The 144,179-nt window shown below is 43.5% G+C and overlaps 2 protein-coding genes across 3 annotated transcripts; both read right to left on the bottom strand.

Moving 5' to 3' along the window:
* Nucleotides 1–47,295: 47,295 nt before the first annotated feature.
* On the bottom strand, nucleotides 47,296–68,438 carry ints2 (integrator complex subunit 2). 2 transcript variants are annotated; one of them, XM_084941424.1, is made up of 25 exons: nucleotides 68,311–68,438; nucleotides 66,750–67,058; nucleotides 66,430–66,568; nucleotides 65,951–66,053; nucleotides 63,369–63,482; nucleotides 62,457–62,587; nucleotides 61,145–61,315; nucleotides 60,286–60,506; nucleotides 60,058–60,183; nucleotides 59,775–59,846; nucleotides 58,334–58,448; nucleotides 57,801–57,869; nucleotides 56,794–56,928; nucleotides 56,519–56,695; nucleotides 56,216–56,330; nucleotides 55,361–55,465; nucleotides 55,087–55,251; nucleotides 52,820–53,021; nucleotides 51,420–51,545; nucleotides 50,230–50,431; nucleotides 49,696–49,977; nucleotides 49,072–49,179; nucleotides 48,750–48,855; nucleotides 48,277–48,453; nucleotides 47,296–47,747 (listed from the first exon to the last, which is right to left on the bottom strand). In XM_084941424.1, the coding sequence occupies exons 2-25, from the start codon at nucleotides 67,052–67,054 to the stop codon at nucleotides 47,566–47,568; spliced, it is 3,648 nt and encodes a 1,215-aa protein (XP_084797550.1). In that variant the 5' UTR covers nucleotides 67,055–67,058; nucleotides 68,311–68,438; the 3' UTR covers nucleotides 47,296–47,565. The 2 variants fall into 2 exon arrangements, with proteins under 2 accessions (XP_084797550.1, XP_084797549.1); XM_084941423.1 differs by lacking the exon at nucleotides 68,311–68,438 and adding an exon at nucleotides 67,701–68,043.
* Nucleotides 68,439–70,468: 2,030 nt separating this feature from the next.
* Nucleotides 70,469–138,221, bottom strand: med13a (mediator complex subunit 13a). The gene is made up of 30 exons (XM_084941422.1): nucleotides 137,581–138,221; nucleotides 130,880–131,114; nucleotides 119,293–119,461; nucleotides 101,221–101,366; nucleotides 95,324–95,524; nucleotides 95,014–95,208; nucleotides 94,740–94,902; nucleotides 93,361–93,471; nucleotides 90,807–91,562; nucleotides 89,388–89,604; nucleotides 85,367–85,397; nucleotides 84,823–84,944; nucleotides 84,548–84,632; nucleotides 83,096–83,307; nucleotides 82,267–82,463; nucleotides 79,661–80,577; nucleotides 79,267–79,434; nucleotides 78,576–78,799; nucleotides 78,231–78,420; nucleotides 77,491–77,893; nucleotides 77,105–77,336; nucleotides 76,704–76,895; nucleotides 75,817–76,040; nucleotides 75,402–75,544; nucleotides 75,098–75,256; nucleotides 74,049–74,237; nucleotides 73,583–73,725; nucleotides 73,333–73,497; nucleotides 71,799–71,899; nucleotides 70,469–71,568 (listed from the first exon to the last, which is right to left on the bottom strand). The coding sequence occupies exons 1-30, from the start codon at nucleotides 137,644–137,646 to the stop codon at nucleotides 71,436–71,438; spliced, it is 6,489 nt and encodes a 2,162-aa protein (XP_084797548.1). The 5' UTR covers nucleotides 137,647–138,221; the 3' UTR covers nucleotides 70,469–71,435.
* Nucleotides 138,222–144,179: the final 5,958 nt, after the last annotated feature.

The following is a 144,179-nucleotide window of genomic DNA, read 5'->3' as shown; positions in this document are numbered from 1 at the left end:
GACCTGTATGTGCTCCATCTGAAAACTGCTGTCTGGTATCTGTGTGCACTCAAAATAAAGTTGGGCCAGTTTGAAAGACATGTTTGCACCCTGTGCAAGTTTGAGGTGAAATCACATTGGGAGAGAGCCGGGCGTCCACAAAGCGATCCAAATAAAACGACTGCCAGAGAGCAGCACGGCTCCTCCCGAAAACCCTCAGTGTCTATATGCATTTATAATTGAGTGTAGGGCACCAGCGCCAGAGGTGGGTTTGAATAGACAGAACATCCTCTGGACGCTGTATAACGTGCCCACCCCCAAGGCCCTATATATATGTGTTATGAGAGCATGAGTAATGCAGATGTAATGCTAGGTTGCGGATTAAAATTTATGCTCAGGCGCCCAGAAGGCTATCTGTGGATTCACAGGATGATGGCTTTAAGGGTAACTCAGTTCAGTTTAAATCACACGTGGTTTTTACTTCCTGCACTTTTTGATGGTACCTCGCATCCATACACTACCTGCTTCTTTTCCATACGTTTAATTTGAAGTTCGGCACAATCATAACACCAACTCCTCTGCAATTTCAGCTGAATTAAATTTTCTTTCTTTAATGACACTGAATGAGACTTTAACAAACTTTGGTTTTGTAAAAGTTGCAAGTTTTGAAGTGCTAATCAGCTCAGGTTATTCATGTCTTTTACATATATTTATATTACTTGCCACGAGAGTGCTTCACACTGTGATATTATGTAGAAACTCAAAACAATGCATTAAAAATTCATAGTGTCCTTTTAACCCCTGCTGTGACAATGGAGCCCAGGGTAGCCTCGAAAAGCTCGTTTGTAGCTTGAATTTAGTGCTCCACAAGCAAAAGGAAAAAAACATCACAATTTATCTCATAAAGGCTGAGCATATCAGTGCTTAAATGAATCTCATCATGCCAGCAGCTTTAGCCATCACTATTAATAATATCCACTTTTCATAATGCTGCTGATTTCTTTTATTTACGCTCAGTCGTCTCTGCTGGCTGCCAGTGGAAAGCGGGCCTACATAATCGCTGCTAATAAATTAAGCCCAATAGAACTGTCACATCTCATTTGGACTCATTTGCACATGATTGTGTTTGTTTATGTTCAGTCTGGTTGAGAAAAAGCAGAAGCTTTGACTGGCAAATGGGTGGAATTAATGAATTTCACTGCCGTTCCTCTCCACTCTCCCTTCCTCACCGCGCTGCCGGAGAAATCTAAAACTAAACTAAAGCACTTTCTTTCTGTTTCCTCTGGCAGCAACTCAACGTGGCGGATGATCCTGAGTTGAACGCAGCTGTCAGACATCAGCACACGTTCTTCTTTGATAATAGCGTTGCCTGTGTGCTGTTGGGTCTATCTTCCTGGATTATTAGTGTGGTAAAAGCAATCAGCTGCCAAGGGAAGATGATTAGGCTAACGATGATGAGAGGCACTGAGTTGAGCTGTGAATGACAGACTGATCAGTCTTTTTTTTTTTTTTTTTGCCTGTCCCGTTTGGATCTTTAGCCATCAGAATTGTTGTCTGAAGGCCAAGAAAGATGCCAAGCGGATTTACTTTACCAAGTGGATCATCATGGCCTTGCCATATTGGTCCATTTGATTGACCTTTATTATAATTATGTATTTATTTGATTTGATTTTCGGTTGTTACAGACGGGACAGACATGACTGGGGGATAGGACAGGGAGAAAGAATGAAAGAAAGAGAGGGAGAGAAAGAAAACCAGAGGGGAGAAGAGACGGTGAGAAGGGGGGGAAGAAAAAAGAAAAACAAATAAAACACCTGGATCACCTGTATGGAGATAAGAAAAAACAGAAGAGAAAACAAACAAGAAAGAGCAACATAATAAATACAACACCATCACAATAAACTAGCTAACAGTAGATAACAGTAGATACTAAATATTACATGTTATTGTGGAGTACGCAAGATAGACAGCGCACAATGTGCTTTGAGGTAGCAGCCAAGAAAGGTGTAGTTTGTGTCAGTGAACACCCGTGTGCACACCTGTGTGGATCAGCACGCTTGTATTCAAAAGGTTTCTCCATGTAACGATCTGCTAGGGAGTGTGGGGAGCCATAGCCCCGTCCCCCAGGGCATGAAGCAGGTATGGAGGAGATCCAGGCCCCAGAGTACGAGGACCCAAGGAGAACCACCAAAGGGGCAACCGTGCCACCCTCCTGGGAAGAGCTGAGGAGAGCCCCAAACGAGAGGTCACCCAGCAGCCACGGAGCAGAGGCCAGAGGGGGTTGCAGTGACGTGCCCACGGGCCTCCAGCTGTGCCAGAGAGGACCGGGCCTCAGGCCCAGAGGCCACAGGCCTAAGGGCACCCCACCCTCGTAAGGGGCCCAGCCGGGCCACAGGCGCCAGGCCCTGCCAATCGGCCACCAGGAATGAGTCGGTACATACATGAGCGCCCAGCCCCAGACACCAAGAACCACCAACGCACCAACGTCTAAGGGCATCAGCCACCGGCAGGGAGTGTGGTGAGGGGAGACACGCCTCCATAACTCGGAGAGCCTGAGATGTTCCCAGAGAGGTGGAGTCTAAGACCCAAGCTGACATATAGACACAGACGAACAGGCGCACGCAGACACAAACGTGCATTCCCACCCCCATATACACAAACAAATACTCGGTACTCACCCGACGTGGAGACAGACACAAATAGACACTGCACAGACAGTCACACTCCCCAAACATACTCTATATCCCAGGTCCGGGTACCCCCTGCCCCCAGAGGGGCAAACCATACCCGGACCCAGGAGATGTAACCCTTCTCTCTGAGGTGGAGGAAGGCAGACCGCCTCCATATCTGCAGTAGCAGGGAGGCCCCGCATCCCAGACCCCAATCTGACAGCCAGCACCTCCTCCCAGCCCCCCAGCCCAGAAGGTTAACAGAACGGGGGTGAGTGAAGACCCCAAACCTCCCTCCACCTGCGTGCTGTTCTAAAGTGCATTTAAAACACAGGAGGGCATGGTGCTTCCTGCCAGAGAGCAGCACGGCTCCTCCTGAAAACCCTCAGTGTCTATATGCATTTATAATTGAGTGTAGGGCACCAGCGCCAGAGGTGGGTTTGAATACACAGAACATCCTCTGGACGCTGTATAACGTGCCCACCCCCAAGGCCCTATATGCATGTGTTATGAGAGTATGAGTAATGCAGATGTAATGCTAGGTTGCGGATTAAAATTGAGGCACAGGCGGCCAGAAGGGGACAGAGGGGGAGTGCCTCCCCTGCACCCTGGTGACACACCTGCACCCCAAGCCCTGCGTGTGTGTGTGTGGTGGAGTGGGAAGAGGGAGGCAGCTGAGGATGGGGAGGGAAGAAAGGGAGAGGCAGGTGTCCCCTCCCTGGGGCCAGCTCCCCCGCTGACCCCAGTAGGCACCCCCGCATTCTGGAACCCACCAGGGCAAGGGGGCCCAGGCCCATCCAGACCGGGGCCCACAGCAGCAGCACCACCCAGCCCCACAGAGTCCAGGGCAGCCACCCGACTCCACTGCAGAGAAAACTGCACCCACGCCATCATCCAATCATCTCTCAGACTACACAAGACAATAGACGCCCAGGTTGAGTTCATTCTCCACCTCTCCTATATCTCTCCCCCACCTGCAGAGTGAGCTCCTGTAGAGAGGAGACCTCCTGCAAAGATATAACAACCTCCCCACCAGTTAGAGAGCCCTCCAGTTGGGCTGATGCACCAGAGGTCCCCCGAACCGGGGCTGAGCCCCCCTGCACCCACCCGCCCACAACCCCGGCAACACAACAACCAGGACCCAAGCCCCCAAGGTCCAGCCAGAGCCCCAACCCAGGGGCGGAGCACCCCCAGACCCCCAAGCCTCCACGCCCGTCCCGGACCCACCCAGGGGAAGCCAGGCTACCAGGCCAGTAACCAACATCCGCCAGCACAGACCCTCCCCCATCTCCGTTGTACGCAGCCACAAGGAAAACACCATCTAAGAGCCACCAGAGCTCCTAACCAGGTCATGGCCACAACCCCCGGGTTAGGTCCTCCAGGGAAAACGTCCTTAGGGAATCCCCAGACGCCCTAAGGCCGTCCCTACCCCCATATCAACCACAATAGCGAAGGCAGGACCAAACCATGACCCCCCCACCCCCACTAGGTGATGAAGCCGATCAAAGGAGCCCAAAGGGATTGATCAAATGTGATGGCAGAGGCTGTATCAAGACTAATGTGATCTATTAGATGGTTTTTATATTGGTTAGAATTAAGATTATTTTTATTTTTCCAGTTAATGAGGACCATTTTCTTGGCAATGCATAGGGCCGTAAAAACAACGTGGGCTGTGTTTATTTCTGCAGTGACCTCATCCAAGTTGCCCAGCAAGCAAACTAAAGGGGAGGCTGGAATGTTACATTTCAGACACTTTGATAAGTCTTCACATATCTCACGCCAAAACTTCTGAACTGGTGGACAGAACCAAAGAGCCTGGATGTAATTGTCCGGTGTATTTGCCTGACAGTGTGAGCAGTTGTTGGAAGACATATAGCCCATCTTGAACATCGTATGACCAGTATAGTGCGCTCTATGTAAAATTTTGTATTGTATTAATTGCAAACTGGGATTTCTGATCCATTGAAAGGTTTTTAAGTATATCTGAGACCAAAGGTTTTGGTTTTGGCGGATGACGTCAGTGCAGACACTGTGTCTGAGGAGGATGTGCGGAAGTGCTTCAGGAAGGTGAATGGACGCAAAGCTACTGGTCTGGACGGGATTCCCGGCCGCGTCCTCAAGTCATGCGCGGCTCAGCTGGCTGGATTGTTCACACACATCTTCAACCTTTCCCTCTCTCTGTCTGTAGTCCCAGCCTGCTTCAAAATGGCCACCATCGTCCCTGTACCCAAATCCTCCACCATCTCCTCATTGAACGACTGGCGCCCTGTAGCCCTGACCCCCATCGTGAGCAAATGCTTCGAGAAGCTGGTCAGGGACTTCATCTGCTCTGCACTACCCGACTCACTGGACCCTCTACAATTCGCATACCACCACAACAGGTCCACTGATGATGCCATAGCCCTGACACTACATACTGCCCTGTCACACCTGGAGAAGAGAGACACGTATGTGAGAATGCTGTTTGTAGACTACAGCTCAGCATTCAATACCATCGTTCCCTCGAAGCTGGACAGTAAACTGCAGGATCTAGGACTGAGCAGCTCCCTCTGCAGCTGGATCCTTAACTTCCTGTCTGACAGACGCCAAGTGGTCAGACTGGGCAGCATCACCTCATCCCCCGTCACAATGAACACTGGTGCTCCACAGGGGTGTGTACTGAGCCCTCTCCTGTACTCACTCTACACCTACGACTGCACGGCCACTAGCGACTCCAACATCATTGTGAAGTTTGCGGACGACACTACAGTGGTGGGTCTTATCACCAAAGGTGATGAGACGGCCTACAGGGAGGAGGTCAGCGCCCTGACCCACTGGTGTCAAGACAACCATCTCACCCTCAACGTCGTGAAGACAAAGGAGTTGATAGTGAACTTCCGGAGGAGCAGAGAAGTACACACCCCCATCACCATCAACGGCGCTGCTGTGGAGAGAGTGAGCAGCTTCCGGTTCCTTGGTGTACATCTGGCTGAGGATCTTACGTGGTCAGGACACATAAACAAAACAGTGAAAAAGGCACAACAGCGCCTCTTCTTTCTCAGGAGACTGAAAAGATTCAGCATGAGCCCCCGCGTCCTCAGGACCTTCTATCGCTGTGCCATTGAGAACATCCTCACTGGATGCATCACCACCTGGTATGGCAACAGCACCGCTTACAACCACAAAGTAGAGCAGGGCGATATGGCCAAAAATATTTATCACGATATATATTTGAAAATTTGCGATAACGATATAACTGACGATATAATTGATGCGAGACAAAATACAACTCCACAACTTTACTAGTGCAAAAAAAAAAACCATTCATTTATTTTCAAACAATTGAACGGATAATTGGAGGTGAGCTTCCCTCCCTCCAGGACATCTACAGGAAGCGGTGCCTGAGGAAAGCGGGGAGGATCATCAAGGACTCCAGTCACCCCAGCCATAAACTGTTCAGACTGCTTCCATCAGGAAGGAGGTTCTGAAGCATCCGGTCCCGAACCAGCAGACTGAGAGACAGCTTTTTCCATCAGGCCATCAGACTGCTGAACACTTCATAGACACCTCAGCTTCACTTACCGGAACTTCAACATTATGCACTCCATACTGTATATAAATGCCACTTGTTTTGCACATGTCCAACTGCCAACCTCTGTATATTTTATTGTTTATTCTATTTAATTTAAAAAAAAAAAAAAAAAAAAAAAAAAATATATATATATATATATATATATATATATATATATATATCTACACGTAGATATACATATTTAGTACACACATTCAGTAATGCGCATACACTCTTATATTGTACATATATTTATTCATATAATTCTCAGATTTACCCATTCTTATATTTTGCTTGTTCTTACGTTATTGTATTTTTGCACACCTCTGTTGCTTGTGGAGCCTGCACACAAGAATTTCACTCGCATGTACTGTACCAGTGTACCTGCACATGTGATGTGACAATAAAAGTGATTTGATTTGATTTAATTTGATTTGATTCATCTATTTTAGAAAGTGTTCTGTATATTTTAGACAATAATTTGGGGGGTTTTAGATTAAAAAATTGTACCACACTTGTAATTCAGCTTCACTTGGATTAAATTTCTTTTTTACTATGGATTTAATTTGTTGATATTCCAAAAATCTTTTCTTGTTGATCCCATATTGTATAACTAGTCTGTCAAACTAAATAAAGTCTGTTCCTTCCAATATATGTTCCAAGTATTTAATTCCTTTACAACTCCAATCTGGCAAGTTGATCATATTATTGTTGAATTGAATAATCTGAGACTCTTGCAAAAGAGTTTATCAATGCAATCACCCCAGAGATATTGGTTTGTAAGTTTTGGAGAAAAAGTAACACAGCATCCGCATAAAGGCTGATTTTATGTTCCACGTTCTTGCATTTTATGCCCTCAATTACTTAATTCTGTCTAATTGCTGCTGCTAGTGGCTCAATAAAAATTGCAAACAGTGAAGGGGAGAGTGGGCGTCCCTGCCTGGTGCCCCTCACGAGACAGAAGCTGGAGGATGTTTGGTCATTTGTTCTGACACAAGCTGTTGGGGAATTATATCATATTTTTAACCAGTTAATGAAAGAGGTTCAAAACCAAATTTGCAAAGTTGCAAAAAGAAATTTCCAGTTAACTCTGTCAAATGCTTTTTCAGCATCAACAGACAATATTATGGTTTCAATATTTTTACTGTATGAGTAGTCTATCAAATTAAGTAATCTGTGTGTATTTGTTGATGAGTGCCTACCTTTTATGAAACCAGTTTGGTCAGGATGAAATAAAAGGGGGATTATTTTCTCTAATCTCTTTGAGAGAGCTTTGCAGATTATTTTAAGGTCTACATTTATAAGGGATATTGGACGATAGCTTGAGGGATATACAGGGTCTTTGCCTGGTTTTAGCAGGAGACTAATATTTGCAGAGTTCATATTTGGTGGTAGTCTGCCCTTTTCTTTGATTTCCTGCAACGTTCTGTAAAAAAATGGTGCTAGAATCGTCCAGAATTCTTTGTAAAATTCTGCTGGGAAGCCATCTGGACCTGGAGCCTTATTATTGGGCATACTTATCAGGGCTTCCTGGAGTTCACCTGGCGTCAGTGATGAATCCAGTGACATTGCTTGAGTGTCTAATAATTTTGGAAGAGTTACATTGTCGAAAAATTGATCAATTTTGTTTTTAGATGGGTTTATTTGTGGTCAATACAAAGTTTTATAGAAATCCCTGAAAATTTTGTTTATTTTTTTAAGGTCATATATTGTATTCCCAGATAAATCTTTAACAGCACATATGGTTGTTTTTTTTAAAATTGATTTTTAACTGGTTAGCTAGAAATTGTCCGGATTTGTTACCGTGTTCAAAATTTTGCAGGCGAAGTCTTCTTATTAATAATTTCATTTAATTATAGTTTTGTTTTGTGTATTTTGTTCAATATTTCTTGATCTTGGTGGGACACATAGGCTTTTTCTAAGGATTTGATGTTTTTTCTAGTTCCTGATCAGTCTTAATGTAGAAAGACACTTACAGGAATTTATGTTACACATTAATTGATCAGAATCTATAAGATTGGACTTTAGTCAAGTGAGTTATGATTTTGGAAAAAATGTTAGCAAACTGAATTGTTGATAAAATGACATAAACATAAAGCTAGCATCAGAAGAGTTTGACCTGTACCCTACCACACATACTGTTCAATAGTAGTATATTCTACCAGAAAAGTAGGTTAACTATGTGCGCGCTCCCATGATTGTCTGTTTTTCAGAAACTTGCTGGTCTGGCTCTATTTTATCGGCCGGCGTCCATCTGTCTGCTTTCTGATGCTGTCTGAAAAAGAAACAGACTCACACGAGGCGCTTCCAGGTTGGAATTGTCATGAATCATTGGTACGCCATCAGGAGAACTAAATCTGCAAAATGATTCATCTCTGTACTCGTTACAGTAAAATGTAACATTGTTTTTCAATGAATTATGTAAAAAGATTAATTAAGAATGAAGAAAACGGCTACATGCTGAATCTCTAACAGCAAATGACTCTATTGTTCCATTAATTACTCACAGCTTGTGTTAATTTCATTGTGTAATTTCATGCTGATTTGTGGTAGCTTGAGTCAAAACAGCCTTTAACACAGTGAAGCAGAAGCTTGCTACGGCTGGGTATGAGGCATAAAGACATACTTTTAAACAAGCTGTAGAATGAGCTACACCATGCTGACACGTATTGAACCAGTGAACCAAATAATAAACCGACCACCATCGGTCTCGTGTTAACCAAGTGACGACCTCCACGGCTCAAAAGTTAAGCCGACCTGGACGGGCCACACACTGCAGTTCCTCGAGTGCAGAGGTCTCCAACTTCAATGAGCTGTGGGCCACTGTCGTCTCATGTGAGTGGTACAAAAACAAAGGAAGAAGAAAACACCCACAAAAGTTTCTGAAAATGTTGTGTTTTGGTTGTTTTTTAAAGTTAAAATATGTCCAACTTTACAATGTTAAAAAACATGTTTAAAAAGGTTTTGGCCTCTGTGTAAAGTTTTTCTAAGAGCGGGGTGATTTCTACCTGATATTGGTGTTGGGGGTGTGGCCACTTTGACTGACAGGCATCCAAACAGAGGACTCCAGAAAGGTTTGTCTGTTAGGCTTCATCCACTACTTTGAGTTAGATTGCAGCTCTTCAGTGTGTGTGTGCTTTAGGAGGCTTTGTGGAATATTTTAATGGATTATCTAATTAATAGGCTTGCTGTGGGTTTCAGATCATCACAGAGGTTTTTGTGTTTTGATGAATGACTTTTTCAGTATTTTCTTAGTCTGTTACATAACAACAATTAGCCAATATGTCTGTCTTTGTGTTTTACCCATGATGTTTATGAATGCAGCTTGCTTACCAAGTAAGCTAGCATTAACTGAGTACCTATCATTCATTTTCCAAAAGTCCATCATCTCTTGGCAAAGGTGGTCACACTTTTCTCCTCTCCCCTTCCCTTATCTTCCCCAGTGTTGGGGAGTAACAGAATACATGTACCGCTGTTACGTATTTAAAATACAAAATATGAGTAACTGTATTCTGTTACAGTTACCGTTTAAAAAGGTGGTATTCAGAATACAGTTACTTTGTTGAAATAAAGGGATTACACGGCGGTCTTTTCCTGTTTCATATGTTAGGCTATGCCCTCTCTATTTTTGGTAATTCCACGTCGGTGGAAACCCAAAGAAAACACTCATTAAGAGGCTCAAATGCCCGTGTCTCAATCTCGCATCTCATAATGATTTAATATGAAGGCAACAGGCAGAGTGTTACAGGCATCGCCCTAAAGCATAGAGCCTGATGGGCAGTGTAGTCCGTGCTGCAGGGAGAATGGACTGCCATACCCGTTATGTGTCTGTGAGCGAGGAGGGAGAAAAAGGAAAAGTACGAGCTGTCACGGAGCAGAAACGGGAGCTGGAAGCATGTAAATATAATAATAACCACTGCAGCCAAACAGAGAGCCTGACGAGCCCAGCTGTAAGTAAGCTATTAAGACTCGACTGTACACCGTGTTCGTGTTTTCCTCTGAAACAATAAGCTCCGTTGGAGCAGCCTTTCAACGCCTCTCTCTGTCTCTCGCTAGGAAAGTTGACCCAGACAACAAAGTAAAGCTAGTTTTCAGCTACGAGCCCGACACGAACCCGACGTATTAGCCAGAGGTCCCTTTACTACGGTTCGGAGCCGCGGACCTGTTTTATATACGCGTGGAATAGTTTTCTATACGAGATCGCTGCAAAACGTGCAGCCTTACCTAATATCCATCTACTGTTACTCATTTATATTAAGATTTAAACATCTAGCTGGTGTTGGTATGGAGAGTAACCTTCAGTAATAGTAATAAATCACACAGCAATAGGACATTCATGTAGCTGTAAAAAGCATGATAATATATTAAGAAATCCAAAGTGTTCAGAAGATGTTACTCTCATTGAGTAACGTAACAGAATACGTTACAAAATACATTTTGGGGCATGTAATCTGTAATCTGTAGTGGGATACATTTTAAAAGTAACCTTCCCAACACTGATCTTCCCTGCTTAGCTTCTTGTGTCCTTGTCTAGTCTCGTCTATTCTTTACTCTTGCCCTGGAACTCTCTCACAGTCTGTTCTCTAAAACCTAAACGAGGAATTATGGATTTAATCAACTGGTCCCTGAATGCAATTGACACCCTCTTCTCAACAAGAAGTCTGGGCTCGGGTGAGCCTGAGTGTCCTGGAGGGACGTTCCCTGCCGGATACACGATGGACGGGTGGCATAACTGGAGGGTCGTGTGCCTGGCGGGACTGTCGATTGAGGACATTGAAGACATCTACCTTTTCGGAACCATGATAACAGGGTTCTTGCTGATCGGAGCTGGCTTGGCCCTGGCTTATCGAAGATTAAAGAAAGCTGCCGCTGTGATTGAAACGATGGGACGAGTTGTGACTTCTCAAAATGGGCTCATTGAACGCAGCACGGATAACATCTCAGAGAAGCTCACGGCTCTCCAATGCGAGATTGAGAGACCAGTGTCGGACTGCTAGAACGGCTTTGAAATTCACATAAGCTGTTCTCACTAAAGAATAAACCACCATCATTTCATGCGGCTACCATTTCGGGGCCAGCTGAGGTCTCAAGGCTGGAGCTGAACAAAACAAATTCTCCCTGATAACAGACGGTGTTTAGACTGTTCCTTCCTATCCTACAAGGTCACCTCGGTTGGCTGGAAGACTGTTTACTTAGCCTGGCAGGGCAAAGGACACTCTCTCAGCTGAACTCTGGACACAAACACATATACACATGCAGATATACACTCATCCCCCCTCCCCTTCCAAATGCTTTCGATGCTTATTTCCTCCCGATGCAGACGGTGGATCAAAGGGGACCAGCGCATATGCTGCAGGCCCGGATGTGCTGTCTACACTGGCTGTCTCTCACCTTTTACCCATCCCTGTTGCTTGTCATGTGTTTCTATGGCGTATAAGAGTTTTTCATGTGCTATGCGCTGAGGTGGGTTTTTTGTCTGTTCTCAAACTGATCTCCCTGTTTGAGCTCAGTTTGGGGGGAGTTGTTTTTTCTCCTTGTCCTTCCTGATGTTGTGCATTTTTCCATTGTTCGGTTTCGGGTCGCTGCTCGTGTGGCTGACCGGCCAGCTACCTACCCTGACCTGTCTCCCCAATGTGATGTTTGTGTATTGTATGTACGGTCCGGCAAGGTCAGTCTCTTAATTGCCCCTTGGGGATAAATAAAGTCTTCTGAATCTGAATCCTCAGAGTCTTGCATTATTACTGTGACTGTATACTAAATGTATACTAAACTGCAAACTAAGTAAAAAGCTAATTAAACTACTCTATTGCTAATGTATTTCACTTCAGTACTACTACAAAGAGTAATACTGAATTATTGTCATCAGTGATGAAGTGTTCACGCCAAACTTTCACATCATTGAAACAAATTGAAAAATAATTTCATCCTTTGAGCTTAACAAGTGTGTAAAGCATAGAAATACTGAATGCTTTGAACAAAGCCTGTGAAACCCTGCCTGACACAAAAACATGACGTGACATATGAACGCGCTGCCTACAGAGCGGCTTCACCTGCACAAACAATAATCTAATCCAATACAAGGTGAGGTGTGTTTCCTGCCTATTCAACATGACTTCCTTTGATAGCTGATGCCAACATCCTTCCCCTTTGCTATATGTCTCGCTCTGTTGCTACAGCATATGACACAGCTCAGCAGACACAGAGAGGATGAGATTAGTGTCCACAAGAGAGAGGAAGCAGAATTTTCCCTTAAAGGTGGTGGCATTAATGAACAGAGGGCCTACAGCAGATTTTAATTAGGATGTTAAAACCTCTTTAACCAATAAAGCTCTCCAAACATTGTTGTATCCATTACCGACTTGTTTCTCTCCTCTGCCTTGCTTCCTGCCAGTCTGCTATGCTAAAGTCCAACATTTAAGTTTATAAATGAATCATTGGGTTTGAAACTAGAAAGAAAAGAATTAGAACGTGGCTGGATGCTTTCTCTTTCTGGAGTTGCCCCTGAAGAGAACGCTGAGCAGCTACAAGGATACTGGATGAATGGATGGATGGATGGATGAATGGATGGATTGACGGATGAATGGATGGATGGATGGACGATGAATGGATGGATGGATGGACAATGAATGGATGGATGGATGGACGATGGATGGATGGATGGATGAGTGGATGGATGGATGGATGGATGGATGGATGAGTGGATGGATGATGGATGGATGGATGAGTGGATGGATGATGGATGGATGGATAAATGAATGGACGATGGATGGATGGATGATGGATGGATTGACGGATGGATGGACGATGGATGATGGATGGATGGATGAGTGGATGGATGATGGATGGATGGATGAATGGATGGACGATGGATGGATGGATGGATGGATGGATGGATGACTGATGAATGGATGGATGGATGGACGATGAATGGATGGATGAGTGGATGGATGGATGGATGGATGGATGAGTGGATGGATGATGGATGGATGGATGGATGGATGAGTGGATGGATGATGGATGGATGGATGAGTGGATGGATGAATGGATGGACGATGGATGGACGGATGGATGGATGATGGATGGATGGATGAGTGGATGGATGAATGAATGGACGATGGATGGACGGATGGATGGATGGATGATGGATGGATGGATGAGTGGATGGATGAATGGATGGACGATGGATGGATGGATGGATGATGGATGGATGGATGAATGGATGGACGATGGATGGATGGATGGATGGATGGATGGATGATGGATGGATTGACGGATGGATGGATGGATGGATGGATGGATTGACAGATGGATGGATGGATGGATGGATGGATGGATGATGGATGGACGATGGATGGATGGATGGATGGATGGATGGACGATGAATGGATGGATGAGTGGATGGATGGATGGATGAGTGGATGGATGATGGATGGATGGATGAGTGGATGGATGAATGGATGGACGATGGATGGACGGATGGATGGATGGATGGATGGATGGATGAGTGGATGGATGATGGATGGATGGATGGATGGATGGATGGACGATGAATGGATGGATGGATGGACGATGGATGGATGGATGGATGAGTGGATGGATGGATGGATGGATGAGTGGATGGACGATGAATGGATGGATGGATGGACGATGAATGGATGGATGGATGGACGATGGATGGATGGATGGATGAGTGGATGGATGGATGGATGAGTGGATGGATGATGGATGGATGGATGAGTGGATGGATGATGGATGGATGGATAAATGGATGGACGATGGATGGATGGATGATGGATGGACGATGGATGATGGATGGATGGATGAGTGGATGGATGATGGATGGATGGATGAATGGATGGACGATGGATGGATGGATGGATGGATGGACGATGAATGGATGGATGAGTGGATGGATGGATGGGTGAGTGGATGGATGATGGATGATGGATGGATGGATGAATGGATGGACGATGGATGGATGGATGGATGGATGAGTGGATGGATGGATGAATGGATGGACGATGGATGGACGGATGGATGGATGGATGGATGAGTGGATGGATGATGGATGGATGGATGAGTGGATGGATGAATGGATGGACGATGGATGGATGGATGGATGATGATGGATGGATGAATGGATGGATGGATGGATGGATGGATGGATGGATTGACAGATGGATGGATGGATGATGGATGGATGGATGAATGGATGGACGATGGATGGATGGATGGATGGATGGATTGACAGATGGATGGATGGATGGATGGATGGATGGATGGATGGATGGATTGACAGATGGATGGATGGATGGATGGATGGATTGACAGATGGATGGATGGATGGATGATGGATGGACGTAGGATGGATGGATGGATGGATGGATGGACGATGAATGGATGGATGAGTGGATGGATGGATGGATGGATGAGTGGATGGATGATGGATGGATGGATGAGTGGATGGATGAATGGATGGACGATGGATGGATGGATGGATGAGTGGATGGATGAATGGATGGACGATGGATGGATGGATGGATGGATGGATGAGTGGATGGATGAATGGATGGACGATGGATGGATGGATGGATGGATGGATGAGTGGATGGATGATGGATGGATGGATGAGTGGATGGATGAATGGATGGACGATGGATGGACGGATGGATGGATGGATGGATGGATGAGTGGATGGATGATGGATGGATGGATGAATGGATGGACGATGGATGGACGGATGGATGGATGGATGGATGAGTGGATGGATGATGGATGGATGGATGAGTGGATGGATGAATGGATGGACGATGGATGGATGGATGGATGGATGATGGACGGATGGATGAATGGATGGACGATGGATGGATGGATGGATGGATGATGGATGGATTGACAGATGGATGGATGGATGGATGGATTGACAGATGGATGGATGGAATGATGGATGGATGATGGATGGACAATGGATGGATGGATGGATTGACAGATGGATGGATGGATGGATGGATGGATGATGGATGGATGGATGGATTTCCCAGCTCACTTCTCAGATTTGCCCGATGATGTGATGCATGAGGCAGGAAGGAAACCATTTCCAGTAGGCAGGTCGGTCACCCTCTGCTGATTCAGAGGGTAATTTCTTCAGTTTACCAATCAGTCTACATTTCAGCTGTTATATTCAATCGTTAATTGTGGGACGTGATGAGAAGAATGACACATATGTGGTACAGGCTCATCTGTACAGTGTCGGTAATTAATTTTGGCATCTAGTAGGAGAAATACTTTGAAATATATTGGTGCTCCTTTATGTTGGAAGAAGCCAAGTTAGGAGGTTAAAGCATATGACCAGGCCCAACTGATGGAAGACCCCAAACCCTTCACACTCTGAACACTAGTAAGATAACATATCTCCCCTGGATTGGGAAGGACTTGGGATCTCCCTTGATCGGCTACCCACGATTAGACCTGAGAAAAGCAGCAGAAAATGACTTGACAGATGGGTGCAGGAGATAACAGGATCAAATATGGTGATGCAGGAGGAGGCAGGGATAAGCTACACACTCACATGCACTAATACTGTCATTTCTTTCTAAAGTGTCCAGGAGTCCATTAAAACATTAGCCAGGATTAAGTTCCTAGTTTTATTTGCAACTGCAGATACCAACACTGTCATAGCGCTCCACTCTGAGGTAGATTAAATGAAAAACATGTGTGGGCAGCACCAACATTGATTTTTCTCAATCTCAAAACCAGAGTATTTGTCTGTTGGTGTGATTTTAAATTACAGTGCAGAGTAACTGAAAGAGTTGAAAGATTTTACAGAAAAAGTGAAAATAAGAACCTGACAAATGTTGTGATCTAATATTTTATCTGTTCAGTTAATATTTCTCCACTTAAGTTCATTAAATATTTGATCACTGAAGAAGGATCTCATGCTGCTAACTCTTCATGAACTGTGTACTTCTGTTTTTCCTCTCACCAGCAGCAGCGTTTGTCATGGGTGGACTCCACCGTATGAGACCCCAGTCATCCTGTAATGATAGGATGACTGGACTAAACATCAGCCAATCCAACCAGACACTAGAATAATAAATGCGGTGAAAGTAAACTTAAATACACGGACCGAGTGACTGTTAAAAACCTTGCTTTATGGAGATTTTGTGAAATAAATACGCCAAACAGGCTGCCAAAGCACCACTGACGCGTGGGCTTCACTACACCTCTGAAGCTGTGCTGTGGTGCCCGCCATCAAGATATTAGCAACAGGTCCTTTAAGTCCTGTAATCTGTGAGGCCTCCATGAATTGGGCTTGTTTGTCCAGCACATCCCACAGACACTGGGATTAAGATCTGAGGAAACTGGAGGCCAAGTTAACACCCAAAGTCATTGTTGTTCTCCTCAAACCATTCCTGAACCTGTTTATGGCAGAGGGCATTATCCTGCTCAAAGAGGCCACGCCCAACGGGAAAAACGTTTTCCGTAAAAGTAAGTAAAGTGGTAGCAATCGCCCTTAAGGGAACGGGTGTAAATGTGTGTGAAAGTAGCATCCACATGGATGGATGTCCCAGCAGAACATTGCCCAAAGCATCACACTGCCTCTGCTGGCTTGCCTTCTTCTTATAGTGTATCTGGGCGTTAGATGTTTCCCAGGTAAGCGACTGGGCTTCCACATGATACAGAAGAAAATGTGTTTCATCAGATCAGGTCATACCAGAACCAGCATTAGCTTCTTCAGCAGTTTGAGCTACAGTAGCTTGTCTGTTGGATTGGTTTACACGGGCCAGCCTTCACTCCCCATGTGCATCAGTGAGCCTTGGCTGCCCGTGAACAAGTCACTGGATCATCACTGTCACTTCTTGGGGTCACTTTTTATAGACGCTGACCACTGCAGACTGAGAACACCCCAAAACAGCTGTGATTTTGGAGATGCTCTGACCCAGTGTGTAGCCATCCCAATCTGGCTCCTTGTTAAACTTGCTCAAATCCTTACACTTGCACATTTTTCCAGCTTCTAACACCTCGACTTTGAGGACATAATGCTCCCTAATATTTCCCACATATTAATAGGTGTCATGATGAAGAGATCATCAGTGTTAGGCACCTCCCCTGTCAGCGGTCAGAATGTTATATCTGATTGGTGCACATGCTTCACTACACGAATAATGTACAAGAATGAGGCTCACACAGGGAGCTGTTACAGCACCATCTGTTTCATGATGTACATGTAAAGAACCTAAGATCTACACATGCTTAAGTTAAGTATGTGTAGTTTCTAAACATCTTGCACTCCACTCACCACCCCCAGTGACAATGAAACACTTATTCCAGATTTACAACAAATCCCTACAGCTCCAGGACACATGCAGACTGTAAAATTGTAAGTTGCATCATGGAGCGCACCGAGAAAAACCAAAAGAAGAGAAAATACTGATCCAATTAAAATGCAAGAAAGCATGATATTGGTTCTGAATCCATTTATGACGCTGTGTATATTAAATAATTTCACTGTGTAACCACTATCCTGAAAAACTCAGTGTGGTGTCTTGTCATCTTAACACAGCTTAACTAGTGCCCGGGTAAGGCCACTTAAAGCTTGTGAGCAGAGGGTGACTCGTTGCACCAAAATAAAAGAGCCAATTAAGGCGTATACTCTATTTGAGAGCAGTGTTGGTCAAGTTACTTGAAAAAAGTAATCAGTAATTAATTACTGATTACTTACCCAAAAAAGTAATCCCGTTACTTTACTGATTACTTATTTTCAAAAGTAACTAATTACTTAGTTACTTAGTTACTTTTTAAAAACATGATTTACAACCTGAATAGGTGATAAAGCGATAGATCTTTCAGCCCAATTCTACTTTTTCTGCATAATCCATCATACAAAATGTAATCAAATGGAAAAGTCTCTTTTTAAAACTTGTTTTATCAGTTTTAATCTTTTAACTTTATGCATCAAGCAAAAATTTAATTATATGCAACATTCTCTGACTGGAAGAAATTAGTTTAACATTTAAACCTATTCTCTGCACATTCCAGCACATAAAATAAAATATTTTGTGTGTTTACACTCAGTCTTTCAAATAGATGCAAGTAAAACACAGCAGAAAGTAAATAACATCAAAGACTAGCGGTCCTGTTGCTCTATTTTCACCTGTAAAGCAGGAGTGGGGTAGGCGGAGGTTTACCCTGGTGCAGGTGTGGCGCAGCGGTCAGTGGAAGAATCCGCGAGTTTCTCTGTGAATTTCCCATTACGTCGTTGCGCACTCGGTGCTTGTTTAGGGTTTTTTTTCGCTGTAAAAAGAAGTTTTTTCTTCCCACGCACAACGGACGCTAATGTTTTTGTCACTTTTTATGGAATCAAACTCAAAGTAAGGTCAGTACTTCCACGCTTTAAACGCTGCACGCTCATACTCTCTCCGCACTCGATATATGATCCATTGTTGATCTGCACACAGCTGTTGTCACGAACGTCGCACTCGCTTACGTCACTGTCATGAGACATTCTCGCAAAAAAAATCACGGTTTTAGTAACGCAGTAACGCAGCGTTCCTACGGGAAAGTAACGGTAATCTAATTACCGTTTTTGCAATAGTAATCCCTTACTTTACTCGTTACTTGAAAAAAGTAATCAGATTACAGTAACGCGTTACTGCCCATCTCTGTTTGAGAGTGATGAGACTGGAAGCAACAGGATGCAGGGTCAGAATGTTTGGCTCAGTGCTCTGTCGAGGGAAACAGTGACTGAGAAGGGACTGAATGGGGAGAAGTGGGTGAAATGAATGGTACTTACAGTGTTGGGAAGGTTACTTTTAAAATGTATTCCACTACAGATTACAGATTACATGCCCCAAAATGTATTTTGTAACGTATTCCGTTACGTTACTCAATGAGAGTAACTTATTCTGAACACTTAATATATTATTAAGCTTTTTACAGCTACATGAATGAACTATTGCTGTGTGATTTATTACTATTACTGAAGGTTACTCTCCATACCAACACCAGCTAGATGTTTAAATCTTAATATAAATGAGTAACAGTAGGTGGACATTAGGTAAGGCTGCACGTTTTGCAGAGATCTCGTATAGAAAACTAATCAATTTTTGAATAATTTTTAAAAATATTTTGTCACGTCATTATGTAGTGTAGGTGTAGTAGGGGGTGACATGGGCCACGAGACTGAGACACGGGCATTGGAGCCTCATAATGCGTGTTTTGTTTGGGTTTCCACCGACGTGGAATTACCAAAAATAGAGAGGACATAGCCGAACACAGTGGTTCCCAAACTTTTTTTGCTAGGCCCCCCTTTGTTTTACAAGACAAATACGAACTCTGTGTTCCTCGTCCACGTAAACGGCGTTTCGAATCACCGAAAACTGAGATTTTTTAAAACTCCTTTTTTGCGTTTCCGTGTGGACGAGGAATACAGAGTTCGTCACACAACGTCAAAGGTATGTGCCTTTTTTCACATCACGCTGTGCGCCACGTTATTGTTTACATGAGATGAATTGCAGAATGGCAGATAGTCAGATTAACAGTATTTTGTCTCTATCTTCAGGTTTTACACGCTTACATAAACACGCAGTTACTGTCCCTCCATTTGCAGAGGCGTCACGGTGTGATTATTTTAAGTGTAGTTGTTTTTTCCTGTGTAATAATATTCAACATTGCTGTCAATACATTTTTCAAAAATGCCTCTCTGTGCAAAATGGGTTTAAAAACATAAACAGCTGTGGGATCCTGTTTGTCCATGATTTGAACCGGGGGAACAAATCGTGGCAGGATCAGCCTGATGTTATTTGTATCCCGCTGTAACTTTACTGTATAAAGAGCAAACATCTCCAAAATGTCAGGAGCAGTTAGTCATTACAACAAGTGTTTGTGAACACTCAAGAATCAAGAATGGGGGATCCTGTTTGTCTGTGATTTAAACAGCCCAGCGCTGCTCCCGACGAAGGGAAAACCAATCCTGCAGGGAGACCTACCTCGGCACTCGTGCAGGTGAAGCCAAAGGGAAGATTTGCTTCACCATATTTTCTAGTCTTTGGCTTAGAATGAAGTTGGTTTGGAAACATATTCAGCGATGCTTCATCTCCTGCTTTGCCTTTGTGTGGGCGCCCGTGCTAGCAGTGTCCAAGCGTTGTTTTTTGTTTTTTTCCCCCTGCCGCGCCCTCCCTGCAATGGCCCCACACTTTGGGAAGGTCTGGCCTAACATATGAAACAGGAAAAGACCGCCGTGTAATCCATTTATTTCAACAATGTAACTGTATTCTGAATACCACCTTTTTAAACGGTAACTGTAACGGAATACAGTTACTCATATTTTGTATTTTAAATACGTAACACCGGTACATGTACTCTGTTAGTCCCCAACACTGGGTACCTAGACCCTGGTGAAACCCAGTGGACATCACCCTTTGGTCTCCCTGCAACAAAGTGTTGTAGGCTTGCACAACTCCAGGCCTCAAGGGCCGGTGTCCTGCAGGTTTTAGACGTGTCCTTGATCCAACACAGCTGATTTAAATGGCTAAATGACCTCCTCAACGTGTCTTGAAGTTCTCCAGAGGTCTGGTAATGAACTAATCAGTCAATTCAGGTGTGTTGACCCAGGGTGAGATCTAAAACCTCCAGGACACCGGCCCTCGAAGCCTTGAGTTGGACACCAACACCGAACCACTTAATGAGATAGTTGCCACGACTGTAGAGCAGAGGCTCAGCCCTACAATAAAGTGCCATACACTGAATTGCACCTTCCAGAAAATGTGTTTAACAACTTGAAATGTCACAGAAATGCCATGAAATGGACGTCCAGCATAAAAACACCCACTTGTCTAAACCTTATTAACTGAGTAGCCCTGAGACAAAAGCGATGGTGTTTTAAGGCTGCTGGTGGCAAACAATGCTGACTGTATAGTGCAGCAGGAATGCCTGTCAAGTTTGAAAATACCTACATAAAATGATTGCTACAGCCGAGCGTGCATTGATCCGGTGTAATTGCAGGATTATTTAAAGTCAAACATCCCCACCCTGTGGCCAAGGACAGATTCCACTCAGTGAAAGGCAGAAAAGTGTTCCTGGAAAGACCGACTCCTCTGCAGTATAACGTGCCCCCTGTGAATTACAGTCATAAGAACTTCAGTCAGTGTGCGTACTTCTGATGTATTCTCGTCTGAAGTCAGTGGTCAGCACAACTTTAAATCGATGAGATGCTTTTGGTGCTCTCCTATCAGCTGAGAGCCTGTGACACCAGCGTTTGCGGAGAAATGAGACAGAGCTTAATGACGGTCTGGCAGCATTTAATAGCTAGTGGAGACACACCACTAAAACACAGTTTAAACAATGACTCATTTTATGAGTCTGAAAAGCTCTCATCTGCTGCCTTTAGTGGAATGTGTTTAACAAAGCGAATACATTCCTGTGATCTGGGAGATGAATTCAGCTATCGATTTTCCCCCTGCCTCTCTCACTTTAATCACAGGCTGAGCGTCCTGACACCGTGAGCGGCAGCTCTCATTCATCCAGACACCGGTTTATATATCGATTTGCTGCGTGCTTCAGATTAGCCAACTCATTAGTCAACATTTTAGAGACTTTCAGCCATTTTTAATATTACATGGATGAGTGGGGACCTAATGGAGAGCCCATAGTCTCCCCATAACCACAGTGAAAAACTGAGTCGGTCTGATCGATCATTAGATTACGTTCTGTTTCTCTTTTAAGGCGTCCAGTCTTCGAACATCGGTAAAGCAATCTCTCGCACAATTGTGCGTCTGACCTTGAGTTTTTATATAATGCTTGTTACTTTAGACACAAACACCTTCCTCAAAGACAATTTAGAGCTTTTAAAGAATCTTTCACAATCGCTCCTGAAATTACTGCCATAAATGGCGAAAGCTATCTTGGGATTAGTTTAATTATATCTCATTCTCTTTGTGAGCCATCGGGGGGGTGAACTAAATCTCTCTCATCTCATTATAATTCCATCTGAAGCTTTCAGATACACCGAAAGTAAAACGCACTGATCTGTTGCAAGGATCCTTGTAGGAGAACTCAAGATTTGAAAAAAACAAATAAATAAAATTAAAGCAAATTTCCCTGAATAGACGACAGACTGTCATCATTAAATAATTCTTTAAACACATGCAGCACATATTTGTATGTGAAGCCCAGTTCTGTCCACTTGTCCTGAACGCTCCTCCACCGCCACATTCATCAAAAGGACAAAGTGATCTTTGATTAAAACGGCTGAGAGCGAAGAGACACCGCTGACAAATGGCCTCTCACTTACCCCTCAGCACAAGCGCCATAATAACACCAGCCTCACACGATGTCTAAAAGGAGCTAATGTCACCTTATGGTTGCGAAGGTAGTGTGTAAATTGAAAGATGACGGCTTTTGAATCCGACAGAGTGATCTGCGTCTGTTTGATTGTGGATTGACAAACTGCAAGTCGGCACAGATGAGGATCCATGTGTCGCTCTTACAAAAAAGAAAAAGAAGACCCGTTATTGTTTTTGTATACTCTCTCTGCTGACTGACCCGCTCAGCATTTGCAGCATTGCCAGCACAAGAAGCTGACAGCTGGAGGCTGATTGTTGACAAGTGCTTGATTGCTCCACTTCTCCATCACCACGAGTTTGAGATGTTTAAACACATACACCTCCGTGCAGCCACAGGACTCGTCACTCTGTCACAGCTCTGCATGAAGTGCTCTTAGACACTCACTGGTTCATTACCAATCAAATCCTCTAAACACAAAGTCTCTGCTCTCATTTGAAGCACCATCACACACAGCAGGAACTACAAACATGCTGGTTCAGAACTTCAACCTTTTTGTATTCGAAATGCACAAACCGGTGAGGAGAGCGGTGAAAAGCAGTTCACCTTTGGCTCCACATAAGAGCAAGTCAACTGCTACTCTGGGACCAATGTGCTTAAAACCTTGACCTGACTTTAGTTGATCTAATTCTGTGAGGCACTGAGGAGGTGACTGTAAATGAGACTGAAGCACTTTTGCTGCTTCTGGGGGATGGACAGGTTCAAAAAGAAAGCAAATGAATGAAGCGTAAGAACCACTGTGAGAAACTGAAAAGTCGACAGAGCCGGTGGACGGTACTGGACCACCTACACGTCACACCTACAGCAGCTGCTCAGCCATCACATGAAGCTGACAGCCCACAGTTTTTGCTGAGAGCTCTGCTGTTATCGAGTCACGTGCTCCTCGGCACTCTGCGTCTTCTTAATGTGTAATTTTGTATCCAAGCACAGTTACAATCAACATTATTCAACCACGCTAAATATGCAAAGGCCTGCTCACTGACTACTTTCTGCGGAGCCCCGCAGGGGACATGGGAGAAAAAAAAATTAAGACGGACTTTTGCGAGATCTCGCAAAACTAACTCGGGATCTCGCAAAAGTTGAATTCCAACAATGGCAGCAGCTACTTAGTTGTAATATTACTCTTTCTGGGTCACAAAATACACTTTTAAGATATTTTGAGGCGTGAATGTAGTTGTGTAAACGTCAGATACCTGCTCGGTCTACAAGACATCACATATTTGCAAAATTGCTCTGACGTTTTCGGAGATCTGACACCCACCATCTTGAAGCTAACGGGAGGTCGAGACCTACTACAGCCGGGAGGAACACCGCTTTCCCGGCACATCGTGCCTCGACCTCCCGGTCGGCTTCGAGCTGGCGGCCTCCGAAGAATGCGGCTAAAACTTTTGCGAGATCCCGAGTTTGTTTTGCGAGATCTCGCAAAAGTCCGTCTTAATTTTTTTTTTCCCATGTCCCCTGCGGGGCTCCGTAGCTTTCTGTTATACTGTGAAGTAATCAACATTATCCTGCTTAACAAGGTATTTGTAAGACAGCTCATTAAGCTCATATATACTGTTCCTGTGTTTATTTACTTAACCTGATGCATAAATGCAGTGGAGCTTTCAGGGACTCTCAAGACACTGAATTTACTGTGATCCTGACATAAATATCATCTACATAGTGTTTGACCCGAGTAGTAAGTCTTTCAAAGATAAAGGAGGTTTCATGGTTTCATTTCCACACCACAGGAGTCAGGCTCACAAATCAGGACTTTCACTGAAACCCTGTGTGTTTGTGAGGACAGTGGCTTTTCAAGCATTTTAATGAGATTATCTGACTAAATGATACGTGTGCATAAAATCTACTGTTTTATTTGCCTGCTAATTAGATACTTAGCCCTAATTAGCAAACATGTCTGACTGTTAACCAGCTTCGGTAGCATCAGCTGATAAACGGGAATGCAACAAAACAGCATCAAACCCCCAAAACTACAGAACGACTCTGAACAGCCACTTTGTAACATCTTTGTAGAACAAAACAAACATCAGTAGTAAAAGACTCCTCTCTGTTCATCGTAAATCAGAGACATGCAGAAAATCATTCCTCATACAAACAGTACATTAGCGATGTCAGATGCGAGTTTCCCCCTGGGATGTATAAAGTTATTATTATTCTTATTAAAAACCAATGGGTCATAGCTACAATTATCTTTTGTAGATAGTGTGACCTTAGGTGCTATTACTGAATCACTTATCTGTGGCATTATTAAACTATGAAACTGAATAATCGTGATTATGTGAACAGATAATACAGAAATGGTAATGATCTTTAAAAGAAGAAAGTATTGCATTTGGATTTGAATGATTTTGTATGATCCAAAAAAACCTCTTTTCTCTGGAATCAAGTGTGACTGAAATATTCCCAGATCCATGCTGGACCATGTTTCCCAACAGTGTGGTCTGGGAGTGTTTATTCCATCAGTAGACCTTTTTCCAGTAAGCTTTTTAAATAAATACTGCTGGCAGACACTGTTAGACATCATATACATACCAAGTAAATATATACACCAACAAGATTTGTGCCAAAAGCACATTTAAAAAACAGATAATATAAATACTGCAGCAAAATGCAGCGCTGTGTATTAGGCGAGTAAATGCTGTAAAGCCTCATACAAACGCAAAAGCACATTTGTTTCAGTTCATGAGAAAACAAGTGCAAATCCTGGACTCTCTACAGGATATCGCCAGCGTAATAGAGGCGCCATCAACGGAAAGACTGAGAGTCAATCTCTCTCTCTCTGTGATCTCAGTGAAAGGGGCCTCAGGTGAAGACAGCTGTCACCCTGATCTACAGCCCCTGGCAGCCTCAGTAATGTAGGCCAAATTGCCTGAGTCGCTGGAAATGATGCAGTCATTGTGGAGGAAATTGGAAATCAATTCTTGTCATCACTGAACATAACTCCTTTTTTTAGCAGAGCCAGGGCTCAAATATAGTTGTGTAGGCTTTGGCAGCTCTTACAAAGATACCGCTGCGTAGGCAAATGGAACCGGACAGGAGCAAGATAAAGGGATGAGGAGAGGATACGGCTGATGGGAAAAGCCCCTGGAACACTTTAATCCTAATTCTGGTGTCAGGTTTTACCATGGATCCTGAGTGAGTGTAGATATCATCTTAAAGAAACTATAAAAAGGTACATTAAAGATATATTTTAGTATCTGTGAGCCTATACATCCCGAATACCCCCAGGCAGCATGTGACCCCCCCCCCTCCCCCTAATATTAATTGATAAATATAGAACCACTAAATAAAGATTCCCTTGTCGTCCTGCCGTTCTGTCCTCGGGGTAACGAGTGCTCATTAAAGAGGTTTCTCACCAGTAATTCTCAGTAGTTCTCGGTAATGAGGTTTCCGAACGCTCTCGGCGAGAAAAGGTTTGGTTTCCTGGAGCTCATCTCGACATTGTTTACAACTTGGTTTATTTCTTCAAGGAGACTTTCACCGTCCCACACAGCGTGTGAAAGTGAAGACAATAACGGTGCATTAATGAGTTAGAAACCAGCTTTCTTGCGGACTCAATGGCTGCTCGTATACTCTGTAACTCGTGTAGGTCATAGCACGAGGCATGACACAGTAGAGTGCTCCTGCATGCCGAGTACCTCATAACGACGCTCCCAAGGGCGCTCGGGCTCAATAAGAAGCAATCAGCAATGGCGGCGTACCCTCTCTGGCTCAACTCCATCTTCCCACAAGGCACTGCTCTGAGTCAGACCCCATCCATTATGCATCAAAACCTGCACTACAAATCTCCTCAAATAGAACAGAGTGACAGGCTTGATAAAGAACAATCGACCGAGGGGAGGGAATCAAAGCGCAAAAATTCCCAGGATGAAAAATATCCTGTTTTTCTCTCTGATGCTGCTCTTTGTTTTTCTCTGTTTGTCTTGTTATTTGAGCTGTATGTTCATGTCTCTCGTGGGACGTTTGCCAAGGCGCAAGTCATTCGTCATCCTAATTGGTTGTGTTTAGAGAGCAACTGTTGTTGTTTGATAGAGAAGCTTTTCCACTCCTTCTGGTCAAAACAAAGCCATAGTTCTGCTATCAAAGGTGGATAGCTATGGAAACAGAAGTAGCCACAGATGTGATTATTGTCTGTTCATCTCAAAGTTGTTGCCTTTTTTGCCTCAGTGTGTTCAGCTGTTGCAGTCTAGCATCCAATATCTTTACACGCCGGGAGCACGCTCAGACTTTGCTGCATGGAAGCTAACAGTGTACTTTTAACACGTTAGTGAAGAAGTTGCCGTGTACGAAACGATATAAAGAAAACTCGCCAGGAAAACAATGTTCCAGACCACTTTTTAAAATCAAGATAAGTTGAAATGAATAACGACCTTATTTAAGGACAAAAACCCCCATAAAGAAACAAAACCACTTATCTGAGAAAACAAAATCTCAACAGAGGAAATTACATTTCAAGTAAATACAGAGAAACCGAGAAAGCCAACGGATCGGTAATAAACAGATTAAAAGCACACAGTTTATCCAGCATTTACTTGTGCCTGTGAGCCACTTAATCAAACATTTTGTTCACAGAAAAATAGCTTTTCCTGGAAATGATCTGTCTAAATATGAGGTTTGGAAAGTAAATGTCAAACATGATTCAGCTGGAATTGTGGGAATCAAACACAACATTTTGTTGTTTTTAAATTCAAACCAGAATTGGCCAAACAATAAATCGAGGCAAGCATTTCCACTTTAAGCTAACTTTGTGAGCACATTTGGGGCACATTTTTAACTTGTTTTCTAGCAACTCACCTGCACTCACCAGGGTTAGCAGCGAAGGACAAAGTCAGCCCCTAGGTGATATATTGGACAGGAGGGAACTGTGGGAAATCCATCTATGTCAATCTGCTGCTTTACATGGTAACAGTATTTCTCATAACGGCCCATTTTTCACTCCATCTAATCTCCTCGCATCTTTCATTTCCTCCCACCCTCTCCTGTCAGATGGACATCTAATGGCACTGACCAACCATCATTCATATTAATGCGTATTATCTGTGAAATCACATCAGGTCATAAAGATTTTTAATTCACGCAGGTTTTGTAAAAGTTTCACAAGAACTCTTTACAAGGACAAGGGGGGCATGTTCAGTGCTCACCGCAGTGCGGTCGGTCCTCACAATGTAAAGTGTCCTCCATCATGTTTGGGACAAAGACACCACTCTTTACACCACCACAGTAGATGGGACATCAAACGATCAATATGTGCTTTAAATTACCGTTTTAACTCAAGGCGTTTTGCAAAAAGAAAGTGTTTGCAGCCATTTTTTTTACACTAACCCATTTTCAAATGTTCAAAAATAATGGGACACAAACAGATTTTAATATAAAATGTTTAATACGTGGATGAAAAATGTCTGCAGTCTGTGCAGCCTGAAATGTAGAAATCATGTTCGTCGTTGTGTTTTGTCCCTTGGACCTTTACTGCAGTTGCTGCTTGTTTGTGGATCTTTCTGCATTCAGTTTTGTATTTATTGGATTTAATGCAAACGCTCTTTTGGTGTGAGATCAGCTAACTGACTTGGCCATTTAGGAATATCATGTTTCTTTTACATTGAAAAACCTTTGGCTTGCCTTTTCAGTATGCTTTGGTCATTGTCCAGTTTGTACTGTGAAGTGCAGCAATTACATCAGCAGTAAACACTACTGACCTGGTTCCACTGGCAGCCGTACACGACAGTGTTAAGCAGATGATGTGGTGTGTTTTGAAACATCTTGGTTTCATCTGTGCAAAGATTTTGTTTTTGTTGTTTTTACAGACTCTAATCTCACCAGACTGGTCCTGAGTGAAATCAGAGGTTTGCAGCCTGCTGTAAACTTTTCATTTCCATTCATGAATCCATATCTTGATTGTAGACTTTGACAGTCTACAATCAGGGTTGACAGACTTTTAAATATTAGCATTAATTGAAATGCCTACAACATGTTTATGTAGATGTTACTCATGGCTCGTGACTCATGCTCATTTGTAATGACGTTGAAAGGCACAGAAATAAATCCACACAGTGAAATGTACCAGAAGCTGACGTAAAATCAGATTCTTTCCTGTCCTGACGTGTGGTGGACATGTGGTTGCATAACACTACCCCAAGAAACACTGCAACCAAAGGTGCCAGAGGCAGAGAGAGACAGAGGACAAGACCATGTTGGAGTGAGGTCCCAGTGCCCCACCCTTCAAGGCATTGTCCCAAGTCTTACATGGTTTCTTCCTACACAAACTGGGTTTCTTTTCCCTGCTGGTCAGACAAGAAGCCAAAGTCAAAGTGGGCTGTTGTGTGCTATACTATACTGCTAACTCAACAGCTTGAATACTGCTGCTTGTTTCCACATGCTCGTGTGCACGCTGTGAAACCACAGCATGCACATAGGTGGTGTTTTTCTAGGCTGAAAACACTATGCTTTGCAACTTTAAAGTAAGCAGTTCAACTCCCAGCTTAGTCCTCTCAAACTGCCATGTTTTTCTCTCATTTTAAAATGAATCCACTCTAAAGCAAACTATACTGACCCCTGTCCTCAAACAGTTTTATTTATATATCCCAAAATCACAACAAAAGTTGCCTTGAGGCACTTTAAGGGTAAAGAACCTATATTAATAGAGAGGAAACCCAACAATCAGTCAAACCCCTGTGAGTTATGACTCCCAACACTAGCCAGGGTAAGACAGATGACACTGATGCAGAATACAAGTGTATATGTTGACTTTGTCAGAGCATACTGATGTATAGCCACTGAAGTAATGCACCAGTGTGGAGAAAATAAGTCTGCGGATGCTCGTGCAGCCGACGTAAACCACAATCTGACATCGGTGTGTCTGTGGCCTACCCCCCCACAATAATACAGACCGTACAATAGTACAGAGAAAACCTCAACAATCAGATGAGCTTCTATGAGCAAGCACTTTGGCGACAGTGGGAAGGAAAAACTCCCTTTTAACAGGAAGAAACCTCCAGCAGAACCAGGCTCAGGGAGGGGCGGGGCCATCTGCTGTGATTGGTGGGGAGTGAGGGGACAGAGAGAGGCAAAAACACACACTGTGGACAGTAAATAAATATTTATGAGAACAATACTGGTTCTTTCACTAGTAAAGTGTAAAAATACCACATTTCTGGTACTTTTTCTTCCCGTGCATTTCATTTGGTGCTTACTTACAGTCACATTTTTCATTCATATATGAATGTAGAGGTAAGAAACAGTGCCACTGTTGGAGATGTAGACTTACAGAGGAAACTGTAACAATCTTGTTACAATGTTACACACTGAGAGCAGAACATCTGGAAAGCTACAGCAGCTCAGTGTGGCAGGTGTGCATGAAAATGCACATATAAAACAGGAGCGAGGCGTGAGCCACACACTCATGGCTGTTGATCCGATCTTTCCAGGTCATCCTCCATCTGCTCAGCCTTCAGCAGAGCTTCAAGCAGAACACGCAGCAGCATATGTCTGTGTTTGGACTGGAGAGCTGAGCTGAGATCATTAGGTCCACCTTTCATCTGGTCCTTTGATGAGCCTTGCTATCTTTGCAGCTGTGGCTTAGAAGGTGGATAGCACACAAACTTTCTATGCAAAAACATTCATTAGGATACACCAACAAGTGCCCTCCATAAGGTGAGTTATACTCTTCATCACACCAACTTCTTTTGTAAGAATTCTTAGAGAAAGACAGAGGTTATGAGTCCCTGAGCTGTATTATGTCTACAAATAACAGACAAGTTATTTTAAATTGTATCTTTACTGCTTGTAGCCTCTGGCAGTGACAAAACCAGTTCACCAACAAGCTGAATTTGGCAAGTTCTTGCCATGGTGTGCAGTGTGTCCTTCGAAACTTGACAAGTGGAGCAGATGAAGAGTATCTGAACGTCGCGTCCTTAGGAAACAGGAAAAAGAATCCAACAAAGACCCGCGTCTATACCTCCACCGTTTGCCTAGTTTAATAAACTGCTGCACGCATTTCCGATTTTCCTGCCAAAATGTAAAGGAAGGGGGTGGCTCAAAACTTTTGCACAGTACTGTACATTAGGGAAATAAACAACAAGTACTAACACAAAAGTAGCACAGTGCTTTTCACTATACTGAAAGCATAATCGATGCTTAGAGCAGTATGGAAATGCTACTACATGGTGTGTATGTGTATCTTGTTCTTTTATTCTTTCCCCATTTTTGAAATGATAAAAAGCCAGAACATTACTGCTTAGTGACTGTACATCGTCTACTGTAGAGTGTAAATGTTTAATTATCCAGGATAAGTACCAGCACATCCAACTATGAGCCTATATTACTGTGTAATGTCTGCTCATACCGTGAAAATGTGCACGTTTATTTTGTTTTGGAAAATAATAATAAGCTTAGATTTTATTCTGACGCCGTCAGACGACGTAGCAGCAACAGGGCTGTGCCGTTTTCTTCATATCTTGACCATCGACCATCAGATTAGAGAATATACAGCATGTAATATGGGCTCATCTGCAGGTCACCCAGATATAGAAGTGGCTTGAAGTGCTTAAGTCTGCTTATAATCTCTGTATAATCCCCCACTCAAGGCTGACTGTGAGGCAGCCTTCCCTGGGGGAGGCATGAAGACGATCCTACAGGGCCTATCAGCTCGACGCTCTGATGAAAAGCACCATCTGATTTACAACTGCAGCTAATTGGAGCTCCACTGTGCTAATTAAATCAAGGAGCCACCTGGCATGTGAAGAGCAGTGCGCATGTGTCTGTGTGTGTGTGTCCTGTTTGTGTAGACATTCCAGATGATACTCGAGTAGATTTTCTACACTCTCAGTAGCAGCATCAGCCTGGCCCTTTCCCTCATTTGCAAGCAGCCACATAAGAGCCTGAACCGCTTGGATGTCCTACGGTTTCCACAGTTTGAACCGTAAAAAATGTCAAAATTTCTTGTTAGCACTTCAAACGGGCAAAGAGGCAATTACGGCGTTTTGTTGTTTCACCAATGCCCCTGTGACACAATTCTGACATGGAGCCCTGCGTTAATGCCGCTGACAGAAACATTACATTCCTCAGCCTCTATGAAAAACTAACCGAGCCATATTAATGCCTCCGTTCCCACCACCTCAATCTCCTATCTCTCTCAATCACCCTTATCTTTCTCTCCCCAGCCCTCACCTCCTCTTTCATTTCCGAGACAGTCTATCATTTGGCCAACACGGCGGCATGATTGTGGCTTCCGCTAGAGGGGGAGAGCCGAATGCTATCATCACTCCCAGGGCCATAATCAATAGTGTCAGTGATGGCGATGGCAGAAGGCGAACGGTGGATTGCTACGGGGTCCTTGGAGATCATATTGGAGGGCTTTGTCTTTTCTCTGGCTCTCCCCACAGTCCTGTTAAATTATTCTGCAGGCGTTCCCACTGTCAGCCTCACTCCGCTGAGGACTGCAGGCAGGGAAACACTATTCTGTTAGAGAGGATATGGAGCTCATGTTGCCTGCTGAAAGGCTTCCAAATGTGTAGCTGCCAGACTGTGCTGGTATATTCGAAAGGAGAATTCACACAATGCTTATTTTCAGCCATGCTACGGGCTTAGTGAGAGGCATTCCAAGGCTGCTGACATTTTATCTTTCTGTGGTCATTTTCACTCACTGATGTAATACTGTTTTTGTCATTGTGGTTACTGCAGTGTTGATGGAGGCTGTAATAGCCTTTTTAAAAGCCATAATATTTTTTTATGCTTCCAGCGCAGAGCCTAAAAATGTTTTCAGCGGAAAAGGATTTATTTCAGACGATATGCTTTACGACGTTTTGCGGTGCAGCAGGAGGAAATCACAGGAGGTCGACACACCAGTGGGACAAGCTCAGAGTTTGGAAATCACTCCCAGGTAGTTCATCACACGAGCAATAGTAGCAGTAATGACAAGCCGTATTAATTCGCAATTCACTTTTATTGAATTCAGCGTCAAATATAGATGACAGTTTCCACCTTTGTCGAACGTATCAGAACAAGCAGTACCAGGAGGCTTTGGCACTTTTAGTTTAGCACTGTGTGCCTTCACAGCTCTGTGTTGTGTTAAGCTGACCTCATGAACACAGACACAACTCAAAATACTTAAAGGAACACTTTGAAAATACATCAGAACTCAGTGGCTGTCTGTACTGACACTGCCACATCATTTGATGGAGGTGAAACTCATCGACCTGCAGAGGGCTGCATTCAAAGACGCCCTCTGTAGGTCGATTTCATTAAACCAGCTGATAACACAGTCGTGTGTTTGCCCCCCACGTGCTTCTCTGCATGTCTGACTACATTGGTCCATGCTCCTAAAGACACAACATTGGTCCTGCATGATGTTCTCCACGGCTTCTCCAGACTGTGAGTAACACAGGCCAGGTCGGGTGGTGGACCTGCCATTGGCCTCCATGGTGCCAGGCAGTGAGCAGCGGGCCCACTAGAGGACGTTACATCAGTGGGCTGCTGATCTTCCTTCTTGCACAAAGGAGCAGATACTGGTCCTCCTGGTGGGCTAAGGACCTTCTACAGCCCTGTCCATCTCTGCTGCCTCATCTGTGCATCTGTTGTTAATTTCATTAACACCAAAGCAGCTGAAACCGATTAACGAGCCCCTCTCCTACTTAACTGACCAGATCAATATCCCGAAGGTTGAACTCACCTGATGCTATATTCTGATTAAAGAGTTTGTCATTTTTTGGAGTATGTATACTGGGAATTGCACACTTAAAGCGTAGATATCCAAATTATTTCACGGTGCCATGCGATTCTGATTTCACGGGGTGCCACTACAGCTTTCAGACGGACTGTAGTGTTACAGACTCAGTTCTTTATTAACATAAGTTGAGTGTGTTTGTGTGTACTGTATACAGATACAAGAGACTCTTAGAGACGCTGTGACCTAGCATTGTGACAGATTCTGTAATTCCAGATGCCATCACCTCAAATGTAAACACTGTACTCCCAATGACTAAAAGCAATTGAAGTCTGTGCGTGATGAGGATCCCTCCGAGTTACGCATTCCAGTTCTTTGACACTATAAGCTTCAGGTCAATCCTATGAGCCATAAAGCTCCAGGCGCACTGCTGCTCTCATTTCTCCGTTAAAAGGCTTCAGAGAAATCTGTCCTCACAGGGGAAGGCATAAAGAAAATAGGCCATTGCTGGAAAGACATGGAAAACAACCTGCATAGGCTGCAGTGGGCCTACTAAGCTGCTCACTATCACTATTACAGAATGCTTTTAAAGATATGCTCAAACTAACCTGTTATTTTAACAGTTGGGACCTTTTGTCAAGGTTTCATTACATTTCAATAAAATGTCCCCAGCTTTTCAGCACTGCATGAAATTCTTACAAGCAGACAGCAGCCCAGTCTCAGACAGCGTAGGACTGTGTCGAGGTGTTTCTGGGGTTTCTCAGTCACTCATTATTAAAAGGCATGCAGAAGGAGGCGCCTGATTATTCAGCTGAGGTGCAGGACGGCTTCACCTTACAAAACGCAGCACATATTTTGAAGGTAAGGAAAAGGCTTTTTTTTGAAGGACGGGGAAAGGAGCTACAGCGAGGGCAGAGAAAGCAGAAAAGATACAATTTCACAGCTGAGCACGCCCGCTTGGTTTTCCGGCGTGAGCGGGAAAGGATTTCACAGCTGAGGTAATAACAGAGCGGAGGCAGAAGATAGGATCACATTTTTACACTGCTACCCATCTTTTTCTCTTCATCGGGGAAGATGGTGTTACCCTTTACAAGGTCTTAAACTATCACATGCTTTAAAAGAGCAGCACAGTGTCTTACATTCACTTAAGTTCACTTGTGCTCATTTTTCCAACTTATGCCTCCATTCATCTGATGCCAGATTTACCAGCATTTCTGTGTCACTCATTGTAACGGTTAAAGTGAATTAAAGGTTTCTGTCACATATAAAGCTTTTACGTTATATGATGATGAAGTACTGTGATTAGGCACACATGATCCTGGCTAAAATCTGGATGATAAAATGTGCTAACACTGTTCAAGTGCAGGCTAACACAGCTTCCACATCTATCTCTGTGGAGAGAGTAGCTCATGCCCACCGAGTCAGATACAGTTTTTCAACAGCTTTTAAAGAATCAAGTTAAGTGAGAGTCTGGCTCCGAGCTCAGCACGGTGCTGTTTTCATAGTTAGCTAAAGGGAACTACGACGTTTTAAAAAAGGAACTTTTAGAGAAAAATACATTAACTTGCCTAGCATAGTGTCAAGAGGTGCAACTGCAAATAACAATAGACCGATACTAGTGTCTCCCAGTGTTTGAAATACTTACACTAGTGCTGTCAAAATTAACGTGTAGATTAAGCCGTCATCACGATTAACGCAGTTAACAAAAATTAACCCATCTGGGGTGCAGAGTGACTCAAAATCCCTGAAATGTGTCTGTCAGCGCATTTCGGGCAGTTTGTCCAAGCAGAGTTACCTTCGCGCAAATGGGCAGTTGATCTGGTAGTGACTGAACCAATCAACTCAATATGGAAGATGATGAACGCACATCGGCCTCTCGATGGGAAATTTGAGCATTAAAAAAACAAGAAGACAGAACAGTCGACCGACATAAAGTCTTATGGACGTTGTGCGAGAAGGAATTTTCACCGAAGCGCTTCCAGCTTAAAATATCACATTGACGCGAAGCACACGTTAGCCAGGATGCTGCTAGCACTTTGGCCAACGCGTCACCCAGCTTGGACAAACCACTCACGGAGCATCGCGGACTCAGTAAGTCGACCTCGGACACATCGACTGACGCCAAGTGGATTGCAACAAACTGCAGACCTGTTAACATCACTGAGAACCTTTACACAGCTTTGCTTCCTCGTTTCAAGGACTTGAAGCCTCCCCAAGAGTGACAGAGAGAGAGGATACATGTTTACAGAGGTTTCTGTTAACATGAATGTTCCAAATGTTCAATAAAGTTCGTATATTTTCCATTTTTTCTCGAGTCTGTTTGCTCATGCAAAATGAAATGTGATTAATAGAGAATAAACATGATATTTAATCATGATTAATCAAAATGAATCCACAGTAACCCTGTGATGAGCCTGATTAAACATTTTAATTGTTTGACAGCACTCATATATATTATATATTAGTTTAGTTGCATTTCACAGGAGAGAGCCTGTGAAAGACTGAACTATTCAAATTCTCTTTGAATTTAAGCATTTAACATTCTTTGTGTTTGTTCTACATTTATTTCATTATATTGCATAAATGTCTGTTACAAGCTCAAATATAAAGTTGATAAAGTGTAATTGCAGCCAGGCTATTGATCAAGTAATGCGATTAATCGCAATTAATTACAGAAACGTGTGCAATTAATTTTTTCTTTTTTAAATCTATTGACAGCACTAATTTACACTAAAATAAAGTACTGCTCCTTTAGCCACACAGCCACAGTTCATCACATCAAAGAAAGCGTTACACTGAAGTCTTCTAGTTCATCGTATGTGACACACAGGTTTTTGTGAGCTTTGGAGACTCATCATCAATGTCCACGCCATCATGTTTGTGCTGGCAGTGCTTTCTGCAGTACTTTATTAAATTATGTCACGAATAATAAAGCTCGTTGTGTCCAAAACACTGGCCCTTCAGTCGTGGTGAATCCTGAATCCTGCAGCATCCTTGATGCGGTGAATCGAGCTCGCCAACCTTCGTTCACTTTTCTGGTTCCAGTGAAATAATTTGGTGGTAGCCAAATCGTTCACACACGAAGGCTTCACATGGATTGATGTTGCTGTGGTTTTCTCCATCTTTAGTATACAGTCTGTATCTGGATAAATAAAAACTTCATATGACGACAAAGAGAATCAGAAACGTTATCTTAACACATGTATCCAACATTTCCCACAGCTCTACAGACGAAGCGGCCGACCGGCCGACGCTGCAGTCTGTGGGGACGCTCACAAACACAGAGGACCTCTTCTGACACGATGACGCCCATCTTCATATTTTCCATTCCCTCCTTTCAGCCTTGCTGCATTCCATCATTATGCAGAAGCCATTCCACTCATTAGCTGTCAGTCAGGGTAAAGCTGAGGAATCAATCTGCTGTTTTATTAAGGGCCCACTGGCAAAGGAAGACATGCACACCACATATCTGCAGCAGAGGATAATCAAAACCCATAATTGCTTTTTAAATCGCAAAGTTAATGACAAGATCTCTTGATTGTAATGCATTGTAATCATGTCATTAATATGGATATGACTGCAGCACTGGGAGCCATCTGTTTGGCTGAAGGAGCGCTGGACGCTTTCCAAGAGACATACTCATTTCAAGGACTGTATTTTGGCCAACGACCACAGGCAATATAATCAATGTGAATGCCGCCACCAGCGCTGGGAAACGAGGGACCCAAATTGATCCATCAATCACCTATTCAGACAATGTTTATTCAGCTTTGGCTCACTTCGCAGTTATTCACACTCGCAGATGAAAGCTCCAATAAAAAAGATGGCAGGGAATAGAGAGGGGGGAACAGGCAGTCTTTACACAGGGCTTCAGTGTTCGCTTTTGGTGAGGTAGGTGATTGCCTTGGGTTACCTCTGGGTGGAATCAATTATAAAAGCTTTTTAAAAGGCCCTCTTTGGTCTTCACTGAAAAGCGCGAGGCAAGCAAGCTCCTGAGGTATCTCGCATTACTCCTTTTTATGTCCTAACATCAAACTGTCTCTTTCTTTTAAAACTTTTCCGTACTTACTGGCAGAGTGGAAATGTGGGACATTTGAGATGTTATTGCCAAACTTCAATTGCCTCGCCCGCTCCTTCTTCCTTTTATGTCGAATGTATTTCCAGTACAAAAAGCATATGTTGCTTTTAAAGAAGCGTTCAGCAGCAACTGCTGCCGCGTGTTTGTAAGGCGGGACGAATCCAATCTTCCTTTTTTCTGTTAGCTTCACTTTGTGTTTTAGCTTTGAAAGAATGAAAAGGCCTAACCCTCCATTTGTCCTGATGGGGGTCAGACAGTTTAGCCTCCGTGTTAAGAGTCTGTAAAGGCCAGAAACTGCGCGACTGAGTGCAAGAAAGGAAGAAGATTTAAGGGACGCAATAGTAAAAAAAGAACTGGATTCATAAAAAAGAGCATACAGCAACGTTACTAATGTCTGCTGAGTTTTGTTAGAGAAACACAGTCGAGACAGGAAAATCTGGGAAATGTTGGAGTAACTGCTCCCTTGATGATGATGATGATGAATGTCAGACTGACTGGATGTAAAGGTGACTACAGACACATTTACATGCAGTCAGTCCTGTTAGTCCTGCACTGAAGTACACCTCATTTGGCGAACAAAAAACAGGAGAAGAAATAAGAAAGCTTAACTTACTGCACACAACACTTGCCGTGCCAGCCCTGCACCTAATTTGCAGCAGTTTCCAGGAGTTAGGAAACTCTTGAAAGAGAACATTCTTCTTACATCTTCCTCGTATAGCTTGAAGCATCAGAATGTGAAAACTACACGCTACCGTCTGTCTATTACATTGATTTTCCAAGCAATTTAAATTTAGGCCTTTCTCTTTTTTTACCTGCTGAAACATTGGAGTGTTGGGTTTTTTAGTCTGTGTCTAATTGGCAAGCCTGCCTACACTCCCTCAGAGCAGAGACAGTCTGCAGGGAGGAGAGCAACCAACACTACGCATCTCATCTCTCTGCAGATTTCTTCATCTCGTGTAATTAATTGCATCTTTAAAAGAACAAAATGTAAATACACCACTGACACGCTGCCAATTAATTTTCAATCGCGGTCTTCCTGACACTTTCTGCTCAACCGAGAGGGAAATCAAAAGTTTTTAGAGGGTTTTACGAAAGCTTTAATAGTGTCCCTTTGTTCCCGGCAACACGTTGTGAAAAACGCATTCAGGCCTGACAAAGTGTTCCTGCTCCGTGTAATCAATTCCCTCAGCATCCACCAGCAGAAGACGACAGGGTGGGTGGGTGTGGGTGTGGGTGGGGGCGCATCGTCTCTGCGTGTTCTTTGATCGTGCAAAACAAACTTCTTTTCATATGGAAGAAATGTGGATAAAGAGAAAATCACCTAATCTACAAATTTTCTTTCATTCGGTGCTGTAGCTGGTGATTAAAAAGGTCGGTAATCATCGAGGTCGATTACTCCTCCAACCAGATCAACAACCGTGTGAATGCTTTCAGTGCTCTAAAGCTCTCGTGCCTGCAATAACATTAAGCTGCTTTTAATTTGGATGGACTTCAGTATCCAATATGGCTCAGCAAAGGCCCATCATCTCTACTCATGACTGATAGTTTGTCAATCAACATGATTTTTTATCCTATTTATTTATAATATCAGTGGTTTAATTATCGTTGTATTCATATTTGATTTATTCTGCGTCATTATGGTGTCAGCAGCTCCCACACACTGTCAGCGCACATGGGGAGGGAGGCTATTCCTGTCTGCTGGTTTTAATGGTATAGTACAGCTTAAGTAGTTTTCCTCTTCTCGCCGTTACCTTTGCCTGTCATTGCTGAGTAGGGCGTGACGATGAGTCTTTTTCCACACTAATAAAAAAGGTGTTTAAGCCAACTTAGGAACTCTTTCATGGCATTTTTAGTTTCTCTTTGCTATTTGGGCTGATTGGGACCTGATGAATGTAAAAACACAGAATTATCTTTTTACCTGATGTCGTTTCTGAGACGTGGATATGAGGCCTTGTAGAGCAAAATTTAGGATTGTAATCTAGACAACTCAAAATGTGATGTGCACATATGTGGACGCCAGGTCCAAGAGGTCAACACAGTTTTAACTGTCCAGCTGATATGCATCCACTTGTGCTCAGTAAAGCACACATATTGTCTTCACGCTGGAAGTGGAAAATGCATTTCTGTGTCTCTTTTCTCTCAGTCACCAGCAGCACTGAGGCACTTGAGTCTGGGCCACACCTTAATGGTGAGTGGATAATTCTACCTGAACCAAGAGACCTTTACTGTTACAACTAATGTAATGTTGTGCCCTTAAACAGGGGAAATAGTGAGGAGGGGTGAAAGGATGGCACGGACGCGCAGCTCTCACTCGTCTGTATTGAGTGAAGGTTAGTGATGTGCGAATCATGAACGAATCGTTCAGAACTCGAGAATCACTTTACTGACTCGTGAATCATGATTCACAAGCCCAACGGACTCACTGACTCATCCCTGTTGCTGTTAGCAAACTAAAGTAAAATATATCTAGCTTATAATTAAAATTGTGGGGAAAAAAACAACAGCCAGTTTCTTAACAGAAACATTTCTGCTCTGAACTGGAAGAAAAGAGCCTGAGTAGAAGCTCACATCAAGGCAATAGCTCCTCACTCACCCCCTCCCTTCCTGTGCGGAATCGTAGCGCCAGCGAATCACTGGGGGTGATCGTTGACGCATTTGTAGACCGATCACGTCACAGCGACGCGCCGAAGGCTGTCCAAATTCGTAGACTCCGACAAATGCGGCCGACAAATGCGTCCTTCATTTCCCCAAATTTGAAGGATGGGTCGGGTGTGTCCTTCGTGGCCCACCATATCCCAGAATTCATAGCGCGGCCCAGCCAAACTCCAGTTTCCGGCAATAGCGGCTGCTACCGAGTTTTAAAATTACTCTTATTAATCTTTCTGGGTCACAAAATAAACTTTTAACATATTTTCAGGCGAGAATGTAGCTGTGTAAACATCAAATATCTGCTCGGTTTATCAAGATATCGCATATTTGCAAAAGTGCTTCGATGTTTTTGGAGACGTCTGTTGCCCACCAGCTCGATAAGTAGCCGGGAGCTTGAGGGTCACTGAAGCCGCTGAGAACGGCACAACTCCCGGCACATCATTTTCAGATCACCGCGGACTTTCACTACTCAGGTTAAATGTAATATATAAGTCACTTAGACAACCTAAAAATGTTATTGTTTGGCTTTTTTCAGTGTTTTATTTGTTCATGAGTAAATCGGTTTGGCTGAGATTAAAGTTATTAGATTAGATAAAACTTTATTAATCCCCCGGGTGGTTTTCACACAGCTGAATAAACGTCAAACAGAAAACTGATTAAACCGAAGTGTGAGATGGTCGAGAGTTTACGCCAGTGTCCTGTTATATTTTAGATAGCCAGGAGCAGATGGCCGAGTTTATTGACCTCCACCGAGACAGCGGTGACGCAGATCAGAAGGCTGGACCGTCCAATTTCACAGCCGTTTACTTCCGGCCTACCCGACCTTCTGAGGACCCGGCCCACGTAGACCACGAAGGCCGGGTCCTCAGGAGGATGCAGCCCATGAATTTGGACACGACTACTCACTCACTTACCCTGTTGTTCTGTCCTTCTGTTGTTCCAGGCGGCAGCGTTACGGTTGCCATGGTTACAGGGTGACGCTCTCTCTCTGCGACTGTGTTTTAGTGATGGGATTTCGAGCCGGCTCTTTCGGCTCCGAACCGGCTCTTCAGGTTGTTTTGTGGCTTTAATTTATTTATTATTAACAATAATATAAAATGAAGCACAAAAGGAATTACTAATGTAAAATAAGTGGTTTTATTTATATATGTTTATATATAAATATATGCGGTGGCCCCTAGAGACAAAACACGTACAAACTCCAAAACACATTTCTAGCGTTAACTGAACTTCCAAAGCAGAGCTACTAGATCACTTAAATTACACAATTGAAATCATATGTGTATTGTTTGTGTATTTATACACAAGCACTCATATATATTAAAATAATAATAAAAAAAAGTTAATTTACCTGTTATTACCACACACCAAATTGGTACTTCCTGGCTTGTGTAGCCACGAGGTAACAAAAGCTCAACACTGCGCCTGCATCCTGGAGCACTTCTGTTGTCTTTTGTACGTGTTTTGGAGTTTGTACGTGCTTTGTCTGTAGGGGCCACCGTAAATATACTTTTATTTATTCACGCCACATAAAATGTAATAAATAAATCATATAATACAAAAACCAACTATTCACATTTCAGCTTCTAACTATTTAAATTTTCAGCTTTTTCCTTTTAAACAAATTTAAAGTGAAACAACACAAAACACTACAAACCACAACACAATTAAATTGAAATTGAAATATGAAAACAAAAGGAAGATGCACATTCTCTGTCATATGGACCTGCATGAATAAACTTTCTGAATCCTTTATCATCTGCAACTGAAAATAGTTGTGGATGATTACTATACCTTTCTAATGTGACGTTGTTGTCCCTGGCTCTCTTTCTCGCTCGCGATAAGGAGTCGGCTCGCTTCGTTCACGTCAAAGACCCGGACAGCGCAGCGAGCACTCTCTGCTTATGAGCAAAAAAAAACAAAAAAAACCAGCCCGTTGGTGTTGGTGGAAAAAGGCACCATGTCGACCAATCAAAGAATGATATGGCAACATGACATTTGGTTGTTTAGGAAGAGGGGGAAGATTTAGGAGAGAGAGAGAGTTTTGAGATGTGAGAGATTTGTGATGTTTAGCGTGTTTGGAGTGTGTAGTTAATGTGTTGTCTTGTGTAGTTAGTGTGTAGTGTAGTCAATAGTTTTGTTGTGTGTGTCAGAACAATGAGGCGACTGCTGAGTGTTACAGCTGTTACAGCAGTGATACATCTCCTGCTGTCAGGCCTGCAGGTATCAGGCTGTTGTTCTCCTTCATCTCATAGTGGACAGAAATTATTTTTTGGAGCGGCACAAATAATTTGTGTGGCATCAGATTTGATGCAGAACAGCTGATTGTTCTGTAAATAGTTTGAAATGTTTATTTAGAAACGCCTTGGCTGCATTTTTAGGTAAACAGCTGCAAAACACTTTGTTGTTTGCATAACTCAGTTACTTTTTTGAAGAAGTAACCATATAATTAATTGCCCAACATTGGTCATTATTTACTGTATTTTGCAGACAGAGTTACAGACTCTCTCCCAGACCACAGACTCATAATACAAGTCAGAGCTTCATAAAAAAAAAAAAGAAAGTTGTGTTTTAAAAATTGGAGTTCAAGTTATTTTTACTTCCAATAGTGTTAACATGCTGCACAGGTCATGAACAAGATTTATTTTTAATTTTCATTGTAAGTGGGCTAAAGCAGGTAATTAAAAGTCGTCTAGCATAAATGTAAATGCTGTAATTTGATTACTTTAATAAACATGTAACTTGGATGGATTGGATGCTGGCGTGACCACAGCGCACACGTCTGCTGTTGCTCACAGTGGTCCAAGGGGCCGCTCGGAGTTTGTGTGTTCGCTCAGACACGTGAAACATTAGAGGGAACATTGAACTGGACCCCAGAGGGTTAAACTTTTTCTTTTTTTTTAAAGTAACACAGTAGCTAATTACTTTTAGAATCTTGTAACTCAGTTACTAACTCAGTTAATTTTTTGAAGAAGTAACTAGTAACTATAATTAATTACTTTTTCAAAGTAACTTGCCCAACACTGAGCACGCCACACAGGTTAAAGTATGCTGGAGAAACGGTGCAATATCCAAAAGATCAACGTGGGCTTTCTATGTGAGCACCTGCAGAGTTCAGTAATTCCAGCAATGCCAGCGTCTCCCAGTGTTAGAAACTCACACCAAAATAAAACAGCACTTAACTAAGTGGAGGTGCTTTAGTGCTTCCACTAAATATTTCAAATTACAGTTACTGTAAGACAAAATCTTTCTGAATAATTGGATATTGCAGAGGGATGTGTTCAGTTTTGCTGTATATAATTTGAAACAATGTAAAAAGATGCTGGAGTGCTAAAGAGTTGTGTTTGGAAACGTCACTGCAGACTGCGGATTTGATTTCACCAGTGTAAAAAATGCTGTTTCTGTATGAGAGAATTCAAACAGATTGAAAAGTCAAATACCTGAAGAGCAACAGAGAGCCAAGCAGTGTCCATCACACGGATGTCTCAGGCATAGTTATAGCAGTACGTGGGCGTTTTACTGCATTTACTGCCTGAAGTGCCTTTCTGTCTAAGAGCCACTGAGACAAACAAGGAAAGAATGCTCTGCTACCCTCAGCGACTCTTGTAACGAGCTGGAGTGGGAGATGTGCTGCCTCTTAAGGGCTTGCCTTTTATTACTACCAAGTAAACAAAAGCAAATAGGAAACAAACGTGAACAAAAGCAACCTGAAGTGAAAATGTGGGCAACATTATGCTCGGACGAGTACATTAAGAAAGCCACTTTGCCTTCAGTGATCTCGGAGAGATTTCTAAAGACATAAAAGCATTGTTGTGAAACTACGGTTACTCACCGAGCAGCTGCTGCCTGTTTGCTGTCGAATGCTGATGTGCTGAATGTAAAACTGATTATTTAAAAATGACCATTTGATCTCTGAAGATTTGGTTGTGTCTCATGAATGAGAGACAGCAGATAATCAGCAGCCGCCGCATCGTTACTGTAAATGTTAACTTTGTACGTGAGGGACGCGGCGTGAACTCTGCGGCTCTTATACGTGCGATCTAAACACGTGTGACTGAATTTGTGCTGTTTGAAAGATGCCGTGACAGACAAATTACTTGTGATTATTGTATCAGTATCAGCACTAAAGTGTAGTTTTGGTCCTTCCCTCATTAAATAACATTCTTTAAAAGACGTGAAGGTCTGATTATGTCGACGGCATCTACATCCCTACAGAACACGTCTTCGTGTCTGAACTGGAGCAGTTTTGTTCTGGGTCTGCTGACAGACTCGAATTACAACATAGATGCCATCGTTTGGTATTTCCAAATCAGCACGAAACATAATAAATGTTACCTGAAGATTCTCTTTATTTTCTTCAGCTTCTGTCAAACTGAACTGAGCAACTACATCTCTCTTACTTCTCCCCTCGCCGCACCCTTCTCCTTGCAGTTTGCAAGATGTTGTATTTTTGGGCGCTCGATGTTACAAGCACAGCAGTGAAAACAAAACTGCTCTGTGATTTCACCCTCACTTGCTTCAGGCATCTCTCACAGCACCAGGAAACTGCAGCGGCACAACAAACTGCTGCAGAGCACTTCATAGATTCACAAACAGAGAAACTGTGGCTGCAACTCACATCTCTCCCTTAAAAGGCTACAAAACATAATGCATATCATCTACCATCTACCAGTACCATCTACCGGTGCAATTATGTCCAAAATTCCTCGGTATATATTTTATGTGCAGCAATACTGGTCGTTTAAACAGCGGTGACGCCATTATGTACTGGCACATAATATGTAAAATCCTCCAGCAGCGTTTTGCATATTACTGTAAATCACAGGGCGGCTACATTCTTACCTTCTGACAGTAACAGTTTTATATTTGTGTATCAACTTTGAAAACTACTCTCTGACTCTTTACCACTAAATCCACAAGGTTTCTGTAATTAATGGCTGTTGATGGAGTGGACGTGTTGGTTTTAGTGTGGCAAGAGTGCCCTCTGGTGAATTATCAGGATACACCTGTCAGGACAGCACAGCAGCAACAACATACACTAAATGTGAAGTAACTAATAGTAAGTAAGTAGAATAGAATTCACTCGCTGGGCCCACGTCCTCATTTTAGGTTTGACAGTGTTTTAGTGGGTAAAGGTGATGCTTTGACATGAAGTGAGCTGCGCTTTGGGGAAGGCCTCGAAGGGGACTGGCGATGGCTCCCAGGCCTGGCAGATCCCCGTGTACTAAATAGAAGTGAGGAAGTTAAAGAAATGAGAACAAGGAGGGAGGGTGGGGCACGTAAACGAGAATGAACAGCTTGCAGAACTGGGGGAACCTCTGTAGATGGCAACCGGAAGGAGCGTGTTTGGAGGCGTGGTCCTGCTCCTGAAATTCAGATACATAATCTCCAATAGAATATGATAAGTTCAAATCAACACTTTTGTGCCAGGAAAATAAAATAATTCCACATTTAAAAATAGTTTGAAAGCCTCCCAGCTCTTTATCTCGACATCTTTGGACATTTACCTACTGCAACAGTGGCGTGACACGACAGATACAGATCAGCCACTGACATCGCTAAATGCCATCTTATATCCTGATAGGCTGATATCAGCCCACGAGGCCTACAGATGATGATGCATCCCTAGGTACATGTGAGATAGCAGCTACACATTAGAGTGCACACAATCAGCATGGGCTGGTTGGGGGGTCGAGCCCAGCCTGAATTCAAGAATTAGAAAAAAAACACTGTTTTTGCTTAAGCCTGAACAAGTTTTTCTTCTTTTTTTTTTTAAAGTTGGACAGTATTTTTATACACGTGCACAAGCAGCAGGTCATCTAATAATCATAACCCAAAGTTATTATCTGAAGCGTGTGAATGTTTGAATATGCTTAAGTGCTATTTATCTGTCTTTGAAATCAGCTGCTTGTTTTAGAAGGAACCGATCATGTTTGTGCTCAAAGGTACAAAGATTTCATTATAAACCAAATAAACCATTTTAATGACTTTAGTTACTGGAAACATTGTAACTAGGGATGGGTACCGGTATCCGGTGCCATGATGGCACCGGTTCTGACATAAACGGTAGTAACCAGACCGAAAAGCAGCGCACATTTCGGTGCTTTTTTCCCCTGAGCTGTCACACACTTTGAATTCTAGCCAATCATTTTACGTTTCCGAGGATAGTAGGCGGGCCCAGGTACGTCCGTTCTTTTAGAGCAGAGCTACAGATTAAAAACGCCCAAGGCGAAGCGGTCAAAGTCTGGCTGTACTTCACAGCAAAAGATGCAAACTCAGCAGCCTGCAACAAGTGCTTTAAGCTGATACTGTGATACTGTCAAAGGAGGTAACACCTCGAATCCGATGAAACACCTGGCGACGCATAGCGTTTTTTTAAAAGCCGAGAAATGCGCCGTATTTGATAGCTTGCTGCGAGACCTCACACCGAGCACATCTACTGCGGGTGTGGTGCCTGTTATCGGACCCGGAGTTAGCAACATCCCCCAAGAACCCGAAGAGTAGAGTCCTGGCCCCTAGCCCTGCCAGTGTAGCAGAATGATGAGGATGATGATGCAGCAGCAGCAGCCGTTCTTCTCTGCGTGAGTAGCTTAATGTTGTTCATGTGTAATTTACGTTGAGTAGGCTAACCACGTTATTACATTAATGCATGTAAGGTGAACTAGCAAACACCGTCGTAGTTACATGCGGCTCCCTTCACCCTGGCCAAAAAGGCTAAAATGACCAAAGAAAAAGTGGAAAACAGTTAAACATGAGAGGTTTTTGGACAAAGTTTGTGTTTTTCCATTGATTAAGCACTGCTTCCAGCCAAGAGTGATACCATATATGCCCTATAGCTGCAGAAAAGGCTAACATTGTTATCTTTTTACAAAAAAATGAGAGGTTTTTGAACAAAGTTTGTGTTCTTCATTCTTTAAGCACCGGTTCGAGCACCGTTTAAGCACCGGCACCGTTTCAAAAGTACCGGTTTGGTACTGGTATCGGATAAAACCTAAACGATACCCATCCCTAATTGTAACTGACAAGAATTGGTTCTTCTGTATATTTCAGGTATTTATCAAGATTATTGTAAAAATATCCAACAGAACCAACTCGTTTGCTCCAATCGTCCTTTTTTCTTCTTTGATGTTTGTGAACTTGTGTTAAACAAAATGTTAAAAGGTCAAAAACTTGTGCAACTCCTAAGACTTAACTGTAACTGGATTTAAAGGTCTTTTTTTGATTGCATAAAAAAAAATTTAAGTATTTCCAGTAAAAACAAGAAATAAAATCTTAATTATATGCAAGGGGCAGAAAACCAGGAGTCCAGATTTATGCTGAGAAGAGATGCCACATCTATCCAAACTTCCCACTGCAGAATAAACCTCAGACGGATATTTCCTTTGTTTTATTACAAACAAATACGTTACAAAACTCTCACATCTGAAGGCAACATTTTTTTTCAGTGCCGGAGAAAAAAAGGTCGTAGCACTTACAGTTAAAAAAATATGCTTACAGAGGTCGAAGAAAAACCCCAAAAACATTTAACATTTTCATTTTTGTACTTTCTACAAATCATCACAGAGCACATGAACACAGAGTGTTTGGAGTTGTTGGTTTAATCAAGTCCCTTTGAACCATCCAGAGTCTCTGTGTGTTTGCTCTATAGTCCGTGAAGGGTGCAGCTGATAATGTCCATGAAGGTGGCCTCTATGCAGTAACAGAGCTGGACATCAGGGTCAGCCCCACCCAGCTCCTCTGCTGTCTTCTGGGGTAGAGTCAGCTTGCAGGGGTGTCCTCCTGAGACCACAGCCTCCAGTGGTTTCTCCTTAAGATACTGCAAGCCTGAGTGAAAAAACAAGTGTTTTTCTTTAGCACTGGTAGATCTAAACTCATCTACACAAATTATTCTATGTCCAATCGAAGCGTCCAGAAATGCTGAATAAACAAAGTAGATTAAGCCTGTCTGCAGTAGCATACATGGACAACACCTTTAAATGTCTATGGTAGGTATACTCCTACTACACATTTACTAGATCCAGTGAAATACACGAGCTGTACATCCACAGTGAGTACAGGTCCAACAGCAGTGATACCAATACCGAGCTTCAAACCCTCAGTCTGAGGAGCAGGCTGGCACTTGGTCTTTATGTGTAAGGCAACATCAGGCTTCACTCAAACACATCAAAGCTAATAAATGATGAAGGACCTTTCTCATAATTCTTAGACATTTAGGACAGAAATGATCAGATGGCTTTAATTACAACATCTGGATTGTGGATTTTTAAAAAGATGAACAAAAATGATTTGGGTCAAAATATTTTTGTGTCCACGGTTACATTATTCTGCCAAGAAAATGAGTAATCATGCTTACGCGCGATAAAAGGATCGATGTCCCGGGCTTTGGTGGCCACGTCCGAAGAACAAACCTGGCCCACTTGTACTAAGAGAGCTGCCACGTCATCGTAGAGTGGAGGGAACGCCTGGCAGAAAGCCACCAGGCATGGCAGGGTGGGCATGAAGAAGAGGAAACGCTTGGCACGAGTCAGCACTAGGAAGCAAAACACACACGAATACACAATTAACACTATACACAAGGCTGATAAACAGTTAATACAGTGTAGAGAAATAATGTTGCACTAACAGATAAACACCAGAGGATGGCAGCTAAACACAGGGATAAAAACATCTGTGTGCCAACAGCTGATTTATGTAAGATGAACTGTACAGTGTGCAGGCAGCAGACTGAATGTTTGACAGACAGTATGATGAAAAGATGCGCACTAAAAGAGGAAGTATATCACCACATGCATAAGCGTGTGAGACGTAAAGAGAGTGTTTACTGACCTGTAAGAAGTGTACCCATGACGCTGATGGCCAACCTGGCCACACTCAGGGACTTGGGTAGGGCGTACTGGGTGCACAGATATGATAGCAACTGGATTGCAAAGATCTGCAGGGACACACGATAACAACAGTGAGACATTTAATACATTTATTTATGTAGCAAATATGCAAACACTCAGCAGAGCAGCGAGCAGAGCTGGTTGGAGAAAATAAATAAATAAATAAAAGCACAACAGTGTAAGAGAGGCTCTGGCACAAACCCAGGGCAAGTCTAGGAGTGAAAGCCAGAAAAGAGAGGGGAGGGGAGGTTGGGAGGCCTCACCTGCTTTTCCAGCTGGGGCTGGGCCAGCAGCTCTGGGATGAAGTCCAGACAGATATGGATGGAGGGAATGCCTGCCACAGTTAGAGGCAGCAGAGCTTGAGGGTAACCCTGGCAGACAGGGAGACAAGAGGAAACAGGAAACTTGGAATTAATCTAGCAACATAAGCAAGAAATCGCAAATAAGCAGTTCATTTATTCAAACAGTCGTCTATGTAAATGAGTGCTAGCGTAAACATGCGTGTGCGCCGATGCACACTGCAGCAGCTCCTGCTCAGCAGCTCCTGCTCAGCAGCTCCTGCTCAGCAGCTCCTGCTCAGCAGCTCCTGCTCAGCAGCGTGGATGGATTACTGTGACAGGAAGCGGTTTGATGAAGTCCACCATATGGCTGTCTGCTGCTTCTGGGAGCGCTGCACTCACTTATTACTTACGCCACGGCACAATCTGATGACTAATGGGGTCAATATGATTCGGATCTTCTTGAAAAACGCACTGAAGGTATTTTCTGCTCTACGGTGTAATCAATTATCAATGACTGTAATGCTTTCAATAGGAAAATGTGGAAGGATGCTACAAGATGGTGCCTAATGGCACAATAAACCTGCCAGCATTTTCACAATATATTACCTGAAAGTGGACCAACTTGGCAATGTTGGGGTCGGCGATGAACATTTGATGCAGCAGACAACAGATGAGACACTGCACCTCCCTCAAATCACTGAGCAAACCTCCCTCTGGCTCCGCAGCCTCCACGCCCCCCTTGGCTGCAGGCCCCAGGCTTCCCTGTTTCGATTTCCCTGGCACGGGGCCACGAATGCTCCTCAACAGGCTGTCTGTGGTGGCCCCCAGCTGCTGCTCTTCAGAGGTTGGCAGGCACACCTCCAGAAGAATCTGCACTGCTGCGCTGTCCTGCAGTTGGACAAAAACAAGGATTTATAATGACTTTGCATAAAAGGCCCGCCGTTACACTTTAGTGTCTTTTTGCATTTTTTGTTTTACTGAAACATCAGTAAGATAGAAATTTCACATAAAAATAAGATTTGCAAATTTTGGAGTGTAATATTTTGGGGGGCATGAAGAAACAACGTGATACAGGAAACAGGGCTAGGAATCAATGAATATGCTGTCAGATGCATAGCACTCTTATAAAACTCAAATGACCTGCGCAGATAAAAGAGCGTTCTTTAGCTCCTCCCTGGTGACCTCCGGCGTATCCGGTTGTCCCGGCACACCGAGGCTCGACACAGTCTGGCTCTGTCGATCAAAGTCGGCCGTCTCCTTCAGGTGACATTGTAGGTAGGCTTTCGAGGCCAGCAGGTAGCCATTCAGCATGTGAAGGACAATGTCCATCAAAGGAGGACACCTGGCCAAAAACAAATATTGTTACCTGACAATTAAGACGCATCATAGAACCAAGTCTGCCAGAGCTTATCTTTATATTCTTACATGCTGTAGTTTCTATACATCAATACAACCATTATAGCCTAAATTTAATAACATGTATGCATTAAGTCCTTAGTAACTACATACAAAAGAGCAATAAATGACAAAAAAAATTGAAAATCATTTGTTTTTTTCCATATATTTCTAGTTAGAGAAATTTCAGAGGTTCATCCCTCAAAACTGTAAATAACAAAAAGTTGCACAAAATAGTTTCCAACCACAGGAAAATTATTTTGAGTGTCTTCATAGTTTTATTTTTGAGATACACTAATTTTTATATGCTGCAGGAAAAATGAAAATAAATATTATGATGCAAATTTGCAAAAAAATAGCATCAAAACAGATTATTTCCAGCAGTTTGAGTTTAAGCCTCCCAGACACGATACAGAAAGGCATAAACTCAAAATTTATTTTAAAAATACCCGCATATCTTTGTAAATGCCCTACAGGACAAAAAAATACATTTTCTGTGAAAATGATGTCACTTCCAGTTCCGGGCAGGTAATGGCGGAGATGCAACAGTTCACGCTGACGTCTATTCCAACATAGGAAGTGTTATGAACAGCTGATCGGACGAGCCTGTTTCTGGAATATTATGTTTTTGTTGCTGCAAGTGCTTTTTATGCAGGTTTTGCAAGGCTATGTGTGGAAGGAAACCGTGACTGAGGACGAGCTGATGGCATAAGATGTAAGTACAACTCCTCCGGTTTCATATGCAAAAAAAATGATTGCGCTAGCTTACGTGGTTCCAGTTCTACCGGGCTTTAAAAATAGTTACGGAAAACGGAGCGTGCCCGCGCTGCCCGGTCATAAAGGGTTCAATGAAAATGTGGACCGCATGAAAGCCCACCTACTGCAACACGTCTGAGACTGTATGTTTGAGTCCATGCGTGGCTTTTTGTAGTCACCTGTATACTCTCTGATCACAGCGCAGCACGATGAGAGGATCGACCATCAGGTCATTCTGGGTGTACCTCTGCTGCCTGAGCAGCTTCGCTGAAGGTTGGAGGGCGTTTACCGTCATCACCCACAGCCTGTGACACAGACACACAATTTCATTCCCACCACACAAAGTTTTGTTAACTGAAGCACCGACTGTACCCGGCTTTTAAAGAACTCTGACGTAACTAAGACTAAGAAACACTGCCTTGTTAAGGGACAACATTAAAACTGCTCAAAGTAAAACTGACAGTATTACGCCCAAGATTAATATTCAGATTAGAGCAGGGCGATATGACCAAAAATATTTATCACGATATACATTTGAAAATTTGCGATAACGATATAACTGACGATATAATTGACACTATACTAATGTATTTTCACTTAAACAAGCAGCTGTTTTTTATGTGCATTAAAGTTATATAAAATTTTAACAGTGCAAATGCAAATTCCTCGCTGACAGTTTAACCAAAAAGCATTTCCAGTGGAAACTGGCCGACATATCCTCAGCATAACCATGTATAATATCCACAACACTTAAAAAGAGGTTATACACACACGATACGGTAATATTATGTTGAAGCACAGTACGTATCACTCCGCGAGGCTCCGCCTACGATAGCCGTAATGCTCCGACAATCCATCAAGCGGTGCGGCTTCGTAGCTTAGCAAAGTCGTACTGAAACATTTGACAGATTTTCGAGCGCCGTGCACATAAAATCGTTTCGAGGTCAGTAAACACAACCAGAGTTCATACATAAGGCACACGGGATTATAAGGGGCTCTGTCGACTTTCAGAAAAATCAAAGGATTGATTTTAAGTGTGCCGTATTTTCCAAACAACACGGTAATAACGACGGCCCGCTAGCATGCTCCCCGACAACCCCTTACATCTCCCTCTCAGTCTTCCTGCCTGAGCTCGTCTTGTAACAGGCTCCTTTTGGTAGCTGTGCTCCTTTGAGCCCTGCAGCAGAGTGAGGTTAACCTCATCTGTCCAGAGTTCACAAAGGCCGACACAGTCGCTCACCTCAGTGTCTTTGATCTGTTTATACAATAATCACTGAGCAGACAGCTGAAAGTTAAGAGCAACATCTCCTGCTCTACAGGTTTCATGTCCTGTATTTACAGAGCCTCCCAGCAACTACAGCCCTAGAAGAGGAAGCAACAAGTCAAACACCCCTGTAAGCCTTTTACTGGAAACATGTATAATTATTATTTAACCAGCAGCAGCAGGGGTGTTCATTCACTTCAGTGATGTCAAATTCTAATTAGTGAGGACAAGAAAATTCTTTAGACCAATTTTACTCAAGTGATTCCATTAATGCTTTAAGGCACAAATTCCTGATTGCATGTCCGGAGCACGTACCTGCGGGGCATCACGGTGTTCAGACCCATCCAGAGCTTGTTGACGGTCTGTAGTATACGACGAGGCACAGCAGGCTCCAGCAGCAGAGCCATGCTGGCTGTGAGGGCCTCCGCGTAAGGGATCAGGTCTCCAGGTGAAAGCAGTGTTAAATGTTCCAGGATACGCATCAGCCTGGGACTACCTGATGGCAACTTCTGGAAGGCTGGGCGGAAAACATAAGCTTTAATCTCTGAGGTACAAAGCTTTGGCTGCATCTCCATCAGTGTACAACAAGTGCACAGCACAATATCATAAATACACTTGAGAATTATTGTGCGATTGTCCGTTGAGGTTAATCAACAGATTCCTTTAGCAGCACGGATGCATTTCAAGAGTCAGAGAGGAAAAATGTAAATCACAGATTAAATCCTACAAATGTATGGCGTTATTTTTGTGCCACTATTCTGAGCGCGCGTAAAAAAAAAATTGAGCGCACGTAAAAAAAGTTTGCAGGTGCAAGTGTTTGAAATTTATTTTGAGCGAAGAAAAGCTGAATTTGAGTGAACAAAATTCATTCCTGCAAAAAATGTATTTCAGTGTTTGCTATTATCCACACACACACAACAGCAGCCCCTCTCGCTCAGTTTGTGCATTTGCGCTCGCTCGCAATGTGTTGCTCGCGCTCTCAACATTTCTGCCCGTGCGCGCTCAACTCTTTCTCTACACCGTTATATTTGTGCCACAAAACCAGCCAATCACAGACTTGGATGCAAAAAAATCTGATTGGCTGTTTTGGTCTCCAATCAGCTCGCAATGACGAAATGCAATATCCCAGAATGCATTTGGTCCAAAACTCAAAGGAGGCAGTGGCGGAGGAACACAGAGTGGCGGAGTTTGAAATATCACTCTTGATCAGTTTCATGATTGAAGTAGCAACAGGAGACGGAGGGGAGAGAATGAGGGGAGAAGAGGCAGCTGTGCAACGTAAAGACAGAATAACTCCAGCTTTGTCTTTTTGATTCTAGCTGAAGTCCGGGACTAATCGCGTTCCTTTCCCTTCAATACGGATGTATTGTAATTGGTCCAGCCCAAAAACAAACAAACATAAAAATGAAAAATCATCATCGGCCCACCAGGCAAATGTCCGGGATGCCCAATGGCCAGTCCAGCTATGCGGTCAGCTGGTGGGTAACAGGCATCTCTGAAAACATCAGAGCATTTATGCAAATATGTGATGTCTTGATGAATCGAGCAGATATTTGAAGTTTACACAGAAACATTCTCGCATGAAAATATCTTTAAAGTTTATTTTGTGACCCAGAAAGAGTAATATTTCAAACTCCGCCACTCTGTGTTCCTCTGCCACTGCCTCCTTTGAGTTTTGGACCAAATGGATTCTGGGATATTGCATTTCGTCATTTCGAGCTGATTGGAGACCAAAACAGCCAATCAGATTTTTTTGCATCCAAGTCTGTGATTGGCTGGTTTTGTGGCACAAATATAACGGTGTAGAGAAAGAGTTGAGCGCGCACGGGCAGAAATGTTGAGAGCGCGAGCAACACATTGCGAGCGAGCGCAAATGCAAAAACTGAGCGAGAGGGGCTGCTGTTGTGTGTGTGTGTGTGTGTGTGTGTGGATAATAGCAAACACTGAAATACAGTTTTTGCACGCAGCAATGAATTTTGTTCACTCAAATTTAGCCTTTCTTTGCTCAAAATAAATTTCTCCTCAAAATACAACACTTGCACCTGCAAACTTTTTTTACGTGCGCTCAGAATAGTGGCACAAAAATAACGCCATACAAATGGAGTAAGCTGTTCAGGTTAAGAGACAGGCTCCGCAACACTCAAGTATGTAACCATCACTCAGTTCAAACAACTTTCTTTTAAACTACTACAATGAAGATCAGAGAAACACAAGAACACCACATGACAGAGGCCAAATAAACGAGACGCCAGCTCTCTGCGGTTTGTCGTGCAGCGTCACACAGCATCTGGATGTAGCTACACATCACCTACATCTATTGAAACTGTTGATCCTTCAGCAGTTGTAGGATCAACACAGCATAAAAGATTAACCACAAAGATTACAGATTGATAAATGATTGTATTCCAACCTAAGACAGATAATCTGGCATTTCACTCGCCCAACTGTGACGTCTAGATTAGCGTCAGTGGTGCTAGTAAAGCCATCAATTATCTGTCTGGGTTTTTATTACTTTAAAATGTTTCTCTCTTAATATTTTTAACTTAAATTAGGCAGCTACATCTTAAATTTCCTGTGCTCACCCTGGTGAAGCTGTCTCTGGGTGTATCTACAGGTGTTGCTGGGAAGCATCATCTTCCTCAACAGGGGCAGGGTACCGGTCACCTCCTCCGCACACACCCAGTCCTCCACAAGGCATAAATGTGGGTAGTTGGTAGCAAGCAGTCTTAGTAGGGCCGAATGCAGACCTGGGATCAGTGAAGAAACTGCGTTCAGTCTACAATAATCAAATCATTTTTACCTTTTGGGGGTTTTTCTCCATGTGTTTAGTAAGAAAAAGCCAAAAGTGACTCTCACCCCCGAGTTCCTGCTGCAGCCCTTGGGCCTGGGTAACTAAGTACTTAATGGGGATCTGGTCCATCAGGGCTGCAGAGTAGGATTTTGGCTTCTTCTGCATCAGGGCTTAAAAAAACAGAAAAAGAGGAAAACAGGACGAGTGAGTGGATCACAGAAACTATACTAAATGAAATACTAAACAGAGTGAAAATGTGAAGCAAAATAAGGACGAGATGGAGGATAAATGTTTTATTTGATTGTGTGAGGACACCAGAGCCGCTGTGCCGATGCGTTCGAGAAGCTGAGGTGATTTTTCATTGACGTGGGTTCATTACCACTGCTGATGGGCTTCATTACTCCTTCCTTGAAGGCTGAGAGAGCACTTGGGTAAACACAGCAATTAAAGAGATGGGCATAAACTCTCACATAAATCTGGCCTAATGAAGGGCAAGAGGAGAGCTCGTCACGGGAGAGAATAAACACTGACTAGGCTAACTGCTAATGCTCAATCTAACCTACAGCTGTCCTAGTTAGCTTTGCTCCCGCAGCCATTGTACTTGGCTCTTTGTCAGCCAACCATTTATTCTCTATGAAGCAGCCAACATTCAGTGCCAAGAGAGAAAAGGATGAATGACTGCACATCCAGAGCATCTCCTACAACTTAACAGAGGACAAAAGGTTCCTTTTTCTTCTCACTTGCTGACAAATTCCCTTCATCATCCACACAATGCATTCTTCAGTGAGGAAAATGACAAAGGATGCAATTCAGACAGGCACAGAAAGAGAAAATGAGAAGCAGGAGGGAGGTGAGCCAAGAGCACAAAGGGAAGCCAAACACATCGCAGTGTTTTTGTTGGGAAACAGCCTCATACATACCCAGCTGTTTGGTGCTAGCCAACAGGTTCTCCTCATAAGACAGGATGTAGTACAGGATAAGCAGTTGGGTGGTGATAGAGTAGCGCTGCCGTCCTGCTCGACTACCATCCGCTTGCTAAAGAGATCACCAGCAAACGTGGATATAACGGTTACAAACCTATTTCCAAACTACGAAGATCAAAGTGAGCAAAATTATGGATTATGAAAGTGTAATTATGTTTCAAACAAAATTAACAATAACCCATCAAATGCACTGCACTGGTATTTTGTAAGGGTGCAGATTTAGCTTTGGAAGCGACTTACTCCTGCAGAGCTCTGGAAGACATTGAGGATTTCCTGCTCTGTGATTGGCTGGTTGGTGGCCTCTGGGTTTGCCTTGGAAGCTGGAGTAAGGATGGAGTTGATATAAGCATCAATTAGGGGAATAAGTTGGGTGTGGATGGGTGTTGTCGTCTCACAGAGTTGGCGATAGATCCAGTCCTAGAAGGTGCACACAAGGGCAACAACACAGTTTCAAACAGCTGTGCAGTAGTACAAAGTTACGCAATAGTCACAATCAGCCATAACGTGTGCATTACCTTAATAGACACTTTGTGCTTGGTGAAGGCTCGGCTCCGAAGCAGCTGGTAGATGCAGTGAATGGGAAGAAATCCTGTGATGTTGGCACTTAGGTTGTTGGTCACTGCAACCCTAACTGCATGAGCTGTAACCACCTGCACAGCCAAAGTCACACAACTGTTGTTAACAGTTCAGAAATGTAAAGACTATAAACATTTGTGCCACATTTCTTTTGTACCGCTCCTTGACAGGAAAATTGACTTTTATACCAGCAGCATGGGCCCAACCATTATCTTTGGCCAGGTTTTTACGTTTTGAATCATTATCGAAATAATATAGTTGCTCCGTGGTGCAGTGGTTAACACATTCACCATATATGTGAATGATGGTTAATTTAATTCTGTTAGGAGATAAACCCCAGCCAAGTGCACTCCTAGTCCCAATGCCAGATAAATGGGAGGGCAGCATCAGAAAAGGCAAAGGGCACCAAATGTGTGCCAAATCAAATATGCCGATCCTTGGGAAATAAGGGAGCAGCCAAAAGTAGCTCCTAACTTTAATATCAAATTGAATCTGAAAAAACAGTTTAAAAAGTTTGCTACAAAATAGGGTTAAAACTATCCAACCATCGTTGCCATCATGGGATTTACTGGTTCAAGACTCATGAGGTGTCCGATCTCTCCTATAACACTGTTTAAGAAGCTTACCCCATGACACAGACAGACAGATGTGTGTGATGCTAATAGTCTATACTGGTGTGAAAACTCTGTTATGCACCGTGACAGTTTGCCAACGTCAAGCAGTAATAACCTAAAGATACCAAAGTCAAAACTTTCTGTGCTTCCTATGAAAAAGGTTTCAGCAGCAAATCATACCCCCCCCCCCTCCCCCCCTCCATTGGTCTGATAGCAAACAGTGAAACCTGAAAGGATGGAGGTGTTGAGTCAGATCTAAATCAAATCACTGACAAAAACGGTGGTTGCCCAGTAACAATCCACAATGATGGACTTGTAATATACATACACACCTGTTCAGTGAAGATCTCCTGTGTGAAGATGGTCTTCATCTTGCTCAGTGAGCTGGGCTTGATGGCAATCTGCAGGAATTACACAAAAACTATGAAAAACATCCAGAGTGGCAGGCTTGCTGTGAGTGAAAACAGCCTGTAGGCAGCAGCGCTGCTATTTTGTAATTCCCTCTTTTCATATTTCATAAGAAAAATTCTACATGGCAAGCACAACACTGAATTGAGAGGATTGCCCTAGGGGTGGAAACAAACAGGCTCTAAATCCAATTACAATACACATCTTAGTGGGAAATACAGTGAGACAGGGAAACTACTTAGCACACAGACAAGAAACAATAGTGCACTTAATAAGTAATAACACTGAAAACTGGCTGCAGGGTGTAGAGCAGCTAGCTAGATACGTGTATGCTGCAAATGTTTCATTAGTGATATAGTCTTTATATGCACCACTGCTGCAGCAGAAGAGAGGGGCCAGTGGCTGGTCAGCCAGACTGATGTATTGATCACTGCCTCCCTCCCACCTACCACCTTACCTTCATCCCCAAAGTAGAGCACACCAACTCAATAATGGAGCTGAGCTGGTTGCTATGGAAATACATGGCAACCAGTAATAGCATCTCTCCAAAAGAAGCAGATACGCCTGCGGCGCTGTAAGGAGGAAGACAAACACATATGCAGGAGAGGCAAGTGAGAGAAGACATTTAGGTTTGTCGTTAAGCCTTCATGTTGCAGGACAGAATTTAAATAAAAGTGATTATGACCGTTACATCGACCCACACACACCCGAACCTTCCTCTCACAGCCTTTAGGTTAGTCAGACAAACCTGTCAGATTTATGGTTTATGGACTCGAGTCACAAAAACACAGATTCATATTCAATGCTGAAGGTGCTGAAACAGGTCATAGACTTCATACAGGAAAAACAAATCTCCAAGGAACGAGTTCAACACATAAAGATGATTTAATACTTTCAACTTCTTGTTCATTGTGGGAACGTTTTTTGTTTCCTCGGTCACTTGGTCAAGGGGCAAGGAAACAGAGTGTGTATAGGCATCCTTAGATTATCTGCCTTTCCTTATTCATCCCTCTTCATCTGGCACTGAAATCTATCAGAGCTGAATTAAAGAAATGTTCGGCACACCGATTAGCGTGAATCCACTGATCCTTGTCACTTGCATCATCAGCACTGGAGCAACAACAACGGGCCAAACTTGGAGATGCACATAACTAATGTAACTGACTGATAATGTCCAATTTTCAAAATGAGGTTCTTGACTTTAAAGTCCCCTCTGATGTCCATGTCTACTATCCTGGATCTTATGAAAAAGACACTGAACGGGCCCAAACAGAAATCTGTGCCTACAGGCAGCTTTGGTTTTAGCCGTAGCTGGTTAGCAATTCATATTTCTAGGACAAGCATGCTGTGGTTGTTTAAAAGTAATACCTGAGCTGGATGGCAGGAGTAGAAAAGACACCATACAGCTATCTATGTATGTCAGATATATACCAGTCAAATCAAAACTGGCGAGGAAGCTGACATGTAAAGAGCTCAGCACCTTTTTCTTATACCGACACCAAACTCGGTGATGGTACTGGCTCTACTTCCTGAAATTAATTTAAAAAAATTAAATTACATTTTTTTAAAAACAAATCTGCTGATTCTTCATATGACCAAAAAAGGAGGTCACCACCATCAGCAGCTGTGTATAATATGTTTCACAGTATAGGAGACAGGATCAGGATCTAAGTGCCACAAATGCTTTCACACATGGGTTTATGTTGCATTATAGACTAATTCTGTAAAGACATCATCCTATTACAGCTGATGTGATGAACATTTAAAGCTTACGACATATAAAATCAGTACAATAACGTGTGTCACAGAAAACTCAGTGACATGTGACAGCTTCCTGTGATGAATTTTGCTCTCTAATCTTTTGCGTTCTCCATAAAGTCATGCCTTTTTATTGTTACCTTTCAAAGTATTCCTCCTCTTTGATCATCCAGCTGAGCCACATGACCATCAGTTGTTCTTGCTCTGGAGTGCTGCACAGGCACACAGAGGATAATGCTCAGTCAACATATGAAAAGAATACTATTAATGCCAAAAAACACCGACAGGGCTTTTTGGTAAGCAGCGGGCAAATCAAAATTCAAGACCACCGGCAGCTAAAAAGAGCTTGTGATCCCTGGCCTGTTTGTGTTGGCTGAATAAAACAAAGACGTCTAAAAGTAAGAGTCAATAAACTTTATGTACCTGACTAGAGTAGGAAAGGCCAGCAGTTTGCAGAAAGACAAGGAGACGAACCGAACGCCAGCAGGAGTGGCAGGAGGCCGGCTGGTCATCAGCTGCAGTAGTTGCTCTGCTTCCTCATCTGTAGGTCTGGAAGGAAACACAGCGATTAAAATACATTGTTACAACTAGTACATAAAATATTGATTATAAAATCAAATGTAACAAAAGCTATCATGATCTTTGACTCACCTGAGACCTGCAATACCCATGAGGGCGCAGTACAGTCGGAGCAGGGCGCTGGCCTTTACCACGTGCTCCTCTCTGAGGCCAGAGTACCCCGAGCCTCCTTCCTCCTCCATGTCGCCATTATTGGGCACATGGGTGCTGCGTGAACGCGGCAGGATGGCAACGAGCTCGAGCAGCAGCTGTCTGCGCATTTGCCACAGCACTGAGCTGCTTTCCCTCTTACGCTGGCAGGACCGAGTGAGGAGAGGACACCATTTAACTTTCATGCTTCCACCGCTGGGCCTTGGTAAAAGTTTGCCCAAGTTCATTTACAAATCTGATAATTATGATCATTAACTGACTCGTTGCATGAGCAGCAACTTGCCAGGAAATAATTATGAAAAAATTAAAAATGAAATAAACGTAGAGGAACATTTTAGGACATTTCTCCAATGCCGAGCAGAAGCTCCGTTCCTCCTCAGAGGGAGCTTTATCGCCTAAACCCCCCCCAACATTTTATGAAAGGGAAATTTAAACAAATGATGACATTTACAGTGAAAAGCTGACTAAAGCGTGTCTGCGCTCCATAAACTGCAAGAAATGCCAGCAGATAGCCAGACTCGTGATCTCCTTTATATCTGCTGTGATATTTTGAATGTTAGCTTAAATTTGGGGCAATCCAACTGAACACCGAGTAATACAAGAAAGGATGGAGGCTACAAATGATACTCCCACCAGGATCTCATTATTACTGTCTGTTCTTTAAAAACATCACAAGAACAATCCAGCATGTTGAGGACATTTTGGGTGCTCCACCTCTTGCACCTAAAGGAGTGACTGTTTATGTGTTGTCAGGAAATACCAGAGTAAACCGGGGCCTTACCTGTTGTCCATTGCGAATGAACATACTGAACCACGTACGGACTTTGCTATTGGTGCCAAGCAGCAGTCCGCTGACATAAGACACAAGAGGGCTGACTGCCTCATCTGCTGCATCTGGTTTATAATCCAGAGTGAGAGCCACACCCAAACCAGGCAGGTGACACTCCTCCACCTGGAACACACAGAGCACCCACAGTCAATTACAGAGCGTCACCTGTTCTATCAAATATTAATCATGTTCTTTCATAATGACTTAGTCTATCATTGTTGTTTAAATTCACTATTCCTCGTCATCCTACTATTAATGTTTCTCGACATTATTTTCTAACATCACGCGTTACTTGACCTTGCTGGTTGCGAGCTCTACTGCCCTTCACCAGACATTGTTTTCAGCACTGGATCCCATCAATTCCCAAACCTTGTTGTTCGAGACCACAAAGTCCAGCCAAGTACGAGTTCTGCTAATGAATCATTCAGCAAGGCAATGAATTTCTTCTGCCTCGTTCAATAGCCGACCTTGTAACCTCTATGAGCGATAGAAATAAGACTCATTTCTCCCCCTCGGGGACAGCGTCACTAGTACCACAACACAAATGACTAAACAGCAAAATCCTATCACTTTTACTGCCCTCTATCAGGTGAGTTGATTTAAGCAGAGAAAAATAGTTCCCTGCACAGCAGAGCCAGTCGTTAGTCAAGTCTATAATAACTAAAGAGTGATGTTTAGGAGCTAAAAGCAAACAAACGTCTACAGCTTACAAATTATTCATCATTTAACAAAGTGGTGTAAGCAAAACATTTGTCTATCAAACTGATTTTCATTCTTGAAATCTGTGCATGACTGTTACATTACCAGCAGTGCTACGTTTAGCGAGGCAGAGAAACCGATGAGCTTTGCTGGGGTGCCGCGTTAAATTTGTTACTAAGAGAAACTGCAAAATTATGGAAGATATGTTTTAACGGCAAATAATTATATTGAGATCACAATCAATATTTAATGCGGCTATGTTTCTGCAAACACAACCGTCGTGCTATCCAAACATTTAATCAGGAGAGCGCTTCATAAAAAAGGAGCAGATGCTCCAAATGTGCTGGTGCGAGTATTAATTTTATTTTATACATGCATAATTAATGGGATAAAACAGGGCAGCAGAATGAATGTTGCAGAAAATGTGCATCCAGAGTAGAAAAAGAGCAGCTACTAGATGAGTGAACTCATCTCTCATCTGAAATAAATGACTTTTGGGATGCTGTAAATAAAGTGGGATTTTGGTGTGAGTTCAGTCCCGCCATTATACTAACAGTATACCTACCACCATAGCCCGGATATTGAGAGCCTGTGAGGGATTCATCTGACATAGCTGCCGGAGCGCTTCAGTCCTGCGCCGCCCACCTACGCTCTCCTCATCCTGACGCTCTCCATTCTTAATCAGACCTCTGCACACTGCAACAACAGAGAAACACTGTGGACCTTCTGCTTACTATATCCTTACAGCAAATGAGGAGAAACGTATGCAGACTTTCAACACTGTATAATCTGAATACTTCCAGATCCCAGTTATGTCCTTCAATACACAACAGCCATGATTACATCAATTCTCTGGCATATTTGTCCTTCACTTTCCCACTGTATATTGTTTAAAAGTAAATTTAGTAGCTGGCATTATGGCAACGCTTTGAAATTGAATTAGTTTCCATCTGTGCTACTCCTGGATCATTCATACACCATTGATGAGGCGGCGGGGTGAAGTCTGGCTGCCAGCTGGTGTTTAACATGGCAAACCTTACAAGCACTTCATCTGAGGATGAATCCATTGCACTTTCATGTCAATGAAAGAGTAACTGCAGCAGCAAAGCCAAAAGGAATCTGTGATGATCACCGCTACGCAGCACAAATCTGCGCCTGACATGGCTCTGACACTCTGTGCGATAAGGAGACAGTGAGCGTTTTATTCCAGAGAGCCTCTCAAAGGGCTCTCGGTGAGTCAGGATGACATCATAATAATGTTCATCATCAGTCAAAGACAAATGCCTGCACTCTCGGTCCACTGCCATGAACAGAATTAAGAACAACACATATAGTTGTAGATATCAGTGTGTAATTCTAATAAAGCGTTTCCTCCACACTGACTGACTATATCCAACTATTCCTGTCAATTAATCAGCCACTCCATTTTCCATTATCTGCTGACAGAATGTGCAGCGTTGTGCAACAGATGAATTACCTTCATTGAAGCTGTCAGGAACATTGGCAACCAGCAGACACAGAAACCAGTCACCATTGCGGACATGAAGCAAAGCCTCGGCCACATCCACGATCGGCAGGAGCGAAGGCAGCTCTAAGACGGAGAAAATCCAAACACACTTCAGACGGCAGAGTCAAAGAAACTGATTATTTTCAGACTAGATTTACAGAAGTTATTTTAAATATGCTGCATTATTTCTGAACTCTCGGGAGCAGTGGATTGTTTATTAGTTGGATTATTTCAATTTTTCAGTTATTTTGTATTTATCAAAAAGCAAGTCACTGCCTTTTACAAGAAAAAGACAAGGCTGTGAGGAGATGGGAGTGGCTGGCTGCAGACTGCTCTTCAAGCAGAAATCAGCTACATGACAAAGTGCTGTAAACAATTAGTGTTTGAGCTTCAGCGTGTTTTTAACACTTGCCAACAGAGCAGCAAAAGATGCTTTTCAAAAATTGTTTTCTTTATTTTGATTTGCCGCTAATGACATTTTTTTCATTTGTAGACTTTGTAGTGCTCCCTACAATGTGAACCTCTCACCCGAATGTTTAAAATGTTGTTCAATCCAATTCAATTAAATCCAAGCTCAACAATCAAATGATCCCCTATGAGAGCAAGCACTAGGCAACGGTGGAAAGGAAAAACTTCCTTTAAACAGGAAGAGACCTCTGACAGAACGAGGCTCAGGGAGGGGCAGCCATCTGTCATGACTGGTTGGGGGGCGAGAGGCAACAGAAAAGAAAAATGAGAGCACAATTTAGCTACGTGTTGCTCACATTGCCTAAAATGAACAACATATGGTTTTCTGGACTGTGAAGGAAAGTTTTCTGTGAGGTGACTGAAGACGCCGAGCGGATGCTTTTCAGTGCATTTGTTGTTTAAATGAACTCCGTCGGGTAAAAAAATGGAGTTGTTGAAAAACCTCAAGCATGGATGCTCAAGCAAAGTGGTCGACAGCCTTTGGATCTGCCTGTCCTTATTGATTTTGCCAGCCCCAGCTGGTAGGTGTGGATTAGAACTGACACCCTTTACCTGTCTGTAGTTGAATTTCCCACATTTCAGTCACTCAGTGATTAAAAGAATATGAACCTTCAATATTCATTCAGATGTTTTGTTTTTCTAAAAAAAAAATTTAGTCAGCTTTTTCTAATGTACATTTTAACATCATCTACTTTCAAACTTTGAAACTTCTTCTGTGTGAACTTCAGCTTTCAACAGTTCTCCACTTTATCTTTCAGGTGAATTATGCAGTATATTTCAGCTGTAGGGATGAGTACCGGTATCCGGTGCCATGATGGCACCGGTTCTGACATAAACGGTAGTAACCAGACCGAAAAGCAGCGCACATTTCGGTGCTTTTTTTTCCCTGAGCTGTGATACACTTTAGATTCCAGCCAATCATTTTACGTTTCCGAGGATAGTAGGCGGGCCCAGGTACGTACGTTCTTTTAGAGCAGAGCTACAGATTGAAAACGCCCAAGGCGAAGCGGTCAAAAGTCTGGCTGTACTTCACAGCAAAAGATGCAAACTCAGCAGCCTGCAACAAGTGCTTTAAGCTGATACTGTGATACTGTCAAAGGAGGTAACACCTCGAATCTGATGAAACAACTGGCGACACATAGCATTTTGTTAAAGCCAAGAAATGCACCGTATTTGATAGCTTGCTGCGAGACCTCACACCGTGCACATCTACTGCGGGTGTGGTGCCTGTTATCGGACCCGGAGTTAGCAACATCCCCCAAAAACCCGAAGAGGAGAGTCCTGGCCCCTAGCCCTGCCAGTGTAGCAGAAATGATGAGGATGATGATGCAGCAGCAGCCGTTCTTCTCTGCGTGAGTAGCTTAATGTTGTTCGTGTGTAATTTACGTTGAGCAGGCTAACCACGTTATTACATTAATGCATGTAAGGTGAACTAGCAAACACCATCATAGCTACATGCGGCTGTCTTCTTGTTTGATGGCAGATACTCCCTTCACCCTGGCCAAAAAGGTTAAAATGACCAAAGAAAAAGTGGAAAACAGCTAAACGTGAGAGGTTTTTGGATAAAGTTTGTGTTTTTCCATTGATTAAGCACTGCTTCCAGCCAAGAGTGATGCCATATATGCCCCATAGCTGCAGAAAAGGCTAACATTGTTATCTTTTTACAAAAAAAAACAAAACAGCTGAACGTGAGAGGTTTTTGGACAAAGTGTGTGTTCTCCATTCTTTAAGCACCGTTTAAGCACCGGCACCGTTTCAAAAGTACCGGTTTGGTACTGGTATCGGATAAAACCTAAACGATACCCATCCCTATTCAGCTCAGTCAACATTTTTAACTTAACATTCAGAAATTGTTTCATTTCAGCTCAAAACATTCAACTATCAGCATTCACACTGCAGTTTCTTCAGAAAATGCATTTTCTAGTTTTTGAATGTTGCTGCATTAAATGAATGAATGAATGAATGACAGCTTTATTTGTCGCAAGCAGGTTGCCCTGCAGCGAGATGGTAACGCATGGTACCTGATGGTAATGCAATGCTATTATAATGTAGCTGCAAACAAAATGACATTTTTTCTTTTTTACCTGCTTGTAAAATGCAGAGGACATCCGCAACCTCTTCCAAGTACACAGGACTTTCAAAGAGTTCAGAAGACTTTAAGAAAAACTCTCCATTTGAGTCTGCCACCTGAGAAACAACACGGGAATGTGAAACAGGCCACAGGGACGCATCACCCAACTCACCCTATTAGATGAAGATGGATCTACTAAAGGACAACAGCAGCACTGAGACGCAGTTAATTTCATTCCAAGTGAGAGCAGCTGGCAGAGATTTAGTCGTAATTCTGATAGAAACTTCAAAGTTAATGAAAGCAGCACAATCTTGTTTCTGTAGTCCACAGGTGACACTCATTAATATGATTCATACTTCCATTTCTTTACATATACACAGCTGTCCCAGGTATACGTGACATGTTTGTTCCACATTTATACAACGCGGATGCTCAGTTATCATCGTCAGTGTCCAGAGATTTACTGAATTATAAGGGGAGCTTTGACTGTACCTTGTTCATGATAGCCAGGAGCTCACTGAGGGTCAGACGGAGCCTCCTGAGGGGATCACTGTGTTCAAACTCCAGAGTTAGGCCGTGCTGCAGCTGTGACACCAGGATGCTTTCTGCATTAGAGCCACCTGCCTTGTGCCTAGCAGAGGAGACGGTACATTATGTATACTGCTAAAATGAACTCCAAGTAGGCTTTTTTTTTTTTTTTAAACACAGTAACAAATATAGCTGTATATGTATGACCTGATAAGCAGCTTTTCCCACCCTGTAACCCACTACTGTGCCAGTATATAGTGTTACCATGTGAAAATAAGTCATACCTAAGCTGCTGCTCCTTCCGTGCATCCTGCTCCAAGGCATGAAAGTCAACAGACAAAAGTGCTACAATGGAGTTGACGGCTTCAACCCCAGAGAGCAGGCGGAGGATAAGCTTCTTGTCCTGTGCCCAGGACTGGCTCTGATCAGCGGGGGCACATAACGCCATCCTCACCAAGCAGGGCAGCAGCAGCCTCAGCTCCGGATCACTTAACGCAGCCAGGCGCACTACATCTACCTTCTGCATGGCTTCAAAAGCATAGGAGCTGACAAACTGCAGCCCTGCACTGTCTCCCATCGCTCCGTGCATACACCTTGGGGGAAACAGACAAAACTGACAGTTTAAAGAGGAAAACTGGATGCATTTTTTTCTACAGTCTGCTAGTCTGTTTTCAACAGTACATACACTTTAAGTTGCAGAGCTAACGGTTGTCATAATGTGACCATTCATTCCTCGATATACATTTTTAACGCGAGAGTAACTTGTACGCTGATGGTAATGATTTTGTTTGATAACTTGTTCATAGGTTTAGTCACTACAAACAGAAAAGCTGTTACACGCCACTAAAGAAACAAGGTAACAGCCGTCTATAACCACTAACTAAAGCAAATGCTAACAACTGCTGGGAGTAATACATGAACTAGTGTTTTTTGGGTCCTTGTGAAAATATCATCTGGACTCACCTTCAGAAATCTTTAATATATGCCTTTTAAAGCACCAGCAATTCGGCTAAAATCGCTCGAACTCTTAGCTGGGGTTTTTTTAAGGCTACATATGAGCTAGCAGTAGCTAACACTCATTCAGTTCGCTTCTGGAAAGACTTTTAGCATACTACTAGCAAGCTAAGAGCTAAAAGCTAGGCTAGTTTGTCACAAGACAACCTTGAGTTGACGGGTCCGTCTAAGCTATAAAGTAAGTGTAACATAAATACACGAATTCACAAGAACGCCCTTACCTGGCTCATTAAGATGACACGTACTGTTTTAAACAGTTATCACTGCGGAGGCCTTCAGACGTCAGACTGTACCGTCAGCCCCCGCGGTCGCACGATCGGGGAGAGCCCCAAGTCAATAACAGAGGAACTTGTCCTGGATTGTGTCGGCACGTTTGTGGAAACGTCTTTGCCGTTGTTTGGTACTTTCACTCCATTATAGATACCCTAAATCTCATCGTTACCCACAGGGAACACCGTGGATATCGTGAAAGCAAAAGCACTAATGTCGTCGGTGCCGTGAAGCAGCAATGACTGAACAAAGACTACTCCAGCCTGCGCGTGCTGCGAGCACTGTGATCATAGGCGCGTGTATATGATGGGGAGTGCTATTCTTTCATAGTTACAGCTAAATTACACACGCTTTAATTTTCTATAGTTTGACTATGTTATAACGGACAGACAACAATGGAAACGGTTTATTCTAGCTTATGCCAGACTGGTGGAAATGTTAAAAAATAATAATATGTAGTATTTTGATTACACTGTTTTGCAAATACCGCTTATGATGAGATATTAGGGCTTTTAGATTCCTGCCCATTTCTAACTCCATTTAATCTTGATTTGTACTTACCCAAACAGTTTCTGGTGTCAGTATAAATTCCACATTTTGAAGAATATACAGACAGCAATTGGTGAGAAGTGAAGGAAAACAGAGAGCAGGACCCGTTTATCCCCCTGTCGCTGACAGCGAGAAGAAATGCAGAAAATTATCAAAAGAATGAACTGCCAGCTGCTACTACATGCCACCCAGGGGCAACTCAGCAATTTACAAGCAAGATATCCCACTCAAATGGCTCTGCGTGGTTATTCCAATGCCTTTTCCCACATGTGAATAGTGTGGTAACAAGCTTGCAGAGATATTGTATATTAGACGCAGATGGTTACTGCAAACAACCATGATTTCCCAAAAAGAAAACATGGCAAAATAAACTTTCATAGGTTTATTAAATATTGAATGTATTTATCTACACTCAAAATAAGACCAAATACATTTTAATGGTCAAATTTTCCAAGCCAACAGACGCTGGCTAATATGAAAGATAAAGAGCAACATCAGTAGATGGAGGAAACATCCAGACAGAACATGTTTCTCTTTGCACAAACACTGCATGTCCAACGGGCAGCCATCCATAACAGGTTCATTTACACCACACGCTGGCTGTGTCCCAATTCAGGGTCTGCACGCTTGAGGTACGCGCACTACGCGTACTACGTACGGTGCGTACTATAAGTACGAGAAGTGCGGAAGTGAGAGGCTTGTGAAATGGGACGGTATACGCTTCGTCGCGCTGTTCAGGTTGCCTAGCAACCATGATACTAACCGCGAGACACGTTTCATACAGCTTTGTGTGACAGAAATGAAGGAGAAAAATGTTTTGTTGGTCATTCGTTTTTGTCATGACATCACTTTGATTAGTTGAGTATCTGAGGCTGAGACCACAGGACTGTAAAACATGATTGTTGGGCTTCATTTCTGTGCTGAACAGTCATTTAAGATTAGTTAGTAAATAACAATTAGTTAATGTTGTTCATGAGACTAAAGTCATCTCACTGTGGTAATGTAAATATAATATGGCCAATATTATAGTATTGTCAGATTATTATGATATATATATATATATATATACACACACATATACATATATCACTGACTTTCAGCTTGTTGTGTTTGTTGATATATGACTGACTTTAATTATTAAACATTCGCACATAAATAAGTGACGTCATATTCAGTACTTTTGACAGTTCACTCTTCCGCCGCGCCATCTTATTAGGGAAATTCCATATACATAAATGTAAATTTCAAAACTCAACCCCATCATGTAATTTGTTTTTGATTGAAATTGAATCTTACTTAAACTCTCTTGAATTAACTTCCAATAAAAAAGGTTTATCATTGATTGAAATTCATTCAGAAATGTTTAACGAATGAGCTGTCACAACTTTCAAGTACAAAGTTGTTATGAAGTCTGTCACATTCCCCCCCTTTTTTTTCCCTTTATTTATTTATCCTTCTTATTTCATTGTACTGTATATTGTTACTCTTATTTGCCTTGTATGTCTACTGTACAAACTGAACTGGAATGACTGACTGTTCGCTTTATGATTTCAATAAAGTTTTGAAAAAAAAAAAAAAGAAAACCTCTTCGGCAGCTCCCTTCTTCTATTTTGCGGCAAAATTATCCACACCCACCGCCGCGCTATGAATTGTGGGATATATGGGACCACGAAGCGTGCACCGGACCACGCTTGATACTTGGGGAAATCGACGGCGCATTTGGAGTATGCATTTGAAGTACACTTCGAATTGGGACAGCCGTCGTCGCGTGGCGGTGACGTAACCGCACTTAAAATGCGTACTTCAAGCGTGCAGACCCTGAATTGGGACACAGCCATTTACTTTCACACTGAAATGGGACTGGTCTAAATGTGTCCATAACCAATCAGAAGTGGTGCCAGGAGGCAGACCTCAGCCAATGAGAGTACGGAGAGGTGCGCTACAATAAAGGGATGTGCTGAAAAGGACACTGCATGTCTCTTCTCACAGTCTTGCTTTCATTTTCTTCTCGAAGAAAAATAAACGGATTAAAAAAGAAATAAGATTAAACCTGAGGTCAGCTACTTCCAAGAGATGCCAATAGTTGTCACTCCGCTCCACTATTGGTGTCCTTGTCCAATTGCACATCACAGTGCCCCTCCCCCAGGCAATAAACACAAGCACAGGAAAATAAGTTGACGCACTTTATTCCTAAAACAGAAGCCACACCACCAACTGCTGGCATGGCATTCATATAGAATTATTTTATATATATATTGCCGTTTGGTTTTTGTGTCTAAATGTGTGGTATAAAATACTATATACAACAATGTACCTCTTTATTTGAACACAGTGAAGTTCATTGCTGTACAAGACCTCTGTAGCTACAGCTTTGCTGTAAGGTCTTCACGCTCAAAGGCATGAAACATAATTCTCCACTCTAATTCTTCTGTACATTGTGACAATACAAATATTCTGTCTCCATTACAAAAAATAATACTCTAAAAGCAACCTACTGGGACTTTCATTTTTATGGGATTTTTTCCTCTGGTGTTTTTATTAATTAAGACGATTACATATATCTTAGACCAATTGCTTTAAAGCAGGAAGGTGATATAAACCTTCTCCATTTTTTATATATAAAAGAGGTTAAGAAATAAGACAAATTATACATTTAAAAACTTACAATAAATAAGATAAATGCAGGCATTTTGTTTGGATACAATTACATCCAAAGGAATAAAAAGGAATTTCATGTCTTAAAACCAAAGATCCATTCTTGATTCCTCGATCAAATATGTCCCTTTTCTTCCAATAATTTTACAGATAAACTTGTCTCATCGATACAGACTGGCCAGTGACTGTGCTGCCATGCTACATATCATGACAACCAATCTGTCATTCTTTCACGTTCATTGAATGCAATTCAGCTTCTAGTTTCTCCTCTTTTTTATTCCCTTGTCTCTACGTGCATGTCTTTAAATCACAGGGACAGAATATCCAGTCTCACGGGTGGGTGGTGGTGGGGGGGGGGGTGGAGAAGGACTGGCTAGGCTTGGAAAACCATCTAATCCCATCTTGGTGCAGGATCCAGCTCCGTACACTGGTTTTCACTCATTATGACCCCCCGCCGCCTTCTTCCTGTAACAGCCCGATGTTTACAACATGTTCATGATGAAGTTGTACATCTGGTTGAGCACCACAAAGTGAATTGGTAGACACGATCGTCGGTCTTGCGTAGCCGGGTCACATGTCAGCCAGGAGAGGGCGTTGTACTGCTCCAGCACAAATCTGCCGAGGAACACAGGCATTCAAAACGGTTACGCTTCAGTGTTCACCGCTTCAACATTCAATCGATGAACATTAAAACATGCGGCAACTTTTACCAGCATTGTGCACAAAGCAGCGTCAGCCTGAAATCGGCTACAAATAGAAAACTCACCCTGGAAACACAGTCAGCAGGGTGGTAATAGTAATTTGTGCACTCGACCTGATGCAGAGTGTGTGCTGGTGTTGTTTACCTGAGTACATCTGAGGTCTGATTGGAGTCGAGGGGGTGGGAGTGTTTGCTGTGCAGCAGTTCATCTGATTGCACTGAAGACACATGGAGGTGCAAAGAGGCCTGAGAGGAAGCACGGGGGGAAGAGGTGGCGTCAGAGGCATTATAATGAAGTTATCAACCTTTCATTACATGTCATTTAAATAATGACAGCTCTTTTCACAGCAGAAGGGTAGCAGCAGTGAGTCTGCAGCCAATTCCAGAAGCAATGGATAAAAAGGCAAACAAAACAAAACTACCTTATTATAAGTACAACACACTTTGATTGTGTGCAATTACGCACAAGGCTTCAATCACACTTGCTCAAGCAGCAACATTCTTCACCAGCCTTACAAATTTACTGCATTTCCAACATAGTTGTGGTTTATTGGGGTGGTGAACCAAGTCTATGCCAGAGCGGTCAGAGCTATCAGCTGAGACCGGGATTAACAACAACTGTTTATAATGGCCACGCAGAGCTCTGTCGTAAAAAGTGTCAGTGCATTTTAGTAGAACACCCGACAGGTAAGAAAAAAGGTCAGGGTTGCAACCCACACAGGACACTGGTGTTGGGCTTTGAGTGATAATGTTCAGGACGGCTACTTAAATTCACTAGTAGGGCTGTGCGATATGACCAACATCTCATATCTCGATATAAGACATCCATCGTCCCGACAACGATATAAATCACAAAAATGTTACACTTTCTGAAAATTCTGTGAATCTCGGGCAGCTCGACTTGCGTGAAGAGTTTCCAGCTGGGTGTCGTGCACCTGGAGTCAAGTGTTTTGACATTTGCATGAAACGATAAATTTTAGACATAAGTTGTAAGGTCGCTGTATTCTTTGTATTTATTAGGTGGCGTGCTGCGGGGGGAAAGCGTGCTCTAACGTTTGAGTCTGAGGTTTATTTGGAGCACCTGACGGCTCTTTTTTGCTTCTCGTCTGTAAACTCTCTCCACACTCTTTCACGTGATCGTTGCGTAGGTGGTAGAAGACGTTTGTCGTGTGGAGTCTGGTTTCCTGCATAATTACAGTTTTCTGGTTCGTGTCAGAGTTTTCATAACCAACCCATGTCCGTGCGACAGAGGCAGCCCCTCGTTTAGGAATAAGGTCCTGGATTGTTTTGACTGGTCCTTCTGTTTGTCATCATTTTAGTTTATTTTGAAAAATCTCAACAGGATCTTCAGCTTTATTGTGAAAGGTTTATGTGGAAAATAAACAAGCAGACGCTGGGTTTACCGTCGTTGTTGCTAATGACAACACGTAAAAACAGTGACTTGTCCGTCCGTAGTGTGGTTATATTAAATATAAGAGAAAGAGAGAACTTTAAAAAATTAATATGGCTGCTTCAAAATAAAATAAATAAAAATAAAATATTGCCATAAATAGTTTATTTTGCGACACCACAAAACAAACAATAGCGTGATATGAAAACATTGTTTCATATCGTCATCAGATATATATCATCATATCGAACAGCCCTAGTAAAGATGCGAGAGTATCCTTAAGTAGTACCTTGAGAAAGAGTGGGCACTGGTTCTGAGCCTGCGGACAGGCTGACCAGAACCAGTCGGGTAGTGGGCCGGCTTTGGCCGTGGAGACGAAGTAGCCGAGTGCCAGAGGCTGCTGCAGGAGGTTAGGAACTTCTTCGTGGGACTCCATACGATCGGTACTCTGACCCTGCAACGAGGTGGAAACTCGAGATAAACTTTTTGCTTTCTAAGCGTCATGTTGCACAGCGTGTGTGTGTGTGTGTGTTATGTACCTTGCTGCCATCACCTCCGTGGTGGTAATGAGAGCCAGGGGAGTGCACCGGGGAGGTGGTAGGTGAGATGTTGATGATGTCTGGATCCACTAAATCGTTCTCCTGGTCGAGCAGGGCCAAGATCTCGATAGCATCAGAGCCATCTGTGGAGAAGAGAACAGCTCAATAGGATCTGCGATTGGAGGGTGAGTGTGCCATTCACTGTAATGCAAATTGTGACTGTAAATATGGCTTCTTTTTCTGCCAACAAATGTATTTTTCACAAAAGAAATGAGCTGAAGACCCTTGAGGGTGCCATAGATGCAGAAAGCATGTATGCAACCATGACTACTATTCATTCTTAACAGACTAGAAAAGTAAACAGGGAGGATTTGGAAACCAACTGCACTGAAAGGGGGGATTGCTGTGAGACAAACAAACAAGAAACAGCTGCTGAGTGAAAGACAGATAAAGGAGAACGACTGACCAGTGGTGGGATTGAGAATGTCGATGTTGGTGTCGATGTTGGTGTAATTGGAGCTGGCGACCTGGACGATGGCAGAGGTGGGGAAGACCAGGATGTGGGTGCAGGAAGTGTCCTGCGGCGTGCTAAGCTGCGATGTCTGCATGTTTAAGGTGGTGCTGCGGCCAAACACCGAGCCCGTCGACACCGAGTCTGAGAGGACGCACAGAGGAGAGAGAAAGGGTCAGTGAAGAGACAATATGAACAAGAATCCATTCACAATCCTTTTGTCTAGTACAAGTAAAGTGATTAAACTGGTGCTCGCTGAGCAAATTCATCCCATCCCAATCGTTAAAAGTGATTTAATTTCACCGCACCATCGTGACTATGTTAACAGAAAAACGTTAGAGTGAAAGCCGAGTTAGAGCTTTAACTGATTAACACAGCTATGGCATTCAAAATTGAAAGAATTAACTGATTAAATAATCATATGTGTTAATTTTTGCAGCTAAAAATCACAGTATTAGGTTTTCAAAAGCGTATTTTAAAGTGTCCTCACATATATACACACCACGGAGGAAAGTAGATTCTGAATGTCAGAACAGCTGTTACATTTAGTGCCAACCCCCTTAGTCATAGTCATCTGAGGCTAACACAGCCTCGCTAATCTCTTTCAGCTTGAAGGGGTTTTTAGAAAGGAGATGTCCTCAGCTTGGCATAGCTCAACAGAATCCCGGCATGATGCACTGACAATCCCCCCCTACTCGTTTCCCAAAATAAACCCATTGATCTGGCTCTCCATCACACTGCATTGAGATCAATGAGTATCTGAGAGGTAGTGCTTTATGAGCGAAAGGTACACGATCTTCCCTGCCATCAATCCGCCCTGGACGGGGAAGGGAAGGGAAGGGGGGGGCATTGTGATACGCTCCTACCATCCATCATGACACACACACACACACACACACACACACCAGCGTTGCCTCTCTGGGTGAAGTACTGTCACTCAGATACGACGTGTACATTAAATCAGTAAGTTTATTTAGAATCTTTGTCAAGCGCACACATTGTACCTGGCATGATGATAAAGGATCCCTGTGGCTCCATGGCAACCAAGCACACGCTGAGGATGCTGGGGGTGTCTGAGGCAGAGATGCCACACATTCGGCACATGTCCTTCAGACGTCGACTCAGCGACTGCAGGTTTCTCCTGTTCAACAGAATGCTCCAGTCTGGGACACAGAGGCGAGACAAAGGGAAGACTGAGTGACTCGTACACTGGTACGAAAACACTTCAGAGCTCGACAATCTGGTTTTTGGCCTCGGCAAACTTTAAAAATAAATGAATGAATGAATCAGCACGACTGTCCTCCTTACCTTTCAACTCTCCGTGCCCGATCCTGCCTAGTCGGCCAATCACCACCCTCCAGGGAAGGGATGTCATCTGCACGAGTCCCAAACACCAATCCCACAGTTTCTGTAAGCCGAGACGCCGAACTGACCCCTTTTTCCTCCGTGCCCTGCAGAACACACACAGCACAAACACGTCAAAACCTCGCGTTAGCCACTCAGCAGCGGTTTAATGCAGGATAAGCTGAACCTCTTGCCTGTTGTCTAAATTTGAGTGCTAAGCGTCGTGCAGATTAGATATGAAGCAGACGCACTCTGAGTGACATCGAGGTTAAACACTTGTTGTGTAGAGTAATATTAAAGAGCCAGGTTTTGTTTCATAAAAACACGCCACGGTCCAAACTGTGAAGATGGCAGGTTTGTAACGCTGATGCAGTCCTACCTGTGGGGTACATCTATGTTGATGATGCAGGTCTCCAGCAGTTCCCCATACAGGTCAGTGCAGGTAGCCAGAAGCCACCGTTGGTCGTGGGACAAACAGTAACCTACAAATAGCACGTTGTACTTCTGAGATGCCTCTCCAAACGTCTCCCCCAGCTCTGTCTGCTTGTCCTTCACAGGTGCGAGGATGAACGGCGGCGTGTACAGACGCAGACACTCTGGCCTCTGCAGATGGAAAAACAAAAAGAAAAGATTCAGGATTTATTTTTCACCTCTTCTGCACCAAAGGATAAATACTAGATCTCTTCTATCTTGGCTGACTTCCCATATTATTTATGGACAAATATGCTAATGTGTCTGTCCCATTGTCCCACCCATATCCCAGTTGTTTCTCCAAGGTACTTCAAGGCTTTCCAGTGTATAAAAGGAAAAGGTAGCATTGCTGTGAGGAAGGAAGTCAGCTGAATTAGGTCCTGATCTAAAGCACCCCTTTGTCTAAACTGGGAGTCAAGATCCCATTATGAAGGTCTCAGGGAGCTAGCCAAGCACATAATGGAAAGAAAACTCTGGAGGAGCAGAGGGTTACAAGTTCCTTTGGTCCGGTTCCAGTTTCAAAAAAAAAAAAAAAAACCCTCTGGGGATGGTTAACTCTGAAAACTATTTCTTTCTGGTTGCACACTCAACACAGCTGGGGCTCGAGGCTGGAACACATCAGCTCAGGTTCATGTTTGGTCTGAAACACTGCTGCTGGGGTCAGAGTGCCACCCTCTCTTTGCTCTCGATCGATCAGAGAATGGAGGATACCCGCACAATAACGCTAACTCACAGGGCCAAAAGAGAGCACTGTGAGTTTGACAACGCCTACAACCTGGCTTTTGCTGCATTTACCTCTGGGCTCTTCAGTGCAGTGTCTATGGCCAAGCCCGGGCCGAAGCCGGTCAGTGATTTGACGTTGGTGGAGGCGGGCAGTGGCCGTCTGCACTGAGTGAACACTGAGAATGCGAGCGATTTGAGGTGCTGGGCGTAGATATGACGGTCTTCACCTCGCACTGGCTGAAGCAGGTACTGGCATGGAATAATCTGGGGTTTAACAGAAGAGAACGAAAAGGACACAAAGGTTTTAAAATGACAGGTAACCAAACTCTAAACCCTTTACCAATGCTTCTTTAAATGCAATATGAAAAGTGGGAAGTAGCACACATTTTATGGTTGTGTAACAACACTGCAGTTCCCACGATGAGAATGAAATCAAAACAATATAAAGGACCTCTCCTGTGAAATCTACTTACTTGTACAGAAACAGAATTGCGGATGTGTGGAGGCAGCGACTGAAGCATCTCAAGGTAGCAGCGTAGCAGACCCAGCGTCCACACGCTGGATTGTGCGGGCACTGGCCCCGCGCCCCTGTCGGCCTCCTCGTAGCTAAAGGGGTCCACGATGTAAACAACGATGGCAGGTGGGTACGTGACAGCGTGGGACTCCCCATCTGTGGGCACTCCCACCTTCTCTCGCTCCAAAGTGCTACAGAAAATACAAGGACTCATTTTACGCTCAGCCAACTTATTCGTTTTAGATCATAAATACTAAACTTTTTATTTTTTTTGCATGAAAGTAAAGTGTTTAGTATTAATACTTTTCTGTTGGATGTATGAGGGCTTTTGTGTTCTGACAATACCTCTCGGGGGGCTCTGTGGGCCCCTGGGCTTGGCTGCTGGAGTTGTCCCCCGAGGCACCAGTATTCTGGGTACCAGCCTGCTGTCCCAGCTGTCCACTCTGGGGGCCGCCTCCCTGGCCCTGGCCGCCCATGCTCCCAAAGGGGGGAAAGGAGCCGGGCTTGGCAGGTATCGTGCTGCCGGTCTGGCCTGACGATGTCACAAGGTTGTTGGAGGGCGCAGAGCTGTTTCCGGGCCCGCTGTTGCTGGGAACAGTGGAGCCGGCGGCGTTCACTGAACCCTGCTGGCTGGCTGTGCTGGAGGTGGAGTTAGATAGTTGTGTGGATGATGACTGGTTGGATGAGGGTGTGGGGCTGGGCTGCGTAAGGAGAGAGCTGTCTAATGCCTGTGATGCGAGGTATGGAGCTGTATCGAGAAACAAAACAGGAAAGAAGAGCGCACATCGTTGGACTTTTATCAATAAGATAAAGCAGACTGAAAATAAAAAAAGATACTCCATTTACTACTTTTCAACATCCTCCTACTCTGATCACGCTTCTTTGGAAGCTCTGCTCGCTTTCAAGCAGTCAAGGTTCTCCAGCCAGCCTTTTTATAACATAGCAATATATTAATAACTACACCAAGAGGTGTTAAGAGGTGGAAATTCATCACCAAAGAGCTGAATGAACCACACATTAGCCACCAGAACAACCAGCAGCCACACAGAATCAAGCACGTGGTAGGAAACGTCAGCGTAACGTACCGAGGTTGTGGCGGCACACTTGTGCATAGAGTTTGAGCTTAGCGAAGGTGTCACTGTTGCTGCTGGCAGCCTTGAGGAACCAATCACTGACTGGCTGATCCACGGGGGTCTTGGCTCCGTTGCCACCAACAAGGACGATGCCATCAGCGTAGCCTTTGGAAATGGGCCGGTGCTGTCCCAGACGACATGACTGGAGGAAAATGGATAATGGCGCCGTGTGAAAAACAGAGTGTATGATACATAAATTTAATTTCATTAGTTTGATTTAGCTAAAGAAAGTGCTGAGAGTAGTTGTTGTGTGGTGAAAAACTAAAGGGGCATCGTAGGTGGGCATTTAATCCTCACCTCATAAACAGCGGTGAGGTCTCTGAAGAAGGTCTTGGCGCCACTGAGCAGAGCCTCGTTGTCAGGACAAACAACCAGATAGCCGATGTCCCGCTGGGAGCCGAAGGGATCCAGCAACAGCTTCTCCCAGTAGGGCAGACCAAATGGAGACAGTACCACAAAGTCATACTCATAACCCACTAAGAAGGTGGGGATGGGTAGAGGCTCCGGGGACTCGTCTGTGCCTGTGGAAGCGATGGGAAACAGGAGAAGAGTGAAGGGAAAACCAAGCGTGGGTGGAAAGAAGCCGAAAGCAACAAGAAATAAACCAAAGAGTGAAAATAGTTAACTGGTAAGATGTCACATTCAAACGTTCACTGTGAGGTCACCCAGCAACGTGACAGCTCCTCCCAGCAGAACCACAGCAGAGGGGCTTCACCCACTACTGATGTGACAGTCTTCAGAGCTTTGCTACCTCGAGATTCAAACGTCATCCACAACGTTTCTTAATCATCCTTATACTACAAATTAAGGATCTGACCGGCAATTCTTTTCAGTTAGCACTTTTGCACTCAGACAAGCAAGATTCAGGGATTTTATTCCACTCAGTCTGACACCTCTTCATGTTCTGTATCAGGAAACGAAAACAGTCAATCGCTAATATGCGTCGAGTGAATAGCAGCGAGGTCTCAGAGTTTAACACAGGATTTACCATAAGAGCCCCGTCCAGCCATCTTGTGGAACTGCTGCCAGGTGAGGGGACCCTGAACGCCCCATGACCGCACCGTCCTTTTCTTCTGGATTGCATCCTGGAGTACGGGCTGCAGGGACATCAGCACCCGCAGCACATCCTGAGAGCACAGCGCACTCACGTCCACTGCTGGAGGACAGGTGAACACAGGAGACAGAGATGAATCACAACACCAACATTATGGGGGGGAAACAAACAAACACACAAAACATGTCCAGTTCCTTCCAAAGTCAGACTTTTAGTACATTTAATTAGATATTTTTCATCACAGATTAGATGTCCTGGACTTGAAACATGGTGTTTAAAGAGAAACGATTCAAAAAGCAGATTCTTGAAGAAGGCGTTACGTCCTCACCATTTTGTTTGGCCCAGTTGTGCAGACAGGTGCTCTTGACCAGCGCCTCGTCCACCTTGCCACCTGACATGTTGTCCATGAACTGCCTGCCGTGCTCCATGGCCATGTAGCAGTCGCTGCGGTAGTCCCTCTCCTCTACCCGTACACATGGGGGTATAGGAGCCCCGCCTGGCCCCCGAGTCACTGCGTCATGCTCCAGAACTGAAATGGGTGAAAAGGGGTTTGTGCACTGATCCTGCAGGAGCAGAATCAGCTCGTCCGAGATATGGTCGCTTCTCCCGGCTCCATTTCTCTCCAGCGAGGAAAGCCGCAGCTCCTCGAAGCGCTTTTCTGCCTCTCTGCTGATGTCCGTGCCGCGGCCGATGATGTCCAGCTCGTCCTCCAGGAAGAGGCCCGAGCCGTTCCCATAGCGCCTGTTGACCACGGCGCTGAAGCCACAGCTGCAATGTTTCTGGGCCTCGCTGACCGGGTCGCTCAGGTACACGCCCGCATCCGCTCCTTTGATGTTCATGTTGCACTCGCAGATGCAGCAGCTGTCAAAGTTGCAGTCCTTGAAGAGGTTCATGACCGTCTCGGAGAGGATGAGGGTGACGTAGAGGCTGTGGGCCTCGGGGATGGAGGGTACCGTGGCCGGCTCCACCGAATTCAGCGGTCGGCAGGTGGAGGGGGTTGACGCCGCCGGGGAGCAGAGGTCAGAATTCTCGTACTTGATCGAACCCTGGACGCTGGAGGGGCCACGTGGCGTGCGGGGGGTGCGAGGCGTACGTGGGGTAGGGGCGGAGAAGCGGGGGGTGGCGGGTGAGGGCAGGATGCCGGTGCCACCACTGTTACTTGGTGGAGCGCTGTTGATCATGAAAGGCGTCTGGGTTTGAGGGGTGTACTCTTGGTCCATGGTGCTGCCCACACTGGGGATGTTACTGAGAAACGCAGAGAAATTACAGAACGCAAATTAGATACGTCTCACGTATACGAGTCCCCTGGACAGAGGCTCTAACTGCGGTGTAAAGATATGGGAGACACCACACAGTTGTATGCAAAACATGGTTCTTCTTGGGTGCCAGATCAGTAACATTCAGTACACCGCTTGAGATAACAGCATACCGCCATCCACCTGTCTTGCTGAATTGCGAAGACAATTTGAGTAATAAGGCAGTAGGGCAGTACAATAAGGAAGCAGAGTGGGTTCAGACTGCGCACATGTTTACACATGAGGGAACACGAATGCAGGAGTGAGAGAATGAGAAACAAAAAAAGGCAGCAGACATTCAAGAAACATTTCAACAAGCATCCCTCTGAGGTGAGGGACATTTTTGTGTTTGCAAGCAACTGTGAGGAAGCAGAGGGAGAGACAGTGTGTGAGAGCCAGAGAAGGGTGGGGGTGGGTGAGCACATCATGTCCCTAGCTGCATGTCGGGGGAACAGCTCCTGGCGCAGACCCATTAGAAGGAAGTCCCAGCACAACACTCTCCAGCCAGGACACAGTCGCCATGGGATGCAGATGGCAAGGCAGCACCATAGCAACAATATACAAAGTGCTTATAGACACCTCTGTCTACCCACTCAGGCTCAACTTAGCGTTCCAATAAGTTAAACCAAAACCTTACTAATGTTAGTTATTCAAATATTTAAACCAAAAACACTGACCACCTTCTTTGCTTGTTATGCTCTACATCTGCAGTCATGCTCCAGTGTACTCGAGAGAGAAATGTTCTTAAATGATCTGCATCATCAGGCAAAAGTATAACCCCGCAGATGCAATTAGTCCTGCTTTAAAAAAATGACTTCTTGTGGAAAAAAAACCAATTAAAAAAAATCAGTCAACCTTTCCAGCTGAGAAAGAGCACTTCCTGTAAGTAAAAAGCAACGTGTCTCGTATTTTTAACAACTAGCGTTTGGTCCAGGCCAGTCATTTGCTTTAAAGGGTTTTTATTATTTATAGAAAATTACATCATTTGTTATGCATTTTATCAATATGCATGTATTAGTCGAACACACAAAGTAAAGTAACACCGGTTAATACTGAAATAAGAAGTGCATCATTGTAAAAGAGGAGCAACAGAGCCTAGATAGCAATCAGCAAACACAAAGCTAATGTGAGGGTCGACCGAAGAAAGGCAGAAAAACCAAACGGTCAGAAATAAGTTTCCATGTTTGTGTGGAAAATAGCAGAGCTGCATGTGTGTAGCCAACAGCAGCACTGACAGATCTACTATAGCCGACACGCTGCTATGAGCAGCTAGGTGGCATGGAGCCGCTGTGGGGGCCCATCTCACCACTCCGGTTATAATCCTCGCCTTCAACCAAGAAGGCATTTTACACTCGTATCCCTGCTCCGCCTGAGGCAGCCATGCATGGGAAATTGAGCTGACTGCTAAGGTGGTGTCCAGGGATAGACCAGAGGCTGTGTGGACAGACAGAGAGCAGGGTACACACTTCCTCGCACACCACACTCAACTAGAGCCCTGAATCAGAACAATTCTTTCAAACAGGCTGACATATCTGAATTAGTTCAACTGACTGTCAAAAGACAGAGAGAAAAAAGACCTACAGAGTCACACCTGAAGGTAAACATCCAAATAATATCACAGAAAAGCAGAGCAGCATACCTGTCCTTGTTAAGGTAGGTCATCACAGGCACGGGGTTGAGCATGTCCCTGCCCATGGTCCAGCTGGGTCGGTAGATGCAGTCCTCTGGTACTTTGATAGGTGGGAGACACTGACTGGGCAATGTCTTCAGCGGGGCAAACATGGAGCACCCTACAAATAGCTGACACAGCTCTGGCTTGTACACAAAAGAATAGTCCTGCAAAATGGACAGAAAATAAGGCATCACTGCGTCTGGTCCTTTGGGGGCGGGGTAGCCACAAACAAACACCCAAAAGATGAATCACAAGCATCCCAAACAAATCCTGCGGCAGCTTCTTTTCACATTCAGACATTACCTGATACACAGTTATTGTATTGACAGTTTGCATGTTCTGTTTGGACGTGCTGCAGAAAATGAAATCAGATGCATGCACAGGCAGGACATACTGGTGCTGGCCAGATCCCGTTTGCAATATTTGCATCAAAGTACAAACAAATATCACTAGATTACTTTGATACTGGGACAATTACATTTTTTGTTAAAAAGATCATTTTTCCTTATTTTCTAGTAGATATTTTTGCACGTTTAGACATAAATCACCCTACAAGAAGAGACCTCTGAAGCACGACAGACAAGAAATTCTAAATTCTGTGCATCACAACAAAAAATTGCTGTTCTTGCTCTTGGTATCCAGCCGATTACATTGCGGTATGGGCCCTTGATTCCGAATCTGTTTTAAAAACCAAATCCACCAATAATCACCAGCTTTGACATCTACAGTTTCTGGCAGTAAATCCTCCCTACAGAGTCAGTCAGTTGTAAGTGACACACCAACCGCTCACACCCACCTTGATCTCAGATGGCTTAGGGCTACAGAAGCTCTCCTCCACCTCAATCCTGAAGTGCCCTCCTAGAGTTGAAGGGCCTTCCACTGTTGTCATGCCCGTGCTGGGCTCCATGGTGCAGTACTCCTTGCTGCACATGTTCATAGGTGAGTATCCCATGATGTGCTGCTCCAGGGAGGGAGGTGTGGGAAACATCTGGATTAGATGATCTGAACCTAGAATAGAAGAACAAGAGGATAACGATGAAGGTCAGACTGAGGCTATAACGTGTCTGAAGAGGAACAAATGCAGGAGGTTTAAGGCAAACGTCTATTGCAAGACTACTGCTGTTATCACACAGCTTACACTGGGGATAAAAGTAATTATAGGTCTGTATCCCATGTTTAAACTGCACTTCACAAACCATTTAGTAAGATGGTAACCACGGAAATAGCTTCACAAAAAATGTTTCAATTTTAGCTTTAAGTGTTACTAAGCGTTCTGCCAATGTGCCTGCTGATGCATGTTTTATGTTTCTGTAATCAAATATGACAGCCACGGTGGTGTTACAGGCAGCTATAGATAGCTATGTGACTATCAAACCAATGAATGTCTAATTCCTTTAATTCCTCCAACAGGACTATCACCCTCATGTGAGGAAAAGTTTGCATTTGCATTAGATATTCAATGCAAGACTATTTTCAGAATTCAGCTGGGCTGTTGAAACTCAGCTGTTGCAAAGGTAGATGATAGTGAAACCAGCAGCTCCTTTTTACATTTCCTGCATTTACATAAAGATAAGTCTGCAGCAGAATCCTGGTGAAGAGGTTAAATAAATAGATGGCCACAGTATGCTGAGGGAATATCCAACAACTAACTACTTTTGCTATTGTGAGATGCATCTGGGAGACCACACACAATTTAAAGTAAAGGCCACGGCCCTGGACTGTACATAAAACTAAAGACAACGGTTGGTCTGAGACCAATTTTCCTCACAGTGAAATATACAGCATCTTTAAAAAGCTCTAGTGTCCCAGTGCTCCAACCAACACTAAGCAACAGAAACATATTTTGCTTTTGTTGCTTAGAAAATCTCGGCTGCAGCTGACCTCAGACTAACAAACCAATAACTTCCAGCAGCAGCAGGTTTCTAAGCTGAACTGTCACGCTTTTCACCACTAGGTGGTCAAATCCAGTCTGAGCAACAACTGTGTTTGAGCTGTAAAACATGAACTTCATTTAGTGGATTAAAGGATATGAAACCTTTTACCTCAGCTGAATACTAAGCATGGGGAATACTGTGTTTATGTCTCAGGTGGCTTCTGGCAAAACCTCAGTGTATAATTCTTAATTTTCAGGGGCCTCACAGGTGCGACCAATCTGATTCTACATCTGTGTTTGGAGCCTAGGGAGGCATGGCACATCAACGGGGGGGGCAAGAGAGACATCAGTGGTGGGAGACTGAGCGATACATACAGGGTACAGGATCCAAGATGGATGATTTGGGTTCCTTGTTGCCAAATATCCCATCAGTTCCATTCACTGGTCGCCTGGAACCCGGCTGTAGGAGGGAGAGGGACGAAAAGGAATAAAACACACCTGATTAAGTCGGTATTTTTGAGTCAGTAAATATAGCTATTAATTCATTCCTGGTATTAGTCACACACAAATGGCTTGTAAATATCAGAGGTACCACTGCTCTGGCACAAAAGTGAAAGACACACAAAACCACACTCAAGATCTCTACTGACCGCCAGCTCATCCTCATCTGAGTTGAAGAGGTTGTCCAGGTCGTTGATGGACACCACCAGGTCCGTCTCGTGGATCAGGCTGGTGGAAGTCACGCGGTTGTGAGGCGCTGCACGCTGAGGATCTGAGCACACAAACACTGCTGTAAATACTTCTCTCTTTAGAGTAGACGGCGGCTGTTTGAGAATCCACTGAAGGCAGCAACGTTGCTCTGAGCTGTGATTGTTTCGTTAAAATTCCCTGAATGGACTCAATCCACGAACAAGATTTTCTTCTTCAAAAATTCAATTAGTGAAATGCTTTCAGCATGACAAATCTGTTATATGAGATTTAAATTAAAAGTAATTGAGAATGAATGTTACTTATTTGGTAAATTAATTTCTATTGACATATTGGAAATGTAGCTAACAGGTTTCAGTCACTGTGGTGGCTCGCCAAAATCCATCTGAATACTAAAATGAAAAACGCTGGAGTTACTATGTCGGTCTTCTGAGAGCAAGAGTACAACTGAGTGTGTTGGGGTGATGCTGGAAACAGGCTGCTTACCATCTGATGGGCCGGTCCCTCCATCCTCACCCTGTGAGAGGGAAAAGAGATTGGCTGCTTAGACCAACACAAACACTGAACTGTTACTGACACGCTGTTTCATAGCTTCATTAAACAATATTCTCAAATTAAATTGCACCGATATCAATGAAATTCTCACACTACTGCATGGTTACGGGCGTGTCAAATCTTTTAAGCCCAAAGCTGTGATTCAGAAAATGTACAAATAAAGTTGATGAACTACAAAAACACAAAGAGAACCATTTCAAAAGCCACATGCTAACTTATCCAATCAATGTGCAAAATAATTCAACCTATCAATAACAAAAGTACAGTGGGAGAGAAAACTGGAGAGAGGCAGACAAACAGGGAGCGGTAGATTCTCGTGTCTGCTGAGGCAAATAAGATTTCCAGTGCAGCCCAGAGTGAAATCACGATCCAAGGAATGGCCTGTTAGGCTCCTACACAGACATCAATATCTGGGAGGCCTGGCCTTCTGTGCCAGCGTGCTCTTGTGGCGTGTTGTGTGTACACTGTGTGCTGAGCAGTTTGAGAGGGGAACAGCAATGTTATGTCCCGGCCATTGATTTCATTACGCCCCAGGGTTTTCTCTGAGTAACGCAGGCTTTAATCTGTCTCCCTTAGAGGCCCAATCCAGGGCAGCGCACAACATCCCCACCAAGGCTGCAATCCATAGGCGGCAAAGACACCTTAACCCCTTATCAATAGCATAGCCTTGGGTGGGAAGGTGTGTTAGCATCTGGCAAAAGACTCGAAAGCAGCCCAGCTTTCTTCTCCGTCTCACAGGACGAGCCGCCAGTAAGTGATTTAATAGTCTGATGAGCAGTAAATATGTCTGACTCGACAAATAAGCGTTATTAAAATAATGACTTAATCTCACATTAAGATTTAATTTGACACAGTAAAGTTAACCTTCACAGGCAGATTCTGAAGGTTTAGATTAAATATGAGGCAGGTAGGAGGTGAAATTCACTGCAGCTACAACGATGAATGACTCTCAAGGGGAAAAAACAACAACAATAACAAACTGAAAGACAACAAAATTATTAGTTTAAGAAATAACCAGTGCACGCTCACACGCAGAGCATGTGGTGGATGTGCACACACAAAGCAAAGCAGACAGACGGAGGAAGAGCTCCACTGCACACAGTGCTCTTAGGAGACTTCACTCCACCGAGAGCTGCCTTCACCCTCACATTTCTGCACACATCGGGGGCGTGCAGCGGGGTCGTAACCAGACAGAAGAGAAGGAAAATAGTTGAGTGCGCTTTTTAAGGCTCAACGCTTCAGTGAGTCAGGTTTGTGGCACTGTGACGTCCCGCTGGGGACGGGGACACACACAAACATCGAATCTCCCTTTCAAAATCGTACCAGCCAACAGGTGGCCCTTCTCTGGAACCGAAGCTCAAAGCCACAGAGGCGGAAGCAGAGCAGGAGAATACAGCGAGGAGGGGAAGGAGGAAGAGGGCAGATCAAATAGGAAAAACACAACAACTGAAAGGAAATTGGAGAGGCTAACTATTTGGTGTTCCTTTGGGCGCAAACAACAATAGTGATTCAGGAATGGTTTCCTGCTCATTTAGACTTTGGCAGTGAAAGCGGATGCATGCAGAAAGTGGTTGCCCTGTTATTTTTAGTGCAGTGTTGCTGAGGATGCGGATGGCCTATTTTCTAACACGCCTGCTCCCGGATCTTAAAATCAGCCCTCTTGTCCTTTTTCACCCCAGGCAACTAAGTGAAGGACGGCTTGGAATAAAGCGGTGACGCTCAGAAAGGCTTCGCACCAACACGTCTTCTTCAAACTGTTACTGCAGCTTTCTGTAATATAGCCGATGGACTGGGGCTACAAGAGCAATTAAAAGCAGCCAAACCGCCTCGCACAGCTGTTTTCTAAGCAGGTAAACCAGCATTAAAACTAGCTGGGCTTCAAGGTGACAAATCCACAGATAAATCACGATAAAAGTCTCACGTGATAATCTGCCTTTGATAGGAATATCTGCTGACTCAGGTTTATAATCATTACGATGATGAGGAAAGCAGCTAAGCACATTTAATCCTCAAACATGCCTCGACTGTTTATATTTAATGTCACTTCATGCAGTTTTTACTCCTCATTTATTTAAAAGCTGCAGTTACAAGTTGTTTAGTATAAAAACCAACAAGGAATTATTTTTTTTGGAACAAGTCCTTTTTACATGGGATCAGTGCGACTGGGAGACTTCATGGGATTTAGAAACTACCAGCAACATTTGTGTGTTTTGCGACACTTTCACGGAGATAAGCAAAGTCTGAAATTTGGTGCTAAACAACTACAAGCTGCAGACATAATATTGTGCTAAATAAGCTGGGCCTGTGAAAAGAGTGCACGCTACCCATTAGGGCTGCACGATTAATCGTTAGAAAAATCGCGATCTCAATTCATACTTATGTGCGATCTCATTTCCAAATGACAACGATTTAAAAAAAAAAAAAAAAAAAAAGACGATGACGATTGTACCGCATTTTGATCCGGGACGTAATCTGCATGAAAACAAGCGCTCACTCTTCCTGCTCAACAAATGACAAGGGCGGAGCCTTATACCACGTGATACAGAAGCTGGCTGCTAAAATTAGCAGGGAAAAAACAACGGAGAGCACGTCAGGGATGACGAGAAAGTGACAGGAGAAAATCCGATTCCGGTCAACCACCCAAACATCAATAACGGGAACCTTATACAGCGCTTCCCTATACCCGTCGAACTCCCGCAGGCACAAAGAAATTACGGAGGCCATCACTTATCACCTGACCAAAGATATGGCTCCATCAACACTGTGCAAAACGAGGGATTTAGGAAAACGATCAACAGCCTAGACAAACGCTACACAGTGCCGTCCCGCAACTATTTTTCTGTTGTTGCACTACCTGCTCTATACACGCAGTGTCGAGCAACGGTGGAGACGGAATTTCAAGCAGTACAACATTTTGCGGCAACGACAAAGTGTGAGACATTTGTTGTTTTTATGTTTATTTATTGTTTTTATGTTCAGTCTCAACTGTTACGAAGTTGACGTGCAGTTAATAAGTGCAATAAATATTTATACTGGAAAAGAAAATCGTGATCTCGATTCTAAGCAAAAAAATCGTGATTCTCATTTTACGCGAAATCGTGCAGCCCTACTACCCATCTCATCTCCCATAATCATTTACGCTTTATCTGTGAATAGATCTCCAGTCTGTGCCCACCTGACTTTGTAAGTTTAAACTTTCATTTTTTCACCAGCACAGCGGCCATAAATCTCAAAGGAAAAGAGACTGATGGGAAATGTAGTGAAGACAACAACGACAAAAAAAAGAAAAACACCAAAATCATAACGATGTTCAGGACATGATCATTCCCCTCTGCATTTTTACCTCACAAACTATTAGTACAACGTGCTGTCAGTGTCCCTGTCCTGTGCAAACAGAGCTAAAGACACAAATATGGAGACAAGAAAGTGAGTAAATGATAATAACAGGATGTTGTGGATACCGTGCTGGTCACAGTTAGAGGTTCTCCTTTAGATCCAGATTGCAACAGTTACAATTATAACTGTAAAGATTACTGATACACAAATATACAAATGAGCAATTATGATCTAAAGCAGAGCATGAAGAACATCCAATAAATGGCACATGGCAGAGCTGGGAGCTGGTTTGCAGCGTACCTTGTGGGTGACTTGTGCAAAAGGTCATTTTGCATCCACAGAAAGTGCCACTTTTTCAGTTCTGAAAATGTTGCAAAATCTATTCTGAATGCATCTAAATAAAGTAATGGACATATAGGAGAAAATGTAACAGAGAGCAGGCAGAGCTTACAGCTTACTGTCTGATGTTCTTGTCAGAAGAACAATAAGCAAAAGGGGCCATTTTTACAGCAAGGTTGGCATAATGCATCCATTACAGCGCGCAGTAAAGCTGTATGAAAGATATCCTGCTAACAGCTGAGGAGCATTCCTCGCTCCTCCACTTGGCTGGCCTTACCTTGTGTTTCTTTCCTGGCTCCCGCTCCCCGCCTGACTTATCCTTCTTGTTGGAGAATGTGAACTTGACATCTCCTTCCTCAAAGGCGTAGGGGTCGACCTCAGGCTCGTGATCTCCATCTGTTACAGCAGCAGCAAGATGCTGGTTCCTCCTGGCTCGATACATCTGCACGCGTTCTTCGGAAACCTTGAGTGGCCATTTAGACGTAGACATCACCCTGGATAGGGGATAAAAAACGCAGTGACTCCTAGTGTTTAATGTAAAGATCTTCATAAAGTAGCAGTCTAACTGATGATTGGGATTGTGTGTGAACAGGGTGGGAAAAGAACACTGCCCCAACTGCTCTGTTTTGGTGTGACATCATGCACCAGTGTTTTTTACTGGAGTTACAGAAATGGCAGTGACTGCAGCTGGTTCTGACAGCCGTCGTGCAGAAGAAGCCTCCTGTTTGCTGTCACACAATTACATTTCTGCTGGATTTATGAAAACACGGTGGCTCTGACAGCTCACACTCTTCACTCTTTCTGACACACAGAATTATCACCTGTTGCATCAGGACCACTCATCAAAAACTCTTCTGTAGCTCGGACTCTGGCCTACGTGTTCATGATATGTAACAGCCCGGGACGACACGGAGAAGAAGGAAACCACTGGGGGAGGGGCTCATTCTGTTTAGGTGTTATCCTTGGCCTTCCCTGCCAGCAACAACTGTGTTTTTCTGTCCTCCTATCACGCCTGTCCAGCTTTGATGCAAGGTGATGGTGTGCAGTGACCTGGGTCAGAGCTTAGCCAATATTCAGAGCTGTAGCTGGGGGGGATTACAGCTAGGATAGACCATCCAAATGGCTGGCCCCACTCGGGACTGCATAACTTCCCTGATAATTCCCTCTCTGGCCACCCTGGTCTTCCTGCATCTTCACCCTGGACCCTTCATGCTGCCACTATCTGTGATACCTCACTAGCAGCTGTAGCTCAGTCAAATGCTCTCTAGAACCTGCCAAACTGATAACCAGCAGATAGTACTTTTATCAGCTCCACCTCTATTACAATAGCAGTGTTTTATCTTTATCCAACTCCATCATTACTCTCTCCCTCATTGCTCTCTTGTGCTTGTGTGTAGGAATCACTGAGTGGTGCTAGCCCAGCATATTGGTGATGTATGAAGTCAAAAGGTCACAAAGCTGTGTGTAGCTAAGTGTTACACTGAACAGGAGGAATAGGAGGGGCAGCAATCTGAGACAGCAAGGGTGAGGAAAGAGGAGGCAGATGTGTTATTATTTTTTAAACTATATTTTTCTGGGCTGTTGAAAGTGCTTCAAAGCGGCTCACTGGCACCGTATACAAAGTAGGAAAGCTGGGATAGCTGGCTTTCCCAAACAGAGGCCACTGAACGGTGACTGAAGTGTAATTGCCACTCACTCTGTGACCGACACCAGGTTGTCTTGTGATGCGGCTGCCTCCTCTCTCAACTTGTCTCCAGGCAGCAGCGGCGTGGGCAGCTCGGCTTCTTTCCTTCGGGGTAAGTTGAATAACCTCCATGGTGCGTGGGAGCTGTCGTCCTCCAGGTTGATCGCTGCACCCACATACACGGTAGGCTCAGGAGGCTCGGAGTAGGCTGAGGTTCCGGGGTGGGGGTTGGGTTGATGGGATTGGAAGTGCTGATTCAGAGCCTCTGGCCCTCCTTGCTCCTCGCTGCTGCCCTTCACCCCGACCAGGCAAGCTTCCGGCTGCGGCTGGTAAAAGTGTTGGCTATTGGGGGTCGAAGGGTTCTTCATGCCCTCCCCTGACTCCTCACTGCGTTCACAGGGGTGGGGACTAAGTGGTGGGGGCTGAGGGGAGTTGGCCTGTTCTGATGGTCCAGTGCTAACGCCCCCACTGTGGAGCTGGGGGGCTTTTTGGATGGCAGATACATCTGCAGAGCGAATACTAGGAAATCTTGCTCCATCCTGACTCCTCAGGGCCAACCTTTGTCCAGCTGTTGCCTCTGTGTCTATGGAGGCTTCGTCGCTGGCCAGGCTGCGATGATGGAAGGGTGTCTGGGGTCTTTTCTGCTGCTTGTCACCCTTCTCTGGCTTCTCTCCTCCAGTTTTGTGCTTGGTCAGAGGTTGGGATGGCTGGCCAGCTGACTGAGGCTGGCCCGTGTTATTGGCTGTTCGCTGCTTAACTAATTTGTATCTGCAGGAGAGCAAAAACAGGGAAATGCAGTGAGACTGACGTACTGATGACAAGGAGCAAAACACTCGCACATACAGAGAGTCTTTTACGAGAAGTTGTGCAGCTCGTGTGAAACTTCCTCTTAAGCCATCACATCTGTTGCTCTTATAAAACATCAATTAGCCCAATTATGCTCACGAGCAACAAGGCAGCACCGCCCCCCAAATTTATCCCAACACAATTAGCAGAGAACACTTCACGGATCAGCTCCAGAGTAAAGCTGTAACAGCTAAACCACAAAGGCTAATGCATAGTCATACATTTTTTAATTATTCACAGTCAAACTGATGACATGAAAAAAAAAATCATCTTCTAAAACATAAATATTGTATTTTCCTCAGACAGCCAAACAGAAATTAATGAAGCACATTCACAGAGTGCTGTCAGAAGAAAAGAAACAATACATGAAGTAATGCTGATACACACCAAGGATTCACCAGGGCCATGACCTGCTAGAACACCCACCTCACAAAAGCCCCTGTCCCGTACCTCACCTTGGTATCACCTGGCTCCTACATCCAATCAGACACGTTTCAAAGAAAAATAGTCTGAGGTCATCTCCTTTTACCCTCTGTTTTGACGGCTCAGCACTCACGCTGCAAGCAACACTTACACATCAGTGTGCCTCTTTAATAAGCAGGCTTTGTGTGTGACCTCACATTCAGCTGTCAACATAAACAGACACGTATGGCTTCCATCTACAAAACAAAGCTAATGGACAGTAAAACTGGCAACGCACAGCTTCCCATTTATGTGCTGCCAAAGAGTTGGGTGCTTTCCAACAAATTAACATGCTCCAGCTGACTGGCCCAATTCACTCTGCTCATCTGCAGTCCAAGGTGCACGAGCCCAGTGCAGAGGATTCCCCAAACACGCACACGGATCCACTTTAGATAGCGCTTTATTATCAACCACAAAGCAGAACTTTCTTTCAGTTGGTTTGGACTTCTGACAAAACCAGTAAAGCATCCAGGCATAGAGTATACTGGTTAGATGTGCAGACTGGACTGGTCAGGCTTGTGTTTCAGCGGATTAAACAGCTGCCTGTATCTGCAGTTTGTCAGCAGGCAGAGAAGATGATGACCGTGGGATGCAGACATAGCAGCATGCTGTTTGTGATGATCTAAAAACTGTCATTAAATAAAATGTGAGACAAGAATGTCTATATATTAACCAGAGAGGACAAATATTAACCGTCTGCAGGCATAAGCAAACAAAGAATAGCATTTACAAGGTGTTAGATTACTGCATGCAAAATGATATTAATGCATATGATGGGTGTGTTATTTTATCCTAAATAAATACAGAGGAGGTTGTTCAGTGAGGACTTTATAAGGACAGCTGGGCTGATTCAGACTGATAAAACACCAGGGCAAACACATGATCTGAGCTTATTTGTTCACATTAACAACATACATTCCTTTTACCACCCTCAACAGCTACATCAGAGGTCAAACTATTCTTTCCGCCTGAAATCACTCCAGTCAGTGCGGGAATAAAAACGTCCGACTTACAGAAACACACAAGCCAGCAGAGGTTTCAGCCCCGCCACGGCTGTCGCTTACACAAAATAGTGATAAATTGAAAAATGTGAAGAATAATATGCTAAGTCCAGACGCAGATGTAACTTGCAGATATTTTGCTGAGTACGGCCCTCTGCGCCGGTGTTCAAAGCCCTGTGGACTCCATGTAACCTCTTTGAAATGTCTTTGAGCGCACACATATGAGCAATACCTGTGTGAACTGCACATCGACTGACCTCGAACAGCTGCAGTACGACCTCTGTGAAGACTCCACAAAATCCCAGGTTCCCACTTTCTCACTTGGCTCCTCCTCGCAGGTACCGTTGGTTGCAGCTGGAAACTTTCGCCTAGGGAGTTCAAATAAATAAATAAAAAGTCGAAACGAAATTCTATTGAGACTTTTCAATTTCCCCAATTCTTTCAAGCAGCATTTATGTGAACAGCCCCATCCACTTTTGATGACATTTTTCTTTCACATACAGCAGCGATTGGTAAAAGCTTTGAGCCAAGGCTGATTTTATCACCCTCCTTGGAGCGGTAATGGTTTGGCTGACAAGCTGACAGCTAACTATAGCCAACGTTTTGTGCTTGGTCAAGAGGCAACAGATCCCAAGGTGCACCCAACGTGTCAGAGTCACTGCTGTAGAATAATAAAAACAACCCAAGGCCTAAAACTTTAAGCTATTAATTGACTACTGACAATTATATCTGTCCAGTTTTCTTCAGAACTCAGAGTTTATAGCAATAATAAAAAGCAGACAGAAATGTAGCAGAATAATACATCTATCTATGTCTGTGCAAGTAATGTGGTTATTTATGATATTTCTAATTAATATCAAATAAGCAATAATCAGATCTTATCTACATTTTATATACATATATAAACACAACTCGCAGTAACACACACTCAGTATTTCTGTACCGAGGTAACTGCTCCTCTTCTCCTGCCAGAGGTTTCTTCCTGTTCATCACATATATTGAAATAATATATGTTTTTAACCAGGAATAATCAGTGACCATGTTTGTACCAGTTAATGCACTGGTCTAGATTGATTTTGCTAAAGCATATAGTTGGATCAGGTGACCCTGAATCCTTAGTTATGCTGCAATAGGTGTAGGCTGCTGAGGGATTCCCATGATGCACTGGGTGTTTCTTCTTCACTCACTATGTGTTAACAGACCTCTCTGCACTGAATCATACTTGTTATTAATCTCTGTCTCTCTTCCACAGCATGTCTTTATCCTCTCACCCTAACAGTCGCAGCAGATGGCCCCGCCCCTCCCTGAGCCTGGTTCTGCTGGAGGTTTCTTCCTGTTAAAAGGGAGTTTTTCCTTCCCACTGTCGCCAAAGTGCTTGCTCATAGGGGGTCATATGATGGTTGGGTTTTCTCTGTATGTATTATTGTAGGGTCTACCTTACATTATAAAGTGCCTTTGGTGCTGTGTAAATAAAATTAAATTGAATTTACTGTCAAATATTTTCCCATAATCATACGGTGAAGACAATCAAGTCTGATTGAGAGCAAAGCCAATGTAACCGATAGGTGATGCATCCATTACGGCATACCTTCTGGCAGTTTGTATGTTTAAGCACTCTGCACAATGTCACACGTACTTGTTCTGGGCTCGGTTGATATTGCACTCTTGCCAGACACGCTCCACCATCTGACTGGCTAGCCGGCGTGGAATCTTTCCTCCGTGGTGACTTGTTCTGTCCACGCTAAACGCATCAGATGATGAAGGCATCTTAACCCACTTCTGAGCCGAGTGAGAGTCCACTGGGGAAGGAAAGAGGAAGGTTAACGGACCATTTGACAGAAGATGACAAATTCTTCCAGTCATGTTAAGAGAAATCCTCAACTTAGGACTCAGCAGGAGTCTGTCTTTACCTGTCTGCGCCTCTTCGGGTGATGTGGGAGGGGTGAGTGTCACCAAAGACATGGCGGGCTCTCGCTGGGAAGCAGGCACTTGGTGGCCACCAGAGTAGACGGCAGTGCAGTGGGAGGACCCCACAGGGGTCACAACAGGGATGTCTGACTGGGGTACCAGCACCAGGCAGGCTGGGTACACCATACGCACACCACCTGAACCAAAACATGCAAAAAGTTCAGGATCACAAATCAGTCAAACTAAACTAGAAACTCTACACGTGAAAAAGGTATTCTTAAGATTGTGGATTCAAATAAAATAAATACTGACCAACGAGGACCTCAACAGAGGCCAGAGATTCATCCTCCCAGTCCATGTCCTCTACTTTGTCCTCTGACACGTTCTCCTTGGCACTGGGACTGATGGGATAGAACTGGTTCCACTCCTCAATCAGCTTCTGGGTAGGTGGGTCTGACATCTTAAAGGACTGGCCAGTCAGTGTTCCATTTAGACCAAATGGACTCAGGATCACTAAAAAGGGGGAGGAAGGAAAAGCAGCAAGAAGGAAAGAGTCAGCATAACTTTGGGAATCTTCCATTCTGCATCTGCATCACATCTTCCACAACTACATTTAAAAACTAGTTCCTGTTTTCCCATTACATCCTGGTCCCTGTTTTCTCTAAATCCATACCACTTGCGATTCCTTTCTTGTCTGTTCTTATTGTCGCTAAATTCTTCACATCATTCATCTCGTCTTTCTTTGTACATGTGTTTTCCTTTCATTGTCATTCTGCCATCTCTGGACGAATCAGGAGCGCTCTGACCTTTCCAGACGCCAATTATTGAGAAGCAGCAGCCTCTCAGAGCCCATAAACAGAGGCTTATAAAAGGGGCCAGTCCTTGGCAAACACACTTGACCTCACAGACATACGAGAGTGGCAGAGAGAGCCCATCAGTCAGCTTACAGAACAGACCAACATCCATCAGCCAAATGCAGATAGCACCATAAACTAACATGCATAATGCATACGTATGAGCACAGAAACCAACTGGAAACATGCACACACACACACACACACACCATCTTGCTATGCATCCATTCTCCTTTCTCTTTGTCTATTATGCATTGAAATGTGGAAAGGGGGGTATAATGGTTCTATGAACAGACTGGCTTGGTGGGTGTGTGAGTGAGCATTTGTTAATGTCCCTCTCTGCTCTGCCTTCCTAGTATGTCATTACTAGACTCGATGGCCTCTGTCCCCAGGTATTGATTGAGCGGCTGGACCGCAGAACAGCTTTCATGATAGGAAAATGGACGGAGACAATGGAAAAAAAGGAGAGGGTAGAAAAAGAAAGCCTGTGTGCACAAATAGTCTTTCCAGGAAAGAGCCTGGAGCTTTGAGCATGTGCAGATAAAGTCCCATTTATGTTCAGTAGGTTATTGGAAGCAGCCATTTAACACATTTCTATTAAGCAATTTTTAAAAACCTATATGTTAGCTTTTAATAGCAGGATCGAAGTGACCCACCTGAGTAAACGAACGAGGGGCAAAAAACGACCGAGGAGGTTAAAAAGTAGTTACAATGAATCATTAACTTCAGCTCTTTGCATCAAAAGCTTTCAACTGTGGACTTATCATGAAGGAGCAACAGGAAACAAGAACAATCACATTCTGTGGCAGGTTTGGTTGCAAGTGGATCCTTTTAAATACCGCGTGGAGAAACGGAAAAGGCTCAGGAGCAACCGCAGAGGGCAGCAGGCTGTACACCTAACTTCTGGACAAGATAAACAGCTGCTTCCTGTTTCAGTGAAACTTGAAGTCACACCCTGATTATCCTCACTTTTGACTGGCAATCCAAGTTTGTTTTTGGTACAACTTTAAACAGATTCACTTGCTGCTCTTCTGTTGTGCTTCTGACAAAGTCGGGGCTCAAGGAATTTAACCGCACTCGCTTTTACAAGCCAACCATGCCCGTTATCAAACTGACCAGGGCTGAAATCTTAAGGATTACAACTTTAAACGACACTGTTTGGACACAAAGGGAGAAAAAAGTGACAAAACAGATCCGACACTTCGGGATATTTCAAGGACGCCGCTGGCAGGTGGCAGTGGGAGATAAGTAGCACTGCAGCAGATTGGAAGCAATGTTGAGCTTCACCAGACAAAGTCAGGTGACTTGGAGGAATAATGTTATTTTGGTTTTTTTAACTGTCAAATGAACCTCAGAGCATTTAAAAAAAGAAAGAAATGATAAAAACATGTCATCTAGACGCGAGCCCCGAACGCCCCTCGGCGTACTGTTTCGCTTCAGCCTACAGAACGCACTACCTCAGCGAAAACAAGCCAACAGAGAGAAGAACAAAAGGTTATTTACGTTGAGATGCACGACAACATCCAGCTATGGACGATCACATTAACCTTGATTAAATTCAGCCCTGCTCCTTTTCTGCACTTCTTGCTGTGCGCACACGCGCTCGTAAGACCTCGGGCCAATTGTGGAGGAGAGATCAAATTCAGCACAATTATGGAAATGGCTTACCCCCTCCCCCCGATCGCCACCGCACCTCATCCTCCCCTCTCTCGAGCTACCCCTCCTGCCCCTCTCTCTGGCTGTGAGTCCATCTCTGGTTCCCTGAAGACATGTCAAATGTGCTCAGATCAGTGTAATGGGCTGAGAGTTCATTACATTCACTCTGCGCCCTTTTATGAGGTCACATCCTGGAGAGGTCTGCCCGCCAGAGCGCTCTGCTGCGCAGTAAAGCAAGCTGGCAGAGGTGAGTGGGGGGGCGGGGGGGTGGATAGATGGATAAAGGGGGATGGAAGTCAGGCCTTTCTCGGTGCTATGCTTGGTTAGCCAGGAGGATACACACTGCAGCGGTGAAAACGCACACCTGCACACAGACACACACGCTCTCACAGTAGAGACAGGTGTACGCATCAGTTTCACATAGCTGGGGTGCATGAGGGTGTTTCCAATGCTACAAAAACAAATGCATCATTCTAATAAATTGCTCCTGTGGATCACTTGTATGAGCGTACTCAGCAGCATTATCACTCAGTGAAAAGAGAAGAGGTGTCAGTGTGCATCTCTGAAAATCTTGAGCCCTCAATTACCTGACCAGGATGGAAAATGGCAATATCTCGCCGAGTTAAGTATTTAAAGACTAACAAAACAGTCGCAAGTTACTCTTAGCTGGTGAGCAATATAATCCTTCTAAATAACTGGAAAACCCCATAAACATCACCATACGTATCTGCATGCTAAATTCTGATAGTCTTTTTATTTTTATCTAAAGTACTCGTCTTTAACCGAGAGGTATTATCACCTCCCTTCATGAGGTCTCTAGAGACAGTAAAGGGGCCGTCTGTACAGGAATTACTGTGGTGAATGGAGGAAGTGATCACTATTATTACTCTGGAGGGGGCGTACAGAGAAAAAGAGGACAGCTGCATCACATCTATCCAGCCATAAATGAGAAAGGTAAAGGCGGCAAACTTTTCCTCTGGGAAAATGTCTCATCCAACTGGGTTTTTTTTTTTTTATTGGTGCACAAAGATTAAATAAAAATAAGCCTCGTGAGGGCTCGTTTGTCAAATTTCCACAAAACATTCATTTTAGCTATGCATGATTTTAATTTCTGCATCATCTCTGTGCAGGGGGACACGTTACATTACAGCCGAGCGCATTCGTGCGGTCCAACGCTGCTGGGGGAACACTCGAGGCAAGTCAGCAAAGTATGCAAATGAAAGAGCCGAGTACAGCTAGATAATGACACGACACTCGTACCTCTCTACTAATAGAAGAATCAACAGGATGGGTGTGTGATAACAGTTTTACATTAGAGCAGGGCGATATGACCAAAAATATTTATCACGATATACATTTGAAAATTTGCGATAACGATATAACTGACGATATAATTGACACGAGACAAAATGCTTTACACCTCCACAACTTTATTAGTGCAAAAAACCCATCAATGTATTTTCACTTAAACAAGCAGCTGTTTTTTATGTGCATTAAAGTTATATAAAAATTAACAGTGCAAATGCAAATTCTTTGCTGACAGTTTAACCAAAAGGCGTTTCCAGTGGAAACTGGCCGACATATCCTCAGCATAACCATGTATAATATCCACACAACTTAAAAAGAGGTTATACACACACAATACGGTAACATTATGTTGAAGCACAGTACGTATCACTCCGCGAGGCTCCGCCTACGATAGCCGTAATGCTCCGACAATTCATCGAGCGGTGCGGCTTCGTAGCTTAGCAAAGTCGTACTGAAACATTTGACAGATTTTCGAGCGCCGTGAACATAAAATCGTTTCGAGGTCAGTAAACACAACCAGAGTTCATACATAAGGCTCACGGGATTATAAGGGGCTCTGTCGACTTTCAGAAAAATCAAAGGATGATTTTAAGTGTTCCGTATTTTCCAAACAACACGGTAATAACGACGGCCCGCTAGCATGCGCTACCAAAAATAGTGCTTTGTTGTGTATCTGACGGACGAAAGCTAAACCAGTTCCACCACTGAAGCTGCAGCATTTTTACAAACCAGTTCTGGTTCATCAGTTTCATTCAACGATCCACTTTCGCTCTTCTCATTCTGCGTCGCCGCCATGTGCGTATGTAAACAAAGGCACTGCGCATGCGCGTTGTACCCATATTCTATCGCGATATTTCATTTTCCTATCTTGCCCAAAATTACACCGGTATTACCGTGAACGGTATGATATAGCCCAGCCCTATTTTACATCTAATGACCGTATTCATAAAGCAATCCGTTTTCTTCCTACACGAGTATGAAACTATGCATATTAAAGTCGTTACACGAACATTTGGATGGGCTGTGACTTTTCATTGAGCTGTCTGCGAGCCAAAGAGTAGTGAAACACAGCGCGACAGAAGATTACATACGATTTATCTTACAAACAGCACCGAACACACAGACTGCTGATCCATTTCATTCAGAAAAAAATATATAGGTCTACACTTTTGTTGACCATATAACCTTTAGTATTTGTATGAAAATCCATTTAAGCGTGTTCAACAGTCTAAAGTAACTGTAAGGTAAAAGTTGCCACTCTGCATGAGTGACCTGTTACTTTGAATCCAAAGAAGAAAATAAATTTGACCGTAACAACGGTTAAAGAGGCTGTGGGGCTGAACAGCTTTGGGCTCTGGACTTTTAAACAGGCAGAAACTTTAAATGTGATTTTATTTACAGCTCTGACATTTTTCTCACACTGAATAATTCATCAACTTAAGAAAAAAAGGCAGGTTAATTCTAAACTTTGTGGTTTGTGTCCTCAGCAGCAGACATGTTGTTGTAATGATTTGTATAATCTATTTCAGAAAAACTTACAATGACAAGCAGCAGAAAATTTGCAATAATGTGTTGTTTTCAGTGTATAAATAAGGCTTTTGTTTTAAGAGCAAAATCCAGAGAATCCACAGTTTTGTTTTTTAAGTCTTAAGTAATAAAGTCCTGCAGCCGATGCAGAGCAACCACGATATTTATTGTCCTTCATTTGTTTGGGATCATTCTGTACTATTTGGTATATTTTTATTGGATTACAACATAGTTTTATGCACAAAATTAAAGATACAAAAAAGCATCTCTGTGCAAACAACAAGCAACAACCCTCATAAAAATTATTTTACTGCCATTTGAAAAAATACCAATATGTGAGGGTGAGGTCTGGCAGATCAAATCAACCTGACACATTATTAGGGACCCCCCCCCCCCCTTCTTGTTTGTGTTTATTTTTTGCCAGTCACCAGACTTTGGGGAAACTTCGTGTGCAGCAGATCTTCATTCATAAGGTCAAGTTGAAATTATGAGGTGACACCAAAGTCTTGCTACTCTACAGACACTTTAGTAATACCTCTGGACAAATGCTTGGACAGTTTACTAAGTCTTTATCTAATTTAATGAGAAGACAGTTTAAATATTCATTTCAATAGTTGTGAAGATATAAATTGTTCATATTGCACTAGTTTAATCTGCTCAAGAAAATGTAAAAAGAGACTGCTGAACTAATGCACATATCTATGCCTGCACTACGATAACAAGTAGGAGCGACATGCCCATCACCACGCAGCTGAAACCATTATAAACCAAATTCAACAACATGACGATGTGACTTGATGTTATGTCACATGTTTGCCTTTGAGCACGTCACTGAAGGCTGGGTAACACACAGCAGTTACCCACCTTGGAAGGGACTGGATGCCTGCTGAGCCAGAGTAAGGTGCTCCTCTGTGAGATGGTAGACAGGCTGGTGCTGGTTGATCTCCACGCTGGTGCACACATTGCTCTCGCCATGTAAGAAGAAGGTGAAGGCGCAGGACAAGTGCTCACTGTGAGAAAGAGAGTGAGATGAGTCATTTGGGATTACACTACTTTCAAATGCACCTTTGAAAAGACTTCCAGTGAATAACTCCAGCAGACTTTGGAGTAGAATAAAGAAAAAGAAAAGAAAAAAGGATGAGCAGATCACATAGTCTAGTTCAAGTTCGTATTCACAAAGACAGAAACAGAGGAGATGGCAGGGAGAGGAAAGGTAGAGAGAGAAAAAATGATTATAGAAACCTGTGTGGTTTTTCCCTTTCGTGTGTGTCAGATATAATGGAATCTCACGTCTCACCTGTATCCTGCTTCAACATGACAGAGACTTTGGATAGAAAGAAAAAAACGATTCCAGAGAGACACGAGGGAGTAAAGGAGGAGAAGCTACTTATCTGATTCAAGGATGCCTCCTATGCCTCTATTAAATTGCTCCGATAGCCTGCGCGACTTTTTTTTATTCCGATAACAGTGGATGATAAAGAAAGGTTTCGAGGGTTCAATCCTAATCCTTTCAATCGATGACACACGAGTGCGTATTTAAAGACTTCAATAGCATGTGCAGAGACCGGGATGCAAGTCAGTCTGCACAGCAATGCTTACAGGTGGAGTTCAAGTGTGCGTTTGTACATCTCATCTAGAGTAAAACAAGTCACGACTACTTCTGGCATTGTGGCCAAAATGCTTAACTGCAAAACAGTACCTTTTCTCTTCCACACACACACACACACACACACACACACACACACACACACACGTTCAGCTATCTTAGTGAGGACCTTCATTGACATAATGCTTTCCTTAGCCCCTTACCCTATAATGTTCTTAGTTAATCTTTTAGTTAATTTATTTGGATTTTTATCTTCTTATATTTTTTTATATCTATCACTCTTCCCGCAAAGCTCAGAAGCTGAATATTTCACAATCATTAATACAAGAACTAGTCAGTCAAAAGGGATCGACTACAGTATATGCGAAGAGGACCATCGAGGAAGAGGAGAAGAGGAGCAGAGAAGGGAGAAATCTGGATGATCCAGCGTCCCCTAGGACCGTGCAATAAGAACTTTAATGAAAGTCAACTAAATCAAACTTTCTCTTATACCTAACCATAACCTAATTGTACCCCTGACACTAAAACCACATTTTGAGGCTCAAAAAGGCTTCAAACTTGTGAGGACCGGTGAGTGTGTCCTCACAAGTGACTGTTGGTTCTCACAAGTATAGTACAATGCAGATTTCGGTCCTCACAAAGATAGCTAGACAGGAACACGCACACGCACGCACGCACGCTCTTGTGCTCACAACAAAGCCTGCCTGTGCCAGTCTGACCTCAGCAGCAACAAACAACAACTTAAAGAAGTAAAGCAAGGACGGGGTAGACTGAGGGAGAAGGGACCGGGGGAAAATGCACAGCATTGTCGGCAGGCTTTCCTCTCTCTGACGTGTACATGTGTACACGCACGCACACACGCAGTTAGCGCAAGAGGCAGCGTGTGTGGCAAATGACCAAATGGGTAAGGACGAATTGAATTTGGAAGTGGATCAGAGAGGGTTGCCTCCTCTGAGGATTTGGTTAAGCAAATATCAGTCTTCTCTACCCGTCTCTCCGGCACTGACACACCTACTGTGCAGAGGATTAAAGGAAAGGAGCAGAGCGAGGCAGATCGACATGGGGAGAAAAGACCTTCCACAGTCTTGTGAAAGAAAAACAAATTGCTTTGATAAAGTTCTCCTAAGGTCTGAGCAAGTGAGCGTTATTGCAGATGGCAATCAAATTCCACACATCTCCATTGTTACGAGGTTTTTAGAGCACGATTGCTTCTTTGTCTTTAATGAGCCACACATAATTGTTTGTACTAAGAGATGTTGTAATCGCAAAGGTCAGTGCCTGGGCCGAACTTGGCACGTCTGATGGATCGGGTTTGGCTAGAATAAAGTTAATCAAAGTCCAATTTCTTTCTTGTCACTAATGCAATCTGTAACCTCAGCCTCTCTTTTCAGCCACGATTCTACACTGCAGATCTGCCCTGGATATGCAACTCAATTAAGCTGGGCACACACTGTGCGATATTTTCAGTCGCGTTATTCAGCTCCTGCTCAAACTGCACGATTGACTCGCAGGGGTTAGAAGTTCGTAGGTCACGATGCAGAGTCTCACACTATACGGCCCGATGCTCTGATGCGACCCGAGTGCTCACACTGTGCGGCCATAAAAATGGATATATAAGGTTATAACAGAAAATCTGTCGCTCGCTCTCCCTCTCTGTCTTTCACTCACACAGACACACACCACCACCATCAACTTTGCTAAATTGCTAATAAAAAACATTGATCAGGCAGCTGTGATTGAGCAGCAGTGTCTATCCAACTATTTTCATGGTTGTTGTAGTCGTGATGATTTTGTGAGGCCACATTGAAAAGGCTCGGATGAGCCAAAGTTCTACAAGTTGTGCCTCCATCGCTGGTCCAGATCACACGCTGCACTGCTGCTCCGTGTTTTTCACCGACGTTTATGTGTTTGCACGTGAGCAGTGTGAGCAGCTGCGGTGACACCCTCACAACGGTCGGAAGGATTTCAAACAGGTTTGAAAGCGATTGATGATCGGGAGCTGGTCGTGAGGTGTTAATCGCTTCTCGTTACCCCACGTATACCACATGATGCACGATGAAGGCCAGAATCGGGCCGATCACCAAAACGGTCGCACGACTGAAAAATCGGCTCAAAATGGGACAAAAATCGCACAGTGTGAGCCCAGCTTTACTGAGTGATTTAAAAAAAAAAAAAGCAAGAAGACAAATTGTTTCAAGTCAACTGCAAGTGATCGCTCCTGTGGTTACAACGACAAACATGAGAGATCATATCAGTCGTTATTATCATTAAATCAATAAGCAACTGTAATCCAGGAAATATGACTTTTGACACTTCCTCTCAGTGTTGATTTTGGGTACCCCCCCCCTTTATTTTAACCCCCAAACACTTTAAAAAAGAAACAACAAAGTCACATGTGCAACAGTCACACATCATAGTGCAGCTGTCCTGTACCTGTGGCATTCATTTGCAATGGAACAGCCTGAACCCTCTGTGCAATCACAACATGACGGCTTAAACAACTCCACATTTTTCTAATCGTATCTAAACGTGGTTCTCGTGCACTGTTGATTCACGTGTGTTTTACAATTATTTTACAGTAAAAATCTGAATGACTAAAGCTAAAGAACCACCACAGATTGTGTCTGTACCTACATGTAAATGATAACAAATCACATTTATTGCCATTAAGTTGACAAGGAGACGTTTCTTAACTAACTGATGCAAGGAGACATCTGGGCAATTAGGCCACATGCTAGGAGAGAGCAAAGACACCTTTGTCTGGGAGGTGTGTCGCAGCAGCTCAGGTAACCAGGCAGCCATATACAACAGGATTCTTTGACTGCAGTGTGTATCTTACGGGGTGTGTGCGCTGTGAAAAAACACCCTCCAGTTATGGAGCCAAGACGCGTCGCCAAACCACCAGCACCCCTCCCGCTTTCACGGCGTGGAGCCAAATTGTTAAGGTGGCGGCAAATTTTGACTAGTACAGGCTTGCAGGGGTAGTGGTGTCCCTGCCCCCCCCCCTCAGGATCTATTCTTGGCTTTCTAAGAATTGGATAGACTGCTCTTGTCGCGCACTGAATGCAGTGTCTTTGTTGCCGGCCAACAAGGCCAACTTACTAATACAGTAGTGTATTTATGTACATGGAAGGAAAGAGGTGAACAGCTTCGAGAGTGACAAGGAGAGAGAAAAAAAGAGGGAGGGAGGGAGTGAGGTAAAAATGTGCCGGCACATTCTGCAGACATCGACAGAAATACAGCACGCCATTCTCTTCTCACATGCAAAGAAAACCTGACACCACACATTCACACACATCTGTGTTTGTGGGGCACTTGTAAGCTTGAGGTAAAGGGCTGCCATCTGTGGCTCAGCAGGCAGAAGTACAACCAAATACACTCTCTCTCTCTCACACACACACACACACAGAAATCAATTTCTTTACAAATGTGATTGTACAGATTGGTGTGTCAGTGTCAGCTGACAGGTTAAAAAGATTACTCGACATGCCAGCTGCTGACATTTAAACAGTCATACTAAATTATCATATTACTTCCCAGTGTGAGAATCTCACTTTAAACACCCAAATGTCACGTTATCCTTCTGTCGTCTTGTTTTAAACTGTTTAAATATGTAATTGCAGCTTAAAATAGTTTTTTTTTTGTTGACTTCTGAAACTTCAGTGTTTCATGTGAACAGATAATCCTGTAGGCCGGCCAATTAAATGTGATTTTTAGAAGTTGCACAGCAATTTGCACAGAGATGCTTTTAAATGTCAACAGGTGCTTGATCAGCACTTGGCCTAAAAAGCACCGCAACATCAACAGCATGAGACACATTTCCTCACTGCTGCCTCACACACACACACACACACACACACACACACACACACACACACACACAGTGACTAAATGTAGCACAAACTGTCAAGTCTCTCTGCTAGTGTTCACCATCCTGTCCCCACGTGTGACATTCGCAAACACACAGCATTGATCCAACTTTAATCCTTCTCCAAACACCCACAGCAAGCTGGTGGATGTAAAACCATGTGCGCACACACAGCAAGACAGACACATACAGCGGCCAACAGCTGCTGGTAAGAATGGCGGGTTGTTCCGCTAGCTAAGATGAGTCGAGCAGTACTGGGACTTCTGAGTAAATGAGTTTGGTACATGGCTACTATAGGTGGGAATCACCAGAGCAGACACCCCATGGTGTGATATCGTCACAATAAGATATATTATATTATGGCATTTTGCATTGCTATTTAACACCTTTTTTAAAAACAGGAAATTATGTTTTTTGGATGCAAAATGACAGCGTCCCTAAAACCTGCCATAAACGCTGCTATAAGACGTCAGCCTGCTATCAGTCTGAAATTAAATGTGGTCAAGTTTGCAATTACATGCAATCTGTTTCTGATAAGACAGCAATAAACTGGGAGAAATCACTGAAAGTCTCATCTGTTGCGTTTAATTATTACGTTTGGGGCAGCAACCCTCCTGTTCAGTAGGAATCCAACCAAGTGTCAGCAAGTTGGTGTTGGGCCTAGGGCTGTTCAATATAACGATATGTATCGCATGACGATATAAAAACGTCTGTCGTTTCATTTTACGCTGTCATTTGTTTCGTGGTGTCGCAAAATAAACTGTTTACGGCAATATTTGTTCATGGTTCTGACGGTCACTGTAGTGGCTATATTCTTTTATTAAAGTTCTCTCTTTCTCTTATATGTAATATAACCACACTACAGACAGACAAGCAACAACGACGGTAAAACCACCGCGTGTCCGCTTGTTCCACATAAACCTTTCACAATAAAGCTCAAGATCCTGTTGAGACTTTTCAAAATAAACGGAATCACGTGAAAGAGCAGATTATTTACGGATGAGAATTAAAAAAGAGCCGCCAGGTGCTAAAAAATAAACCTTAGAGTCAAACGTTAGAACAGGCTTTTCCCCGCAGCACGCCGTGGAATAAATACTCACAAAGAAAACGGCGGCCGTTACAACTTATGTCTAAAAATGTATCATTTCATGCATCGGTTAAAACACTCGACTCCAGCTACACGACGCAGCTGGAAACACTTCACACAAGTCGAGCTGCCCGAGATTCACAGAATTTACAGAAAATGTTACATTTTTGATTTATATCGTTATCGGACGATAGATGTCTTATATCGGGATATGAGATTTTGGTCGTATCGCACAGCCCTAGTTGCGCCCACACAACATGTGACAAAGATGAATTCAGACTGATGGCAACATGTTGGCATTCTGTCTGCATTTATATATCAGGTAGCAATTATTTACACAACTTTGACAAACTCTCAGAGTGATCGCACTCGGTCCAAGTCAGACTGCAACTGTTTGCACAAAGGTTGCGTCCTATTGTCTTTCGATCAGAAATTGCTGTCAATGCGCAACAAGCTCTGGGCAACCAACCTGCCAGACATGGCAGGTTGGTTGCTGTGCCATTAGCTTGCTTTGAATTAGGAGGCAACTTTGTTAACCTAAGTGTGTCCAGGGTTGGATGATTTCTCAGTTGAACCAATTTGATGCAAGTTTGCTCGGCTGACCTTATCCCAGGATGGTCGTGCGTGAGATGAACCCTCTTGTTTATAGTATTCTGAATATTTGCATTGATAGAATGCTCTATCAATTCACCCCCATCTCTAATCATTACTGACCTTCACGCTGAAACTTAATGCTCTCAAGTCTGTACGGAATACACACAAAAAAATAAATCACAAAAATGTAAAAATCATGTGCAAACGACGCCTCTTTAAAAGCAACACTGCCTACATCCCTGCAGGAGTCCCATCCCAACTCGATTCCAAATGAAATTATGACTTCATTCAGAAGCTTTATATTTTGTCTAAGGATCACCAGGAATTCCCAGAGGGATCCCTTGGGGCATGCATTGTGTCTGTTACTTTGTGCTGAACCTGCCTCAAGACTCAGCTTCTCTGGGATTTCAGAATGTCATCTCCACCGCAGCGAGACACTGCTTGCACTTGGAGAGGAAAAAGAGGCCAAAAGTCAAGGCCAGCGTTGAGTACCACAAAAGACTGCATGCCTGCAATTAAACCACCAGCTGTCAACAGCAGACAAAGCTCGAGCTAATGGACACAGAAAGAACTAAGTATCTCCTCTGGTCTGTCAAATTATTAAAGGAATTCAAGCATCATTTCAAGAATGATGTGATGAAACAGGTTGCAGTGCATCTAAAGTGCTGAGTTAAACAGCCTTTAAAACAGCGGGATGCTTGTCAGAGTATTATGTTCATTAACTAGATTTGTGGGATCTCGCTTCACATTTTTATGTGCCTCTCTCCGTGTCTGTCATGTTTAGAACGACTATAAAAGAACACAGGCTGACGTAGCCTGAAAAAGCAACCTCGAGATCTTTTAATCATCTTTTCTATCCGTCTCCACCTTTCCTCCCACTTCCCTCTCTTCTGCTCTTCATCTATTAACTGGCAAATGGCTTAGGCTGCTCTCTGATCTGCTCTCTTCCTTTTACTCTCTTCACTGTCACACACAGCAGACGCTTGCTCACATGCCATTCTGATTGTCCACAGAGGCAAGGCCTGCTTCACCTCTCAAATGCAAATGGCCCTCAGCTTGGTAAGAAAACAATAAGACAATCCGGTGAGGGTTTGAAGCGTGGCCACATACAAAAGGCGGCAGGTGGGCACACTTGCCTTCAGCTGGCCTGGCATGAAAATGAGGTGCTGAAGACCAGCCACCTGTGCGGCGGCACAGGTGGACCGGAGCACAGAGAGCACCTTCAGCAGGGATAGTTTGATAAGTAGCACAAACAGATGATATGATAATGACCGTCTCACTAACAAACAAGTCGTCTGTACAACTGCAAGTTTCTTGTATTCCTCTGTCGCCTTTTTCACTTCACATGCATCAACACACACAGGCAGAAAGCATTTTCAATTCTGCCACCTCAAGTCCAGCCTCTGGTTTTCTTGTTAGTGCCACAGTCTCCGAAGCAGGTCTCACTACCGTCTTGTTGTCACCCCTGACTCCACCCGGCCTCCACACTCTTCTTCCCCTCTCGTGTCTACTGCCTGTTGCTTCGGATGGTTGACCCCAGGTAATTAAACCTATCAACCTTCACTACCTCGACTCCATGTTATTTTGTCTTGCTCCTTCTCTGGAGAACATACCTCCGCCTCTCCGGTAGCGAGTGCTCCCTACGCTCACTGCAGATCACAGTGTCGTCTACAGACTCTGCCTGACCTCATCTGTCAGCCTGTCCGTCACTACAAGTGCAAACAAGAAGGGGCTCAGAGTTGATCCCTGGTGGAATCCCACCCCCACCTCGAACCCATCTGTCACTCCTACCGCACACCTCACCACTGTCCTCGTATATATTCTGCACCAGCCTGGCATACGTCTCTACTAGGGGTGCAGCGATACACAAAATTCACGGTTCGGTTCGATACTTTGGTGTCACGGTTCGATATTTTTTCGATACAAAAAAAATGTTCATGCTTTTTTAATTTGTCATTTATTAAAATTATAAATATATATTTTAACTCAAACGTACAGTTTTTAAATTTAATGTTGCTGAAACAACAAAATAATAAAAGAAAAAAAATCTATCTGATCGAGGAATCACTCATCTTTGGAAAAGAGAGTTTATTACAGAGAAATGGCTCTTTCAAACTAAAAGCTATACTATACGCTTCTTCTGGGCTATATTCTCAGCAGCATATTAAACATATCAGGTCCCCATAAGGAGAATCCTGTGCTAACGGCTGTCTAAATGACTCGGGTAAAGTTTGTAGCATGCGTGCTTGTTGTTTTTGTCTGCTTCCACTTGTCTTTGCACGAGGATGCTGTCGGCGTAAATGTGCAGTCATATTCGTTGTGTTCCCACTAGTGCTGTCAGCGTTAATCTGAAATGACGTTAACGCCACAACACGGCAAATCTCTGTTAACGAGCTGCCGCGGATCGCCCCGTGCGTGGGGCTGGATGGCCAACACGTTAACGAGCTAACTGCGCTAACGCACTAGTTCCCACCAATGTAATTGAGCATTGCGTGGCACATCCGACATACTGTTTTACTTTAGTCCATGACGCCCTTACCTTCAGGGTCATACTTCACATGAAGACCAAAATAGTTCCAAAGGCCAGATCTGAATGAGGGTGGGGGAGGTTCAATTTGCCATGTTGCAACGAGCTTAGCTTCTGTCTTGCTAGCTTGCACTGCGCTCAGCGGATCTGCGCTCGACAGTGCAGCCTAGGCGGAGTAGTCGAACGCAGATCCACTGAGCGCTCAACACAGACAGCATCGTCAGAAGAAAAGTTGATAAAATAAATAAAAAATTTTGTATTGTTCGATACATATGCGTACCGAACCGAAAGCACAGTATCGAACGGTTCAATATCGATACGAGTATCGTTGCACCCCTAGTCTCTAGCACGTCTCACTTCCTCAGGCAGTCCCACAGTTGCACTGCACCACATCATTTCGCTACATCCACAAAAACAGAATGAAGCTCGTTCTGACCTCTCAAAGCAAACATCACATCTGTAGTGCTCTCTCTCAGCATGAAGCCATACTGCTGCTCAATGATCATCACCTCTCGTCTCAGCATCATTTCCTGGTGTGGATCAACAGCTTAATCCCCTGTTTTTACTACAGCTCTGCACATAAACCTTGCTACTTTCATCTGGGTCAGCTACCTTTCTCCTCTTCCCAGCTACCCTCTCTTCTCCTTACCAATTATCTGCACTTCCTGATTCACTGTGCTCCTTTCATTTTCTACATTCATCAACTCTTCAAAAAGCTCCTTCCACCATCTGAGCACATTTCACCCCAGCCTGCTGCACATCCTTTCCAGCTCGATCTCTCTGCCTGGGTAATTGATACAAGTCCTTTGTTCCTTCCTTAGTGTCCAGTCTCACATACAACACAATTAGCCTTGCCTTTTGCCACTTTTCTATTTGCTCAACACCCAGAGTCCTAGTACACCTGTTTACCTTTGTCATTGCCATCATCTTTATCCAAGGTTCCCAGAAATCAATGAAACCATTCACTGCCTGAGCTACATTAAGTTCATGTGAACTGCACTTTTTGTGGTATCACTGTTATAACTTTCTTTCTTGCTTTTCACATTTGTTTCTGTTTATAAGACATCCTTTTGTTGGATAAAACCATATAATAAAGCATTTTATTATTGTTATTAATCCAGTTTTAATTGGGAAAGTGTAAAACAAAGTTTAGAGAATGCCAAAAAGTCTTCTGGGAACTGTTGTATTGTTTGAGCATAGGAATGACACACCGACGCACAGAGTTAGAAAGGTGATATGAAACTTGACCTGTGCAGAATCAGAAGTCGATTGTAAGCCACGGAGCATGAAGTGACAAGAAGAGTTTGGGGGGAGGAAGTTGTGAAAAGACAGAAGAGAGAAAAAGGAAGGTTACAGTGGAGCTGTGACATTCCACAGATGTTTGTTGAGCTCGTCCGGCTGCTCCGCTCTAAGACGTGGGCTTCCGTTTAGCTGCTGTACACTTCCTCAGCACAACAACCAGTGCGCCTTCCTCAGGGGAAAACAAAGGCCCTTTCACTTCTGGTCATTTTGCTTTACTGTAAACATCAGTCACCTCTGGGCTGTCCAATACATGGTTATCTGCCATTGTAGCAGCTTGTTATTACAATCTGGGGCATGTAAACATGTTTTGACTGGTCATGTGCTGCTGCAGTGACAAGACATGCTGGCATAGGCACAGATTCTGGCACAACATTAATAAACAATGATTCTGGAGCTGGCAGCAATCACACATGGAGAGTCTTTTATGCCACCGCTCAGTCACAACTGTTTATCCATGTTCATGCTAAGAAAGTGTGGTTAGTTGTGAAAGGCGTTTCTCTTACAAAGAACAAAACAGTCTGTTTTCCTTAACAGTGTTACTGTTTAGTTTGCATGCCTGTTACTAGGACATACACAGAAAGGCGGTGCAAATCTGACTTTAATGTAAAATGCCACGGTTGCCTTTGGCTTGAGAAATGAAACAGAAGATTTTCATTTGTGTCATTTTGCTCAGCAGGGCAAGGCCAAGAAGAAAAAGGATTAAAGCGGTAAACAGCAGTGAATTTGAGGACACTTCCAGGGTGATATAATCTTCCCTACTGTCTAGCCACCTGACCACTGGGAAAAACAACACTGCTGTCTACTGCCAAGTAACATAAACACAAAAACACACAAGGCCCAGAGACACACACCAGCTCTAGCTGGTGTACACAGGAGGCTGAGAGCTGGGGAAAACACCAAACTAAAAATCTTAAGGCCAGCACTTTCACACATGCAGAGCTCTATTACGCTGAATTGATTTCCCTCTGCCACGAATGGAGAGGGGGGCTGAGTCTCTTTATACGTGTCAGATTAAACTTGGAAGGGAAGGAAAAATGGATGGAGATAGAACGACAAGTCCATAAACGGAGGAGAAAGCCGATCCTCTGCAAGTGTATCACAACCGCACACGGATACTGCCGTAGCTGACTAAAGATAATACTGACATAACCCTGACAGCAAGTCGGGTTCTAGCTGCCTCCCCATTTAGCATGTGACACACACACACACACACACTCCTTCTCTTACACCTACAATCAGCTAAAAGCCATTTTCTCAATGTGAGCCAGACATTACGCACATTACCACATTTACATCATCCCTTTGCAACTGTATCACAACTGTGACGGCGCACATGTTCTTTCATGTCAAAGAGGAGCTCGTGTCACTGCTGTGTGATACGAATCTGTTAAAATATTCAGTCTCTTCAAAGCATGCTACACTCATAAACTAAAGGATGAGACAAAAGGATAAAACAGTGTATACCTGGACGACATTTACTATGCTAGTATGTAATGACAAAATAATTTTAAGCCTGTTTAAAAGTGTGCTGAGTCATTAGATCATTATGACATAAGTAAGCGAGTTGTGCAGTTGTAATAATAAAGATTCATTACTCGGAGCTAAGGGCAATTAGTCAGCATTATCCCGGATTAAAGCTGGGCTTCTGCAGTGAACCCACAATGACAAGGCCCACTTTGTCCCTTTTCTTTCTAATAAGCTGATATGCTTTTTGAAAAGCATGTAACACTTTTACCATCTATAAGACACTATATGCAAATGCAAATGAATGCCATGACCAAATTTACAGGTTTTATGAAACTTTTAACAGAAAGGCAGAATCTCTTTCATTAACAGAACTATTTAATTAGCGTGTTATCAGAATAAATATCAGAAGCCTGCAAGTATGAGGCCTAAGACTTTACTAGCAGGTTAAAAGCTCAAGCTGCACATGTGGTGAAAAGGTTTTAGCCATTAATTAAAACCTTCACGCAAAAGGAAGAACAAGGACTCTTGCAACAGACGCTATGGCCCTGAAAGAGCCCCAGTTTCAAAACCATGGAGTCAGCTCGGGATTACATAAAGAAATAAAAAGATACTGGGGGTTAAATAAATCCACACAAGAGCTGTGGCAACTCCGTGATGCTTGGAGCAGCGTGCTTGGCGAGTACTGCTGCAGATTACTTTTTTTTTTTTTTTTAATCATAATAGCCCAGATAAGATGGCATTTACCTAAAACCAAACATCTGGTTTGTCATTATTTTGACAACATGTGTGTGTAATTGGCAATGTAATCTATGGAAGGGATTACACATCCATAAATCTGCCTCCATCTTTTCTGGACATTTTAGGGTTAGGTCAGGCTGTGACGCAGCCGCACAGGAGTCTGCCGCGATGAGGTGAAATGCCCCCAACCATAAGATATTATCTTTAAATGTGACCATCTGCCAGAACGTTGGGATTAAAGACAGTAGCACACAAATCACAGCAAAGAGCAGAGCAGATGAGGGGAAGTGACGCCTGACGGATTAACTATGACGACTTCTTTGAGACCTGTGCTTGGCCCTGTACTGCACCATAGCCCCTGGTCACATGGGAAGATGAGAGGAATGGAAGGAATGCGGGTCACCGGCTGCTGAGGAAATGAGAGGGTGACTTAGAGGTAGTGGGGGGAAACCTAAGAACGCATCGTTCACTATGACCAAGGAACTCTGGTCATGCTGCTGCACTTGAATTCCACTGCTGACTTCTAAAATGTGTTTTCTCAGTGGTACAGTACAAACAGAGACGGATTACTGCAAACTTCAGAAATGAGATCAATTCTGGTTGGCACTAAACAGTGGAAACTGCTCCGATATTCAAAATTTTAACCAATTTACCGTAACGAGGTAACGAGTTCTGCAACACAGCTGACAGGTTTGATGTTGGTATGTAGTTAAGCTTAGGTGACAGCTACAGATTATAGAGTCTTACTATATATGAGGGGTGCAAGGACTTTAAAAATGTAACACTAATGTAACGCCAAGGGAAATGAATCATTAATATTGTATCACTGGGCAGCAATTAAGCAAACAAACCATACCAATGAAAGCTATCGGTATTTTCCTTTAAGAGCCATATTTATCTTCTGGACAGGATCTCTCCAGCAACATGATATATCCAGAGCACTGGGTCACATGGCCCCTCAGCCCAGTCTCCCTGGAGTTCCTGTTGCTGCAGAGAGAGACTGATGAAGTGTGGGCAAGATCAGGGGGTAGGCAGTCGAGTGCTGGGGGCAGGGTACCGAGCAGAGGTGCTGAATTCTCCTGCATGTCTATATCTGTGCGACTGCACTACATGCGTTTTCCTCGCTGACTGCGGGTTCTATGTCCAGTCACTTCAATGAAAACACTGTGTGCCAACACCGAGACTGCCCTCGATGTGGACTGGCTCGCATACTGATTGTTGACGAACATGTTTGTGTGCCCGTCTCCCTGTGTGTTTGTGTTGTGCTGGGAGCAGGCAGGGGATAAATTTAGCACTTTAGCCCCAGACTGGAGGCAGTGGCCCTTTATCCTGCACTGTCCTACTTAACAGAGTGCTGCTCTCTGCTTCCGCCTGCCACAGCGAACCAGGACTCGCGCATTCACCTCCCAACATCGGGCCAAAACAATAGCGGAAGAATGTGCTCATCCACATAAGCCACAGTCATGCAGAAAAGTGCAGACAGTTGCATGTGTGGGAGATATGTTTGTTAGTGTGTGTGTCTCTTGTAATACGAGCTGCTGCAGACTGGCCTCATTTCATAACAGCTTGACTTGTTAACGATGCTTTCAACAATAACAATAACAACAACAACAACAACTGCATGCACAACAAACATACACACATATTTAAATACAGTGGAGTGGTAATCTAACACTGATTGCAGCGCAGCTGGAGTACATTGTCGATGCTGTAAATGCCGCTTCAAGTACACGGCACATGCCATGCAGATAAAGAAATAATATCCCTTTTGTCCTGATCAAATTGAAACCTCAAAGCAGGCTGGATTTAATGTTGCTCTGAATTTCAGTGGCACAGCCAATTAGGAGCAAGTCGACGAGTTAGTCTGCCTTAAGCTGACCAATGGAGCACGAGCATCCCGCTTCACCTTGGAAACACTCGATCCCAGGGTGCATTTCCCTGCTGCCATGACAACCAAGAGGAGCTCTCCCTTGCTTGTTCCTTCGCTCCCCGCCTCCCTCCCCCCTCTCTCTGTCTTTCTTGGAGCCAGTGTACCTCGCAGTAGAAGGTTCACAGAAGCTACACAACTTGGAGCCGCCTTTTCACCAAACAAAGAGAATTACTGTCAGCTGGATCGACTCATGCTGCTGCAGTGGCAGCTCACGTTTTAAACAAAAGGGATTTAACTGATCAGCGTGCAGCCATTTATTTATCAAATGGAAACAAGTCTGACACCTAATAAAAGATAACTAGAGGAGCAACTTTTTGCAGTTTTTTATTTTAATTATTATTATTTTTAGATTGAGAAAAACTGTTTGCCACATACATCATGCTATAATGAGAAGCGAAGAGGAGGAGGGGCAGGGATGATGTAAGCTTTTCAACACGGCGTGCTGAGGTCTGGGGTTGAGGTTATGAACAGTGTCAGCTGGCCCCAGCCTCCACCAACTGGAGACTTTGGATGCTGCACAGGAGCCGCCTGCTGATCAGAGGGATGACCGGCGTTTCCCATCTGCAGATCTGATTTTTAGCTATACACCCAGCAAGATGTTTCAGTATTTATTAGTTCCAGCTTTTGAACATCTTTTTCCAATGTTGGGAGTTTGGACTGCTGACTAATTCAAAAGTATGCCCCAGCAGTACATTCATGTACACTACACTGTATATTACATTAAATATCCACTGTGACTTATACTTATCGTCCTATGTACGTACAGAAAATAATGTGCCTATCACAATTTCATATTTCCCCAGATGAGAACCACTTCTCAAAGAGCCTACACACAACTGATCTACCAGCCCATCATACAACGGCAATAAACAACCAGTCGGTCTGCATCTTACGGATTTAACGTCAAAGTAAACAACCATTTTCTGCTATAAAGCATTGTTTGAACTACAGGTGCATAAAACACAGAAACAAAACTAATGAGAGGCATAAAAGTGATACAAAGCACACACGTGCATTTTCCTCCAAAACTGGGAAAAAATACTGAAAAGAGGCAACATGATAACAATTCCATGGAAGTACTTTGGCCCTGTTGAACACAGATTAATACAGTGTGTAAATACACCGTGGCTCAGTGCCAACCAGGAAATATATTCTCACTGATTTGTTTTTTAATTCCATGACTGTTTAAGTCAGTTTTTATATTCATTATTGCTGGAATAATGAATATAAAAATGTGCTCTTTAGAGTGCATGCTTCTGCATAGGTGACAGATCAGGAAAGACATAAGCGAGCGAGGTGCCTAATGCAAGGCGATTATATAACCTCACTGACTGAGGTAATATAATAACGATATATGTAGTAATAGTCTAAACACTTGGTTTTGTCATGTTGTGATGGAATTCAAATTCTCACCTTCCAATCTTATTAAAGTCAGTTTGAATTGTGAGGAGGGGGAAACAGGATAGGACAGCCCCCATAATCAACCTGGAGATGATTTTTCTTTTTTAAAAAAGACCAACAGCCATTCAAGAAGCGCTCAGTCTACACGTTGATCACAGAGTCACTCACTAAACTGGGGGTGCCAGCATGCTACGACGACACAAGCAGGCCAGTGTGAAGGTTTTATGACTGATACAGTAAGAACAAACCTGGCACTATAACTGCAGGACACTGATGTCGTGGACTCAGTCTAGAAACTTCAAATCTACTTTTTGACTTTACGTTACACCTCTTCAATGAGGAGATCTCTAAAACTACTGTTCTCCTAATGAATCTCTCCAAATGACAGATAAGACCATGCATCCAATGAGTATCTCCTGGACACAGTGTCTCTGATTATAGTAATCAGCTACAAAGACCATGCACACCTGCAGTTTTCTTACCATGTCCCGATTCTCATATTTTAGCTTTTGCTTGTCGATTAGTGTTTTAGAAGAAAAAGTCACACTAAATTAAAGGTACCTACTCATCACTGAAAGGAGAGCAAGGTGCTTATGTTGGCAAACATCGACTGTGTCAAGTAATCCAACTACATGTTGTTACAATAGTTGGGGTGGGGGGCATCCGGGAGTTAAACACTGTACAGTTAAGTAGAGTTTTCACAAGACAATGAGAGTGGGAATTCCCTCCGACTCCACTCACTCCCAGTGGAATCAACCAGTCATCGACAAGGATGTTGGCTATGCGCACTGACATAAGTCATAACGAGTCATGCTACACACCACGATTAGGTCTCCCGAGGGGTAAACACTCAGTTCTCTATCACAGTACTGATAGGGCAAGCTTCAATATTGCCATGGAGACAAGAGGCAAAGAAGGATAAGACAGTCAGACTCTGCTCTGTATTCAACATTACTAGAGCCATTTATGAATAACTAACAGTACAGCATTACGTTAAAAGCGGTTCGGGCCACGGCAGTGACACTAGCCCGGTTACTTTGCTGTCACCCTTTTGTGGCGCTGTGTTTTTTGAAATCCCAGCACGGCTGGGGCACTGCAGATCACACCAAAGGAGAGGAGGAAAAGAAAATCTTTGACGACAACTGAGATTCAGGGTAGTTGCACCACTATTTATAACCTGCCCAGTCTGCTCCGTGACAGCAGAGGGGGATGGAGGGAAGGGGAGAGAAAGAGAGGGAGGCAAAGCCAGACGCACAGACAGAGGGTGGCCTGTGAATTCCAGAGCAGAGGAAAAGACCATTGTGTTTTTTTTCCCCTTGACTGGGGCCCTCTGCAATCAGCGTACTGGGTAAAGAGGCGATAGAGCTAAAAACAGGGCATGTGTACGGCTCAAGAGAGAAGCTACTTGATCTTCAGTACCATCTTGTCTATTATTATAACAGTGTTTAAATGAAGCTACCACACAAGAGTAACTGTCTACAGATGTAGGAGAGTGAAACCGTATATGCGACAGTGAGGCAGTGATAACAACAGGCTGGCAGCAGATACAGTTTACACAATTTCTAACCTGGACGCTGCAAATGTCTCGCAAACACAAACAAACGTGGCTGTGCCTACACAAGATCAAATAGCTGGACTGCCCTGTGATCAGCTGTCTGGAAAATCTGACCAAAAGCACCATACCAACTCCAAATGGTTTAATCTTAGTCAGCACCTAACATTACAACTGCAGTTTTTAAAAGCATTATCTACAAAGACCTCCAATGGAGCTTTCAGCCAGTGGCTGTGTGTTCAGTGCGAAGACAAAGTGAGGAGGGTAGCTGGTGGGGAAGAACTGCTATGGTCATTTTGTCCTCACTAGCCGTGTCTCTGTCTGTTATCAATGAACTCTGACACAGACGGCAAGAAACCCAGCTCAGCAGATAGCAACGAGGAGGTGGAGGACACCTCAGCTGCACACAACACACACACAATCACACAGAGTAAGAGGAGAGAAAGGAAACAAACGGTGCTGGCACAAGGGTACCTCCTCCCCTCCCCAGCAAAAATGCACCCATCAGGACTGAGGTCAGTCCAGGCTTCAAAACATCAACAAACACATATGAAGCCAGATCCTTTGTTTGCTCTGGTTCCAGCAAAAGGGCCAAACATGAAAGACAGCCCAAACACAATGTTTACTGAGAGGATCTGCAGCAAAAACACAACAGGAAATCCCTGGTACGATCCATACTATCCGATACCTGCTCCTCCCCACAGCCAGCACACGAATGCATGTGTTCATGCCAAGTGAACAGTGGGAACACAACCACTAACGTCAGGGCTCATCCCACTCAGCTGCACCCAAACACATCACAGCCTCACTCAAAACGGCAATGTTATAAAATAAAAAGGCCAAGAACAAGCAGTGCCAGCTTACCTCTTGTTGATGGGCTTCTCATCTTTCTCGTAGGGTTTGACAAACCACTTGCCGATGCGAACAAAGCTGCGATTCATGAGGCAGCGCTCCAACAAGTTGTGGATGGCTTTGAATAGCAGAGTGCGACACTCGTAGGAAGGGCCATTCTCCCAAAGCCCATCGTCCTCGGCTGGTAAAGAAAACAGAAAAGAGCCATCAGAAAGGTGAAGATTTGAGTGCTTTCGTACCATTTTTATAGAGAAAACAGTCAGAACTCTGCAGGGCAAATAATCAATCATGTCAATCACGAGAGCACAGAGCGCGTCGCTGCTGTGCTGAGGAGAAGCAGCCTTACACTCGATCAGATGGCTCTGTCACTAATAAGGATATTTATCAGTGTTTACAACATTACATATGGCAACGCCAACTGTCATAACTAAACATATCGTCACATCACACCCAACACCGAGGTTTACACTAAAAACGTTTCATCACCCAGAATGACCTCATTTGACTTCAAAGTGGGCGACACATAAATGCTGTGAAAGTGTTTGTTTTTAATAACGCATCACTGCTGAATACGTATAAACTTCTGACAAACTGAACACGAGCACGCCGTGTCCACGACTTCACGACAAAATTCACGCTGACTAAATGGCCCTTTCATTCTATAGATGTCATCACGAAACACCCTGCAGCATCACAAACCGTCAAATAAACTGACGTGTGGCAACCAATCACACCAGCGGTGTGAATTCATATTTAACCACCAGAGGAGACCGGGTTACAGTCTTGTAACATGATATTTGTCACAGTCTGGACGCAGAGACACTTCTGCTACAGAAATTAAACATTTCCTGGAATGCAAAACAGTCAGAAAGATGGCAAACAGGCCGTGTACATGCAAACAAGAGTGCGATCACTGTGAGAGGGAGCGGTTAAGTGGAAACCTGCTGCCGCTGCCTGCTTTCAGGTGGTGGAGGTTTCAGATGTTTTGTGTTTAGTACCAGGGTTCAGGAGTGGAAGAGCACAATTCACAGTTCAACAGTACTCCGGTTTTGTTTTCAGGTCACTGGGGAAAAACCGAGACTTCACTTCTTCTCGTTTAAAAAAAAAAAATTGCAGATGTTTGCTGTATTCACGTTGCTATTCACTGTCTGTGACCATTACGTCCACCAGTTCCCCCTTAAATAAAACAGTTTGTGTGTGATGCCGTTTCTTGGTGAGCAGGGATCTCCAGACTCCAACAACTCCCTTTTCACTCGCTCAGTGCGGAACCCAAGTTAGTCTCAGGCAAAGAGTAAAAAGCAACTTAAATGTCACACACATGCTGCAAAGTGACTTTACTAAATATCGTCTTGCTCAGAATGTTGCACATGTGAACACTATCGGTCCAGGATATTTATACGCCCATCTACTTTCTTACTGTTATTAAAATTAAAACATTCCTTTGCATGGCAGAAACGCTCCTGCATGCAAACGCTGCATCAGCCTTATGATGATTTGGCACCTGAATCCCCCTCCTCCTCTCGACTCCTCGTCCTTTCATGCACTCTGATTCTTTCCCTTCCACTTTTTACTTAGAGCACCATTCGCTTTCAGACCTGACAAATTTACTACACATCTCAGTGACATGAATTATTACTTCAAACCACCTATAATAATAAGATGATGCCTGCGCTGCTTTCACCTGCCAATAAGTCTCCTCCTCACAAACTCTTCCTGAAAAGTAATCGCCGATTCCACACGATACACGTGCGCAGCTGTAAACACTCTGCTGATGGGGTGTAATGTTTATCGCGGAAAGCTTTTTAAGAAAGAGACGTCTCAGGAATGAAAACAGACGAGGGGGGAAATTCCTTAAGAGATAATGACATCACCGTTACCCGTGCGCCAGGCTGATTACGATACAACAGCAACGGGTCAGCGTAATGCCACAGCTTCGGTTACAAAAAGTCAGGTGTGGGTTTTTTTCACCTATTAGAGCTTTGTGGAGACCTGGAGGCAGCAAAAGAATTTGAAAAGCGCTGCCCTTGTTATTCTCTATGAAGGGCCTTACACAGCTGCTACAAATGAAATTTGATAACAGAATCAGAGAGCTTCGTTGTCCAGTGGTGAGACATCATTTTTGCCCACTGTACTGGGAAAGTACAATGCCCTAAAACAGGAATTGTCCTAGCTACAGTGTTCACCTGATGCTGTACTACTCGTAAAAGCACAGGCCTGTATTTAATTGGTCTGCATGTCTAACTGAAATAAAACAAGACACCCATTACACTCCATCTAGCCACGCTGGATGAAGAAATGCACGATCAGGCCCATATCAGAGCCGCTTTGTGATTCACATTCAGTGTTGGCCTGAATGCCGACCTAATCTCATTAACAGCCACTGCTCACATCTTATAGCACTTAAGCTCCTTTCAGTCAAGTCTGCAGCAAACATCTCCCCGAGTGTGCCGTCTCTGCGTGAGCGCAGTCGAAACAAACACCAAGTGTGACCTACCTACCTTCACGTCAGCTCGCCGTGTGCCAGAGCGGTACGAGTCAGCCCAGAAGCAAGTTAATCAAAATTTTATTGAATTATTAAGCCAACTCTTGGCTTGCTGTTCTAATGCGAGTTCGGGTAACGACATTTTAAATTAAAATGATTGCAAGGTTATTCACATGGGAAATTACACTGGCTTCCTTTTTTGAATGAGACAGGCTGTATGCCATCTTGGCAGGTTTAAGATGCTGAGCGCTTGTAGCTTACTAAACTCCAGAAAAGCAAGGATGAAACATCTGCTTGCCATGTAAAAGACGCCCAATTCAGAAGGAAAATATTACCAACACTATCAAATCCAGTCAACTTCAGCTCCGGCTAGCCTTTGAATCGTTACAGCCGAGCAAAAGAAAAACACCCTCAGGCTAGCTGCCAAGTAAAGGGGTTATGTTCCCAACGATTTTCAGAGAAACAAACTAATTCATCAGGTGCACACATATCTTCGGGGATAAGATCAGGAACACAGAAAAGTACGGCAAAGGCAGGAATTGGGCAGGAAAACAGCAATTTCCCCATTAAAAATTAACGCTAACAGTGGATTAAAAAATATATCAACAACAACATAAAGCCATTAACTTTCTAGAAAATGTGGACATAAACAGACAAAAAGGACCTTTTCTTAACACAAGCCTGCTTTCAGCGATTTAGCATCTGGTCTTTAGGCCATCCTAAAGAGGTATTACAGGCGAGAGGGCAAAAAGTCAGCAAGAAAAGAAAGCCGACTAACTGAGGCACTGATGGCAGATTAAAAGAAAGGACTTGAGGGGGAAAAAACAAAATAGGATTTAGGCCAAAATCAAGGATTCGAGAGACAGATCATTGAGACCGATAACGTTCAAAAGATGGAAAAATCGTGAAAACATCAAAGTAAGTGCTTAAACCTCCAGTCCCATTTCAGGCCTCCTCTGTAAAGACCGCCATGGTTATCCCATTTGCTTTTCTCTGCCAAGACCCACATTTGCCCCGTACGTCCTCCTCCCCGTCGCCTGTCCCTTCCCTCCAGCGCCAAGTAGCTCTTAAACAGACATCTGGTTTGCTTCAAGTGTTTTTAACGACCTCGTGCTCATCATGCAATGCCCGCTGCAATATACTTCAGACAGACACAAAAACTTTCTGCTCACAATCTACCAGTCTGCCTCTCTAAACCAAAAGAGACAATCACATTTAAAAACAAAAAAAAGGAAGGAAGGAAACCAAACTTCCAACCTTGGGCTCTACCAGGGCAGAGAAGAGCATGAAATACACCTCTGCATTGCCACAACCTATAAGAAGAAAAGGGGGAGATTAATACCAAATAATTTCAAAAACACTTAAACAAATCCCCAAATGTGTTTGCTTTCCTTTCTGTACGTGTCGTCCTGGGTCCCTGAGCGACAGCCATTAGCCTTCTTTGGGACAAAAGCAAGAACAGAAGCCTCAGCACTCATTAACATTAATCCACATCAAGTATCTAAAAAAGAAAAACACAGCGGTTTATGAGGTAACCACCTTTTACTCCCAATAGATGACAAATTATATGCAAACAGCACACCTTTAATTTAAAAGAAGTGGGTGAGACTATGTAAGAGCGTAAAGTGACACTTGAAGTAACTTAACATCCATCCACTTCACACCGTGCAAAGGTCACAGCCAAGGTGACGAGTTGCAGAACACACTGAACTGTTCCATAAACTGTTCCAGCAAACACCAGATGGAACAAGCAATAATATTTTCTCACTTAACTGACAAATCACTATTTATAAAAATATTCCTTTACATTTATTTAACCGATTTGCTCGTTTTCACATCAGCCCAATAGTCTCAAACACATCAGCTTCACTTTAGAGGACACAAAGTATCAAATCCTCCCATCTGAAAAATGTTTGGCATCTTTGACTGGAAATGACTCTGAAAATAAATAAAAATATTCTAAATATTTCCCAAACCATGATAAATGTGCACTTGTCCAAAATTCCAGCTTCCTGGCAGATCAACGAGCGCACATGTGGTGCGTGGTGGGCGGTGGTCAGCACATGGGGGTGAAAGATGAGTGGCCTCATTTAGACAAAGATTTATGGGCTCAGCTGATGGTTAGGACACGTTCATGTCTCTGCCTCCTGTGCAGCAGACCCAGATGAGTTGACCTTTATAAAAGCTCTTAGGCAGAAGCACAGCAGCTCATCAGTATCAGGCACTCACATCTATAGAAAAGAAACACAAGCTGACTGAAAAAAAGCTGGAACACAAGGGCCGAACCACTCGGTGCAAAGTTTCTGCCCCACGAGCCAAACTGTCCGAGGCCCATTAACATCTACACACTTGAAGATTCTCCGTCGCTCTTAGGCTGACGTAGGAGATTAAAAGTCTGTTTTGTTTTTTTGTCTTAATTGCTATGCTAGCAATCCATTTATATCGAGTCTCTCAGATATAAAAAGCACTAAAAATGTTAGTTCAGCTCAGTGTAACCTGCCAGAGACTGTCAAGGCTTTTGGAAAGAGCTTTAACTGTTGCAGAGGAAATATAAATTAATGACAAGCAGAAACTCGGCCATCACAGATGATGAGGCGTGTCCTCTGTGTTTACAAAAACAGAGAAGGGCATTGTGAGTTGAAGCAAACTGAAGGCTGAAACGTTCGGCCAGCTTTAAAGGTTAAATATGAACATTTCACATTCTTTGCTGTTAAATTGCACCTGACATTAACTGAGATCAGTCTCATGTAACTGATACAATTTAAACATAGTGAAAAGTTTTAAGTTCATCCTCTGTCCCTATAGAGAGCGCGCTTCTATTTAACCTACCAATTATAACTGCAGGGTGGAAAAAAAAAGAAAAAGAGTGAGGCCTGGCCCATTTTTCTCCTTACTATGATGCAACGAGAGTAACCGGTGAAGTAGCGGTAAACCAAAAAGCACCAAAATGTGCTGCACATTAGACAATCTCAAAGGTATTTATTTATATATTTTACAGGCCCCTCTCCCACCCACACATATGTTCAACTGTGTATATAAGCAATTAGGGCAGCAGTCAGTCATTAAACAGCAAGATTAATGGCTTGTGATCAACTGTGCTCAGGGGTATTCTAACCAAGTCTGGCCAAAAGGTTCTCTCCTCTCTTTCCACTTTCTCCCTCTATTCATCCTTATCTGCAAGGAAAGAGAGAACCAGCAGTGCTCTGTAAAGTCTCCATTACTAATTAATGAATATTTCTTGAACAGAGAGGGAAAAGAGGGATTGAGAGAGAAGAGAGGGAAGAGTGCACCCATGGGCCAGAGCTGCATGCATGGCCGAGTCCCTGTGCCGTGCCAGCCAAAGGAGATCCATCAGAGAGAGCGGCCGAGGGAGATGGAGCAGGAGGAAAAGAGGAAAGCGGAGGGTGGTTCACAGGCAGGAGATTAGCCCTGGAAAATTGATCCCCAAGCACAAAAAGCCGTCGGCCTCTTCCACTTTTTTCTCCATAAGACCTGCTCTGGGTTTATCTATTCATCAATCTCTGCATTACACACTCGAGTGTAGAACCACCTTTAAAGGAAGAGGGGACCAAAAAGCCCAAATTAGGGTTAACCAAGTGTAACTAATAATCTCCACTATACATCCCCAGCGTATAGCTCAACAAATCTACCGCATGTGTGGGCAGAAGTATTTGGTAGCAATCAAGAAGTATTTCCATTAAACATCCTTTTATAGCATCATTAGATACAAAATGCAACTTTTACAGTATCTGCAGGACATTAACTTTCAATCACACAATCCAAAAAAAGGAAAAAGAAACAATGTTTCCTTTCTAAATTGTACGCCAACCACTCTCCACTTCAAAGCTTCAGTGGACTCTTTGTTCATGTTTACAGCTAAAGCATGGAGATTTCAAAATCCAGTCTGACTTTCACGGGCTGTCCGCCTCAATAATTTTTGGAAATTCTAAAAGAGTGAGTGGCGTTTCTCCTTTCTGAATCCTTGCCTGGGGCATCCACTGGGCTACAGCATTTACAACTGGCCTTACATCATCGTGGGACTGAATCTGCATCACAAGTCGTGTTGCGTGTCATCACCTCTGTCACTGTCCAAGTGACAAAATATGCCGTTACAATCTTAGTCCGTAGAGTCAGACGTTCACATAACGGATGGCTCGTCATTGTTGTGCTAGGACTATGACTGCTACGTACGCATATGATCCTAGACAGACGCAAGTCTCAACCACGTCTTTCAAACCAGGCAACTGCAAGGAAAAAATGATGAGGGACTGAGCTTAATGTAACGGAAATTTACTGAATCTAATAAAAGTGTTGCTTTTATAAACACATCTGTCTAATTCAGATTGCAAAAAGCCACTTATAGGCTACCACATGCAATGCATCAGCATGCTACACACAGAATAAATCAGCTCACAGAGCAATTTCAAAAGGGTAAGCCCTGCTTTAAACCAATCACAAGTCAGTAACCAACAGCATCTGTTTGGACTCATTTTGTAATTTAATCTCAAAGAAAATCATTTTACATTACAAAGTCTTATGGTGATATGTCATGTATGAAACATCCCACATTTACCTTTGTAAAAAAAAAATGACCCTAATTAATGCCGCTCGCTATGTGGCTTACAAAAAATGAACAGCAGAGGCAACCTTTAAACTCGCAATGGGGAGTTTAAAGAATCAATGGTACTTAAATAATGAGGGAGTGTGATTCAAACAAGTCTTAATATTTGAATTTTGTGAATATTGTCAACATGCATCTGTATTCTGCGGGAAGTGCTTCAAACAGAGCACCTGTCACAGATCTGAGGGCAGTTCAATAAATACGCAGTCGAGAGATCTTCACAGAGAGGGGGGGTGGGGGGGTGGTGGGGCTAGGCCGACCTGTAAGAAAGTGAAACTTTCAGCTAACAGACCCTCACCGACTACTGAAATATGCCCTTTGGAACTGGAGATTCTGCCCTGAGGTGCAAAGCAGGCTTGTTTTGATTTCATCCTTGATTCAAACACAGACAAAAGTCATCAGACAACAACAACAAAAGAAAATCCTCCGAAAGTTTGGCAAAGCTAGAAACACATTACAGCATAACAGCAAAAAAATCTAAACAACTGTTAGATGATCAGTGCAAAAACAAGCCCACAGAGTGCTGCTAAATTGCACTTTTCTTCCCTCCATCGCTGAACACGTCTCAGTGTGTTCATCATCAAGCTGACGGAGGAGGTGGGCATTGTAAACGCAACCTCCCCGCCTCCCCTCCCCCATCGTCTTTCCTCTCTTCAAGGATCTAACCCAGCACCCAGTAATGAATAGATGTGGGGCCACCAATGACCGAAGCAGAGAGGGGCCGCTGATAATCCGTTCTGGACAGCAGAAACAGATCATTTCAATTTGAAATCTGTCGACTCGGAGGCAGACATTAGCTATTATAATACAGCAACACTGAAGTTAAACTTAACTATTCAGTTATTCTTTAAAAAAAAAAATAATAATCTTCAGAATTTTTGTCTCTATTTTTTTTCAGCTTAAACGTAACATGGAAATGTAAAAATGTAAAATCTGATATGTGAGTGCAGCTCCACCAACTCTACGGTCACGTTCAGCTGGGGGAACACTGAACTTGGAATCACCCCAGAGAAACGTGGTGTCAGGCTGCTGGCAGCAGAAGCCTCGGTGGGACTTCGTTTGCAGAGAAAAAGGACCTGAGCGAGCTCGAGGAGACTGAGGACAAATGTGCAATGGAGCAATTACCCTCACAGACAGACATCCACTCCCTAATTTCTATGCAAAACAGGAAAAAGAAGAAGAAAAAGAAGAAGAAGAAAGATCAGTGGGTCTTTGAGAGGAGGAAAAGGCAGGCATTTATCTTTCGCTCTGGTTGCCCCTGGTCAGGAGACTCCACCAGCTTTTGAGGGGGAGACTACGATGAAGAGAGCACTGCATTTGCATAAGAATACATGCCTATACTAACCCAGTTGGGGCGGGGGGGGCGGCGTTTAATTCAGCAATGGCATTCACTTGTTGGGAATCATTTCTGTGCATGGCCAGGGGAAGATTAGAATTAGTTTTCTCGTTGTGTAAGTGCAAGCAACGCGGGTTGTCCAACAGTGTGGAAAAGGGGCTTGGTGGTTTGTTCCCCTTACATTCCTTCAATGGTGATTAAGAGTCTGACGTTAAAAGATCCCTTAAGTTTTCCGCCCTTCACTACTCCCATCTCTCTGGCTCACTCCTTCTCCCCTCATCTCCCTGGAGAGAAGGGATTACTGGCACACTGGTATACAGAAATGGCACTTGCTCAAAATTAAAAGACTTTCACAGGCTGCTAATCTAATGAGGGTGGAAAGGAGGGTGTGGGGGAATGAGCAAGCGCCATTTCAGCTGCTGAAATGAAAGGACGAGCGGATTTTCATGTTTACCGCCAACATTGCACTAAAGACTAAAAAAATAGAGGCTGGGAAAAAAACCAAAAAGAAAATAAAGCTTTTTCAAATTCCCAAGATGCCAGGAACCAAAGAAAAGAGAACGACAACAGAGAGAGTGTGGCGCTTAAAAGGCGACAACAGTTGTGACATTCCAGTTGAATGCACAGGTTGGAGTTATCTGTCAATTCGCACCTCAACAGGGAGGGTACCCAGAAGAGTCCATAAACACAAGCAAGTGTTCATTCATCACCCTGCTTCCTCTGGGACACCCGCCCAGAGACCCGCACTCAGCTCGAGCTGGTGTCCTGGTGTTCAGGATGATCATTTTCTACTTTATTAACATTCAATTGACTTTCTGTTGCGAGCTGAAATGAATAAAACCTGTAATCTGGGAACTGAGAAGTTTTCCTGCGCAGCAATTTTCAAGCAATTTATATAACCGTGCGCTGGGCTGAAGACGGGAGCGTACAATCCTGTCGGTTCTTTATGATACGTCAGTACAGGAACGCAGAGATATACAGGTGGGTTATAAAACGCTGCAACAAGATGCTGCAACAGTTTGGAAAGATGTGGCTTTAGAAATTTGGGGTTGACTTGTTGAATTTGCAACCCCAAAGAAAACTTCTGACAAAGTGTTTCATTTGAAGCAACCCATTTGCCTCGAAGTGACATCATTCTCAGTTTAAGTGCATTCCCATAGTAAAAGTCGGGAAAGCAAGGAAAACTGACATTGCTCCTCAGAAGGGTGAAGCCACTCATGCTGGCAGTACAACACTCCTGCAGCACGTTGATGGAGAGAGGCTGGTTAGTGCTCTGTGTGTCTTAATTAACCAGTCAGACATAAACAGCAGTAATGCTACAGATTTTACAATTTCACTAATGTTTACATGCACTGCTGCCATCTTGGTGAGGGTTCATGCGGCTTCTCTGACTTTCCCATTAGCAAGTACGACTTGATCGGGTGTTCCAGTTGTAAATTCTGACCGAAAACTCGGAGATTCCGATTTCCGACTTCAAACGGAACGCAGCATTTGCCTCTGGTTTCCACTTATACCAGTGGCAATGAGGCGGTTTTGTCTGAGTGGCAACAGTTGTTGTTCAAGAGAATACTGCTGCGAGTGCTCACACGCTCAGCGCTGGCATTAATGGTACAGAGCTGTCACAGGCCCACGAAAAGACGCAAAGACAAGGAAGGTGCAAAACACCTCTATGACTGTCCGTGTCAAGATCAGTCCCAAGAGGAAAAGGCACAATGGAGGTTAATTACAAATTCAAATAACACCACACCTAAAAGAAGAGCTGCCAAGAGTACTGCAAAAACATGAGTCATCGTTTTGGTGTTAAAATATCTGGAAGGAAAAATACCAGTCCAGGTTTTCTAGACAATATCTGATTACCTAATATCCATCTCCTGAAACACTAAATATGTTTAATCTGCCCAAAGCCAGTATAAGAACACAGCAGTGACCCCAGCAGCCTACATCAGAGGACCTGAGCCAAACACTTTGGGTTACTACCAGGACCTGTTAAGAGTTAAATGTGCTGCCCATTGCAGCCTTCAGCTCCCATTTTGAGGCTACTTCAGGCACAATGTCCCATAATAAGGGGAGGGTCACAGGCAGGCTGTATTTAGCTCAGACTCCAAACTGCAATCTGAGAGCATGCATAAAGATGGCATTTTCCCATCTTCCACCAGTAATTGTACTATTACTAAAAAAAAAAAGTTAAATAAGAAGCAGAGCAGGGTCAGGGGTCGGGGTGCATGTGCCTCATTTCTGCATGGCTGCCCCTGCTCTGCTTCTTATACCTTCTTCCTTTTTTGTTAACCCTGTGCAAGACGGTGACATGTGACTTCCAACTTGCTTGTTCGAGCCAAAAGGCAAGCTGCTGATTCCTTAGCCGCAGCCTAGGACCACTCAGACACGTTAACCCTGTTTTAAACACACAAGTAATAATAACACAGCATGATGCCCAGTGTCTCCAGGGAGAGGGAGTTAGCCCTGCAGATGTTGGCACTACCAGTCTGGCTGGCTGGCTGGGTTATCAGTCAGAGAAGGGCAAAGGGTGGGGGCACTACGGAGGTGTTGGATTACACAGATAGCGACACTTGCCTGAGGCTCGCAATTTCAGCGTACCTCCCCTGTGCCTACCTGACAATCAAGCGGTGACATCTGTATCATTTTTCATTGTACAACCAATAACGTTTCTTGATAGGGGGATGCATGTTCAAGTGCTTCTGTTACACAAGCTGCGAGTCCTCGACACTTTCTGCTATCTTTTACAGCCATTACTCATTTAGCTATGCAACCTTGGCTCAGTCTGACAGAGGCAGCAGAAGTAGAATTTCATATTCCTACAATAGCGTTTTTGTCAGAGTCATTTCTCTTACAAAATAAAAGAACATTCCACTTGTACTCAATCATCATCTAAAAGAAAAAACCAAACAACTTGCCACACTATCTGTTCATCTTTCTGCAGTAGTGTAAATGAACTGCTCTTAAACTGTAAGGGGCATCTCTTTATCAAACAGCCCTGTTCCTCTGAACTCTGTTACTAATCTGGCTATTATCCTATAACTGACTCCGACCTTCATAGAGAGAGGAAGCTGCAGAAATGCAATGCACCTAAACAGTAAATGTAACATGCATTGCTTATTTATTCAAATTAATGGCACTTCTGTGTATGCAAAAGAGTTCCCACCTGCAAGCTCATTGTGGATGAGATCAGCAAAGTTTGGGTCGTCACCCCACCAGAAGAGCCAAAGCTCCCTCCGACCCTGCTGCTGGCATCTCCTCCACACGCTTAGTATATCAGCCTTCAGGCAGCGACTGAAGCTGCATAGGATGGGGTCCTCCTCCGTCACCGGGAAGAGGATTGGTGCAGAGGTGGGACCCTGCCACACAAACCTCTTCCATTTGATCCCTGTCAAGTCAGCCTGCAAGACAGGAGAGAGGGGGGGGAGAGAGAAACTGTTAGTGTGCAGAGTCGCTGCTTTGGGACCCACTCAGCACCTCTGAGGAAACATGTGGTGAGCAGAGTGTTAAGAGTAAGTATTAATCCTCTTTTATGGGGGTTTTCACCCCCTAACTATCCTGACAACACCCCATGCTGTCAAGACTGGGAAGGAGAAAACATTTCGCTACAGACGCAAATGAGAAACAGCCGCAAACAAAGTGGGACATTCGACTGTTTCTGTAAAAGATCTTGTACTTAATGTTTCAGCTGCGATCATGAAAGACATGTTGGAAACACTCATAGGAAAAAACTAATGCTGGTAAATGTGGTCTCACCAGCTTAATCCTCATTATTGGTGAGTACTGTGTGTGTGTGTGGGGGGGGGGGGCTTTCTATAAACACTGTCTGGCTTTTATAAAGAGAACAAAACACACAGGAAAAAGCCTCATAGGCAGTAAATCACTGGTGGGGTTATTAAGTGTTAAAACAGGAACATTACGCTCTGCTGCTGGCTGGCACTGCAGCTTATCACCCAAGCGCTGACTGACTACCCATGTCTACCTAAACACATGCACACGTGCTAACTACCATAAAAATACATACACACACACAATGCCTTAGGGGCACATCATTTTAAGTAATCTTTGACAACACAGACTGTTCATCTTCCCACCATTTAGTTTCATTTCGTTCTGGCTGAGTTGGCAAGCTGTCTGTCTGTATATTCAACCAATTAAGCCATTACAGTTCAAGGGACGTCCTAATTCAAGTGCAAAGGCGCTGAGCCAGAGCAAGTGATTACCAGCGGTTGTGGTCAAGCAGTGGCGTTAGCGTTATGGCGTTAGCTGGGACAGGGAGGCATTGTGTTGTGTCAGCTGGGGCCGAGTTGGATCACAACAAGAAGTTAGGAGATCAAGACACCATGAATATTTCCACCCACAAGCAGAAAAGAATAATTAAAAAAACATCAGTTTAAGTATGAATCCTGTAAAGGCTCGCTATATGATACAGCATGCAACAAACAGCCTGGCTGCTTGTTCAAATACAGACAAGCTCGACCACTAAACCGAGAGTCAAACACAAAAAAGCCCAAGGTTGCTTTACAGTCATGTGTATGATCAAAACACCATGGTCTCTGATGCACAAGCAGACTCCTGGGGAATTCAAAGCAGCTGCACATGCTGAGGACAAACTCCAAGATTTAAACAGCAGAAATGGGTCTGTGTACAACTGCGTGTAACAGAGCTGCAGCAGTTAGGCTGCTCCTTCCTGCTGGAGTGCGAGAAGCGCTTCTTTACACCTGCACCTCGCTCGGAAACATCTGTGCACACAATGCAAAGGGAGGGCGAAGACAACGGTTAACTGTGAAACCAGATCATAGGCAGTACAGATAGGCAATTAGCAAGTGAACAGCCCTCATCAGCTTACTGACCATGGCCTGTCCCCCATGGCATTGTGCATTTCACCATATAAAAGGTTTTGGTCTTGAGTGCACTACAGATTTTATTACAGGCCTCTCACACTCATCCATATTGGTTTCACACATTTAGAAGTGATTATGTGCTGCACACAGTCTGCAAGTCGGTCGCAGTACATCAGCCGTTACTCAGACAAGTTTCTCGGGATGTTGGCAATAATGAATTAATGCCAATACAGTTTGTATAATTATCTTTTCCAGATACTTGCACCATCTGAAATATTTCCTGTGATATTTTTTTAGATAACTGTCGAGCCTTCTATGGAGAAACACTGAAAATACAACTGGAATAAGCATTACCTTGACATTTTGCTATTGCTGAGTTATCTTAAGTAAGCAAGCAATAAAAAGCCTTCCCTGAATTTACATAGTGGCTACAGGGCTCTTCTATCTAATCACTTCCTACTCTGTTCTTTCACATAAGTATTACATTCACAGGCAATTAAGCGGTTGTAATCTATAATAAAACAATAAAGATCATTAATATTTAGTCAATTAAGTGAAATTGTATTTCTGACAAGTTCCTTAAAAAAGAGGCTTAACTATACCGTGTTGCACTTAAATGCATAAAAACTGATCAGCTGAGAAGATTAAACAGTTGGTTAACTCTCCACATCCAGTGTGGCTCTGAGATTTACCTACTAATGCCAAAGTCACTGCTAAAACACTGAGTAATGCTTCTGCCTGAATGAATGAAACAGAACATTTTCATCTTACTCTGCAGTTGCAGCCATCAGCTGTTTGTTACACACTTTCTTGTACTGCAGTTAATGTGCAGTTTGCAATCAAATTACAACTTAGAATAATAAAACTTAAAAACACCACACACACAAATCGTTTCAGTGAAAAAGTAACTGCCTGCCTTAGTGCATGTTTTTGTTTTTTAAATCTGACACTTCCAAACCTTGATATGCGACTTTATGATTAACAGAAACTTTATCAAACTGCTACAGCCTCCTCTGTTCTTTTATTTACTTTGCAATAAATGATCCCTGTTACACAATGCAACAACTTAACAGGGCTGTCAATGTTACCACAGCCTCATCCTTATCTAGAAGGTGAAAATATGGTGAATCGGTTCAACAGTGAAATGCTGTTAGTCAAAAACTACGGTGGCTGCTTGAATACAGGAGACTGAGTTTTATGAAGCTTGTGCACAGTATAGGACAACTTATGCAACGCGTTAAGTGAACCCTTAGCAAATGTTTAACATTTCTGCTATGGCTTCATATCTGTCCGTGGACACATTTTCTTACACAAAAGAAATAAACGAAAAATTTTGACTTGAACCCTAACGTAACATCGACCGAGCTACTCGGGTAAATACTGTACCGACGAGACGTGCAGAGGGGGAGTTCCTCTGGTCTATTCCACTGACAATAGGATTGCCAAGCAAAGACCACAAAAAGCAGCTCTATTTTATCGACACATCTGTACCCGCTAAGCTTACTGGGAAGAATCGGATAAGAAGATGTCTCAAGCCACTTAGTAATAAAAACCAGTCTCCTCCTGCAAGATGTCAAGCAAAATCTGCTTTGTTTAGACGGGAAGTAAGCCAAATATTTCTACTGCTGATTCATAACGGATGGACTCAATGAAGACGAATGAAAATGTGTTGATGTAAATTATAATTCTTCAAACACTACAACATCAAATGCTAAAGGTCCATCTTTGCATTTATAGATGATCAAATCGTCTCTGTGTGCATGTGATAAAGTTCTCGGCAGCACTGCTGGCCAGCGACGTTCTGTCGTTTGAGTTGCGCGCAACCTTTAAACAACATGTGAAAGGCTTTTATACAACCTGTTTCTTAAACAAGTAATCTCTCAGGGTGCACAGATGCACAGTTGGCTACATCAGTTAGGAATTACACTGGTGTTAAATTACATTTGCAACTCATGTAGTTCAAATTCAGTCAGCCTGCTTACAGTTTGTTTCCCTGCTTTGTTTTAGCTGTCATAACAGTCTTTAACCTGACACAAAACACATGTGACAGTGTACTAAATCAAACCACATATTTCCCTTTGTCCTTAGATTCTCCTGAGCTTCAAGAGGCAAGAGACTGAAGGCCGGACACATCAGTACTTTGCCTCCCATCAACAATATCCAACAGGCAGACTGCTCTATCAAGGATAAATGTGCCTTCTGCAATTGTTCTGTCTGTGCTTTCAAAATAAATTAGTTGCAGCTTGTGTGTGTGCGCAAGAGAAAAAAAAAAAAAAGAACAGGGGATGCCAAGGATATCTGTATTTCCTTCCAACATTCATGCTGTCCCGGCTGTGTGCACGAGTGTGCCTTGAACATTTCAGGCACCCGTCTGTGTCTTAGTAAATGCTCAGGTATGTGAGCAGCAGCTTATACAGATGTCCCAGCAGCGTAAGCGATGTGGGTCACGAGAAGTTTTGTCTGTCATATGCCAAACCAGAAAAATCACACTGCTGCATTACGAGGGAAGCTAAGGCCAAAAAGCCAGTGGATACAGGCAGGAAGTTTGCCTGAGGTGATGCGTGCTCAGGGAAGGTTATGACCCCTGCTTCTGCCAGCTGCTCACCTTCCCTCCAGCAACTTAAGAGTTCTGGGTCTTGGTATGGGAACACTGTGTTCGAGCAGATGCCTTTCAAGATAAGAGACAAGCAACAGGTGAAGCTTCACTAATCATACCACATATGCTCCTTTTATAGCAAGTCCCTCTTCCTGCCTGTTGCCCCTCTCCCACCGTTAACTCTGTCAGGAAACAAACCTGAAACTACCAAGTGTGAGTTTGCATTTCGAGTTCAGAAGAATGCAAAAATTCAATCAGTTTCAACTGATGCACATCGCTGAAAGGAAGATCTCTGCCAAGTGGTTCTTTAGAGTTTACAGCCTTCTCCAGCTCATAAATGTATCGCAGGTCCAACTATAAATTTCACAACAAGGCAGCCGCAATTGTGTTTCATAGTGGAGGAACAGATAAATTTACCTTACACTCTGAGTTATTCCAAGTAAGCCCACTTTAAAAATGCCAAGAAGAAAAAAGAAAAAAAAAAAAGCATGCAACAAGTAGTATCATACTCCAGAGGAGAGTATCCACGGAAAAATGAACGGGGGGGAGAGACTACCACAAAGTCTTCGCATTCTTTCACCATAAAACCACAAAGTGGAGTCTGTTCAGTAAGTGAGTCATAACAGCAGTGGTGTTATGCTTAGTCTCAGTGTGCCGGAAAATGTCAGCCAGACAGGCACAGCACCACAACTACCAGCCTCTATCTCGCCTGTATACTGTAGCCAACGCTGCCTTCAAGTGCTGTCGTAAACATTGTAATTATGAGTTCAGCACACACAATCGACCCAACAGAGTAGTACTGAGAGAGTGGGGATTTTCTGCAGCGAAACGTTACCTTTAGGGGGCGGACAGCTGTGTCAATTTGTGATAAGAACAGTGTAATATTTCACTCAACTGTTATTATGCTAGATTCTGTGTCAGAATTACTTGTGATGCACTTGTAGTCTCACTTCTTGTTTGACGTTTTCATGTAATAATAATATAATAACTCTAATAATAACATTAACAAACTGAGTCACAATCTATGCACTTTGCAGCCTTGCCACTGCACCACAGAGTGGTTTCTATGTCATTTAATCTATAAGAGAAGTCTCCTTTTTCTAAAGGGTGCATTTCAGCACTTGACAATCACATTAACAATTTCCTGCGGTTGGAGACGGGCACATTGTGCTCCTCGGCTAACCTACAAGTGAAACTGGAGTTAAGCCTGCTGACAAGCCAATTAACTGCAACAACAAACACATTCAGACCGTGTTCCTGATTATCCCAGAGACGCTCTGCTCAAGCAGCACCTTTACATTTGCTGCTGTGGCTAAGACTGTAGACCACACGATTGGCTCTTAGTGCACAGGATTTAAAAGAATACTGGGGAGCTTTGAGCGGCTAGAAGCATAACCACAACTATTTAGGGTGATGCCAACTAGCCACAACTGGCAAGATGCTGATGGTGGTGGTGGTAAGTGTAGAAAGTTAGGTGTAGCTGAGGTGTGTAGCTTCCCCGTGTGATGTAGTGCCCAGGGATGAATGCCACAGATTATATAATCAGCCTGGGGCCTGTGCCCTAGTTGGTGTGAATACTAGAAAATGAGGTCCAAGGAGATTAAATCCACCAATAAACAAGATGATGACATAATACATAAGTGGTTGCAAACAGACAACTGCGGCGGTAATATCAGTAACATGCCTGTTAAAAGGAAAGAGCTTTCGAGACAAGACTTATTAAGGGGCGTGTTTCTATCGACAGGCTCTGCAAGTTGGGCAGCGACATTCTTTCATCCAGGAGTTGTCAGTGCCACACAAACACAAACACACACACGGGAAAGAAAATAGTATTCAAAGGCACCACAGCGTCAGACTCTGACTAAACGCCACAAACTGAAGTCCATGAAATGTTTGGTTTACGGGTCAACACTCGATAAAACACAGTGGAAATGCAACGAGAACGAGGCAGCAAGTTAATAATAAACAAGGTGTTGAGGCGAAAGGAGAGAAAGTGCTACAACTCCACTCTGGGCAGCACGGTCCTGCCTCTGGCAGTAAAATGCACAACATTTATTTCCGTGCTAACATGACTATATGCTGCTCTGTATGTGTGCGTGTGTCTTATGACATAAAGTAAATGAAGCTTTGCAAGCCACTGGCGTTAACCTCAAGTGTGTTGTTTGTGAACTGGGAAACGGAAATGTAATGGAAAGAAGATTATAATAGGCAAGCGGTCACACCTGGGGCCAAACTTACTAAAAAAACAAGCGTACGCGGTAATATTAGCAAAGTGGGACACCTTGTTGTCCTAAAACGATGTCAGCTTCGACAGGGCCGTAAGCCTAGCTAAGCTGCTATCAACTGATGCCTCTGTGGCTAGCGTTAGCTTAGCCCCCGTTCAGCTAGTTAAAAATGGCTGCTTTCCTTTAGTTTTAAATCTCTTACCAGACAGAATAGATTGGAATGGCAATCCTCCAAGCTGGCCCCGTTTGGTACAAAACAAGAACTCATCCTTCTTCACTGCGAAATCCAACTCTCCATCATTTCACTTCCCGGGAAATTAAAATAAAAACAATTTGCGGATCGGTGTTTTCTAAGATGTACAGGCTTAATCAGCGAGAAATATTTTTTCTAACATTTGGCTGGAGGATAGTTAATTCAACAACCTTCCGATTACAGTTTCCTCCCACCGGGGATAAAAGCGGATAAAAAAGACAGCGTGGTCTTTAAGTCGACATGTCAAAAGCACACAGTAAAACCGCGTTCAAGGAAGCGAAAAATGTTCATAAAACAAAAAGAAAAGGAGAGCAAAGAAGCAACTCTCCCCCTCCCCCTTAGCCCTAAAACGGTCTCCGCTTAAAAAAATAAAAACGTCCTGTCTCACTCCTCCATCGCAAAATTTAGCCTAAAATCGAAACACATCCTGTAGCAACCTCTCGAATTCTGGCACCGGCCTATATTTTAACGATTATTTCGATCATTATTTCAGCCTCGGTTCCTGTTGGTTTCCATTTGAATTCATGGATTCCTTTCTTTAATGGCGGCCACAGGGACAACTCTGCCTTCCACAGCCTATTGGCTCATTCGTGGTCAAATCTTTGGCAAGTTAGCCGTCCACGTGCAGACACGCGTCAGACAGTAAGGTGCACTTCCGGAAAAATAAAAGCATGCAATTATTCCTCTTCACAATTGCAGTAATATCATAAACACGTGGTTATGAAAAAGATATTGAACACTATAATTATTGCATGTGGGATTTCTATTTATTCACCAAAATAATGCATTTGTTTGTTTTTTACATGCAAAATGTCAAAAGAGAGCCTGCAATTTTTTTTTACCGCTCATGGACGTCTTACTTTGAAAGTCACAACAACGACTTTCGCTTTTAGTGCCGTTGATTTGACACTGTCGTGGTCATGAGGGCTGTAATAACACAAGACTGATAGGTATTGCCGCTGGGCCAGCGCAAGTGGCGCTACTGAGCAACAGATTTTGTTACTAATGATCAAACCCTATAAACTTGCTCACTTACACAGTGCACCACCTAGCGCATGTGATGTTGCACTTGCAATTGAAATGCACGACCAAAAAGAATTGATGCGAATTCTTTTTTTTACTTTATTCAAAGCAGTAGTTAAACATTGTGTAGCTCAAGCGACGAAATGAAAGCAGTCAAATCTCATATTTATAAGGCGCTGCACTGCAGGAATGCAACACGTGAAAGAAATGTAAGAAGCAAAAGTTCAATTCATGAATAAATGAAATAAAAATCGCTGTTGATGCCGTTGCAATATAGCAGAGGATGTTCCACACAGTCTTCCTAAAGTGTGTCGTTAAGGATGCTGTTTGTTTATACAAATTCCAAATCAAAGAGAGAGTAAAGTTACACTGTAGGGTGTTTCATCAGATTTGAAATAAGAGAACCCGTAAGATCCAAGCAAATACATCGCTCACTATAAAAAGGCCACATCTCTACTCATCACACCATCTGACAGGGAGCCCTGATAGGGTTCAGGGGGTGATATCTGAGACATGCACCAGTGCCAAAATACTGAACCACAGTGTGGCTGTTAAATATTTACCTTCCAAATAAGAGTAAGAGTTGCATTTGAGTACCACAAACTACAGTACACAGACCAGGGTAATTACTGTATGTTCTTTTCAAATTCTTCTCTGTAAGAAAAGCTTTAAAGAACTTCCACTTTAAATTGTCTGAAGTACAGAGTAATAGATTGACATCTAGGTAGACTTCTAAATCCTGCACCTCTGATCTCACCCAGCCAGGATCCAAGTTGGTGCTGGGCCAAATTAAAAGGATTTCAATTAGTGCTGCAAACAGTATGCAAAATAAACCCAGTTAACTCATTTGTCCCTGTCTTCTGTGTATTGTAGTGTGCATCAAGCTTAAGGTTATCTGTTTTTAGAGAGCCTTTGTTTCTGCATCACTATGTATATGGTAGTTGTCATCTGCATCTCTACATAATTTTTTTTAACAATCAATTTTTAATAAATGTATTCAAACCCATATTACTGGTCACCTTAAAAAAACTCAGCCAGAGTAATGTTTGTTTCCTTTTTAATCCTTAAGTCGTCTACTCCTCCTAAGCAGTGTAGGTTCATGGAATACTAATACTGCGTTTTTTGCAGTTGGCTGTTCCTAATTAGATTACAGTGTAAGCTGTCTTTAGTCATAATTTCTGTAAAGAAATGAATGGCCGATGGTTGGGTAGCCAGCCCCTTTTGTTTCTGTTATACAGGGATTCATCCACAAGGAATTGCAGTTCCTAAGTGCACATTTTGGAATAATCATATATCTCATCATATCACGTATTGTTTCCTTTGATCCCAACATAAGAACATGTCTCTGTTTTTCCAAAATTCCTATGTTTATGACATTATTACAGCATTTGTGGACTTTTGTATAAGCCTGCAATAATGCGCTTACATAATTCAGACCTGAAAACTGCCTGCAGCAGTTCATTTCCTGTGTGCCCAGGATAAGTATAAGTGGCATCTGCTGTTCACAAGACTTACAGTGAGAACAGGGAAACAGAAAAGCGGTGATGATCCTGAGACCAGAAGCAGCTGGCTGCTGCTGAAACACTGATGGAGTCACAGTGCGGTAGCCTGAAGAGAACGTGAAGAAATTGATTTGTTCCAAGACCTTATGAGGAGAAATTTTCACTAAGATCACCTGCAGAACATGAAAACTGTACACACTTGAAGCAAGTGACATTCTCTTTGATCATTTCTTCTGTTTCCATCTTTCTCACTTTGCTCACGTCTGTTTGATTTGTGCCTGAACCAAAATTATATTTGTTCACTGTTTAGACAGAGAGCTGTTTGTTATTTTTAAAAATCCAGCATTTAGCAAAGCTATGTTAATTGTTCAAGCCCTTAAATGCATTACAGATGCAATATATATAACAAGAGTTTTAGCTCGCTCTGTGCACTCCCCAAAGCTCTGCAAAATCAGCTTTGTCTTTCATCTGATCCTAAAGGACTGCGTAGCTTTTTAAACCTTAAATCTCCCCATAGGAATGGATGTTAATCTCACTTCCAGAGCTTCCCACGCGTTATCATCAGTCCTTGATACGAAAAACAATTGTGGCATGATATCATCTGTATAAGACTGTTTAACAGAAATGGGGGGAAAAAAACATCTAATAGTGAAGTCGATGAGCACAGTTGTCATACCAGAGAAACTAATGTGGGTAACAGATTGCGATCATATCTGCCGATAGTTTTCTCTCACTTATCTCCAGCTCCCTCTTATCTGAGCCCCACAGAGACTTTTCTGTCACATATATTCTATCCCAGCAGCGCAAAAGCATATTGGGGAAAGGAGAGTTTAGGATAGTTTGAATTTGGCCGACTGCTTCTTTGACATTTGATTTGACATGCTCTGTGGTCCCTGCCAGTCTGCTGTAGGAGCATTTGTGAAAGTTCCCCTGTGTCTCTAAATCCTGCGTGAAAAAGTGAACATAAAATCTGTTAAATTTAGCCAGAAGAAAAACATTGGCTGGATTTAATGAGGGCCTGCAGTCAGATAAGACAGTAAAAACATTACAGTACTGGATGGAAAAATAGCCTTGATTATCATTAAACATGCTGAAACGATAAATCATGAAACACTGAAGATGAGAAAACTGAGTGCAGAAATGTAACACAAGCCTTTGGTATGCTTTCTGCTTTGTGTGTGTGTGTTTGCTCTTGTTCTCGAGTATGTCCTGTGGCCTTAGGCATGAGACAAGAAACAAGACAAACAATGCTGCTACTGAAAGATCATAACAGTCATGTGAAATATTTGAAAAGCTTTCTGTAAATCAATGAAAGTGACCACCCAGGCAGGAAGAGGTTTTCCCCTTCACGGGCAGACACGGCCGAGGCACCCGGCAGTTAAGAGCACGACTCCGAGGTCCAGAGTTCAACAGTGTAACTTGTGTTTACGGAGGCTAAGTGGTAATATCCCACTCTTAGCCTCAGCAGAGGTTAGTTATGAAGAGGGTCAACAACTGTGCCACGTTCAAATAAAGCCACCCCCCTCCCAGCCGCCATGTTAATGCACATGGAGATATATGTTGTCTTTGCTCCCCCTGCTTCCTTCCTTCCTTGGCTCCTTCCCCGAGTGCTCATAATTAGCCACTAGATTGAGAAACACTTTCGAAAATAGTGAGAATAGCCACTTACTCTGTTCATTCACTCAAATGATGACATATGGCATCGACTGCAAAGTTATTGACACAGAAGAAGAAAAACGTCAGGCGTGCCGAGGTTGTGTGTGAAATTTAATATTCTGAGACGGTAATCACCCTCTTCATAATCCACACTGAGGGAGAACATAAAATCGAGGTGGCTTAAAACATTTGCATGTGTTGCTTCATTCATCTGAAAGAATTAGCCATATAAGGAGGAAACAGGCAAGTAAATGCATGTAAACTAAAACACTACAACTGTGTGTTGATGAGGCTGAATCACAGACAGGGGGATAAATCTAACACGAACCGCAACATAAAACATAATGATGCAGGCAATGAAAATAAAGACACAAAACCTGACCTGTGAGGTGGAGGACTCATCATGCACTGCAGCATTTAATTGGCCCTTGTTTGGTTTGTGTCCAGACGTATTTAGAATTCATTATTAAAATTAGTTTTGTTGAACAAGTTTCTGTCAATGGTGAACAGAGTGTGCAGTGTGCAGGCTTTATAAAGGGGTTCACTGTGCGTTTGCTCTTTTAGATCTTTGCAAAGATGCAGTCATGATGCAGAATAAGCCGTGCACCTTTTCAGTGGGGTGAAAGATCCCATAAGGAAAGTGAAAGAATGAAACGAAATACGTGAGACTAATGGTTGGCGGAGAGAGCTCGAGGCCTGCAGATCAGGTACGCGTGGAACGAGAAAGTACAGCATGTAACGCACGAGCTGACTGATAGGTGTTCAAGGAAGATTTTCACCCAAATCAGCAAGCTCTGGAATGACAGACAAACAAATTGCGTTTCATGTTACCAAACTGCTTTACTCCACTATCCTGCTGCTACACAGCTCGACTTAAACTTGTCCTGAGCTTGAATGGGAACTTCCCAGCAGCCCCTCCCACTAACAGAAGAACATAAAGCAAAGCCAATTGAAAGGGGTTTTTTTTTTGCTTTTTTTTAATGATAACACGAGACAGACTTCTTGTTATTAGCTTGAAAGGGCTGCAGATTGCTGAGGACCCAGAGCAGTTGGCTCCGTGCCCTCAAAGCCTCTATCCGGGCAGTAGTGTGTAAAGGCTTGCTGAGTGAGGGGATCATGAAGAGCTGATCGTGAACTACAAGTGTTTTAGCTGAGAAAAGTGTATGCTTTTAGACTGTTTGCACAAGAGATGGATAAACTTGTTTTTTGTCAGCTGACACCTGCTCACTTCCAGCTCTATACTGTGCTTTGTAACAGGACCGTGTGATACAACACAGAGTCTCTTCAGAAACAGCGCGACGTCAAACAGCGTTACTCAGAGACAGTTAGGCAGAGAGCTGCCCTTTGTTGAGTCACTTCTGGAGCTAAATAGTGTGAAGTGCTTGTCAGCTCGGTTGCTGCAACAATGCTTGGCTTCTCTATCTGGGGTGAGGTCTAGCTGAGGTTAGCGCCGCGCTCCCTCCCTTGATGGAGCCGAGGGTTAGTTGTTGGGTGCTGCCCCTGAGCACACAGGAACATTCCAGGCACACAAATAAAGCCGTGGCTGTGCCTTTGTTGCAGTGCTGACTAGACAAGAGCCTTTCTGCAGGGCTGCTGCCTTTAAAAAGGCGAAGTCGTGCATCCCTGCTGGTAAATGATCTGACACACTTTTTGCCGCTGCAGTCTTTTCACGGGTCCTTGTTGTGAGGCTGTCGTTGTTATTCTGCCTCTCCATTCCCGCCTTCCTTGGCTCCTTTTACCCCCCCCCCCACCCCTCTTTCATACAGTTTTGTGCACACATTGCAAGCAGATGGAGGAAAAGGTGTCTATATCGAAGATACCCCCCCTTTAAGCAGCCTTCGAGCCTGCAGAACCAGCATGGGATTAATAAATTCAATATGAATTGAAAGCTAATGAAATGTGAACCCCCACCTCTCCCTCCTGACTGCCAGCCACTGGGAAACACAGAGCTCCTCGAGATCAGGCGGAGAGAGGGAGAGAATGAGATCATTGTCACAATTACACCATTAAAAGCAGCAGTCAGCAAAGCCATAAAACTGGCCCGCTGTCAGGAGGCTGACCTGTGCGACTGGCTACAACATGCCCAGCATTCTTCTGTGACACGGCACTTTGTCATTTTTCTCCACAGTGACACTGAGAGACGGGCCGCATCCAGGGAAGAAGCATTCACGCTACGTGTCGTGATTATTCCAGTTTACAAAAGCCACTCCTATAAACAAGCAACAAAAACCTTCAGAAGGACACATGCAAATGATTGCACCCAGATCCGGCTGCAGTGCAATCCTGAACTCCTAGTCTCAGATTATGGAAGGTTATGTGTTAAATAAAGGACACAGCAGCCACAGGAAATACAGTCCATACAGGCTT

Source organism: Perissodus microlepis, chromosome 10, assembly GCF_051167445.1.
Source record: "Perissodus microlepis isolate ML-2025 ecotype Zambia chromosome 10, ASM5116744v1, whole genome shotgun sequence".
In the NCBI taxonomy this organism is placed as follows: domain Eukaryota; kingdom Metazoa; phylum Chordata; class Actinopteri; order Cichliformes; family Cichlidae; genus Perissodus; species Perissodus microlepis.
This window is presented reverse-complemented; position numbering and strand designations above follow the sequence as displayed.

Bases quoted from the DNA above. Each gene is read 5' to 3' on its own strand.
- ints2 (XM_084941424.1), bottom strand. From the start codon at position 67,054: ATGCACGGAGCGATGGGAGACAGTGCAGGGCTGCAGTTTGTCAGCTCC. The intron at 57,870-58,333 runs GTAAGGTGGTAG...TAATTCCTGCAG, and splicing joins GCTCTACTTTGGGGATGAAG to ATTGCCATCAAGCCCAGCTC. The intron at 49,180-49,695 runs GTAATATATTGT...CCTGTCTGCCAG, and splicing joins CCAAGTTGGTCCACTTTCAG to GGTTACCCTCAAGCTCTGCT.
- med13a (XM_084941422.1), bottom strand. From the start codon at position 137,646: ATGAGTTCTTGTTTTGTACCAAACGGGGCCAGCTTGGAGGATTGCCAT. The intron at 95,209-95,323 runs GTCAGTATTTAT...GTTTTGGTTCAG, and splicing joins CTCTGTTGAGGTCCTCGTTG to GTGGTGTGCGTATGGTGTAC. The intron at 83,308-84,547 runs GTATGTATCGCT...CTTCTATTCTAG, and splicing joins CATCTTGGATCCTGTACCCT to GTTCAGATCATCTAATCCAG.